The sequence below is a fragment of the Balearica regulorum genome, chromosome 16, assembly GCF_011004875.1.
Source record: "Balearica regulorum gibbericeps isolate bBalReg1 chromosome 16, bBalReg1.pri, whole genome shotgun sequence".
Taxonomy (NCBI): Eukaryota; Metazoa; Chordata; class Aves; order Gruiformes; family Gruidae; genus Balearica; species Balearica regulorum.
The window spans coordinates 10,294,195-10,419,328 of NC_046199.1; the positions used below are offsets into that span (position 1 = coordinate 10,294,195).

The 125,134-nt window shown below is 46.1% G+C and overlaps 1 protein-coding gene across 1 annotated transcript; it reads left to right on the forward strand.

Moving 5' to 3' along the window:
• Positions 1-10,359: 10,359 nt before the first annotated feature.
• Positions 10,360-87,915, forward strand: KCNQ2 (potassium voltage-gated channel subfamily Q member 2). Its single transcript, XM_075768644.1, has 17 exons — positions 10,360-10,655; positions 35,112-35,202; positions 36,464-36,590; positions 37,757-37,932; positions 39,098-39,223; positions 41,531-41,641; positions 42,311-42,406; positions 43,114-43,208; positions 46,579-46,608; positions 51,165-51,233; positions 53,210-53,239; positions 58,803-58,856; positions 66,126-66,349; positions 66,783-66,891; positions 67,427-67,558; positions 75,862-75,985; positions 76,724-87,915. The coding sequence occupies exons 1-17, from the start codon at positions 10,360-10,362 to the stop codon at positions 77,441-77,443; spliced, it is 2,610 nt and encodes an 869-aa protein (XP_075624759.1). The 3' UTR covers positions 77,444-87,915.
• The last annotated feature ends 37,219 nt before the right edge of the window (positions 87,916-125,134 follow it).

The window sequence follows — 125,134 nt, forward strand, 5'->3', positions numbered from 1 at the left end:
GCCCTGAAGTGAGATGTCTGCAGCTGCAGCATCCCCTGTTTTGGGAGGCTTGGGTCAGGCTCTGTAGAGAGTCAGAATAAAAAGAAATACTCTAATTTAGACTCACTTCAAAGCATGAGGTTCAAAAAAGAAAATTAAATACGCTGAATTTCTGTGGATCTCAAATCAAAATCAAATGAAGCCATGACCTGCCCCTACCCAAACCTTGGGTTTGAAGACTCATTGTGGATCTGGGTTTTAGGACCAGATCAATGACCGGCCATGTGCAAATCATTGCCTGATCCCACAGGGCTTGCAGGCACACTGGGGACGATGCTTTGTTTGGCACAGGTGACCCATTTTGGGGTTCTACCAAAACTATAAGCCACCCAACATCACCCTGAACCGGGTCACAGATGGCTTTTGGCAAACCTTGTAGTGAACTCAAATTGATTCAAGAGCCATCAGCACCATGTGAAAGCAGCTGCCTGTTGTGTGGCCCATGGCAGGTGATATATAGGGCTGTGCTGGTAAGATGCATTTTAAAACATTGACTTCTCCTCCAATTCCTCCCTGCTACGGCCAGGTGTGCTGGGACCTCACAACCAAGAACTCAGGCATGTTTTCCTAGCAACTTTTTTATTTTGGGGCTATTTTTCATCACTTTCCTCCCTGCAGACACTGCAGTGGATGCTTCCCCTTTGTAGCAGTCTCAGCAATGCCATCTCGTGGAAACAGGGACAAAGTCCTTCTGGAGCAGCTGCCAAGGAGAGGAAATCCAGCCTCGTGTCCCACCTCTGCAAACCCTGGCCCTGGCAGGCAGCGTGTCCATAGCAAAGTGAAGGGTACAGCCTTGGGAGCTGCAAAGTGCTTATTGTCGTTTCTTTGGAAACCAGAGTTTGCAAATGTGATTATATTACCTGAAATTTAAAGCTTGTGGGGGGAAAGTTGCTAGAGGTTGCAGGAAAGTCAAAGAGCATCAAGGCTGGCTCGCTCTTGAACGGCCGGTCAGCTCTTCAAGAGGGTGTTTGAGAAACCAACGGACCTGGCAGAAGAGGGAAGGAGGCTGGATGTGGACCAGCATCCAGCTTCCAAAAGGGGCATCATCTCCCCAGTGTGAGCACACCCCATGCACCAGGTAGCACTGATGCCTCATTGGGATTTCCTGGTGTGGAAGGGAAGACCCTGCGAACAGGACCATCCTCCAAGGTGTGAGTGGACACCTCTGCTTGGCCCCAGCCTGGTGCTGGCTGCGCTCGTGGCACCCACTGGAGAAGGAGGAATAAGTAACTTCTCCTTTCCCACCTCCACCCCACAGGCCTCGTGTCTGGCTGTGGGCTGTTAATAATTTAATGTTAGTTTCCTCAATCCACTGGAGCTGATTGGCCGACTCAGCAGGCGCTTTGGGCTGCTCTAAAAAATTTATAAGGCTTTTGCAAGACTGCGAGTGGAGTCCACGCTGCAGATGCTGAGCTGGGTGAATTCGAGCTGCCCGCTGCCCTTCCGGACTTGGAGGTGAATTAAAGCATCAGCTGCAGCCCCCCGTCTGCCTGGGCACGTCCCCCCAGAAACCCTGCGCAGGCAGCACGTCACCAGGCAGGCTGCGCGCCTCCGCTGCCCCCTTCACAGGGTGCTTCAGCCACCACTGGCCAAATCCTGCCCCAGAGAGGTACAAATTCAGGGAGGAGGGTAGCAAGCCAGGCTGTCTCCCAGCGTTTTGTACCGTGTCAAGGCCCAAACCTGGGAGGATTTTACTCATTTCCTTTAACCACCTCCCTCTGCATCCTCCCATGTGAGTGATATCCACTTTCTCGGTGTGAGCCTGAGATGTGTTCACAGCCGGAGGAGCAGAAAGCAGCGGCTCTGGCCAGGGCGATGCACCATGTCCCATCCTCCTCTTGGCCTGTGCCTTCACCCCTGTGCGAAGATATTGCTGATCTGAAGGAGAAACCCGAGCTGTAACGCGGCCAGCCAGCCCCTCCTGCCTGCCTGCCTCCGAGTGCTTGGGTATCATTTACCCACCGCTCGGACCTTTTACAGAGAGATACTGCAGCATCTGCAAATAATTAATTTCAGCTTGGTTCACAAACACTCCTGCCATGTGTCAGGCTGCCTGCAAATTTAGGATGGCCTGGTTTTGCCTAGTCTAAATGATTTCTAATCACCCCTCGTCTGGCACTATTTTCATGCCTTATATTTGCTAAATGCTTTTTGCAATCCCGGCCAGCCGCAGTGAGCGCCTGCCTGCCAAGCACTTAGGAGTGACGAGTCTGGAAGCAGCCAGCCTTTGGGATAGGGCTGCAAGAAGGGGAAAGAGGGGAGAATGATCCCCAAATATCACCTCTGTGGGGAGATGAAGGGGTGGGTGACAGCAGTTATGTAGCAAAGGCTGCGGGTTTCTGAGCCTGTGTTTTGGTGTGCACTGGGAGTACACGGGGGTTTGTTGCCTGTGCCAGCCCCTACCACCACTCACACATCAGCATGATGGGATGATCCTCTCTGGTGTACACCATCTCCAAGGACACAGTGTGGACTTCTCCCCCGGCACCGACCTGAAGGACCGTGGTGATGAGCGAAGGCAGCCTGTGCCAGGCGGGAGGCGGCTGTGATTAATGGAGCTGCACTGGCGTCTTGGATGCTCTGAGCAGTTCCCATTAGAGCAATTGCTACAAGGGAAGCGTGCAGCTGCAGGTCAATATGCTTTGGTGCCTCAGGACATCTCAGGCCACAGATCTCCTTGGGGACCGTGGGAAATGTGTGGGAGAGGGGGGACAGGGAGGGGTGTTGAGGCTGACCACATCTTCAGGTGGAGGTGAAGTCCCTCTTGCAGGGTGGCCTGGGCAGCTGAGCCATTGCCAGCTCGCTGTCAGGCTACAAACACAGCTCATTTTTAAAACCGCCCCCTCCTGCTCTGCCCGCTGTCTGTACACACAGGCAAGTACACAGAGATGCTGAATGAGATGTTTTACGGGCACAGCCGGAGCATCTGGATGCCCAGAGGACGGGAATATCCTTTGGACCAGCGTGAGCAAGACAAAGTTGGAAGAACAAAACAGGGGCTGCATGAAAATAAGGCTGGATGTGAGGAAATGTCATCCTGCAGACACAGCATCAGCTTCGCCCAGGAAGCCTGCCCCTCTGTCTTAGTCCTGCCTGCCTTGTCAAATACCTGAGCACCGAGGTGTTTAGCAGGGGCTTGCTGCCTCTCCAGTGCCCACCCCCACCCCGGGAGCCAAAAGGAGCCCACAAAGCAGCAGTTTCATGAGCAGCAGAACCAGGCAGTCCAGTTTCCCATGGATTTGTGTTTTGAAAAGTCATGGGTGAGTTCTCTGATGTCCAAGACAATGTGATGCATCAGCATCCCCCTCAGCAGGGAGATTTCAGGGCTTCCTGTCCCCTCCCTAATCACATATTTTCACCTGTGGCAATTTGAAATACCCCCCTTTAATGACCTAAGATAGGAATTGCCCACAAGCTCTGCGGTTATTAAAGGAGACATGAGACAGGCAGATGCACATACACCAGCTTAGGACCTCAGGTTAAAGATAAATAAATCATAAACCCTTGTCCCTTCATGTTCTCTTGATTTCCCAGGTGCCCAGGCTAAAAGACTGATGCAAGCTTGCAGCAAAATCTCAAGGTGCAGAGAAACTATGAATTTTGTTACTTCAAGAGTTTTTCCTCTGTATATGACACAGTGTGTGCTCTGACAGAGGCAGGAGCATGGAGACAGCCAGGTCTGCCTGGCAGTTTCCCAACAGAATACTTAGTTTTTTTTAACCTGAAACAGGGATCAAAAACCAATCTTCTTAATTAAAACCAACAATTAATCTTCCCTCTAACATTTTTGAAAAGAAAAAAGTTCCATGAAAAAACAGAAAGCAGATTTTTACATTTAGAAAGGTTTTTTTTTAATCTTTCAATAAGAAAAAGATAAAATAATTAGCTTTAAAGCTTTTCAGTGTTTTAATGACTGAGTTTGGTTGTCTTGCTTGCCAACCCTGGAGGTTTTGACATTTCAGCAAGAAAAAACCCACAAAAACCAGAAAAAATAGTTTGCAACAACAAAAAAAATGCAATCCATAGAAGTTTGGAGCTGTTGCATCTCTAAAGCCACAGAGACCATAGCTTCCCCCCTCCTGCTTGCAGGGACCCTCCCAGTTTGTGTATTGCACCTCATTTTCCTGCTCTTCCCCAAGGGTTGCCCCCATTCCTAGGGCAGGTCCACCTCCTCCAAAGACCCTCATATGATCCAGCACAGCTCCACCAAGGGCTGAACCACCCCAATAGAATATAAATTCCTCCACTTCCTGCCCCACTCCCCAAACCCCCTTTTATCCCCACAGCACCTACAGAGGTGAGGTGGGGTCCAGCTCTGGAAGGTCCCTCCCCTCCTAACCTGGGACACCTGGGACCATTTGGAGCCTATTTATTTTAGTTGGCTTCAAATCCTCCCTTCAGCAGAATAAAGCATAGCAATCCAGTGTGCTCCTGCACTGCTTGTTTCTTTGATAAGATAGATGTGTCAGAGTTGTTAGCTATTTCAGTATGGGCTTTTTCTTTCTGTTGACAACCTCCAGTCCCTAAATATTCATGCAGGTTTCAATTCAGCTTTGAAGTTGGTGGGAGGCAGGTGCTTGAATGGGAACAAAGCACCTAAAGGGCTCTGTGGGACTGGGTCCTAGCCAGGATGCAGTGCTTTACTGGGAGCAGAGTCAGTTCTGAGCTGGACCCCAAGCTCCTGAGACCTGGCAAGGCTGGAAGAGCTCCTATGCAAAACCAGGTTAGTTTTATTGCTATAAAGTTGTATGTTGTAAAGAGGAAAGCAGTGGTTTGGAGAAACTGGAAGGGGGCTGCTCATAGGAAGCTAAGTCAATCCATGTGTCTGAGATGGTCACCCCAAGGAGCTTGTGGTGGCCCTAATGTTGGGGGAAGGAGGTCCTGGAGCAGCCTTGCCTTGGGGAATGAGGTCTAAGAGCAGAGAGGTAACAGCAATTTGAGTCGTGTGGCTTTCCTCCTCACAGGTGTAGGAGGAGGCAGAAAACCAAGGAGGTCAGGAGGAAGAACGTGAGCACTGGGAGATGTGAGGAATGACTAAGAGAGCTAAATTTACAGAGTCTGGGAAAAAGAAGGCTCAGGGGCAGCATGGTCACAGGCTAAAAATACCTTCAAGGTAACAATATAAATGAAGAAAGGGAATTGTGGTTGGTCTCAAAGGAGGCTAGGGCAAGAGCCAGAGCTGGAGGTTAATGAAGGAAGCACAGAGAGTAAATGGGGAAGGAGACCTGGTTGGTGGGGAGTTTTCCCAGGGAAGGGGCTGAGCAGGGCAGGAGCAGGGTGACCACAAGGTGCTAGGGGAAATGGGATGGGTGCCAGTCCCCACATGACCAAGGGGCTTATTTTCATATTTGTGGATGCTCTGAGCGTAACCCAGTTTAATTCAACAGAATTCACTCTAAATTTGTTTTTCCCCATTGCTTCTGGTTCCATGTGCCCAGCCAAGTAGCTGTTCCTTCCAGTAACTGGTTTTCTTTAGTTAGGCCTACAAAGCACAAATGAATATTTAGACCTCAACAATTTTAATCACTCTTAGAAAGGAGAAACATAAACTTTCTAGTTGAGAAAGGAGTGCATGTGTCTTCCTCCTGGGTTAATTCAGTGCAACTTGGGGAGACTTTTGTTCATGTGCTTAGATGTTTCCAGCTGCAACTCAAGCCAATCTCATATGGCATGATTTGTCCCAGTTTTTACTGGAGCAGCCTCCAATGAGATAGGCGCTGTCTAAGAACAGGACAGGAAGATGGATGGTGGCACAGAAATTTTGCATCCAGTAAATATGTAATATAAAATAAGTAGCTCTGTCAGCACTAGGAGGAAGGCAGCCTGGCTTTTTATCAGTGTGTTGGTTGCAAATTCTGATTGAAATGTTTTAGTGGCTGGGAGGGGTGGTGTCCTCATGGGCACCTTCTCTGGTGTCTGCTAAAGATGAGATCACACTTCAGGATCGCCTTGGGAGGAGAAAGGAGGCGGCAGTAGGGATCCTCTGCCTCTCTCTAGGATTCTTGTTTTCATGAAAATTGACACAAATTTAATTAGCCTTGAGGCTGTCAGATTTGATTGAAACTGGACAACTATCTGGTGTATCTTCATTTTAGGCTGGTAAAAAAAAAAAAAATCAGTGGTGATATTGTGTTTGAGTGCCAAGAAAGGCCTTTGTTCTTTGCCCAGTGCCCAATTTGAAGACCTGTCACTCTCGAGGTGGTCCTTCCACACTAGTGTCTTCATCTCTGCTCTTGGTTGCTGTGGCCCCAAGGGTTGAAGTGACCATCCCCTTGGGTGGCAGCAGGAGGCTCAGGCTGAGTCATGGGTAGCTCCAGGAAGGAGATTTTCAGATCAGTGAGATAACCCTACTGCACCTGCTCTTAACCCTGTGTCCTTAGCAACTCCAGACTTATAATGTGCTTTTAATCCCTTCCTCAATCTCATAAACAGGGCATGGGTCCTCAATCTAATTTAAGCTTATTCAGCCAATTTCTGTCTCTCACCAAAGCCCCATTTTCTTATGGCTCAAATAACAGTGGTGATAAGCAAGTTCCCTTCAGTTTACTTTACCATACATGCCATCTAAACACTGCCTTCACCACCCTACAAGTTCTCTGTAGCTGTGCCCAAATCTTCCCATCCCAAATGATGAAGCCTTACTCACTTATGTTCTAGCCAGAAGTATGCAACCCCTTGTCATGCTCATCTTTCTCCTTTGGAAATCTGCGGATTTCTCCATTTATGCACAAGAATTTCTTTAACATTTTCCCCTGTGGGCTCAAAGTCTAACACTGGAGAAGCATCACTTTCCAGGTTGAACGTACCAACGTTTCTCTTGGGTCAGGGGTCCTGGTTTCAAAACCAAAAATGGTTTGGCATGTGTTGGAAAGAGTCCCTGTTAGCCAAGCAGTGAAAATGTGTCTGTCTAATAAACGTGGGTCCTAGGAGCTGTTTGGTGCTCAAACAACAGGATGAGGTGGTGAGAGGTGAGGAGTAGCTGAAGCAGAGGAGGGAGATGGGTGGACACTGGGTGCAGAAAGACTGAGCTGTTCCTGCCTTTGCTCTTAACAGGTTAGTTTTGCTTGGATGGTGTAGTGTCCTGTACAAAGGGAGATAAAGCTATCTGCTTTAGATTTTGAAAATAGTTGTGCAAGAAAGCTGTGAGTGACAAAATCCAGGCATAGTTCATGCAAACCACCAGCTGGGTGGGCATGGAGAAAGGGCTCTGGTTCAGTGTTTCTGACAGAAATATAACCCTGAAGTCATTCTACATATTTCACACCAGTCATTTCTCACTATGTGTGACAAATTGCCAAGGGACAGAGCATGGACTTTCTGTATCTTAACATAATTTGATAGAATTCATCTTACCTCCAGAGTCTAAGCTGTCTGCCACGGTATTCATGTTGTAAAGCCATCAGTAGTGTTGAAAGCAAAGAACTGACTCAGTAATTCTGTTTGTGGAGACATAATGTCCTTGGATCAGATAAAAGCACCTTCCCAGTACTGCATTTATAAACCTCATTAATTTGCCCAGTGTTAGTGGCTGTGTCTTTTATTCTGCCCCCAGCAGAAGTAGCAACACAACCAACTTCATCTTTGAAATGACCTGCTGCAGATTCTGTGGCAGAACATCATAGCTTGATCAGTGTTTATATTCCAGTTGTTCCCAAGAGATTGCTGTTCCTCTCAGGGCTGCAACTTGCCAGGCACTGTGCAGACCAGATCAAGGGAGAGCTCCTGGGAGCTGCTGGGATGGTATGCTGGGGAGCAAGGAGGAACATGGGAAGTGATGTGCTGTGGATTTCAGAGCGATTTGGTGGAGGGACCCCAGACCTGCTCTCCTGCCACCCAAGGCAAAGCCCTTTCCACTCAGCCGTGCTGCTTCTGAACACATGACTACAACTTGCAGTGCCGACCCATGAAATATTATCTGTAGAGAAGGAGTTAGAGATGCCCGAAGAGCCAAAGGTGAAGAGAATGAAGGGGTGAGGCTAGAGTGGGTCTTCATCCACACTTTTAGGCCCTTTCCAGGTCCCAAGGACTGCTCTGTTTATGTAAAGAGACCACTCTTGGTGCCACTTACTCACAAGGACTTGCTTGTCTTTGAGGCTTTACCTCCCTCACAAGCGAAGCAACAAGCCCTGACAGCCATTACAACCACATTGTGTCTGTCCTCAGCCCATCCGTGGCTTGGGAAGGATGAAATCCCATCCCCTCCCTTGGACCACTCCTGGTTTTGGTGGTCTTGGAGATACACAATAGCCAAAGCTGTGCTGCAGTGTGACACCGCAAATGATCAACTAATTAGGCAAAGAGGAGTGTGATGAATTTAGATTCTTCTTTAGGGCTCACAGACTATTAGTAATCTTGATTTTGTTAATTGAAAATTGCTTCCTCTGTTTGTTGTTGGCCTTTTTGTGGAGGGGGATATTTCCTGCTTTTGGACTGCGTTGCTGGATCTATAATAATGCACTTTGTACATTAGTGCCAGGCACATTTGTAATTGGCTACCCTATTAAAGAACACTAATGATCTTACAAGTGTTCACAAATAATGAATAGAATGGCCCCTCGCTGAATTGAGTAATTTATTCACTGACATACTTGCAGATCTGTTTTTCCATTATTTAACCCAGCTTTAGTTTTCTGCCTGCCTTGCAGAGATGACTTCTCTCTTAGCCATGCGTTGTAGAGAATATGGGTCACAGGAAACATACTGTTCAGAAAAATGTAGGGCTGCTCCATGCTGGCTCTTCTCTTAACATCCATGGTAGGATTTGGAGAGTAAGCAGCGGCACTTTTAGTCTCAATGCTCCTGTTGTTCATTAGTTGTTGGGATCCTCCTGGGGCATAAGGAGAGGAACAAAAGGCTGGGATTTGGGAAATGTGCTCTGGAAGGTTATGTTGATTTTTTTCTTTTAAATATGAAATTCAGGAATAGCCTATCAATAATAGAGTGGCAGGACTGGCTTTCCAACTGCTGCCCCTCACAAGACAGGGAATTGAAACACAGCCCTGCAAGGTTGCTGCACACCATGAAACTTTGGGCAACCATTTTGCTGATTCCCTACTAACAGCTTTTTTGTGACAAGGTACTTTGTGTTGAAAGCAGCAGCTCATCTGAGCTTGCAATTTTATTTACATACAAAAAGCCTTGTGCTAAAGCATTGCTTGCTCACAACAACAAGCAGAAGCGTGCAGTTCACAGATCATCCATGACTTGTTGGGTTGTAAGGGATAGAAAATTCACTGCAGTAGCAGTTGATGGTCCTGGGCTTGATTTTGTTTGGTTGCAGGTCTTCCCATTGCACTACAATGACCCTTTTCTATGGAGAATAATCATGTGGGGCAGGTACCTCTGCCTTATCTCAGGCTTCTGCAGCCTACATGTCTTCTCCTGAGTTTTGTGAAGGTGTGTCAAGAGGAAATATGCCTCAGGGCAGAAGCCAGCCATGGTTTATGGGGGGAAATGGTAATGCTGGACCATAACCAATAGGGTGTGTTAAAGAGCTGATTTGAGTGAGCACATCTGGAGATGGACTTCCTATGCTGAGACCTTGGTCTCTGTCCAGCTTGGTGACCATATCATGGTGGAGTTTCAGTGTGTGAAGTAAGCTGAATTTGGGCTTCCAAGCCTTAAGAGGGCGGGTTGGACCTTGGGGAAGAGTGGACTAAGGGAATGGCTTTGCACAGGGGATCCGTGGTGAGGTTAAGCAGGTCTGGTGGCCGAGTGGACATGTGGCAATGGAGCATGGACTTGGGTCCTTCCTGCGAACCTGTGGCACTGTCTGTGCCCGCTGCCAGGGGGATCGTGTCGAAGCCACAGGGACGGGCATCCCATTGCAGGCTGTTACCCTGCCCTTCTCATGGGGCCTTTGCAGAAGAAACCCACCCGTGGTGATTTTGTGAGGGGATGCCAGAGCCTGCTTTTGGGAGGGGACACTGAAACCTGACCTGGGGCCAGGGGAAAGATGTCAGACCTTGATTTTAGAGCAGGATGCTGGTGCCTTCTTGGGAGGGGATGATGCCAGATCCTGGGGTTTTTCTGGGGGAGAGGCCAGAGCCTGCTTTATTTTCTTTCGGATGGGGGGTGGCAAACCCGGCTTTTTCGGGGTGGGGGGAGAGAGCCTGATGCTGGAGGGGGACGCCGAGGGAGGCCAAGGGTTAAGGGGGCGGGCGGCGGCGGGCGGGGCCGCGCTGGCGGAGCAGATTGCAGCCGGCTCCTGCGGCTTCGCCTGCGCCGGGCTCGGAGCAGCGGCGGGGAGTGCGGGCGGAGCCCCCCGCCGAGCCCCCGGCCCCGCCGCTCCCCCCCCCCCTCCCCTTCCCGGCCGCCACCATGGTGCAGAAATCCCGCAACGGAGGCGTCTACCCCGGGCCCGCCGCTGAGAAGAAGCTCAAGGTGGGCTTCGTGGGGCTGGACCCGGGCGCCCCGGACTCCAGCCGGGACGGGGCGCTCCTCATCGCCGGCTCCGAGAGCACCAAGCGGGGCAGCATCCTCAGCAAGCCCCGCTCCGGGGTCTCGGGCAGCGGGAAGCCCCCCAAAAGGAATGCTTTTTACCGCAAGCTGCAGAATTTCCTCTACAATGTACTGGAGAGACCGCGGGGCTGGGCTTTCATTTACCACGCATACGTGTGAGTAAAAGGGTGAGGGGCAAACCCGACGGGAGAGACACCCCCCCCCCCCCGTTCTGTCCGGATCTGCCCTTGCTAGCCCCCCTCCTTCCACCCCCTTTCCCCACCCCTGCCCCCAAAATGCGTGCCGAAGAGGAAGGATGCTCCAGCTGCAGAGCGGGTGCAGGGAGGGGGTGCCGGGTGCCAGGGCTGGCTGGGGACCCCCGGGAGGATGCTGCAGGGTGGCGAAGGCTGAGCCGCCCACCCCTCCCCACCCCTCGGAGCAGCCGGGCCGCCGCTGCATCCTCGCCCTGGCCCAGTCGGTGCCCGGTGCAGGGCGGCACGGTGCCCAGGCACACTGCGCCCGGCGACGGGCTGGGTGGCGATGCCGGGTGGGGGGCGGTGATGAAGGAATCCGGGGCGGGGGCTGGGGGGATAGAAGCTGCCCCTGCAGAGGTGGAGAGTTTCCCCCCTCCCCCCCGCCCCCGGAGAGGTGCAAATGCACCGGCCCCCTGTCCCCCCCCGGCCGCTCCTGCTTGCGGGGGAAGGGGATGCTCATGCGGTCGGTGCAGGGGGCTGGAGCAGCGGGAGTGATGGGTAGGGACTGCTCCTCCGTCTTGCTTGAAATCACCATAGCAATGCTGTGAGCAGAGGAACAAAAAGCTCAGCTCAGGCACTGTATCTCCTTCCCTCCTCCCTCCCCACCCCCCCAGCTCTCCTTCTCCCCCGGCCCCATCTTTGGCTGCTGTGTCGCTGCGAAGGGTTTGGGGCCGGTTTTGTGGCTCTGCGTTGGGTTTTGGAGGTATTTCTTGTCCCCCTGTGGGAAGTGGCTGAATTGGAGATGTGTCTAGAAAGAAATGCTAATCAGTGTCTGGGGCTTCCTCACTGCACAGCAATGGAGCGGTAAACAAAGGAGCAGTCCCAGGGTGCGCATTTCCCCCCTGCCACCCTGGGTTTTTTTAGCCAGAAATGGCCACATCTGACCCGCCGTTTGGCAGAAAGATGCCCATATCTGAAGGCATTGCTGCACCGGGAGAGCAGATGACTTCCCGTTGTTCAGAGGATTGCAAAGGGAGGGTCAAGATAAATTGCTGTGTTACTGCAACTCCCTTCCCTCTGGGACTTTCCACAGTCCCACCAGGCTCTTCTGCAGGCCTGGGCTCAGGCTGGGGTGCTCATTGCCTTGGTGTCCGTGGTTGTTTTTTTTTGCTTGTGTGTTTTTCATCATGGCTAGGGCCTCTGTGAGCCCCGACAAGAGGATTTTTTGGGCCTTTTGTGTTTGGTTTTTTCTTTCTTTCCTGTCCTTTTGCTGTTAACGCTATTCTCACATAAGGTGTTGGGATATGCTTTTTGGTCCTCAGCCATTTTGTACATTGAGGCCTTCTAGGGAGATGTTGGTGAGTCCAGTCGGAGAGTCGGTGAAATGCTGACTGGGTGGAAGGGGGAGCTTTGCCGTGCACTGCAGCTAGTTGGGGTCCTTGCGGGGAGCTCTTCCCTAGGGAAGTGGGAGAGGAGAAGAGGGAGCATCTGTGGAGCTCAGTTGCAGGTATGATGAGCAGTGTGAAGTCCAACGCTGGGAGTCCTGAGCATCCTCTATGCTCAGGGCCATCCTCTGGAGTTGTAGGTGGTTTGTGTTGCAAAATCTTCCAGAATCGTGTGGAGGGTCTGAGCGTTCACGTTGCGAGCTGGGTGCTTGCCTGCATGTGCGCCGAGGATGGGGGATGTTGTGTGCAACGTGTACTGTATGCTGTTAAATACAGGTGAGACCCCAGCTTGGGGATGCTGGGGTGACAATGACAGAGTTGGAAGGGGCTGAAAGCCAAATGGCAAGTGGCAGGGGTAGCCCTGACTGCGAGGGCTTTATAAGCATCTTTGGCTTAAAGGCAGCTGCTCTGTCTTAACTTCTGACTCGTTTGGCTGCAGTGGCATTTGCTTGGGCAACCCGTAATCCTCACAGGGCAGGAGTGGGGGCATCCCAAACTGACCTCCTGCCAGGGTTTGCTTTCCCATGTCCCCAGTGTCAGACTGGGATGTCCCTTGTTCTCACCATGTAGCCGCATCCTCCCAGGCACCTCTCCCCCTGCCCCCAGCCCAAGCAGCTTCATTTCTTGTGGGCTCGTAACTCCACTTGTACCTGCCATGACACCACATGGAGCTGTGCCCTCCAGTGAGAAACTGCTGGCCTGGGATGTGCTGGGAGCTGGGCAGCCTCCCTGGCTCACCTTGGGGCAGATGCCCGAGCAGCTGGGAGATGGAACCACTGCAAAACCATCCTCTGACCCCCACCCATGCACCCGTCAGGAAATGGAGGCTGAATTCAAGGCTGAGGTGGTAATTGCACTAATGTCTGTGAAGCATCATTGGTATAATTAGTTTTTGACAGTATATTGGGAAGTTATATGGACTCCAGTCTTCTGAACTATGCGTATGATAGGTTTAGCCTTGGCAGTCTGCTAATATATTACTTAAAGTGCTGAAGGATGTGGTAAGCTTCGTACAAAGTCACCAGGGTAAGCCCATGCACCAGTTATTGCTCTTTACTGCCCAGGTGAGCCTGGTATGGCCTGTGCCGGATCTGTATGTGTTTGAATGGGGTGGGGAGGGGGTTTCCTGGGCTTCTGTCCCTAGAAGTCTGTAACCCAGACAGACAGGACAGATAAAAAAGCTGAGTGGCTGCTTATTCAAAGATATGGGAGGATGAAGAGACTGGCTCAAGGTCATAAATTTTGTATGGGAGAGCTGGAACTACCCCGATGTCCCGACGGCCGATGCAGTGCTGTACTCACGCTATTGGGGTCACACTGTCTCCTCCTACCCAAAACCCCATTTTGTGCCAAAGCCTTCAGCACAAAAGCACCTTTAGCCTTTGTACCGCAGGAGTGGGAACCCTGTCCTGCTGCTGTGTCGGGCTGTGCACCGCTCAGCCCCTCCACCTCGACCCCATCTGCCAGCACCCCTATTTCTCTGCTCCTGCTACTCACAGGGACTTTGTTGCACAAAGATTTGGAACCTGTTTCCAGTGTGAATGAGTTTGTGACCCTGCAAGGTTGGATTTTAGCTTGTAGAGATGCTTATAGACCCAGTTGCATTTCAAGGTGTGGGGCTGCTTCAGGGCTGCTGTGCTGCTCAGGCAGCCTCCCTGCACCCAAATGCCAAGACACAAACTATAGAGACTCTTCCAGCATGGAGATGTTTTAATAAATATGAGAGGTGCCTCTGCGAAAGTACTTCTGATAAATGCCTTTCTGCAGAGGCCCATCTCCCAGGCTGGTATTGCACCAAGTGATTGATGCTCTGCCTTGAGATGCCCATGCAAGTTGCATTGATTTCCAATGCTGTATCCTAGATCCAATCCATCTGATTTCTTTCCCCACCTCTTCTTCCTGTTGTCGCTTATTCCCCTTTGCAACATTTCTTGTATAAGAAACCAGGGAAATTCAGAGCAACTCCCCTCTGCCCCCCCAGCCCCAAACTCATTAATGTGGTCTCATCTCAGACGTTGCCTCTGTGAAAGTGCTATGACCTCTGTGAGCAAAAGCACTATTTCATATTTCTGTGTTGTGATTCATTTTTATACTTAATAGCTCTTCCTACACTGACACAACTGGGTGACCTGCTCATGGGAGCTGTGTGTGTATACAGATTATATAGAATATATATATTTTGCACAGCCCCATAGGCAGCTGAGCCTGATGGGTCCCATTTTTGAGTGTGGCTGGAGGCGGACTCTGGCTTCCAGAGGTCTGAGCCTCCCCTATTTCTCATCTTCTTTCTCCCAGTTTTTCTCTTTGCATCTTTTCTATTTTTCCCCCTTTTTCCTTTTTCTTTTTTTTTTTTTTTTTTGACAGAGCTGTAGCAATGCAGCATGTGGCCTCATTCTGTTCAAGGTTGAGCTGAAACTTGAAAAGTTGAGCTGTGTCTAAATAGCAGGCCAGGCTTTTTGAGAGATGCAGCAGCACTTTGATCTTGAGGTAGTTCTCTGCACAGGGAGGCATTTTCCTTCCAGAATTCTTCCATTTTATTTCTTTCAATAGTTTAAGTATTTTTTCTTCTAGTCCTTTTACCTTGGTTATTGTAACCTGTCCTGTGCTCTGTGGTGCTGAGTTTGAAGGGCTGTAATACTTGAAAGTGATTTTTGTCCCTACCTGCCATCTTATTTCAGCAGAGATCACTGTGTTCTGTGTCAGTGTAAGGAAGGTGCTGGCACTGGGCACCCCCGTAGCCTGATGTGTCTGGAGACGCATTTGCTGATCCCCTGGGTGAGTTGCTCATGGTTTAGTCCCTGAGCTGAAGAGGCGGGGGCTGGATTTGGGGCCAGAGCAAGAAAACAGCCTGTATTCAGAGATTATTAAGGCTGTGTGCCCAGGGCCAACATAATTCTTGCATTTCCTACTTTGAATTTACAACCTTAATGCGTCTTTTTAATTGCGTTAGAAATAGTTTGGGTGCATTTTTCATCCGCATACTGTGCACCATACATTCAGTTAATTAAGCAAGTGCACGGACTTAAATTATAATAAAGAACATTTCCTCCCTGTCTAATTCTAATAAAATTTCCTTGTGTCATCCCCATCCCGTTTGTTCTTCCCTTTTAACCCCGCCAGAAGCCACCTCTTTCTCCGGAAGGTCTCCTCTCTGCACTGCCTGCATCCTGGCATGGCCATGGCTGGCACGCTGGGAGGATGGAGAGTTGATGGCAATTGCTTCCTGAAGGTCTAAGATTTCTCAGTGCAGAGGTGGCCTCTTTCGTGACTCCTTCCACTGGTGGACTGGGACTGATGAAATCACGGTTATTTCATGTAGATCCTTTCCCAGATACTCTTTTGCATCAGATTGAACGACTCTGGGAACCCCCAGTGATGTTTCTGCTGCCTGCATTGGGTGTTTAAGCAGCTCTCGTGTTTTGCTTTGTTTTCTACTTACATTTTTTTATACTTGTTTTATGGCATTTGTTAATTAGGGGTAAATTTAGTTTAACAGTTTCATTTATCCATCCCCAAGCACTGAAGGACGGTGGTTCATGGCAAGCCCTCACCTGCAGTCAGGGATATTGCTGGCAGGTACGATGCCACCAAACTCAGCCCATCCACCTGTGACATGAAGGGAACTCCTGGGTTCTCCTCCCCATGTCCTAGTGAGTAAGTGGGATGAAGGGACCAATACAGATCTCCTGTAAGTGCTGAGTTTAATGGACCTGCTGGGCTTTGACCTCCTGCAGTGGTGCTCTCAGTCACATGGTTGTGTCTGTCCTGGGGACCAGGGAGACCTCCATGGTGTGATGTCTCACGAGCTGCTTTCCAGCTGCTTAGTCAGAGCTTGGTGGGAGCAACCTGATTTCAGTCGCTTTAATATGTCACGTTCCAGTCATCATGCTCGCCCCACACTGACATTAAGGAAATGAAAAACAAGCTGATCCTCCGGATGACCTCCTTTTTGTGCTGCAACACACCCCAACCAGATGAGTCTTCCTATGGTTCCACATTTTCTAAGAGGGAATAACCCCAAAAGCAAGCCCTAAATCCTATACTAAAGGGAAGATGGGCATTGCTTAAAGAGATGCAGTTAGCAAGAATCAGATTTCTTGAATTTTTTTTTTTTTTTTGCATTGCAGCAGAGGGAGGGGACGCTAGCAGGGTGAGACACTGTGCAATTTGTTTGGCAGGGCAGGGTGAGCAGGCAGAGGGATTGTCTGTCAGGCATCAGTGAGGCTTACCAGGATAAAAAGCATGTAAGTTTGGTGTTTGGTTTCTGGGATTTAAGCAACAAATGCTTAGCCCTGCGTAATCCCTTTTAAGGTAGCCCAAATGCTTAGCTGGTTTCTTGGTTTGTGAGGGACAGATTGCTCTTTAAATTGTGGTAGCAGGGAGATGTGCCAGGACCTTTTCCTGCTATGTAATCTCCTGTAGAGTAGCTATAGGAGAGCTGAGAAAGATGGAGACTGATTCCTACAAAGGATTAAGTTTTGTCCATGGCGTGCTTCTCAGGCAAATGTGAGCCTGTCCCTGTTTGTGTGAAATGTCCCCAGTTCCCAATTCATCAGAGAGAGGAGGTCTCCAGCATGGACATAGACATTTCTACAGGATGATGCAATGGTTTTTAGCCCCCAGTAGTCAAAAAGGAACCACATTTCAAAACCAGTTTATTGTGGTGGTTTAAACTGAGTTTCATGAATGTATTTAGACGGGAGCTGTCTTGCAAGGTGATTTGACGAGTGAGCACACGATGGCAAAACCAGGTAGTGCAGGACACTGGCCACAGTGGTTTGGCTGGTGCAGCTCAGTCCTTCACCACCAGACGTTTCAGTGGCTCCTAATCGGGTTGCAAGCCAAAAACACTCTGGCTACTCTGCCACTCACTTATGGCAAAAGATGGCCCCACCAGGACTGCAGGAGTAGGTATTTAAATGTGGTCCCTTGGTGGGTGTGCCCATCCACCCAGATTAAAAGAAAAATGTCATTTTTCTCCAGTAAGAATAAGTTGTGTGATATTTGATCTTACTCAGCTCACTGAAGCTGCGGGTGCCCTCTGTTCTCCTGGCCTTGTCCTGGATAAACTGCGAATGCAGCCTCCCATGACACTTACATTGAAGGTGTTTTGGGGGGCGGGGGTCATGTGCGTTTATTCTAAAGCACTGAATTAATTACATATAGTGTTGTTTGGTACAGAGTATCTCACACAAGTCACTGGCTGGGATGGCGAGAGATGCTTTATTACAGCCTTGGGGCTTCTTGACTGTCTAACTGCCAATAAAAGAGGGAAACTGGAGCATTCCTCTTGATCTCTCTGATCTGTCTTCGGTATCACTCCAGCCTCTTAACACGCTTTTTAGATGTGCGGAAAGCTTTGGTGTCAGTAAACATCCATCCAGTGACTTTTTTTTGAGTGGATTGGATGTCAGGGCTGCCTTTTCCAAGGCATGAGGGGCAGAAGGCCTGTGAGATCTTCTCGCCTCTTGCTCTTGCTGCTGTAGGGAGGTGATTTAAAGCTACATCAGGGTCACTGGGACTGCTGGGTGCAGGAGCAGCCTTGTCTGTGCAAGCCCTGTGACTGAGCAGTCACCTGATTTTTTTCAGGATGTACAATGTCCAGACATTGCAGGTGGAGTGGGCTTTCAGCTCAAATTTGGTGATGCTCAGATACCTGCTGGGTTCCTCGCAGAAATCCCGTAGGACACTCAGTGTAGATCTTAGGTGGGCCGGTCTGGCTTCTGGAGATGCCCGTTTCTCTCTGTTGATGCCAGAGGGACCTGAAATTCCCTTGCGCACCTTTGATGAAAATTGGGTAGGATTAGTCCAGACGATGAGGAGAGAAGACAGAGCCTGGCACAATTTGCAAACTGAAAACTGGAGTGAGTTGAGGCATTTCCCATCTCCTGACGCAGCCTATGAGAACTGTGATGTTCAGAGCCAGAACTACCCGGTGGACATCCTGCCAGGTAAGGTCAAGATGAGAGATGGGGCTGATCCACGTTGAAATGGGATGACCAGGATCTGAGATCCACATTTATCCAGTAATATTTGAGAAAGGAACCTTTATAGCAAACCCTGACCAACTCATGGACTTGCAAACCAAGACACAGGGGAAATCAGAAGATAATCAAGCCTTATTAATACTGATTACAGTTCATCAGCAGCTACAGTTGTGTTTATGCCCAATGGTCAGTATTCATTCAGACATCCTCCTCCCTGGGAGGGTGGGACAGGCAAAGAAACATGGGGACAGGCAAGGTCAGAAGGAACAACTGCCCCTGCTTGGGTTAGAGGCAACCGCTCTCCATCTGAGGATCCCAGCAGTCCGTTGTGGCTGGCATTTGTCTCTTCAGGATGAGATTGAGAGAGGCAGAGATTTTTGTGCCTTCTGGAGGGTCTTTCCCAGGGATTCACAAATGCCTCATTAGTAAACAATCCCTGATCTGCCTGGAAGTCCTGCTTTCTCCTTTAGAGCTCTGCCAGCCTGGGGAGGTGACAGTGTCAAAGCAAAATACGTCTGGGGCGATAGCTGAGCTGCTGTAGCACGCTGCAAAGGATGAGCACAGCAGGGCAGGCAATCCTAATGCAGCTTCCACAGGTATGCTGTCACTCTCTATAAAATTATGATGATGCCCAGGAAAAAAAACCAAAACAACCTAGCAGAAATCCTGACTCAAAGGTGACTCACATACATTCTTCTCCGTCTCTTATGTGAGTGCAGTAGCTTGTGTCTGGGTGCCTGCTGTGTGTGTTTGTTGTAACTTTGGTTTGATATGGTGGGAAAGACTAATACGCGGTGCAAAAGAAAAACTTCAGTCAAATAGTAGTTAAAACGAATACCAAGAGGAAAAGAATACTATATTAATATTACAGCAGTGTGCAAGCACCCCTGATGGAAATAGAAGTCTACAAGCTTCTGTTCTGTACATTGAGCCAAAAAGAGCCAGTCGCTGCTGTAAGGACTTATTGTATTGAACAGACAAGACAGATGAAAGGCATAAAGTAGTTGTCAGGGGACTGCTGGTAAATGTTATCTTTGTTCCATTTTTCTTTTTACGATATTTGCCTGGTTTCTTACTTGCTTTCGAATTGGTGGGTTGGTTCCCATTCATGCTCCTTGAGTGTGCAAAAGAAAGTGGGGGGGTGGCTTTGGCTAGAGCAGGCTGTCAGAGACATGGGCCAGCCTGTCGTAGTGGGAAATCACACAGCCTGAGGAGCTCAGGAGAGTTAACTAGGGGCTGGGAGGATGAAGGCACATCTTCCCTGGGAGATGGATCGCCCATACTGGGGCCGTTTGCGGTGATCTTGCTGTTCACTACAAATGCAGTGCGTACAGGGCTGTGAATTGGGCTTATCGGCTTTCTCACTGCTCGAGTGTTATATGTGGCAGCAAAATGACAGCGCTGGGAGACTTTTTCTTCTGCATGTTTATGGGCTTTTGCACAATTCAGAGTCTCGAAGTGGCCATTAATTGAGTTTATGCTTGCCTAGAGATTCGTTACCTGATCTGAAGAATGTAATAAGGGATGTAAGAGCACTCCATTTCTCACTCAAGAGGAGAGCAAAGGAGTTAAATATAAATATCTGTATATTATAGCTGGACAAACAGGGAGTGAGGCCATGTTGCCTCCTGCTACTTCAAGCCATATGGTGGTTAAGCCTGAGTGCTTCCAGGAGGGGCAGTGACAAACAAACCTTCTCCCCAATAACAAGGACTACTCACTGCTCTTGAGGCAGGTAGGCTGCACGAAGGGCTTAGGCTGGTGCAGCCGTTGCTTCAGTGTTGGACATTGGTTTAATTCCGTGGTTATTCATCCTTCCTCTTCCTCTGTGTCTGGCAAGGCTGGAAATACCATGTCTTGTCCAGTTAACCTCTTTCTAGGCCTTCCTCCAAGTTTTCTGGGGTTTATTAGCAATGATTCGTGCCTTAAGGACTAGTGAGATTCCTGAGTCATCTCCTTAGGCAGGGAGCTATTTATTTCAGTGTGTGTGTTACAATCCCTGGGAGTGGGTGTCTCTCTTCCGCTTTTGGATCCTGCCCTGACTCTATATAAAGACTTCAGGCTTGAATGAGCAGCAAAAGCAACCCTCAAACTGGCTCCATCGTTTGGAAGATTCGTGCTGCTGATCCCATCTCTCCTGGCTGAAGGAACATGGCTGTTTGGAGCATGGGTAGGAGTTTGCATGGGACGTTCGTCCATCTCGGGATTGCATAATGGCTAGAACAGCTCGTAGGGACGCAGTGTACTGTGTGTCCACATCCAGGAGCAAGTCTTGCTCTACAGTGGCTCATGACCAAGCGAGAAGCATGATTTGTACCTCTTTCTCCCCTGAGGTTCATTTGCTGATGCTGTTGGGTTTTTTGTCAGTGGGATTGTTCTTATTTAGGAGAGATGAGGTATTTCCGAGTAGCTGTAATTCTCTGTTGGTATCAGAGCAGGGACTGGAGGTGCCATGGGCAAATGCAGATGGGCTCCTCTGAGACATTGCCAGTGCAGGAGCTGCCAGGTTTGGAGGAATTTCACTGTGTCATTTCTCCTGGAACAGCCCTTTTCAGACAAATCTCCTGCTTGCTTGGTGGCCTTGCAGAAAGCTGCCGCGCTGCGTAGGAGTTTGGGGATGCAAGGAGAACCCCTCGCATAACAGGTCTCTGGGGAGCTGCAAAGAAGCCAGCATGCTAATGGCAATGTTCATCCAAAAGCTGACTTCACACCCAGTTAAGCGTCACCCTGAACCAGAGGGACAAGTCCTCATGTCATTATGTCTTGAACTAAATTGCTGGCACTTCATGAGGGCTCTGTCTCTGTAGCCTGAGGGATGGATGCATTTAATCTGTATCAGCACTAAAGAAACTTTGTTAATGTGACCTCGTGGTTTGGTCCTTGTGGCCACTGGGTGCACGTCGCTGGGGTTGTCTTTTTCTCAGTTATGGCTATTCCTGTAAGGAAGAAAAAAGACCTAGAGAAAGGAGAATTTACTGAGCTCTTTGTAATTTGTCAGGTATGACATGCAGTCACGGAATTTTGCACTGAATTTTTCTTCATTTCCATGTTTTTCCCTTTAACATCTAGATGTTTTTAATGCTATTTTTATTTAGCAGCTTCTCTCTTACTGTACCAGCTAATGAGGTAGGAAGAATTTCTGCATTGACCTTTTGTTGCTGCTGATATTTTTCTTTTCCGCAACAGAAATCAGATATAAATTGAAACCTCCTCTGAGCTGCCCCCCCAGGCCCTGAGCCTGCACTCCCCGTGATGCACGTTTGCGGGTGGTGGGAGCATCTCGAGTCGTGCTAAATGGCACAGAGCGAGCTGCTGAGGCTTAGTCTGTGAATCAGTAGATTTCACATCTGAGCCCAGGATAAATAACACAATGTAGGTCTGAAACGTGGGTTTAAGTTAGCGATGGATTAAACTGCCTTAGTATGGGGGGACTGATTTGAGGTATTGAGTATAGGGAAAAGTAATGCATGTGCCTGAATAAGACAAGTGAATGGGACTCTAAAGATGTGTCTGTCCCACTGTTTCTACCAGGAGATGGGGATGTAGATGTCTACAGGTAGGTGAGACATATCTCAATCTCTGGTCTCACCCTGTGCTTTGGAATAGCCAAATCTGGGAGACCTGCTAGTAGGACAGGGCTTGACGTTGCCTGGGCTTGACCCATCCATATGCAAGAACTTGGGCACCTGGGGAGCACCTCCATTGAATTTGCTATTTTTGCTACCCCTCTTTGCAAACACTCTGCAGAGCAAATAAGCCTGCTGTGGGTGTGTGCTTGGTGTTGAGCACCTGCCCAAGCCCCAGAGGGGAAATGGGCTGAACCTCCAAAACAAATTCCAGTCCTGTCTAGCCTTGCTCTTTTGGCCCTTCTCCACATGGGAGCCAATAGCTATTAAAAACCCCAGAGAAATTCATTAAGCTAATGGATTGCCATCCCCCATCTGTGGCTGGGGAGGACCGTCTACCCTGCAGCCACATCCCCGTGGGACATAAGTTGGGAAGTGTGGCCAGAGCCAAGCCCAACCCTACGACGACATTCCTCACTGGCTGCAGTGGGCTGGTGGGATGTGCACCCGGTGTGTGAAACACAGGGTCTGGTACAGCAGCCCAGGGAGGTATCACGGACCTGATGGAGTGGCTTACTTATTTCTCATTTGTTAAAAGCAGAGCAGAAATTAAATGAAGATTAATTAAACCATTAAACCTTTTTTTTTCTCCTCTCTCCTGCTTCCTCTTGCTCTTTGCTGTTTCTAGGGAAGACTGAAAACATGTGATAGAGAGGAAGCTAAACTCTGAGCATCCTTTCATGAATGCAGCATACAGCCCCCATGGGACTGCAGGGAAAGGCCCTGTAATTATGGGGAACGTCCTGCGAGGCTGGGTTACACAACCAGGACGGAGAGCTGCTCTTGCTTCACTTCAGCAGCAGGCTCATGATGCTGTAACTCAAAATACTACCTGGCTATTATCCATTCATTGCTTTTTATCACTGTCGGTGTCCTCAACGCACAGCACAGACCACTCACGAGGCTCTGAGCCAAGGAGGTGGGAAGGAGCACGCAGGATCGTAAAAGGGCCATTTGATATTTACAGTGCCGTGTGACATAATTCCCAGACAGCCCAAGCATATCTCAGAGCCGGCTGATGAGTCGCCGGGGAGATCTTGCTATGATGCCACCAAGTGAAGGTGACTTCTTCCCAGCTCTGGCAGGAGCAGAATGCCCTGATGGAGAAGTCGTGCTGCGGCGTCTGCTCGTGGGCTCCGCACCGGCTGCTGCCACCTGGGTCAAGAGCCAAGTTAGTGGCCGGGAAAGGGATTTAGGACGGTAGCAACTGCCTTGAGATGTCATATAGGGCAGGACTAACACCTTGGCAGTGGTGCTGGGCATGTCCTGGTGTCATGTGCTGGAGGACGTTGCTCTTGGATGCACCCGGGTGGCTTTGTGCTGTCATTTAAGATGCTGTTGTTGGCTCTGGTCCATGTGAGCCTTGGTTTCTGGTGTGCTTTGCAGTGTTTTTGTGCCAGGCTTTACTCTAGAAGGATTTATTGGTTACTGAGGGCCATGGGCATGTCTTGAGCTATGCATGGGGTTAACCTCCGCTGTGCCCATGTGCTGGGGGGGGGAATCGCTACCCCCGTTTTCCAGTTTGGGAGCTGAGGTACAGAGGAATTCAATGACACGAGATGCCGGCGGTATAATCCAGCATCCCATGCTGTAACCATAGCCTCTCCCTCCTCCAGCAGTAATAAACATTTCCCATACAGACAAGGAGACTTCAGCATGTATACTTGTCCCATCAGGCCTTCCTAGGCTTTGAATTATTAAATATTATCTCTGATCTCCATTATAAAGGTTGTTAGAGCACAGCTACTTATCAGAATAGAAAATACTGCGTTTCCGCACTTTTAACAGTTGGCTTCATCTGCTTGTGGGATTTACAATAAATGAGAAGAGTTAAAAAAAAAAAAAGGCAAAAAAAATCATGAAATCATGAGAGGCTGAGGTTGGAAGTAAACACAGAGAAGTAATATCTTTGCAAGAGGATGTCCAGTTTTCTGTCCTCGTACCCATGTGGTCGCTGGTCTGTATATCTTCAGTCTAGAACAAAGTCACATGCAAATTCATTAGCATTGATAAGCTGGATTGCCTATCAATTGCCGTGATTTCCATGATGCTGGATTACAGATTGCGCTCTGGGGGTGCCCCTTCCCACACCCCCGTCGCCCTCTCCTCCATCAGCTGGCAGAGACCCCAGCAAACCGACCTGGCCTGTTTCTGAGCAATGAGACTGTACACTCGGCACAGAGGGAGCAACAAGAAGGGGCAGATGCAGAGGAGGAGACCTGGGGCCAGCTGCACACTCCAGCCAGCTGCCGAGCTCAGCGATGGATTTATCGTTATTTCTGAGAGACTGAAGCCCTGGCTGCTGTTTGCTGTACTTTCCAAGGTCAGACTTTTGCTTGCTACTGCTAAGAAATTGGGTGGTACCTGCTGCTTTGCAAAAGGCTGAGTTTGAGCAGCAGTGACCCAGGCCGTGGTCCTGCTGTTGGTTATTCTCTTGCTCTAGAAGTGTCTTGCCCCACAGCTGGGTACATCCGTGCCCAGCCAGGCACTGCCTGTACCGTGCATCTGCAGCATCCCTGAGCAGAGCTGCTTGATGTGACCCAGGCAGGTGATCTCCTGTATCTCCCAGGGAATGAAACATGGAAACTGGCTTGAGAGTGAGCTGGAAATTGGAAGCAGGGTCAAGGTGCTGTCAGGCTGGGTCTGGTTTCCTCCAGACTCCGTGGGAGAGGCACCGTCCCCTCCTCACACTCCTGAGTGAAGCTGCGACAGCTCTCCCAGGGAGCAGCCAGGCAGCAGTACTGCACGATGCCGCGGGGCTGGGGGAGTTGCCAGAGGACTTGGATCGTGCATGAGAAAAGGGGGTTAAAAGCAGGTTTTTGCAAGCCTTTGCCTGCCATTTTAAACGGGAGGGATGTTTCCCTGGCAACGAGATGGATGCTTCCCAGCAGAGCATATGGCTTCCATCGACTTTGATTTACTGGCGTGTTGAAATGGCAGCTAGATAATCTCTTTTCAGCTTTAATGTGTCCATGCCCTGTGTCCCTGTTACTTGTGAGCTTTAAAAGGCCGTGGGTCTGGCCCTTGTGGTGCTGGCTCTTGTTCCCAGCCCATCCCAGGGCTGGAGCTGGCAGGGTCCCATGTCAGTGCTGGGTCTGGGGACCTTCGCAAAGACAGACCCACAAAGGGGACCTGAGCATCACCCAGAGCAAGGAGCTGCAGGGTAGTCAGGAAGAAACCTTCCCTGCCTCTGCTGCCTTTCACCAGCCAAACAGCTCCTCCTCCATGGAGAATATAATCCGCAGCCCTCTCTTCCTATTCTCCTCCCTGCTTTAAATCATTTTTAGATGTTTTCCACCTTTCACCACACAATCATCTGCCTCCTGCAGCTTGCTATTTATTGTTGTGTTTACTGGCGCGGGGAAATAAGGAGAGGGAACAAACCTGTCATTTGCTGAGCGGGGGAGCTGGTTTCTGTGAGCTCGTGGCTCTCCCAAGCTCAGCTGACCCCCCCTGAGCTCACACGGCAGCCTCCTCCGAGGGGCAAAACCAGGGTGTTCTCCTCCTCATTGCTGCCCATCGCCGGCTCTCTGTGCTGTGGCAGATTTGATTAAAATTGGCCAACAGGTCTGAATATTAGCTAGGGACAGTGAGGCAGCCAGACAGGGCAATTGCATGAGCCTCATTGCCTTAGGAACCCGGAGAGCTGGAGGGGTTCATCACGTACCCGAGCGGTGCTGGGGCTGGTTCCCAGCTGCCCGTGCCCGGCCGGTTCGTAGCTGTGAGCACGGGGAACCGGCTGGGTAGGGTGGCCTTAAAGGAGATTAAAGTGCGGTGCTGGCCTGCGAATGGCTGCACTGCAGGGACTGCGGGGGACACACATCATTCCTCCCCTCTTCCACTGATGGAGGTTTTTGGGGACCTATGGATGAGGCAATGCCTCCTTCTTTGCAAGTATCCAGGTGAGCCAAAACGCCCTGGTCCGCACGTGCTGGCTCTCACACCGCAGCCTTGACTGCAACAAGCCCCCTGAAGCTGCCCAGCCTGAAAGGCTTTAAAAAGGAGGGTCCCTTATAACGGAGGCTGCTTTTATTTCTTCCAGCAGGACCATTGCTTTCCCCTCCTCTCTGGGCAGCCTCTCCCCTTGCAAAGGGTTCTCAGTGATGGGGGGCTGCCCCCTGCTTCCCCCGGCGCTCGGGGCTGAGCCATGCTCAGCTGCTCTCCCATCCGCACCTGGCCATCCGCTCGCTGCATTCGAGTTATGCAGCAAGATATAATAGAAATAATAGCAAGAGATAATAGAAATGATTAATTGCCTGTTGGTGCTGGGGATTAATTTATCAAGTGCAAGGAGAGGCTGCACCCTTGGCAGACCTGGTGCTGTCTGTGCCGGTGGGGCTGCCCTGCTCCCGTCGGGGCCGGTGTCATGAGCTGCCTGTTCTCTGCCGGGAGCAAAGGAGACACCGACGTGGGTGGTGGCAGGAGGATCTCCCCATTGCTCCTGGGGAGCAGCATGGCTGGGACAAATCTGGCTACAGCTTAGGGAAACTTTACTGCTGTAGAGGGAAGATTGGTAGAAAAGGACTTTGAATTCAGAGTTGCAGCTTCTGGAAGACCCGAAATGGTTATTTCAGTGGTGAGGTTAAACGAAGCTTGACTGGCAGCTGTTGTGATGCTCTCTCCTCCCTGTGGCATAACTGGCTGTTTCAGCAATTTTTGAGGGCTAAAGAGCACTGCCTTTTTAAGCCTGAGCTCTGTGGAGATCTGGGCTTGTTTTGCATCCCTTCACCCTGAGCAGCTCCTCTGGGCCTGCCTGTCTGCATGGCCATGGCACTGTTCCCAGCAGAAATGTTCCCATCCCAACAGGAGCAGCCTCACAGACACGAAAAGCCTCAGGGTTGTATTCTGCCACCCTTGCTGTGGAGGAGCATGCTGTCCTATTGATGTGGGGAAGGGATGCAGGGCTCTAAAACTGGCCGCTGGCCTTTTATTTCTTGCTGTTGGACCTTTATCTGCATTTTCCTGCCTGCCAGACTCAGGTGTCCCTCAGTCATCACAGGGTTTGGACTTGGCTGAGCCAGACCCTTTCTCGTGGCAGTGCAGCCCCCTTGGCTTTCAGGGGGTTATTCCTGATTTGCACCAGCATGAGTGGGGGACAGCTGCAGAGAGGGAACATGGTCCTGCTGATTGCAGCAGTCCCAGTATTCCTCTGGGTACACGTTTTTACCCATTTTGGGGGTCATCATCTTCTGGGGACTAAAATGAGAAGGTTGTGAACCAGCTCTCCTGCTACGTGGCTCGAGCTCCTTCCTAATCACTAGCAGCGACAAGAGAAGTAAAATTAAACAGATGGTGAAATTACCAACTCTAAGACATATTATATGGGCAGTTTGCAAATACTTCTTTCTTTTCCCTGAGACTCAGTTAATTAAACTGATGAGCAAATGAAACTAGCAGTGCTTTGGTAATGCTTGTGTTTTGCGCTTTGGTGTTATCCGTTAGCCTCTGGCTCAGAGAAGCCACATTCTTGTCTTCTGATCATCGAGGCACGAAGCTGGGGATGGACCCTGGGAAATGGCTGGGGGATCTGCGTGCCTTCGACTCTTGCCGAAATCTCGGCTGTCCTTCGCTGTTAGCTGGGAGGGAGCACAGCTCTGGGCTCCTACCTTTACAGAAGCATAAACCATGGGCTGAGGCAAGGGGAAAGTGAGTTTTGTTTTTTTTTTTTTCAAGTCAACACAAGGATTTTGAGCCATTTAGTTGCCAGCTGTGGGTCTGAGATGGTTCATGAGGCTGATGAGAGCTGCCGCGCCTCTGTGTCGGCAACTCCCTGCAGATGCTCTCAGTGAGGATGCTCGTTGTAGAGGTGCTGTAATTCTTGGTGCCATAAAACTAGTGCAAAGTCAGAGATGGGGAAGCAAAGCTTAAGGAGCTCAGCCAGGCAGAGCTTGTCCTTCGTGGGCAGGAAACCTCGGGCTCCAGCTGAATCGCTGCTTCTGGGACAGACGTTTGAAAAACCGGCTACTATTCCTGTCTGCAGCGGGAACCAGCCCTGCACAGTTTGAGACAATCTTCCTATCTGCAATTAGACCAGAGCCTATTTTTGTATATCGCATTCCCTCAAGGAATGTTTAGATGAGATGCAGCATTACATTTTACAGGGACATCTTGCTTTTAACCCAGTTTTAAAGCTCACTTAAGTTAGGTCAAATGACTTCCCAGGTCAGTCAAAGGAGCTTGACCTTAGCAGGAAGATTTCCTCATTCCTGCATGCTCCAACCCTGCAGCATAGCCCTGAGCTTCTTAAATTTATTTCATTTATTTTTCTCGAGGAGTTGCAGAAAAGCAGGGCTTTGTCTTTAAGAAACAGAAATTACTTGATCTTCATATGCAGATAAAGGTTAGATTAGGGGAAGGCTTGTATTCCTGTACTCACTAGTAATCATTTCTCAGAGGTAGGGAGGAATCGGAGGCTTTTTTGGGGGAATACCTTGTGGGATGAAACAGCAGCAGTGCTCAGATTTCAATCTGAATAATATGGGTATTGCATGAGACAGCAACTTTCCCTCACATTAAAATCAATGAACGTGCTCTGAGCAAATGCCTGCGCAGATGTTTTAAGAATTACTTAAATGTCCAATATTTTATACTCTTAACTTACCTCCCAATGCACCATAATTGCACCGTGGTCTTTAGGATTCTCCCGTGAACCATTTCTGCAGCTGCATGAATATACTTCTCCCCACCAAGTTTTTAGGAGAAAGCCTCAGCCTGGCAGCACTGAATTGCAGCAGAAGATGACCCTTCTGGCAGGTGCATGGGCTTGATTAATACTTTGGGTTTTCCTCCAGACATCTGGCTCCTCTGAGGCTGTGTGCACACTGCAAGGAGAGCACACAGACAAGCATTTCCCAGTGATTCATGTTCGATGAGGACAGAGAGGAACATTTGAGCTAGAACCTTGCATGCGGTGATTATTATTAATAAGGCTTTTACTCTGAGTTGAGTAAGTTAAATGATTAGAGCCAGCCTGTAAAACAAACAACCGATTCCTTAAATTTAACCCCTTTCCCACTGTAAACGTTCAGATCTTGATCTCCATTCCTCATCCTTTCAGCTTTTGTTCTTTGAGGCTGCAGTCCAGGAAAGCTCTTAAGCTCACTGTTGCTTGTAAGTGTGGAGATACACAATCCTTTGCCAGGCTGGGAACAAGATATGTCATGCAAAACTCATTTCTGCTCAAATTCCTGCAGTTCATGTGTTCCGGTCAGGGCTCTGGCTACTCAGGGCGGATGATGCCATTTGCGCTCCATGACTCCATTATAAACAAGAGGGAAGGGTTGGAGGAGCTCTTGGAGTGGGAACTGATTTCAAAAGTAGTGGGTGTGGAAGGAGAAAATATATGTGAATCCATATCCTGCACTTTTTCTAACTGGGAAATGTGCTGCCTAAATAGAGGGAAGGCAGAGGAAGAGGAGTTTTATGACTTGTGCCCGTACAGTAAAACTATGGACACCTATTCCTTTGGCCTTCGTCTGCTGTGATGGATTTGTGAATGCTGCTTATCTGTCCATAAACCAGAAAACAACCTTCCCCAAAAACCTGATGCAAAGGAAATCTCATCCCTCCCTACTTCCCTGGGATGTAAACGTGCGGGCGTGTTTCAGTAGCTGCGAGGGGAGCAGAAGCCCAGAGCAGGGTGCTGTGCTCAGCCAGCGATGCTCCCGCTCCCAGCCACGTGTCTGGGGAAAACCCCAGAAAGCCTGACCTGCTGGAAAACCCATTTTTGCCACGTTGCTGTCACACAGCAAGGAGAGCAGGTTTGCTGCATCTGTGCACAGGGGCCGAGGGATGTGTCCTGGGGGCTTGCAGGTGGCGGTGGTGCAGTAGGGCAGATCAGGAAAGCAAACCCTTTCATTTTCCTTCCCATCCCAGTGCCACCGCTATAACATGGTTTGGAGTCTCTAAGGCCTGCTTCTCTGTATCCTAATTAATTCCATGGAGCGTGGTTTAATGCAACCTTGCTGTCCACACTGCAGAGTCCTCTGCTGTGCTGCTTTGGTCCTCTGGAGATGCTCCATTTCTCCATTTACACCACCATCCTTAGTACACTTCATGGCTTTGTATGGACAGGGTGCTTCTTATCGGGGCTGTTCAGCCATCATCTCCGTGCACAGAGAAGGCACAGGAGTATTAACATTGTCCCAGAGAGGCCTTTGCTAAAGATTTATTAGAAAGTTTATAAACATGAGAATCCCTGCCTTGGGGCCAGCCTGTGTGTTGCCTGTAAAGGATGTTTTCTACTCACACGGGTGGCCGGGGAGCCTCCAGGCTCCTCTGAGGAGCAAGATCTCAGGTGAGAGGACAGGGCTGGACATGGCTGAACCTGTGGGGAATGAGACACCATCAGGAGCTATTTTTGGAAAGGAGAGCATTTATTAAGACACAGGACTGAAAGGCAGGACTCCCTGCTTCTATTTTCAGCTCTGCTAGTGACAGAAGTCGCCTTGGGAGATGATTTTGGCTGAGCCTGAGCGATGTGGAAACCCAGAGTGAGGTATTTAGGCTTGTGTTTAGCCTTGTAAATGAATAGCTGGGTTGCAAATCACAGCAGGATTGCTTACATGAGTAAAGATGATGGATGCTCCTAGCTAAGGGTAGGTGCAATACAATGACCCCTAGAAAAGTCACGGTGGTATCAGTGTTATGATTCTGATTCACCAAAGATTTAAACTGAGCTGTAAATAGTTCTGATTATGAGGCGCTCTGAGTGTTAAAAGGCATTTGGCAATCTCTGTTTCTCTTCGGTATGGACGTGCTTTCACCTTGTTTTTTTGTCATTGCTGCATTTTCATGGCCTTTGATTTACATTGAAGTTTTAGGATCTTGAACACCAGCATTTTACAAAGACCACAGCAAATGGATTGCTGGGATTACAGATGGATTGCCCATAAGCATTTTGGTTTTGTTTTAGCACAATTATCAATGCCTTGTTTACATCCCCAAAGTAATTTTTAAGTGTTTTGAATGTTTGAAGTTGTTTTCCATTGTGCAGCTTTCAAATGCCTGTAGTAAAATACATCCTTCCTTTCCAGCTTTGCTCTTTCCAATTAAATAAACAATAATTTCCCTTTTCCAATTCCAGGGAAAGCCCGCAAAGCGTGTAACAAGCACAGTGGCTTATTTTACACACTTGTGCCACCTCCTTGTATTGTATCCATCTCCATCACATCCAGGAATCCAGTTGCTAATTATTGGTGCTCCATCAGAGGAAGCCCAGTGTTTTTGCATGTCAGCAAATGTTATTTGAATACAAGTATTTCAGGAATAAATTTAAAGGTGTGGGTTTGTTTGTTTTTTTTTTTTTAATTCTTATGTAAATGGCTGTGTAGATTCCAAGGGGGTTTCTTCTGGAAGGCAAATTAGATGATTAACCTGAAAAGCTGTATGATGATTCTGTCATATGCTTTTACTGAGGGAAAAAAGAAAACGACAATCTTTCCTGTTTCAAGTCATTTTAAGTATTTTTTTCTGAGAGGGAGTTCAGTCATTTCTTTTTCTATTGCTAACATGAAGCACAGTGGATATGAAATCTGGATATGCAGATTTTGTGCTGGGATTTATAAATTGTAATAAGAAGCTTGCATGGGTGTTTTAAGTTAACATAACCTTTGGATGTAAAGCCAGACTTTGGAGGACTTTGGATTTATTAGTATTAGCAGCAGATAGATTTGCACAGCTGAGTCTTGGCTGAGCTTAAAGGTCTGAGCAATAGATGTGGGGGGTGCTGGAACAGCAAAAGGTGCTGGGTGCCGGTTGGAATGAGTGGTGGGTGAGAAGATGCAGTGACATGATGTGTCCTGCTCCAGTGGCTCCAGGAGGCTGGAACCAGCTTCCTCTGTGGAAGAGAGAGTGGTCCAAAACCACACGCTGCCTTTGGCATCCTGGCCTGGGTTTGAGAGAGGCTGGTGCTGGCTCCAGCGGTGCATTGTGTAGGACCCAGCTCCTGTCTGCTTGGGAGGAGGATATTGTCTTCTCCAAAGCTCTAAGCAGAATTGGCATCTTTAATGTAAAAATCATTAGACGAGACATAATTAACGTTCCTTATTGCACATTAACATTACCCAGAGTCAGGCTGCAGACATAATTTGCTTTGATTAGATATGTAGCTTTAAAAATTAGATTCATCCCAACCTCTACACTATTTATTGGCCTGTTTCCCTTTCACTAGCTATCCATTATTATCTGGAGCCCTTTCCTGTGCTGTCTGGGTAGATTAGGTGAAATTGAAGCAGAGTCGACCTTCGTGTTCCCCACTGCCCTCCCTCCGTGGGAGCTCAGAGGATACACACCGTCTCCGGTGTGGACATACCTGAGCTTGCTTCTTCCACCTCCTATTCATGAGGGGTCTACAGATCCTTCGAAGCCCCTCAGGAGCCATACAGACCCAAAGTCCCTGAATTCGGTTTCCTTGCGGAAAGGTTTCATTGTATTAGTCTCCTTTTACAGCTTCCCAGAGGTTTGTGGACCACAGGGTCAAGCAGAGCAGCTGTGCATCACCATGGAACTATTTTGGGATGCTTGTGTAGCTCACCCTGTGATGAGCCAGTGTCTGCATCCATTGCTGGCAGGACTGTTCCTTACCCAGTGGCTGAACGTCCCCGTCGGGACTGAGAGGGAGGGGGTAGATTTTGGTCCACGTGGGATTTGGCCATGGAGCTCCCATGCTTCACTGAGGAAGCTGGCACCTTCCCCGTTGCCTCCCATGCTCGGCAGTGCTGTAATTACTGCTGGCCCTGCGAGTGTGATCTGCATCAGGTATCCCTGGCAATGAGAGCCCTTGGGAGCGCAGAGCCAAAATTACAGCAGCGTGGAGCTGGGCCTGGGGAGATGAGGGGAATGGAGAGGCTGGGGACGAGGCTGCAGTGATGTGCTGGGGAAGGGAAGAAGCAGCACCCCGATGTCCCACAGCACCCAGATGTCCCAGTGCCCCAGCAGCACCCAGACCTGCCCTGGCTCTCACCACATAACCACTGCTTGCTCAGTCCACCCTTGGGATTCAAAGTGATTCTTTTCCTTTCTTTTTTCTGCCTCATCAATATATGTCCAGTGGCAAACTTAACATACAGGACTCCTCTTTCTCGTGGTGTTTGTGCCTGCCAGGACTCATTGTTTGAGCATGGCTTCATTCTGGATCCATCCAAGGTGGTCACCTTCCCCAGCGTGGTGTGCAAGTCTGTGTTGATATTGGCACTTTGCTTTCAGCACCTGCCCAGGCATTTTATTGTGAAGTTTGGTTATAAAAATACAACCCACATTCTACTTCTTTAATCAGAAAATGTAGGATCATCTTTTCCCCTGATCCCTTTCCATTATCTTTTTTGTTTTCCTCTGCTCTTTCTTCTTTCATTGATTATTCATTTGTTTCTTGCTCCAACACAGAAGTTTGCAGCAAAATCTGGGCCACCTCGGGAGCGAAGCTGCCTGACCCAGTTGCAGCTCCTTCCCTCCAGCGGTACAGAGCTCTGCTCCCCCCTGGCACGGTGCGGGCAGCAGCGGGGTCCCGTCTCCAGCTCCCCGGGCTTGGCCCAGGCAACCTGGAGGAGGTAGGGATGGATAGAGTCCATCTGGCTGCAGGGCAGGTTGTGCCTGGCATTTTTATGGCACGGGTTTTAAAAGACCAACTTGGGGAGAAAAAACATTTGAAGTGAGACCCAGAGGAGACAGTAAGGAACATCACAAGTGGGATTGCAAGGGATGTTTTCTTACTCTCTTGAGGTTGTTTCAAGTCTCTGGGCACCAGATCTGGTGTGAGAAGAGGAAATTTGCAGTGAGAAATCAGACAATTGTCCTTATCTGGTCTGCGCTGAATTCATCTTGCTGCTTGCAAAGCTCGGCCTTCGCTGAGATGGGTCTGAAGGTCCCTTACCTCCAGCCAGCAGGGATGCTTCAGCCTGTGGTTCGAGTAAATAGTACAAGTACCCCTATTTTTACTTGTTACTGTGACATTAATGGTCATTGCAAAGCCACAAGCATGACCTGGTGGTGTGAAACTCCTTTTCTTTATACAATGAAAAGGAACAGCACCCACCAGCTGAACCGTACCTTATAAATATTCAATATGCAGTTTGTAGGAATGTGAGACAAAGCCAGACAGATGAATTATTTAATGCTTTTAAAGAATGCAGCTTTTAGTTTCTCCCTGCACTGGCCTACTTTATTGTATCAGTAAATCGATCTTTAGTAAATTAATTTCCTTCCTTTCATTTGAGCAAGCAGTGGGCATCGCGGGCTGGTGGACACCTTCTCCATCCATGAGCTGATGCCAGGATGCCTCCGTAACTGCGGACTCGGGCGTCAAGTGTCAGAAGAGAGTCAAGCTCCTTTGATTTTGCATGAGTACATCCAGCAGTCACAAAAAGCGCAGAGCGGGCAGTTGTGATGGGGACAGATGTGAATGACGGGGTGGTGGGGCACTCCTGAGGCTGCGCTTGGGACAGCACGTGGCAGTAGATGTCAATGAGACCTGGATGCATAGTAAGGAGATTTTGAGAATCTCCCCTATTTCATGGTAAATAAGAGACTGAGAGAGCTGATATAGAAGCTGGGTCCCCCCCAGCTCCTGGCTGGCTGGGGCTCCTTCGTGTCCCTGCAGGGCTGGGACAGAGAGGCCAGCCCAGCTCCCTCCCTGATGGCAGGGTGTCTCTGGCTTCATCCTAAGGTACTAACAGCACCAAGATCACGTTCCTTGGACTGGATCAAACCCCTGCTGTGTCCCATGTCTGGCCACAGAAGAGCAGAGTAACAACCATCCGCCTCCCACCGATATTATAACAAATCTAAAAAGTTGCAAGCATTTCCAGGCAGTGAGGAGTTAATCTGGAGTACCTGTCTAAGAAAGGAACATTAAATTCACCCAAAAATGTCCTACCCTGGCAAGGATGGGAAATGCAGTCCCAACCCTGTGTAAGCTTTTGTGGGTACAAATGCATAAGCAGAACATCAGTGGAGTTTTCTCTGGGTTGGTGGTCAGCCTGCGCTCCCGCTCATCAGCCGGTCTGGTCACCTCTTATCACATTAATAAATTTCCCTGCTTGTTTGCACGCTTGTTGAAAGCATGTTGCAGTGAGAGCTGACAGTTCCTTGGGGAAATAATGTCAGAAGTGATTAGAGCAGCCAGCTGGGAGGGGAGCTGGATTGACACTGGCCAAACTGGGAACAGTCCACTGGGTCCATCCACACATAGCTAAAAACAGGGACTTCACTTTCCCTTTTTACGTGGTGTTGTAGTAGCGGCACAGTAAATTCTCCTGGAGAAATATGTCCAAAAATGCTCTCTGGACTAGTATGATGAAGTGTGAAAAATTCCTGCTCTGAAGACTGACGTGTTCTCTCTTTTTTTCTTTTTATTTTAATTTTTATTTATTTTATGTTACATAGTTTTCTACTAGTTTTCTCCTGCCTGGTGCTGTCTGTCTTTTCAACCATCGATGAGTACCAGAACAGCTCAGAAGGAGCCCTTTACATTCTGGTAAGTGGGGGGGGGTGCAAATGAAACTATCAGTGGGACATTAAAACAAAGTCAAAACCACACAAAATACTGAAGTTGGGGGTGTTTAACTGGGGCAAGAATTTAAAGTGTCACTTGTGAGAAGGGAACCACTAGGACCTACAGGTAAGAAATAGGAAAAATGTGAAAAGGAGAAATCTGTATCAGGAATAAACTAAAAATATTTTTAAGGATCCTTTAAACCCTTCTTCCTAAACTTTTTTATTTTTTCCGCATTTATCTTCAATTGCAAAACACGGTAGCAAGACTGATCCCAACTGAAAAGCAGTTTGATGTCCCACAGCTCCCAATATTTAAAGCTGCAGATGCGGTGTGTAGGGAGCAGCCCGCGTAGCTGCCTCCTCTCCCACACTAGAACATCCCTGCAACTATTTGATCCGACATCAAGCTGCAGAGTTTTGTTCCTTAAATAGCCCGGCATCCCTCGCACTGACAATGTGGCTTCTGCCATCAAGAGCCAGCAGAGATGCTGCACACCCCGCCACGTCGCAGGGCTGCCGGGTTCACGCGTCTCCTTTCCTATTGCCTTTCTTCCTCTTCCCCAGTCCCTGCCCCACATCGACATCAAAAGGTGCTGCAGACTAATTAGGGCTTTGTCAGGTTTGGCACATGAGGAAGCTGAGGCAAGTGCCGCTAATAAAGGAATTGGAGGGAAACGAGCGTGCGCAGCTTATTCGGGTGGCGATGGAAAGAACTGTGACGCACAGCATTGGCGTCCTCGCTTGGCATCAAGGGATAAAGTGTCTCCATCCCTCAGCACCAGATAGCCCAGCACGCAGAGACAACCAGTCCAGTTTTCTAGGGAAAAACTCAAATCCTCTGTGAAGAGTCCTAGGATGGAGTAGCTGGTTATTCCCATCTCTAGTTTTCCCTGAGCTGCTTGGTGTTATCCTAGTCAAGTCCTGGAGACTGATGGTGGGGAGATAAACAGGTACTAATCCGTCCTGTGATGGGAGACACCGACACAATACCAGAAAGTGTAAAACTAGTTCACAGGCTACAATATGCAGAACATCTCACCAGCCCAGGGAGGGTGAGGGAGGGAAGACACAACAGCAAAGATCTGACAATGTTTCCAGCCTGGGCTCTCCATCCTGGTGCAGACAGCTCTGCAGTATGTTTTCTGAGGTGTGCAGAGTTTAGGTCATGGCTTTGTATTTGATTCTGGAGCGTGCTCCCCATCACATTTCTTTCTCGACTAACAGCGTTGTCTCCCTCGCAGGAAATCGTCACCATCGTGGTGTTTGGGGTCGAATACTTTGTGAGGATCTGGGCGGCCGGCTGCTGCTGCCGATACCGGGGCTGGAGGGGAAGGTTAAAATTTGCTCGCAAGCCTTTCTGCGTCATCGGTAAGACCTGCTTTCCTGCATGGGATTTTTCCTAACCAAAATGGCCATTGCAAGCTCTTGCTTGCATGGTGCTCCGGTTTCTTGCATGCTTTTTGGGGGTTGATCCTCAGCTGCTTCGTGATCACCTTGAGAAAGGGAAGAGCACAAGGGCAAAAGTCCTAATCCATGGACAAGCTTTTTGTTATTCTGCATGAGGTCTGTGCTGTCTTCTGCAGACCTGGGAGCCATCCCGTTGCCCTGCGTACCCCAGGCATCGCTGACAACTGCCGGCAGCCACAGAAAGGGGGTTTAGCCAGGAGACGCTGAGCATAGGAGCTGGGATCCTGCGATCCTGTGTCCAACCTCGACACTGAATTACTCACAAGTCATTGAAATTCTCTGTGTCTCACTTTGCCTTCCCTGGTGCTGATGAGCTGCCTCACAAGGGAGTTATGAGACTTAATTAATTCTTGTTTGTAAAGTACTCGGCGATCCTCTTGTGAAAGGGGCCATCTGTGCACAGCAGTTATTTCTAACGGGGTAAGGAGTGGGCAGAGAGGCCGTGCCATTCGCTATGGAGCCTGCTTTCAAATGCCTGGGAGCTGGCAATGGTCATATGAAGGATTTTAGCTTATTCCACAGAAAAGCACTCTGATAAAATTTGCATAGAAAACCAGGGAAGAGGGCAGTTTTCAGGATCCTTAAATTTTGAATATATAAAGTAAGGATTTTTTTCTTGGCCTTTCTTTGTTCGTGAGCACCTTTGGATTGCTATGGTGGACCTCTAGGTTTTCATGCCCAATTTAGACGGGGAGCTCACACCTCTGGACAGCGCTGTGTAACGGGCAGCTGTGGCTGATTAAAAAAGGGCATGCATTTTGCAAAGATTTAGTGCAGTTTAGCAGTGTTAACACTGCTATCATCAGAATTCAGGCTTTGCCATATTTGACACATTTTCTATGGGAAGGATGAGTGTGGAGAAGGAAACTAGGATGCTTCCATAAGGTATGTAGTGGCTCCTTTCATCCAGGTTAAGATTTCTGCTGTGTCCTTCCAGCACAAGATACAACTGATACAAGACCCCTTTCATGCACAGCCTTCTGCTGCCAGTGGTGGTGGGAGTGCCATCCCACTTGGTAGTGGGTCAGCAGCATTTCTTCAGCTTTCAATGCCCTCTGTTCGCGCAGACATCATGGTGCTGATCGCTTCCATCGCCGTGCTGGCAGCAGGGTCCCAAGGGAACGTCTTTGCCACCTCGGCGCTCAGGAGTTTGCGGTTCCTTCAGATCCTGCGCATGATCCGCATGGACCGGCGGGGCGGCACCTGGAAGCTCCTGGGCTCTGTGGTCTACGCACACAGTAAGGTGAGCAAGCCCCAAGCAAGGACGTTGAGTTGCTGTTTGTGTTCCCCCCTCCAGAGACACCGCTTTGGTTCAGTTCTCTGCCCCAAAGATCTCCCAGGCCTGGGGAGGTTGGAAAGACACCATACGATAACACGGCGAGCAATGCAAAGTCAGAGACACAAGGTCCGATGGAGCCCTCCAACCAGGAGCGGAGAGAAATGAGGGATGTTTAGATGTTTGCAGGGAATATCTTGCACACGGTGACCACCTGCACACTGACACAGCTCATTTCAAAGAGTTAGCGGTTAGCCAAGCAGCCTCGTTAAGCATAGGTGTTGCTGTGAGTTCTTTGTCTAGGGTGCACGCTCCACAGCGGATGCATTTCTGAAGGTGCACCCTCCGAGCAGCAGCCTCTCGCAGGCGTGATTAATTGCGCCGAGTTCCTCTTCCCAACGTGAGATCGCGGACCAGTCACAGAACCGATCCCTGGTGTAAGGCGCTTTGGCCCTTCTCCTGTTTGGGAAGAGTTTGTTGATAATTTTTATTTTGTTTCCTGCTGCTTAAATTTATGAATTTAACATTTTTTCCTCTTTCCTGCACTTTTCCCCCAAAAAACTTAGTCAGCTTATCCAGACCTATGTAAAAATCATAAGGAATTTGTGTCTCTTTTGTCCATACTTGTATTAACTTCATCCAAAAACAATCACTCCTGTGAATTCGGAATTAAAACTTCCCTGAAATTGGGGTGTTGTATCCAGACCCCAGCTTTGTAGCTCCTCCCCAGGAGGGGACCTGCCCTAAGCAGAGTCCCCAGGGATTTGGGGGTTCCCATTTCAGTTTTAATCCCGCTTCCTTGTGTTGACTGGGGAAATAGGTCTTTTTATTTCAGTCTCAGTTCCACATCTTGAGTTAATGGAGCTATTAACACTCCCTTTCCTTCTCCATTTGCTGTATGTGTTTAGATGATGGGGTCTTCAGGATGGGGATTGTCCTGTGTGCGTGGCAGGGCCACCACTAGCACGTGGTCCCATCTCAAAAAGTGGCAGGACTGATCTCCAACCGAAGCCCCAAAGCCTAAACAAATGCAGGAACAGTTCAGACCTGAGGCCAACCGCAAGCGACTCAGCTTTTGGAGATGCAAACCGGGATTGCAATTATTCTCTTCTGTCCCTTAATGATCTTGCAGGAGCTGATTACTGCCTGGTATATTGGCTTCCTGTGCCTCATTCTGGCCTCTTTCCTGGTATACTTGGCCGAGAAAGGAGAAAATGAGCACTTTGATACATACGCAGATGCACTCTGGTGGGGTCTGGTAAGTAATTTTCCTAGAACAGCTGCTGGTTGTTAAAATAAAATGTCCATTAACCCTCCATCTCCTATCACTTACGTGAGGAATCGACTTACGGAGTGCTTAGTTAACATTTTTATTAAATGGCTTTGGGCTACTCTATTTAGCTCTTTTTCTTAAATAAAGCTTGTAGAAAATGTGGAGGGATCACATTTCTTGAATTAGCTGGAGCTGCAAGGAAAATGGGAACTCAAATGCTCTCAGTCTTGGGATTTAGCTCTATCGTGACAGTAGAAGCAGGTCAGATTAAAAGACTCCATGCTACGGGGTGCTTTGATCATCATTTTGACAGGTATTGCCACCTTTTAATTATTTAAAATCGTACTTAGGCAATGTGCTGTTAGACATGCTGGAATAAATTTTATAAAATTAATAGGGCCTAAGTACTAGAAAGACTTGAGTGCTGAAAGCACTCCTCTTTCACATCTTTGCTGACAAAGGAGGAAAGGGCAGTACTTGTAGTTTGCTCTGTGTGCGCGTGTGCATGTGAATTATTGGATTACCCGATTAACAAAGAAAGAATTAATGACGTTCTAATCTTCTTGCATTATTGTTGTTCTGCTCTGACACTGTGGCGCTAGTTTGGCCTTGATTACAAAGCATGTAATGAAAATCCCAGATCTGATCAAATCCCAATAACAGGCTTGGGGAGGAATCGGCTGATCAAGCAGCTCCTCTGTTCCAACAAAGGGAAAGAAGCACTAAATTGCTTTTCAAGCCCCTTGGTTATGACAGAAAATAAAAACAAAGCCCAATTTGACATAACTAGAAAATAAACAATGAGGAAAAAGTGACAGCCCAGATTAGAGCTCAGTCTCGGGAAAACCATGTGCAGATTTATCCCTCCTCCTCCCCAGGCTGTGAGAACCTTTGGCCAAGGATCACCCCTTCCCTGTTTCAGGACATGGAGGTGCACCAGGCTGTTTTGCCACTGAGAAGCTCAGAGTAAAATTTGAGCTTCATTAAAATAAATAGGTTTTGTCATTGTCCAACTCCTGGGTCCAGTACAGACATGTTAAGAGATGGGCAAAATAAATCAAATTTCAGGTTCAGAAACTCATCCCTTGGTCTGATCGTAGTGGTTCCAATCCTTGTAGTGTTCTATCTAAATTACAAAAACTTGTAAACCAACTTTGCAGTGATTATGGAGAGAGCATTACTTTGACTTTGTGTTTCAGTAAGGAATAGCCATATAGATGCATTTTCTAACCGCTTTGTCAAAATGGCATCTAATTGATAGGGCTTTTAGTGGGTCCAATTAAACAGCGCTTTGGGATCGTACTTCCATTTGTGTAAAAGTGATTTTATTCTAACGCGTGAGGTTTCCAAAGCCACATCAGCACGGTGTCAGCTCCTGTCCCTGGGGCCAGCTCTGTCTGTGGACGCTGCGGGATGGGGACGACTTTCCCCTTGGCACAGGGACTGTTGGGGTCCATTGGGCAGAAGTCTCAAAGATGATGTTCCTAATCAGACCATCTCTCCCTGCCTTGCCCTGCCAGTCCCAGGCTCTTCAGACCCTCTCGGAAGCCTTGGGGGATACCCAATATTTCCCACTAGTGAGGTCTGTGGACTGAAGTGGGAAAATGCATCTTTTCCTGCAGTTTGGAGTTCAGGAGATTCTTTGTCCCCAAAAAATCTCTCGGCTTCTTTTCCAAAATACGTGCAGCAGCTTGCCAGCACTCTCTTGGTGCATTGCAATAATACTGGGGAGGGGAAAAACATCCCTAAATTAGATTGTACGAAGCAGCCATACTTCATCCTGGCCAGCTAATGTGCTGGTTTTAAAGAGGAAGGGAGACCAGCTAATAGGCGCTGCTGGGAAGATTAGGAATAAACAGCATCAGTTCTTTATGCACGCAGATAGCCCTGCCTGCTTTCGTGAGGTGCCGAAAGGGAGTTGGGGGAACTGTGCCGGTTCGCTTCCCCTGCCGAAGGCGCAACCCCGTCTCCCGGGGGAGGCTCCGAGCTGCCGCAAGCCTCCGCACCAGATGGCAGCTCTCTCTGTGTCAGCTAACGGCAAGAAAACGCTCCTGACTGGTGTGAAAACTCTGTGTGTCGAGTAGGGAGGGTGGCAGTGCTGTGCTGGGTGTCGGGGCATTGCTGCTTCCCACAGAGGTGCCCATCCCAAGAAGCCGGGGTCCTCCTGGGTGCCCGAGCTGCACCTCGACTTGGTCCCTCATGTCCCTCTTCGGTGTTGCGGGAGTTTTGCCCTTGTCGTTTTAGTTTTAAGTCTGTCTGATCGAGGTCTGTGCGATGATCTCCTCCTTGCAGATTACTCTCACCACCATCGGCTATGGGGACAAGTACCCGCAGACCTGGAACGGGCGGCTGCTGGCGGCTACGTTCACGCTCATCGGTGTCTCCTTCTTCGCCCTTCCTGCCGTAAGCGGAGGCGTCAGTGGCTGGCTGGGAGGGGGGCTGAGCTCTGCTTTGTCCCTGGCCCCTGGAGCTGGTGGCATCATCCAGCGGTGTGATGCAACCAGAGACTTCCCGACTGTGATTGCTCCATGGTTTTTTGAGTCAAAAAAAAGGGGGGGGGGGGAGGGGAGAAGAGAGGAAACCCTGTCTGAATGTCCACAGCTCAGGCACTATGTGTATGAGCGAATGGGATGGAACCTCTAGCTTTGGCTCTAAACAAAGCCAAACCATTTTTTCATGCAAAGGGCTGTTCCTAGGGGTGATTACGCCATTTCAGCAAATTACCCCCGTCCTTTTTACAGCGTGTTTCAGTGTGTTGCATGGATCTGATTTTCTCCTATGGGGATAATTTGCTGGATGGCAGCGCGGTGTGGTTATTTTGGTTTTATCAGCCAGCTGGAGGTAGTTTGTTAAAAGCAGCAATTCCAGTAAGCGCCAGCAAAGTCTGCTGCCCCTTCACAGGGAGCGTGTCTGCCAGGGCTGCCTCGCATGGAGTCTCCTCCTTCCTCCCCCTGTACGTTTGAAGCAAAAAATGAGCCAGAACAAACCTTTGGAGGGAAAGTTGGCTGCAATTTTTAAGTGAAAGCTTAGCTAACATCCTGCTAAACTGCAAATTTTTGTTCTCTTCCCCAGGGCATCTTGGGTTCGGGTTTTGCTCTGAAGGTTCAAGAGCAGCATCGACAAAAACACTTTGAGAAGAGGCGAAACCCAGCAGCGGGCCTGATTCAGGTGAGGATTGCATCCAAGGAGCCTTGGGGTTACATCATCCCGATTTTGGAGGTCTTAATAGACTTTTAGAGGTAGAGGAGAAGACAGGAGGAAGGTGAAAAATAGGGCTGTGTGTGTAAGGTGCGAGACAGCAGCTGGTGACTGGTCTTGTCTAGGAATAAATGCCAGGAAACCAGCCATGGGAAAATAGCATATGTGGTAGGCAATCTGGGGGAGAAAAGGAACGAAATCCAGCCCAGCAAGACAAATGCATTAGGACAGTCTGTTTTCACCAAACTTTTTTTTTTTCCCCTCAAAGAGAATATTTATACTGATATAAAGTTACAATTGGGAGCATTTTATTCACGATAACAGATGTCTGTGCAGAAGGCTGGCCTTGGTGATTTGAAATTAGTCATTTGACATTCCCCTGCTCCTCACTCTCTCCCAAATTTTGTGACTCCCTAATGTGCAACAACACCCATTTGATACCTGACCTGACCCTGGCACCGAGTGCCAGGTACCCACAGCACGTTTAGCTGGGCTTACGTGGTCGAAGCATCATGGTGCCATGCCAAATTTGTCATGTATCAAATCAAGGAAAAGGCAAAATGTTGGACCCATCCCACAGAAAACAGAGGGAGGACTCGGTGTTGGCCAGGATTTATAAAACTGAGGGTGGTGCTGGCCGCGCCTGAGTCCGTCATCCCACCGTGTCTCCTCTGCAGGCGGCTTGGAGATTTTATGCCACCAACCTGTCCCGGACGGACCTGCACTCCACCTGGCAGTACTACGAACGCACCGTCACAGTCCCCATGTACAGGTACCTCCTCCTCCACCTCCCTCTTCCACTGCCACCTTCGTGATGCCACTGTCTCCATAGTTATTTTTGTTATCTGGATATACAGATTTTTTTGTTTACTTTCTTTAATTTGAAAAAGTTGATTTCAAGAGCTCGTAAGGGCTGGTATATGATTTTTTTTTTCTTTCGGAGGTTTTTTGCTTTGTTTTTTGTGTGTTTATTTTTGACTTGATTTTAATTTTCCTGTTGATTTTTTTTCTTTTCTTTTTCTTTTTGTGTCTGTGTGTGTACGTGCTCTTCTTTTCACCTTTATTTCTCCACCCCTGCTGGTAGTTGCATTGTGTTGTGACAGTTGCCGTGCCCAGGTGTGAAGACCTCCCTCCCGAGCTGCCCTGGATCGTAGGTAAACGCCACCCTCCTTGCGCCCTTGCTTGGGCTCTCCTTGCTACTCCAGCTGGTCTCTAATGGTCCTTCTGCCTTTCAGCAAACTTCTGTCCCTCCCTTGACTGGCCCGGCACTCTCCCCAGGTGTATTTACCCTGGGTTCCCCTTTCCTTTCCTTTTTTATTTCCTCTAAGAAGAGGAAAAACAAATCAGGATTCAGTGAGCATTTTCCAATTTCTTGCATTTCATTTATCCATCACGATCTGTTGACACGAGTAGGGAAGGACAGCAGAGCCGTGACGGATGACACTGATAAAGCACTGCTGTGTTTTAGCAGCATCCATCTGGCTTGTTTTAAGGAGAGGTAACTCGTCATCATATTCAGGCAGCTCTTGTAGCTGAAACGACACAAGTTATAGCAGGGCTGATAGCAGGGCTGTGGGGATTCACAGCCTCTTGGGACTTGGAGCCTCATGTTGATGGGAACAGAGTCCCCCGCCATGCCTCGCTGCCCTCCGGGACGTGGGGAAGCACTGCGTCCCCTGTGCTGCTCTCGGGGTTGGTGGCATCGAGGAGGAGGCTTCCCCAGAAGCTAAACTGCAAGACACTGCTGTTCATTTTCCACTCCACGCTGCACTGCGTCCCAGGCAGCGCCGTGCATCCCTTTCTGGTGTGTTTTTAGGGGCTAGCCAAATGTCTTTGTTTGTAGAGGACTCAGATGTGTTTGTTAGATATTCTTTTTGCTTCGTGGGGTTTTGTTGGGTGTGATGGGGCTCCCTGTGCCCCATCTCCCTGCTCCCAAGCAGGGCTGTGGTCCAGTTCTGAGTTGTGCCATTGCAGGTGTGAATCCCTTTCTGTTTTCCCATGTTACTGGTGCCTTTTAGCCCTTGGGCAGATATTCTGGATATATTTCCTAGGGTAAGCATTAGCCTGTATCTGAAACGCAGCGGCCAGCCTGTTAATCCATCTTAAAAACCTATTGGAAGTCACGTTGTTGTGGTCAGTAAGTTTTCATTGAATTCATTCCCAGTGTGTCTGATTGGTTGCTTTTTCCCTAGAGATTTATGAACTGACTTCAAGATTTTGCTTAAAAAACCCCCCAAAACAGCAACCCAACAAAACAGAAAAAAACCTGTTTTCCAATAGCATTAAACCCACCCATTGAAACTCTCCCTCCCAGTATTTTGACCTTCTTGCTGTGCATTTGCAGCACTGGCTGAGATCAGCTACTGGAGAGGATGAGAACCAGATCCTGGTCCAAAGTCTACTGCAAAATGCAGAAAGCCAGGGGCTGATTTCAGTGGACTTTGCCAGGTTTTACTGCTCTTTGAAAGACTGAACTTACTGCGCAGCCAGACATACAGTGACACCCTTTTGCATGAGGACATACTGAGGTAATTACCTGCTACTTAATCTGCTTGTTAAAACCTGTATTTCCCATGGAGCCAGTATGCAGGAAGAAAACTAAGCTAAAGAGCTCCAGAAGAGGCTAAATAAAAACTTTGGGGAGCAGAAAGTGCAAAAAATGTAGTTTAGTGAAGAACCCAGGTATCTGGAATAAAAAACAGAACAAAGTTGTAGCAGGGTTGTAGCAGTTTTGCTGGCTGATGCTGCGGGTGCTGCTCCCAACATCAGCCCCAAGCACTAGTGTCACCCTGGGCTTCCCTAGGCACGGGTCTCTGCTCTCCCAGCTTCACTCTTAAATCCCAACTCCTGTTTGTGCGCAGGCAAAGTGAACATCACCTGGGAGAGTGAGCTGTGGGTGCACCGATGCATTCAGCTCTTAGTCAAATTGGATTTTTTTTCCAAGAAATCACTGAACCTCTTTTGAGTATATTTTGGATGCAGATAAATTAATTGAAAAATAAAAATAATTTAAAAAAGGGGGTAACTCTATGTTCTGGCTGCAGCTTCCATCACTCACTGTCCATCTATCCTCGTCTGCCCACTTTGCTAAGCCAGCTGGCGGGTGCTGGCAGCCCTGCGCTGGTGCAGCCTTAGCGGCACGTCAAGCCCAGCGCCGCGTTAAGGCGATGGCTGCTGACATGCGGCTGCCACGCACAGCGTGGTTAGGAAGTGGGTTGGAGGAACATGATATCCCAGTCTCCCTCGTGGGTGCCTGGGGGTGATGATCTGCAGTTACCACTACCTTGGCACCCTTTCTGCTGAACGTTGGGCTGCTTATTCCTCATAGCAGGAGCCCGGTGACTTGAGCTTGCCTGTCTTCCCAAGGCATCTCCCAAACGACTGGCTACCTGATATGAGAAAATTGTTACACATGCCTTGGAGGAGTTCACGTGTCTCCAGAACATCACTCAAATCACTGCAGTAGAGCTAGTCTCACTTGTTTGGGGAAAACGTGGTGGCCTCTGAGAGTATCTCAGATTTCATCTTTAAGTTCAAAATGTTGTAGAACCAAATTTGAAATATGCACAAGGCTCCTGTGCAGGTACGGTTTGGGCTTGTAATGCACGTGTAGCTGGTGCATCCGGACATCATAACCTGTTAGGCATCAGCCATTGGATTTCCTGAAAACAAATCTGCTCTTTATTGTCACTTGTAAGAACAAGGCCTCGATCTCATCTATGCTCATATATTGGTCTTCGCTAAAAAAAAAAAAACACCACTGGCACATCATGCCCGAGTTAGCCCAGAAATCCCTGGCTGATGGGACCGAGGGCTGTGTATGTCTCACCTAAGGTCTCTCTGAGGCCCCCCCCACTTTCCCCACTCTGTGGTGCCCATTTGCTTTCGGAGCAAGGTCCAGCTGCCTGTCCCCGAGGGTGACACGGGTCCGCAGTGGTTTCTGAGCCGGCTGCAGTGGGAGCGAGCTCAGCCCACGCTCACCTGTAAGCCTGGTCACAGCGCATCTGCTCCTGGGGATGCACTTCGTTCATATGCTAATTTTCTCTATTCTGTTTCTTTTCCCCTTTCCTCCACCCCACCTTTCCCCCCTGTTTTTCTTTCTCTTATCCCTTTGGTTTTCTTTGGTGAAAACACTTGAAAAGCACGCAAACGCAAACGTACGGTGCCTCCAGGTATGAAGTGCATGTGGCTCTGAAACTGTGTGTCATGTCACTCCTTGTTCTTCGTTTGGGACTGTAACATGCAAAGCCTTTAATTAAAAAAAAAAAGAAAGAAAGAAAAAAAAAAGAAAAAAAAGAAACCTCTGAAGATCAGTTTTTTCAAAGGAATGAGTGAAAGCCCAAACCAGACTCCCCATCCTGCTGCCTACAGACTAATTCCATGCACCTCCATGTACATTTTAGCTATTGGTACACACAAGTGTTGGGAAACTGTCGGCCAAAATGATGATTTAAGTAAGGAGAATGGGAGAGCGCTTGATACGCTTGCTTTTTAAAGGATGATTTCTTGATGGTCTTACCAACCTCCTCCAATTCATACAATGCTTAACAAGAAAACTTCCCTGTTCATACTTCCATTTTCTCTCTGACATCACTCCTGCGTGTTCCCCTTTCTCCAGCCCCTTTCTCCAGCCCTCTTTTCCCACCTTTCATTGTACCATTTATCTCACTTCATGCTGTAGGAGCTGTGCCCACCAGGTAACACTAAGGTTTGCTGGATTTGCTGGTGTGATGGCACCATGGGACACATCAGTGGTAGCACAGAATAAAACCACAGCAGCGGCCATGTCTGCTTTTGAGGACAGTGTCTGGAGGAGGGAGATCTGGAATGCTAAACTGAAATGATCATTCAGGATTTCCCCTAGTAATCCAGTCTGATTTTTGGAAAAGGGATGTCCCACCTCAGCAGGACTTTTCCATTTCAGTTTTCTTCTTCCAAGACTGACCTAGAGCCAAGCAATTATTAGCCCCAGTTATTCAATCTGGGACTTAGCCTTCTGCGATGAATCCAAATGAAAAAACCTGTATGTAGCTGGGTAAGGTTTATTATAAATAATATTATCTCAGTTTCTGCAGAAAAAAGCAGATTTTCAAATCACAGTCATATTTTATGAGGTGGGCATCTGAAGGTGTAGTCAAGTCAATATTTTAAGATGGGGAATAAATGGCTTGCATTTCAAGACTGTGGGCTCTGTTCTTAGAGCAGTTTAAATCTTCACTAGATGCATTAATGCCATTAGAGCTGATGTGATTTAGTGCCTGACTTCCAAACCTGGTTCCAGTTTTCACAGATGCAAGTTTTACAGCCTTAGTAAATCACACTTACCACTTTGGTTAATTTACAGCAAATCGCATCAAGGAATTGCAAGTATAATATGAATGCATTTTCCTGTTGTCCTGCACGACAGCCTGTTTTGAGAATCAGACATTTTTCTGCTGCTGGAAGTGAAGTAAGAATGTGCCGCTTCCATCCCATTTCTTATAATAAAACATTTTATAAGTTTCATAAATTTTGCCACTTAAGAAAAACAGCTTAGGCAGGAGACATCAAGTCATGGTTGGGGTAATAATTGGTTCCTCATAGGAACCCCAACACAGCATGGAGACTCATTTATGTCCCCTTCCTATTCCAGCATCCATCTCCTTGTCACCCGCTTCCTAATCGCTCATACTGGGGCTGTTCAAACAAATCATCATCGTCTGTGTGTGTGTGTGTTGTGGCGTGTGTGCATTTTTGTGTACGCTCCCACCCACTGTTGTTGGTGTGCTGCTGCCCTCCTTGTGTTGTGGGTTTTTGATGATGTCCTGGCCGGAGGCATGATAAGCCTACTGTCCCCAGATGCTTGAATGTTAGCTGTGCTACCAGGAATAGCAAATTTACCTTCCCTTAGGATGGGGGAGCCAGCACCTGGAGTTAGGGTGGCGTTTCTCTCTGCTCTACGGGGGGGGGGGGGGGGGGGGGGGGATGATGGGAAGCGGCTGTAGGTACCGCTGGGTCCCCTGTAGCAGCCATTGACTTGGAAGTGTTGCTGTGGCATGAGCTGTGTGTGTTCCCGTGAGGTGTAGAACGACTCAGCTAGCTCCCCTTTAACCAAAACATGCTTCCCTTGCTAACAAGTGACACACGGACCAGGAGGAGAGAGAGAAAATGTGAGATGCCCCAGCTGGAGGTCCTTTCTCCATGTCTCTGGAGGATACAGTGGCACCTGCATCACCTGTCCCCTGGGGACACACACCAGTGCAGGGTGCCCTCCGTCCAGCATTTTATAGCGAAGCTCACTTAAAGTGCTATACAGAGCCCTGCCTTTTCTTTGACATTCTGGTGAAATCGTGCATTGCAGTAGCTGTTCCCCAAGCTGCTCTTGTAATGACAGGTTAGGCTGAGCAGTCAATTCAGATTAAATTTCAAGTCAAGTACCCAGCTAAGTTTACACCCATTTTTAATAATTATCAGTAAAACATTATTTTTTCCACCACACATGTAATTGGGCCCATCACCCTACCACAGAAAAGGTGAATTTCTGTGTTTGCTTGTGTGTCTTTACCTTTGCATGGAAGCATCTGTGGTGGCCCCAGAGATTGCCACCCTCAGCGCAGTGCGAACCTTGTGTTACGGGCTAATGCAAAGGAAAGAGCTCCTTTTGGGATCCTGAATCCTTCAGTCTAGTGAGCTTATGGGCTCTTCAGCTCAGAGACTTGCATCAGCGGGAGCCCCAGATTTCTGATCCTAGCTGGAGAAAACGGAGCTGTTGTCCTGTGTTCTGCTGAGTATGAATCTCCCTGAGAAACTAACTCGCCAAAGAAGAACGGTTGTGCACCCTTCATTAACTGCTAAGTACACTTTGTGCTTGATTTTATGCACCACCTTCTCCCATCTTAGAACAAATCTGCAAACCCTACGGTGGGTTTAAACAGAGGTGACAGCCCAGCACTCATGCACTGCTCCACTGCACCAAGGTCAGCTTCTTCCTGACGTCTTGAGTGAAGAGGATCATTAATTCATCAGATCAAGATGTGCTCTTCTCTGGATGGAAGCGAACAGAGCTGGACTGGGGAGCTGAGCCAAAATTTTCAGGCCTATTTTTATTCTTTTCTCCATACTTAGGATTGGAAAATTTTCTGATTGCCTCAATCTTGTGAACACCAAATCTGCTCTGCTGAACAACTGTGCTTTTGAGGATGAATTTTGTGCATGCAGAAGAGATGCTTTTCCAGTTTTTGGTTGGGTTTTTTTTTTCAGTTAGAGGAATCTATTGGTCTCATATTGGCTGAAAAATTGTGGGCATAAGTATCTCTGCCTTTATTTTACAGTAAGCAACAGCCCCATTTCTTACAGCACCTCAGCTGAGAGCACTCTGTTAGGGGAGTGCAAGCACTTGCACCCCTTTTCTTCCAGTCCTAAGTTGCAGTTTTGGGACAGTTTGAGTAGGTCCTTCTTGCTTTCTTTAAAACCAATGTGGCTCATTTTCCAGCAAAGCCATAAGTATACGCTGCCTTGAGGTCGTGGCTCTGTGGGCTGTGGCCCCAACCGCACAGACACGGGCAGCTGCAGGCAGCCTGTCCCCAGCCCGCCAGCAGCCTCCATCCTCCCCTTCATCCCTGACATGATGCATCCTCGCCCTCCTTGTCACAAGCGTGACCGGAGGCGGCTGCTGTGCTGACTTTGCACCCTCTGGGCACTTTGACAGTTTGACAAGGGCACGCTGGTGGCCCAGAAAGGAGTTTGCAGCAGGAAGCCATTGGTTGAGCCCCGTTGGCCTTGACCCCAAATGCAGAGTCCCCAAACACGCTCTTAAGTAGATGCTGCTCTTCCCAACCATATGCAGCGTTGTCCATCCTCTTCTCGACACCTCCAGCTCACATCTTTCTTGGTTGAAAACCTGACTCTGAATGTCAACATTAAATATTTATGGAGCAAGGCCCAGTCTCCCAGGGTCTGAGGGAAGAAAGCAAAAGTGGATGTGAGAGCTAATTCAATGGCTTTTAGCACAAAAGCAGGATAGGCAACAGTGTTTGTTCATTGGGGTTTTTTTAATTATTAACCAGGATTCCCATTGTCAGGTTCTTTTTCTTCCTGAGAAAGGAAGGAAACCCATGGTTCCTAAGAGGTAGCGATACATGATTTTGCCTCATTTGGGGTCAAAACCTGACATGGACAGTAAGGAATTGGTTAAACCTGACCCTGGAGCTCACTGCTGTTTCTCCTGGGATGCTCCCTAGCTTCGTGTCCCTATGTCCTCTGCCCCATAAGCTGCTCCTTCCCATGCCTCCCCACATTCCCAAGAGGAGCAGGGTTGAGTTTTCCAATTTGCCTCCAACACTGGAGCTTCTCTCCACCTAATACACAGCCGAAGCCCTGACCCCCAAACATAGCAATGCCAACCGCTAGACAGGTGGTGAAACAGCTCTCCTGCCAAAACACCGCCATGCTGCTCAGAAACCCTGGCAGCCGCTTGTTTTTTGGGAGGTTCAAAATCTGGTGGTGCAGACAAGTTTCTCTCTCTCTCTTGCTGTCACTCTCTCTCTTCCCCCACCGCTCTGCCTTAGGACACTGTTGGAAGCAGCAGCCAAAGCCCCCTCCTTCCTTGCCAAGCTGTCCCCCCAGATGCAGTTGGTGGCACAAAGCTGGTTCTAGTTGAAAGGATGGGGCAGCGGGGGAAGTTTCCAAGACAGGAGGCTCTGAAATCAGCTCTGCCTGGATATTAATGGTCTTTATTTTCTCCCTGTAGACTCATCCCTCCTCTGAACCAGCTGGAGCTCCTGAGGAACCTGAAGAGCAAATCGGGACTGACATTCAGGTTAGCAGCAGAGTTAAGAGAGCTTGGAAAGCACACACTTTGCAACCTTTTTCTTTTTGTTTTGGGTTTGTTTTTTTTTTTTCTTTCTTTCTTTTCTTTTGTTTATTTCCTTCCTGCCTTTTGCATATGGACAGCCTTGAAGATGTGAGAGGTTTTGGCAGCTGGTCCCCCATGGGTCGTTCAGTGACCTCCTCCCCATCCCTCTCCCATGCCGTACATTAATTTCTTCAGCCTAACTTGGCTCTGGAGTAATGTTACAATGCTTAGCTGAAAATGTAAAGTTGTATTTTCAAAGGGTCTGATTGAGGTAGTGTTCCCAGTTTTCCTCTGACTACCCTCAGAGGAGACTCAGGCCTATGATGTGTTAATTAATTCCTCATTCCCTCCAGCCTTCCCTCACCTCCCCTGAAAGCAGGCAAGGTTGTCGTAGTGAGAAATTTTTGCTAAATTTGCTGTGGCGAGGTATACACGATTGCCCCAGAAAACCAGGAGTCCTCCAGCTTAAACGTTTGCTCAGGAGGGGTAATTCTTGGGTTTTTAAGCAGGCAAGGTTGCCCCATTTGCTGAATGGGGAGTGTGCAGACCCCGGGAGGGATGGAGAGATGCTGGCTGTGCCAGTGGGCAGCGGGGGCAGCGGGGGAGGTGTGGGGTGGGACCTGCCCTGGGCTGTGTCTCTGCAAAGAGTAGAGAACTGCAGACCCATGGGTCAGACTGCAAACTTTAAAATGTGAGTATTTGAGCTAGTAGTTAAGGCTGGGCTTCAAGTTTGTCTGAGCAAGGAGCAGAGGGTGGAGGGGTATTTTTTTAGTCTCTCCAGGCTGCTTCCTTCAGCCTAAGGGAGAGGGATGGGGGTCTGTGCAGATCTCAGCGGTCACTGCTGGGTGGAGGCAGGACCAGGGCTGGTACAGCATCACGCTCAGAGGGAATCGAGCTCCTCCTGCCCAGGTCTTCTTGCAGTCTGATTTGTCCCTTAGACTATCTGGTGTTAGGAGAGGCAGACCCATATCTGCTGAGAAACAGTCTTGTCCATCTCTTGTGGGGCTGCAGGGGCAAGGCTGCATCAGGGCCCCAGATTAAATGTGATTTCCCAGTGTGAAGAAGCTGCGAATCAGAGTAGTTGAAGGCAGAGCAGGTTTTCCTCATTGCTGGAGGGAAATGCCACCCAGATGCCTGGTCAGCAAAGGTGAGATTTTTTTCAGTGTGGCCTTAGCTTGGCTTGCAGTGTTATGCCTACCCTTTTGCAGGTGTTCAGCTCACTTTGCCCTCAGTGTCAGTGATTTTTCAGGGCAATCAAGTGGTTTGGGATCTCAGTAGGAAACCGCATACAAAAATTGTGGCGTCCCACTCCCTCCATGTAGCCTTAGCCAACTAGTTGGCAAAGTAGCTGCCAAAGGCTTTGGAGGCAGAAATCCCACCTGGGGTGTCAGGATGTCAGGGCAGGGGTCCATACTCCTTCCCACCAATGTCCCCCTCCCAGCACCATGCATTAGCACTGCGGAGTGAAGCCATGCATCAAGGGATCTGACATTAGCTCCGTCCCAATGGCTGGGAAGGAAAAGCAAATGCACCAGGGTCACAGGAGCCATTCAAATCCTTCATTATCTGCAGAAACAACTCAGGGAGGTGCATTTCCAAATGAAGGGGGCCGCTCTCTGAGCCCACAGAAGTCCTCCTGTGCTCACACAAATCACACGACCTTCAGGTGTCTCAGTCATGCGTAGGCACACGGATGGGTTGGGATAAACTCTTCAACCCTGTGCGTTGTATGTGTCTTCTCAGAGGTTGTGTGAGTCTCCAGTGATCTTCTGTCCAGGCCAGAAACTCCAGGAATTAAATGCTCCTTTCCCTTTCTTCTGTCCACAACTTCCACTTAGTTGTACTGTTTGGTATTGTCCTTTCGTTATGTTTTAACAGTGAAGCAGCAACATCTTTTGCCACCTGACACCATGCTAATGTACTATTGCTTCTGTTTAAAGGAAAGAGCAGCAGCCCGAACCATCGCCAAGGTCTGTATCACTGCCAACACGCCATCCCCATGCATTACCTGTAGATTTCTATGTACGTGTGTGCGTGTGTGTACCATGTCGTGGCACCATCGAGGGAAGCATTCTAGGTATTAACGTGCTTTTTCTGTGCTGTGGCAGTCCAATGTATCTACGTGTATGCTGGACCTTAAATCATATCTTCCTTCCAGTCTGCCTCGGGCTGTAGCTGCGAGGATAGCGAGGCTGTGGGGGCTAGAGAGTGGTGGGCAGCACGGGCAGAGCTGGCAGACACTTATCCGGGGTGACGGCAGGGCTTTGGTTTATGCTGCTTTTTTTTTTCTTTTTGTTGCTGGAGTCATAGCTGAAACAGTATAACGCAGGCTCAATGAGTGCCGATGGGTAGGTGATGCTTTGCCTATGTCTCCATCACCCAACACCATGCCAGGCGGAGGTGACATGGAAACACGAAGCCATCACCATGTCACCAAGTTAGCAACTTCTCCTGAGCTCCTCTCGCTGCAGGGTGCTGCACGGGGCTGCGTGGACCTGCTGCTCCGTGGGACACAGGAGGGCTCTCTGACCTGGCACAATATTGCATGGCAGAGACACCCTTTCTCCACCCCCTTCCCTTTGGCCTCACAACCTCTGGATGAAGCGCAGTACCTGCTCCGTCTTCCCTCCACGCCTCAAGGCCACCATGCAGAGTGTGCTCAGCCAGGCACCCTCTGAGACATGGCGAGCATCTTCCAAGGCCAGCTGTAAATCTCACCTACAGGAGAGCTTTTCTCTAATCACATGTCCCAGGGAAAGCAACAGGGCTGGTATTTGGGATCCTTTTAGGATACTTTTCATCCCCTTAGAAGTATTTAATTCTGGGATTTTTCCCCCCCCCTATTTTCCCAGTTCTTTTAAGAAGTCACTCTGGTACTGAATCTCATTTTATTTTCTTGGGAGGCAAGATGCAGAACTGATGATCTGTGGAGATCATCTGCTTGGCTTTCAGATCTTCCATCTCATATCTCAAGACATAGATTGCAGCCTAAATATTGTAAACACTTAATATGTTTTTCAGAAGTATAACTAGAGCCTAGCATTTTGCAGATGTAACTTTCTGCTGTGCCTTTTAGCTTGTAAGAGGCCAGAAATGAATTTTTCCTTGGCATAAAATCCAACCAAAGATATCTGGGTAGATATGGTACTGACTAAAGGGAGGAAAATTTCATCCTTCCTTCCTTTTCCCTCCCACCCCCTCTTTTTTCTGTCTTTCATTTGAGCTTTTTTTTTTTGCAAGCACAACCTCCGTAGCACTCCATCCTCTTTCCTGCCAAATAAACCATATCTCCAAGATCATGTTTCAGCTATCCAGATTTCTTTTTTCCCCTAGTTAGGGTCTCAGCCTGTGTAGCTAGAGCAAAGGCAGCCTCCATCCAGCTTTGTTAAAGCAGGGAGCATTATGTGGGAAGTGCTCTCTGGGAGCAGACCAAGGCTGAAATCTTGGCCACCCGCCCATGGCATCAGGAGGGTCGGCGTTTCATCCCCTGGGGCCTGGGTGCTCTGCTGCCCTGTCTTGGCCAGTGACATATTTTGGATGCATCAAAGGGTAAATCCACGTTTCTCACAGGCAATTGACTGTGCAATGAGACGAAATCTCTGTTCAACCTGACCAGCTCCATAGCCGAGGAAATCTGAGGACTGACGGTCCCTGGTAGGGTCACACCAGCCAGCAACCCTGCAACTGCAGGCACTAATCTTATTTCTGAGGCACTAGTCTTATTTCTTATTTTTGAATCTCAGTCCTGTCTCGCAGGGTTCATTTTCACCAGTGAAAACACTAGGTTGGATATATTTCTTCATAGAAGTTGCAGGTTTTGCCCTGTTCATTTTCTACATTGCTTTCTTAATCTTATGTCACAGAAAGAACTAAAAATAGCCTTTCACTGCCCTTTTCCAGAGTATTTTTTACTATATAGAGCTCCTTCATCAGGGTCATTTCCAAATGCTGCTTGCCTGCTCCTGTAGTGTATCTGTCTCTTCTGACACTGGTTGGTTTTGTTGCTCTCTCTCGTAAGATGCTAAACCTGGACCCAGGAATGCCTCAGCGGAGGGTCTGCGGCTGCCGTGTATGTGGCATTCGAGTACTTCCCATATTGTTTTGTTCAGCTGCCATAGCAGAACCAAAGCTCTTTCCTTCTGCGTTTTGTTAGGGCAATGTCAATTCTACCTGCTTCCCCTGCCCTTTTCCATTTGATAATGTCTCAGACCTCAGGAAGGAATTTTGCACACTAGTCCCTATATTCAGGGGGCCCCAAATCACCTATTTTTCCAAATAAAAGTTTCTGGATCTTTTACATTCACATCCCAAATCTGCCACCCACTTTAATTTCCAACAGCCTCCCAGCGATGCTCAGTGTGTCATGCTGCCCTTAGAAGAGAGAACTCATCCTGTTTCTCAGCCCACCCGACAGTTAATCATCCAGACGTGGTCTGTCGCTGATGACTCTTTCCTTAGGAAACTCCTCAGGATGAATTGTCTCTCATAGCAGACCCCAGCACCACACTTTTACTGCTTCAGCTGGTAAAGGATTTGTCACTTTCCATTTCCATCGATGTAAGGAAACATAGTCTCTCATCTTGAGATAGCTGGATCTTCCTCCCGTTGTAGTTATGCATAGGGAGTGGCTGATTTCCTATATCCCTCTTTCCATAACTGATACACCACAAAGTCCTTACAGCAAACAGAGCAGAAACAGCTTTTTCACTATTTTGCATCTTCATATTTTTTAAGTTAGCGACGGGAAGCTGGCATGGCTCATGGGAACGTGCTGTGCAAGACAAACATCGCCTTGCAAGGTCAGGGAGCATCCCAAATGCCTTGCCAGTGTGTGGGGCAGCTGTCGGGGTCTTGCCCATGCACCGGCGGCAGTGCTGCCCTCTGACTCCGGTGCTGCTGTCGCCGTACCGATTTCTGCTGAGACAGCACTCGGAGAGCTGCTGCTGGGGGTGGGAGGACATGGGGAGGCGATGGGGTTAGCGTGACGGAGACTTGGGGTCACTGGAATCACTCAGGTAGCTTTTGATTTGGTCTTGGCATGAAATGGGACAGCCGATCTGAGAGACAGGTTATGTCCTTTATCATTTCTGTTTTCCCACTGCGAGCTTGTCTGCATCCATCTATGACCGTGTGCCAGGAAAGCTATGTGCTGACCGGCTTGGGGGGACAAGGACCTCGCCTCCCTGTGACGTGGAGCCCAGACTGTGATGAGCAGAAAAGATGCTAGCTTTTTTCTACATGCTACATACCTCTTTCCCCTTTTTATTTTCCTCCCTTTTTAAAAAAACTGCTTACAGAGCCTCCTCTGTTGCCCACCTTACCATCTACCTTGGCCAGGAGAAGTGGCCACCTGCTCTTCCCCGGGCTGGCTGCTGCTGCAGGAGCAGTTAGCGCCGATCACGCCCCCGAGACCACGCTGCTCTCACTCAGGGTCCAAATATGAGTCCTCTCTGCCTCGTAACGCCAGGGAAGGAGGGCTGCTCTGTGGTGGGGCTTTTCTCACCCCTCCTGCTGCAGAAAGCAAGCAAATCAGAGTGGTAACGGGGTTTGATTACTCCTATGTTAACCAGGCTGGAAATTCGCTGTGGCATCTTGTCTCTGTTTGTTTTGTCTTCTGATTGTAATGTCAAAAAGACAAACATATGGTTAGCCAGGACTATGGAGGCTTTTATATGGAATGTGTGCTTCAGATGTTCTTTAACAGATGGTTTGAGAAACATCTGAAGGCATCCATGACCACATTTCTTCCTCTTGTATTTTCCAAAATATAATTGGGTGAAAAGCTGAAAATTAATGAACCGAGTGATCATAATAATACATGAATATCAGAGAAAAAGAAACAGAAGCATTCCGGGGAACTGGGAAGCTAAAACTCAGATTACTTTGTCCAGCATGAGTTCAGTCTTGTAGGTGATGAGAGGAACCTCTTCGCAAGGTTGTGCTCAGCTGTGGTTTGTCCTTGACCCTAATGAACTCAGCAAGACCTTGGCCATTATATTGAGTGAATGCTGGACTGGGCCACCTTGTAATGTGTATGTATATCTGTGCGTATATCTATCTATATATCAATGTATGTATATGTCTGTCTGAGATACACACAACGTTAATATCTCTGTTCAGGGGTGTGATTAAGGCTTTTGTACGCACTGGAGGATGCCTTTGGTTGACTCAGTGGGCCCCTGCTCATCCAGCCCAGGGTGTCCGAGGTTGGCATTTGACTTTCTAACCAATTAAACTGGTGTCAGAGACTCATGCTGGGACTGACAGTAATCTGGAAATAATCGGTTGCCTTTAGGGGAGCGGATTATTTGCACAGAAGGGACTGCATCTTTCTGTAGGGACTGCAGAGAGATGAAGAGGAGTGTAACCCATGTGTCTCCCTGAGGCTCTGCATGCTGAATATCCCACTCCCACACCGCAATGCTCAGACCCCAGCTCCAGAACAGCCCCGGTAGCACCACTGGTCCCCGGGGCTCCCTGGGGATGTGGGGTCCCATTGTGGGCACCTGAGGAGTCCCCAGGATGGAGAAGGTGGTGTTGGCTGAGCTTGCATGGGATGCCGCGAAGCAGAAGGAATTCCTGCAAATTCCTTCTGTGTATGCCCGTGAGCTCCTCCAATTGCCGAGTTCAAGTGTAAAACAAGATTGGGATTTTATGCCCTTCAGCTTTTTCAGTCTGTCCATGAACTCAGCAAGTGATACCCGCTGGTGGCCAGGTGGGATGATGGGGGCCATCATTACCCTTCCACAGGTAGAGGGCTGCTCCATGGCGTGGAGAACCCCGGTGGTGGTGGCAATCTCCTGGCAGGGCAGTGCCTGAGCAGCGATTTGGGATGAGCTCCTGGGAGCTGTGGTGGTGCCTCAGCAAAGCCAGTAACTCCCCAGAAGTGGTAGGGCCCGTCTAAAAAGTGTTACGAAAAACAGATGTGTGAACACAGAGATTCAAGTCCCTTCCTATAAGGGACTGCACCACACCCTGGTTTTTATCTTTTTTTTTTTTTTTTTCTAATGCCAGGCTTAATATAATGCTATTTCCTATGTAAGAAGTGCAAATAATTCACAGATTAACTAGCTCTCTTTGTGATTTTTTTTTTTTTGGAAAAAAAAAAAAAGAAATTTGAACCTTTTGGATGTTGTTGTTGGACAAAGCAAGTTAAAGTTCTGCTCTCCGTGGCTTAGACAATTAAAAAAATGTCTTTTTTATCTGTTTAGAGGAAGAAAAGAGTACTTTTTTGTTTCCAAAGCAGATGAAAAAATCTTCCTGCAGGACTCAATCAATTGTAGATAAACTGATGCCACCAATTCAATGCAGAATGCATCATTTCTAATAATAACGTTTATTGACCACAGTGAGACAAATTTCAGAAACCCTCTTGATTTTTTTTATTTTTTTCCATTTAACGCTCAAACAGAAAAATCCTGTCATGAACCCGGCCCTCAAAACATCTGTCTTTTAAACTTAGAGTCAGTAATCAAAAGTTTCCTGTCTGGCATTTGCTTCCAGGTCTAATTTTTACTCTCCCCTCATTTCCAGTAAAAGCAAACCGTGCAGAGAGTCACTATGCGGATGCTGCTCAGGAAACTCTAGGTACCACGGGAAATGCGTCGCACGGAACTAATCAAAAGCTGCACGGCTCATTCTCCCTCTACCCTGCTACCACCCGTTCTGATCACTACTCTGCTTAATAGAGGTACTAGATGAGTAAAAAAAGGTGAAAGAGCCTCCCCATTGCCCGCTCAGAAATTAGAGGCTTCCTTGTCTGCTAATCATGCAGAACATGTGAATCAAAGAGACGAGGATGGGGAATTTGGTCTGATCTAGCAGGCCAGTGTCTGCTCAGCAATGAAGGAGGCCAGGAACGGAAGTTTAAGAAATGATGGGGGGGGGGGAAAAATTAAAAATTATTTTTTTTTAAAAAAGACTCCTTCCTCCCTATTGCTCCATCCCTCCTCAAGGTCCAGGGAATCCTTGCAAATTGAATTGCACTGTACAGCAATGTCAAGTTAGTAGCATGAGAAATACCAGCTTCGTACCTCTGCTCAATCACTGTTCCTTTGGCTCTCTGAACACTACAAATTGAGCTTTCCTAGTCTTGTGGCCTTTGGAAGCCATGGCTTGCCTATCTAGCACCTCTACTACGCAGCTAGAGAAGGACTAATCTCAGCCTGTCCCACCAGATGTAGGGGATACGGGTTCCCCTTAGCGTTGACATTGGCATTGTGAATGGGTCTGTTTCTAGATCCTGTGGGGAACAGATAGCTAGAGCAGAGGGCTTTGTACGAGCAGTGTTTTCATCTCTTTCATCAAGTTGACAGTTGTTAGGCGGCTTCAGAGAATTCCCAATGAGCATCCCTTAATGCACCCATCTAATGACCGTAAGGGTACACAGATACATATATCTTAATTTACTTATGCATAAATATGTCTACTTCCACACTTGCACTGGAAGAGTCTCTTCCCTCGCCCCAGACACTGCTTCTCAGCAGCAAACGTGCACCTTCTTGAATTACCAATGCCCAGAGTTTGCATGCTGTGAATGCTGGTAGGTGAATCCCATCAGCTCTTCCCCCCGCAGCCAGGCAGGTGGAACGCCCAGGAGTGGCAGGGCACTGAGTGATGCCGCATGTTTGTGAAATCGGATTTTTGCATGCTCTTTTTTGGAGTCCGTTTTAATTCTTAAAATCACCAGTCTCTGTCTCCCTCAGAAAGCCAACAAACTACAGTTTTAAAAGTATATGTATCTCTGATTTTCTCCATTAATTGTTCCAACTTGTATCTTTTCTTTTCTTGCTATTTTTTTTCCCTGCTGGCTATTTTTATTATCTGTCAGTCTAGAGGCCAGGACTCATGCCTGAGAGTTGCGTGTATCAGAAGCTCAGAAGCAGTGTGGTAAATCCCATCTCTGAATGGGTAACTAAGAGGAAGGGGGCATGGTCTAGATTTTGTAATAAGCAGTTCTCCATGGTAGGAAATCCCCTGTACCTGCATAAATAGCCTGAATCTTTGAATTAGCCTCCTGATACGTGTTTTGATGGTACTGTGGTCTTCCTTGAAGTTTATCCTTGAAAGGACTGGTTTAAATATTGGGCGATCATCGGTTGCACAGATAGCATTTCAATACATTTCCAAATGGAAAAGATTTGGTCTATAGTTTAGCTGAAAAAATTATCATGACTTCTGTAGTGTTTCTATTTGCCAGGTGAGGCTGTTTTATTCTTGGAGGCAGAGGCGTAGTGCAAGCAGGGACTCCTCCCCAGAGGAAGGTGCCTTGGTTTTGGCAGTGATGAAAACAAGCAGTGATATTTGTAATGCTGTCCTCCCACCTGTCCATGTCCAGTTCTGTTTTCTGGAAAATCAGCCACTCTGATCTTAATGTCTTCCTTGCATGTCTTCTTAGGAATGATTTTTTAATTGGTAAAGCCAGTATAATTTTTTTTCTATTTTCTACTTCCTTCCCACTGTGGTCCTCATTTCATGTTCCCCATCTTGAGTTCTGCAAGGGAAAGGGAGAATGAAACAAATTATTATCTCAAGATCTTCTTAATCCATTGGAGACCCTGAGAAGGAGGGTTACAGACTGTGGTTCTTCCAGTCAAAAAGGAATCTTGAACTTTGGAGTAGCTACAAGAGCATCTTTGTTACCTGCATCCATCCTGAATGTAGTGTTTTACGTGCCGTGCTTTAGTAAAATTATAGGTTAACCTTGAAGGGACATAAAAATAATTCAAATGTCTTGTTTTCCTGGACCCTTGGGCTGCCTGCCTGCAGTCCCCCACTGCACAAACTCTTAGGGGCAGATGCCAGCACTTTGATGCATCTAAAGCTGAGCGCTAAAAGCCTTCATCTAGGATGCATATAACAAAATAGCAGAAAACGATGAGGCAATCATGGGAAACTCAATGTAGGCAAATTAATAGAAAACTCCTTAGAAGCCGTGGTTTCTTAATGTACTAACCAATGATCTCTAGTCAATAAATGCAATAATGCACACATTTTTAGACAGTAATGTAACTATACCAAGCCAGATTATCAGGTCTCTCATATTCTGCTTTGTAAGAGATTTTCCTGGCATCTACTCAGAGATATGAAGGCACCACAGAGACCTGACAGTGGGAAGAGATGGCACACAGACCAGTGAAGGAAAAGTGTTTGCAGAGCCCTTGACTGGCCTGAGCGTCTGGGTGTAGAATATTTCTTAAAGTTTATTTAGGAATAATCAGCCAGCTTGAAGATGCAATCTAGCATTTTGCTTTGCTCCTGAAATGTAAAACAGCTGAACTGGCAAATAGGAAGAGGTTGTTGGAAGATGCAGGATACGTGTGGTGTGGTGTGGTGTTTGACAGCGCTCAACATCAGTTTGGGAAAAAAAGGCTGTATGTTAGGAAGAGAGGGGTGACAGTATGTCAGCAATGATGCAAAATACCAAAGGCCAAGGTTAAAGACATGTGTCTGGCTCCAGGGTCCCTTCACTCACCCGAGGCCCCATGCTCAGCCAGGTTTATGTGGTGGCTGCGAGGATGGTGCAACTCTGGTCTTCCCCGTTATGATTTCAGTGACTCTGTTCAATGCAAGTCTAACACCGTGGTTGTGGACAAGGAAGAGGAGAGGGATTACTCACCATGACATTGATCATTGGCTCACCTTTCGTTTTCCTTATGCCCAGGTTGCTCTGCTTCTAGAAACTCCATTCTCTGGGCTGAATTCACCTTTGCAATGGCTTTTCTGAAATCACCGGGGGGCAAACCAGGCTTGAGCCTGGTCCTCTGTTGGTTTCTGCTCTAATCATGGCAAGTGTTGCACACACGGATGTGTTTTCCTTTCCTTCATGTCTCCAGTAATTGGTTTCTGCCTCTTGGTCACATCTATGACCAGTCTGGAGCCCAGTGATAGCCACAAAGGTGATCATTCACTCCTGGCACTCTTGCCTGGTTTTAACAAGCTGTTTTCATATGCCATGAGCTCAGCACAAACTCTAGATTAAAAAACAGCCTCACTTCCCAGCAGGAGATAGCCCATTCCTCCTGGACCTAGCTTTGCAGAAGAATGAACGCTGTTACTGGTGGAGTTGGTATGCAGAGATGGATCTGAGTCCATGTTAGTCTAACTTGGTTTGGCTAATGTTTGCTGCCTACAAAACGAAGGGAGAAAATTAAACCATTGCTCAAGCATAGTTTAAAATCAATGACAAGAAGTTACAGGTGATACTGTTTATCGATCAAAAATTACTGCTAATGTAATGAGTCCGCATTTTTTAAAAGTGCTGATTTAATACTATGGAGGGCTGTGGGATGAACCCCAAACCAGAGCGTTTCAAATGGAAGTTCAAACCCCCAGCATCCTAAAGAGGCTGATGGCAGCTCATTTGAAGGTTAGTTCAGAGATGTGCTGCTGAGTACTGGGCTGTTGGACCTAAATGAATCTAAAGGCAAAGCCCACTAATGCAGTGAGCATCTTTCTATCAACTGTGTGACCATGGATCAGTCTTTATGTGTTCGTCCAGCATGGACTCTCGGTTTTTTGACTGGCAGCAGAGAAATCAACTTAGTTTCTATCCTTTGTTAAATTCAAGTTAAAAGCTGAATGTTTTGTAAACCTTCCCAAAGTCAGCCTGGAAACATTATAATTTTTTCTTATCAAATATGTTTTTAATAGATGCCAACTGAAAGTGATTATGAAGACCTAGGAACTAAAGCACGCCCTATCACGCTGTTATGGCTTCCCATAATCTTTGTCTCTGGTTACAAAGCCACATTTTTCTTTCCCTTCCCCCTGGCACGAGCAGGGCACCTGCCCCGTGCTCGTGCTGCTCTTAGCTATCGTGATTGCAAGCTTCAGTTCATGTTGTTGTCTGTGGCTGGGTTACGGCTTTCCTCATGTTCATGTCACCAACACATACGCTTTCCACTGAACTGAGGCTCATTTACCGTCTACTTGAGTGACATCTAAATACCATTTCTCCAAGACACTCTGCGTCACTCTGCATGACTTTCTGGTTGAATGAGAACATGATCTTGGATTAGCTGACAACATATATCTCTATATATGTCTGTATTTCTTTTGGACTCTTTCCTACCAGCTCCTGCAGACCCCAACAGTATTCTCCTCTGCAGGGATTGTACTTGCATGTGATTCCAGGTGTCATTTCCAATGAGAGAATTGCATGGCAGAAGGAAAAATGCAATTAATTGTTCATGTTGTCTCTTGTCGTCTATGTGAAAACAAAGAAGTTACATCAGGTGTTGGGTTTTTTTCTGAGTAGCAAGTACTCAGGAACAAAACCCACCCAGATCTTAATTGTTCATCAAATTTCTACAAGATTTTTTTAATGTCTGAAAGTGTTGCACCTCATGCTATCAGGCTTGAAACTCTTCACTCATATTCCTCACTGAGTTCAACGCTTTCTTTATTGCCTTTTGTGATTCTTGCAAACATTTGCAGTGCACTTATTGTGGGAATGCAAAAGGGACCCCAAAGAAAAGGCCCTGCTTTGCTCAGTGATAGGCAACGGGTTTTACGCTGAGATCGGTGATGGGAGCAACTCAGCAGAGGATGAGGCACAAAGAGATTGCTTTGAATTCTGAACATCGGTGTGTTGTTGATTCAGTTCTATAAAACTTAGTTTTAAAAAAGACCAGGTAGTTCAAAGTATTAGTACCGTAGATTCCAGGAATATTCTTCTGTAAAATCAACTAAAATAAGAAAGAAAAATCCAATTGGCCTATTTAGGATCAAATGGCAAATAAAATGTCAATCTGGTTTCTAATCCAAGAAACATGGAATGACAATTGCTTTTAAACATTTGGCTCATTATGTATGATGATTTTGGTAGCATTAGTGACTAGGGCTTACATCCAGAAAGGTGTTTAGGCACATGCTTGTTCCTAGATTCCTGTGTGGATTTGTACTTCTGATCTGATTTTCAGCTGCGCTGAACATCTGTTGGTCCCGTGGCTTTCAGACAGACCCTGCACGTGAACAGCGCACTGGACATGAAATCTCCAGTACTTACCTGAATTAAAAATGCGTCATTAATTGGATTCATGCTGCCTTTTCTAACTTGGTTATGAACAAATTTTATTTTTCTCTCAAATGTATCTCTCAATGTGAAATTGTTGCCCAGCCAATGGCCACAGATAACCCTGCCCTGCAGCCCAGGAGATGTTCTCCCCGTTCCCCGGGCGTTGCATCAGGGCAGCGATGCCTCCCCGGGATCACGCTGTGCGACTCTGGAAAATGCTGCCTAAGCACCTTTCTCTCCCTGTAAACGTTCAACATCTCGCAATGTAAAGTGACTTTGTAAAAATAGCACCTTCTTACTCAACAGATCTGCTCCCTGTGTGTCTTTGAGTCACGTCTTCTTCCTTTACTGACAAAAATGAATGTCTGCTCCCGTCAGCACAGTACAGCTGATATGGCTGGGGAAAAGGGAGCTGCATTTTGCTTCGCTTCAAATATTAGCAGCTAAGTTCTGTTTGAAGAACCTCGTGCCAGTTTTGAAGGCAAAGGAGGACTGTTTGGCTCTGAGTTTTAAGGTGGCATTGCCGAGAGACAGAAAAAACCCAGGTCTTTGGTTGGTGACCTGGAAATCTGATGTGGAAATGAAAATTCCTGCAATGTTCTTCCCGCAAATTGAATCAGAGCATTTGCAGCAAAAAAATAAGTTGCTACTGCAGTGGTACAGGGTATTGGGAATTACATCTGTGGTTTTACTCAGTTTTGCTTTGCTTATATATAAAATATTAGCTACCTGTGGAAGTACCTTGCACTGGTTGTCTAACCTCTAAAATTGTATTTCAATAATCACTTACTATTCAGAAAATATCAAATTATCCAAAACTATTTGCAGTTTTGCTTCCCCAATGCTGTCTCTAAAAAGTTTGCTCTATCAAAGATTCACAAAGTCTTTTTTGTTTTGCAATTTTCATGTGAAAATTCGTCATCTTCATTTGGGTGAAAGTTTTTAATTACAAATTTTGGAATTTGGAAAATAATTAGAGCTGGGTCAGCAGCCTATTTCTCAGTGAGATCATCTCTGTTTCTGGAGAGATTTTACTTTCAAACTGTAATTACAAGGTTTTAGAGAAATGATATTCTAATAGAAAAACTGCAGTGAAATGCCATATTCTGAAGTTGTAAAATTTTGCTTTACACGTTTATGATACCTATAGAGACCTGCAGATAGATGTTAGCTAGCTTTGAGATTGAATTTTATAGGATACAAAGGAGTTGCACGTGTAAGTGTTCATATTTAAGTATTTAAATATATGGCTGGAAAAAGAGGAACTCTTTGGAATATATAAAAGGGGCAGATCATGTTTTAAAAGGGAGGAAATAGAGGAGCTGAAGAAAGGGAAAGGACAAGTCTGAGCACCAGAAGTGAAGGGTTTCCAAGAAAGTTAAAAGTTTAAGATAAAGGCTTTTTTTAATGGTATTTTCTTATTAGATATAGGTTTTTGGAAGGCAGTTGTGAAAGAAAAGCTTCCTCACTCGTGATCGGAGCCGATCAGTGATTTAAGGAATCATAACCTCATTGTTTAACGTCATTCTGTCCCGCCAGCCCTGGCATCCCACGAGGGGCTTCTGTTTAAGTCCTCATTATTTTCTCTCTCTTAATAATCATTCTCATTTCACTCATGGTGGAAACATTTCTACAATGCTTTCTTTTAAAAAAAAAAAAAAAGAAGAAAGAAAACAAATACATATTTAAAAAAAAAGCCAACAGCAAATCTACATCTCACTGCTGCTTGGAAGTGCTCTTGGTTTCTAATGGCTGGTGGGGAAGGACTGCGTGGTTTCCAGAATGACTCCTCCTGCTGTCTCCTTTTTGTCTTTGTTTCAACGTGTTTCTCTGAACAGTCAGAAGGTCAGTTTGAAAGATCGTGTCTTCTCCAGTCCCCGCGGTGCTGGCACCAAAGGGAAAGGCTCTCCACAGGCTCAGGGCATCCGGAGGTCCCCCAGCGCTGACCAGAGCATCGAGGACAGCCCAAGCAAAGTGCCCAAGAGCTGGAGCTTTGGAGACCGCAGCCGAGCCCGGCAAGCTTTCCGCATCAAGGGAGCGGCGTCACGGCAAAACTCAGAAGGTGAGAGTTTGGGGCACCAGGTGTGACCTCAAAACCCCATGCAACACCAACATCCTCTCCCTCCCCACCTAAGAAGGGCAGAGCTGCAAGCCAGGCTGCTTAAGTAGGTCTTCTTACCTTTCCAGTCCTTTAGCTTGGAGTATAATAAGAGATAAGAAAACCTCTGCTGACACCCACGATAACACATGTATTTATGTATATAGGGATGGGGAAAGGAGGAGGAGTCAGGCATCTAGAGATGAGAGCTGCAGTTGGCATCGCTGGATGTCACCTTAACGCATCTTGGGAAATGCTCTCATTTGGATGCTCAGCAAAGACATCTCTGGTGCTTCCCCCGGGGTTGCTGTTTGCGATCTGACTCGTCTTTCTTTGCGTGGCAACAGCACAGGAAATAGTAACACGTTGTCTTTATTCCTCCCTCTCCCAAACCCAGAAGCAAGCCTTCCTGGAGAAGACATTCCCGATGAGAACAAAAGCTGCAACTGTGAGTTTGTGACAGAAGATTTGACGCCAGGACTGAAAGTCAGCATCAGGGCAGTGTGGTAAGAGAGGAAGAAGGGCAAAGCGGTCCAGAAAAATAAATAATAGGAAAAAAAAAAAGAATTTTAAAGTCCAAGCAGAGGTGGCAAATGCTGAAATGTCTGTGCTGCAGGCTGTTTTTCCCCTGGGTGGCCTGCCCTCCTTTACAGAAAATTCTGCCAGAAAGGGCAATTTTTGCTGAGGGAAGGAATAAATGGAGAAACAGGAAAATCCCCTGCAGGGATGCATCCAAATGATCATTCTCACCAGCTTTGAGATTTAATGCTGACATTTGCAAAAGCAGTGCAGAGAGGACACTTGCACAGCTGATAGTCCAAGGGGCATCAGGGACCCCCCGTCGCAGACAGGGCTTCAGCCACGAGCCCTGCAATCCCCTTCCCCTCTCCTATTGCTGCATCCTCTCCCAACCCCACAGCGTTGGGATTTATTCCATTTTCCTTCCAAAGCAGCTCCCTGCAATGTTTTTTTATCTGCTATTAAGCAGGTCAGGCTGCAGCCCAGAAACTATTTTTTCCCTTTCCTTTCCATCTCCTGCAGCATTATGAGATTTCTCGTCTCCAAGCGCAAGTTTAAAGAGAGCCTTCGGCCCTACGATGTGATGGATGTCATCGAGCAGTATTCAGCTGGTCACCTGGACATGCTCTCCCGGATTAAAAACCTTCAGGCCAGGCAAGCGACCCATCTCTTTGCTTCATTTTTTTTCACTGTTTTTTGTTCATCATGGGGGTACTGCCAGGAGAGAGACACTTTCCTTTTCAGCTACAACTTAGTCTTTTTCTTCCTAAGAGAAAACCTCAAGGAAAACATCGGTGTTTGTGGCTGGAATGCACAGGGATGAGCAGGACAGGGACTGCAAACAATGATGTTATGCCACTAAAACTGCCTTACTGCCCACCCCAGGACATACATACACGAAACACAGCTCATCCTCCTCCAGGCTTTACTTTAAGATTTTCTGTCATTATAGTATATCCCATAGGTAACACAGGTGCTTATCTCTGGTCCTCCTGGCAGGATAGCAAAGGTTTGGTGCCCCAGTCTGAAGGCTAATCTGGCTAATTTGGTACCTTTCTGGGAGTGATACAAAATGAAATCTGGGGTGCTGGTTGTGACCCTGCTGCTATGGGCAGCGGCTTCCTCCAGCTGTTGGGATGCTAAGCTCTTTTAGGAGGAATCCCTCCTTGGATGGCACAGTCTGCTGAAAATACGTGCAGATGGGGATTTCCCATCTGAGCCCACTGATGTAGGTGTGGTTTAGCTGAGCTGCATTTCAGCCTCTGCTCAAATTTTAGGGGGAGATGAGTTAGTTTTAATAGGAGAAGAAATGTGAAAAAGGGACAAACTGAACCAAGAAGGGCATTTAAAATTTCATTTTCCGATACTATCACTCAATTATTTCTCCTGCAAAAAACCCCAGATTAATTTGGTCCCCTGAACACAGGATCCGAGCTGAACCTTTTTGTCTGACTATTCCTCCCTTAGCCCTGATGTCCCACCTTGAAAATGAGACCCCAAACCCCCAACACCCCCCAGCTGTGTTGTTTCAGCAGAAGTAGGCTCAGTTCTGCTGAGCTCGAAGGACACCCAGAATGGAGGCAAGGCTTGTCCATGGGCTATCTCCAGTCAAAATAATATACCATTTACTTTTACACTTTGTGAATGAAAGTATTTCCCTTGATGGCTGTGGTAGCCCAGCTTCTTCTAGAAGCCTTTTCAGAAGTTTTGCTTTCATTTGAAACCCATCTAGGTGCCTGGTACAGTCAGAAAATGTGCGTAAAAATGTACTTGAGTATGCAAACAGCTAATATGAACCCCAGGAATGTTTTCTGGGGTGGCTGGGGTAAGGAATTGCAGCTATCAAAGACCAAACTGAATTCACCTCTTAGCTGTACCTGTGGGACTGCAAGGCTGAAGTTGCTGAGGCTGGACTAGGCTTGGGCTGCCATCCTCCCCATTGCAGGGAAGTCAGGAGGACCAGGAGCTGCTGTGAAGTACCTGGATTTGGGATCCAGGGCTATCAGGCAGCTTCACTGATTTCACTGTCCCCACCGAGCAGGAGATCAGTGATGGCGACAACAGCAGACCGCCTTGGGGTCATCCTTTGAAGCACATCATCATAGCCAGATGGGCACCAAGAGGTCCCATGGCTGGTCACCTGCTCAGTACAACTGGAAGGGGCACCCCGTAGACAAGGTGTGTGTCTGGGGTGGCCATGACCAATGTTGGGCCATGACCAGCTGGTGCTAGAAGTAGAGTGCGCCCATACGGTGGAGCCCAGGGAGGTTGTCACAGGGCAGCTCAGAGGAGAACAGATATTTTTCTTTCCCTTTCCTTCAGCAATCAAAGCGCTGAGTTCTCCCTGCCAGCTCAGCTCAGCAGGGCTGGCTGTGACCTCCTCCCATAGCCAGAGCTTTGGTGAATTAAAGCTGCATTCAAGCAAATTTCTGGGATGTTTACATGCACTTTCCTCTTTAATCATTAATGCCTCTGTCACTGTGATGTGTCTGTAACGTGCTCTTTTCAGTGTTGTGTTCACACTGTCTCATGTCTCATCCTGACACCCTGCCAACCATGGATGTCTCCCATTCATTGAGTTATTCAATCCCACAGCGTATCTCGCCGACTCCAATGGCTCATGCTTTTCTGAACTAGCTGAGGATGTGTTATCTAGCACTGGAACTGAAAGGAGAATGAATATATGTTGTTTCGTATCCAACCACCTCAATGGGACATTGCTACACATATGCAAATACATTCCAGAGGGTAAAGCATGTTGCCGATTATATCTGGGGTGGGGGGATCTCCTAATGATGTTTCAGTGGTACCTAAATCTCCAAATCTTACCCTGGGGTGGGTAAGACTCTGACTTTCACCAACAACCAGGTGGTAGGACAGAGCCTCCTGTTTCCAGAGGAATATATTTTCAACTTCTCTCTCTTTCTCTCTCTGTCGTTCTGTTTTTCAGTTGTTTCTTTCTGCAACTTTTCTGACCAACTTTTCTCTACATGTTGCTTCATTATGCATTTTGCTGGTGTCTTTTTTCTTATTTACTTTGCCAGGATAGATATGATTGTGGGTCCCCCGCCCCCTTCAACTCCCCGGCATAAGAAGTATCCAACCAAAGGACCCATGTATTCTTCCAAAGAATCTCCCCAATACTCGCCTAGGTTAGGATTCACCAAAATGACGCTTTCTCTGGATTTTTCATTTGCTTAATGTCAAACCCCTTTCATGCCAGTTATATGACGGCATTTATCACTTAGCAGTGCAGCTTGCTAAATCGTGACTCAGAAGGGCTTGCTACTCTGGGTATGGTCTGATTTACTTTCAGTAATGAGCTTTCACACTAGGCAAGCCAAAGGGAAAAAAAGAAGGGACATTCATACGGTCATCAGTAACCATCAGTTTCTTCAGCTAGCGTATTTTCTATTTTCAGCCGCCTTCTAGGTGTTAGAAAGCAAAAACATATCTTTTAAAAATCTCATATTTTATAAGACTTTCTTCAAATGTAAAGGGTGGAATATTTACCCACAAAGCCAATATAAACAATCTACTTTCTAAAAGATTAAACACTACACACACAAGTGAAGGAGCCTCTGCAGCTCTTCGTACAATGAAATGAGTTTATTTCAGTGGGCAAAGTAAGAATGAAGTGTTTCATACCCAATGAACACAGTGGTCTCTTTTTCTTGCTGATGCAACTCTGCCGACCACAGAGGAAAAAAATGTGTTAAAATATTACAACCATGGGACTCATGTTAAAAAAAAAAATAAAAAAAAATCCTGATTTTGCAAGCAAAAAGAAGAGCAGGAGTCAAACCCAGCCCTCAGTCATGCAGCGAGATTTTTCTCATTGCCCTTATTAAGTTCTCTCCTTAGGTAAAACTGCACCTGAAGCTGATGCCATGAGGAACACATTCTCACTGAAGTTCCCATTTTGAGGGTATTCTGAGGTCTGGTCAGCAGGGCCATGAGCTGAGCTCTATTTTCACCTTGTATTGAGACCACTGGAGCCCAAGGCAGGTATAAATATTTGCAGAAAGTAATTTTCCATGCACAAATACTAGCATTTTAAATGCAGCAAGCTTAGCCTCAAATATTTTTTTTTCTAAATATACTCGCCCTCCCTAAGAGCTAATACGTGACAAATCTCTTTGATTTTTATTTAAGCTGCTCTGAGTAATCTTCACTAGAGGAATGTGAGTAAAAGGAATATTGAAAGCTTACCTTTTCCCACTCAGCTAGCTCAAAGATTAAAAAAATAAGAGAGTTTTCCAGAAGCCCCAAGCTTTATGCTTAGAAAAAAAGATGCTCTCAGAATAGCATTTTTCCCCTTTCTCCTCCCTACCAAATGATGAGGCCCAAAACTAGTCTTTATAAATTAAATAGCTCTCTTATTTGCAGAAACATTTTGATTTTAAAATAAAAATACATATTCAAATGGATTTTGTTGTATTTAACCTATAAGATTAGGTATGCAACAAGCCTTCACTAGAGGCAAGATTTTCATTTGAAAGCTTGTGCCTCACACACAGAAAAGGTGATCAATGGATACTAGGGGAGGAGCCCCGTCACCTCACACTGGGATATTTATTTTATTCAATCCAAGTCTCTTGCTATATCAGCTTAATCTTAATGACTTCCCCCCCCCCCCCCCCCCCGGGTTTTTACAGTTTCTAATACTGATGGTCAGATTAAAAATCTGTTTGCACATGCCACTAGGCTCCTGGGACATTAAGCCTTTTTTAAAAATAATTGCTCCCTTTTTAAATGAATTTTCTCATTTCTTGTCTATTGAGCTGTGGCTGAGAGGTTCCAGAAAGCAACAGAGTACAGAAGGCTGCTGAAATCTCTGCTCCCGGCCATTCAAAAGCTTATGCTGTGCTTAATTTTCGGCAGCTGCATCCTCCCACAGGCACCAGTGGGACTTGTGAGGTGCCCGAGGTGCCGGATGGATGGGAACCAGAGCTCTGAGCAGCCTCAAGCCCAAATCAAAAATCTGTGGGTCAGGCTCTGCTGCTGCCATGGTCTTCATCATCTCAGCACCATGTGGGTCCATGCTGTGGGGTCCCCATGGGCTGCACCAGCCTCTCCTTTTTGGCCTGCACACCTATATTTTAGCCAAATACTGCCCAAAACCGAATGATGTCCCACGAGCTATCTTGACCTCATTGACTGCATTGTGGTGCTGTAGTGACAAGGGCTCAGTGCAGCCAAAAGATTTCTGCAAGTAGCTCCCAGCAAAGGCAGCCGGGTACTAGTGGATGTCCATGGCTGTGGTTTGGCTGAAGGTGTTTGCTCCATGCTGCACACACAGACAATTCGGATTAAATTCCCTCGATCAACTGATTTAACAGAGAATAGGTGCAACCTCAGCTGTAATTTTTAGACGACAGATATTGGTCAAAATATGTCTAGAGCAAACTTTATTGCCAAATGAGGAGGTAAGTAGCCAGTCCTGTGACATGGGTGAAGGGGGTTTGGCTTCAATGCCTGGATTGTGTAAAAAAAATTAAAAGAGATAAAGAAAAAAAAAAGAAAATAATTGAATATATATTCCCAAACACTTCATTTTTATCTCATTTGAGCCGTTTGACCTTTTGATGTCTGCTTCTGGCCCGAGGGTGACATATTACACCTCTTTGCATGCACTGTTAGCATGAAGCATAATGAAGCATGAGAAAACCTGCACTGTGGCTGATGCAAGGCTTTACATTTTTTTTGTATCATTAGAAAGAAGGAAAGATATCAAAGTTCACTTTAAAGAGCAACCCTCTTTCTCTGTCCCTCCCAAACTAAAACCCAGCAGAGCCTATCAAGGACAGCAGATGGCACAGTTTGTCATGCATCGTTAGAAATCTCTGAATCCTCTTCTGCCATGAAGGGAAAAATACGAGGCTGATTCTTCCAAAGCCTCAGCTGAATTCTTCCCTCCACACGTGTATTCACCACAGCCAAGATAAGCGTTGGGAAGGCACAAGGCTCCCCGCAGGATGTAGTGTGGACATGGGGTTTGGCATCTCAGAAGATTCACAGTCCCTTGTCACGCAGTAGACACATACACTATCCCACTCTGCTTGTAAAGGTAGAATATGTTCTCTCTTCTTCATCTTTTGAGCTTTGCTGCCTAGTTTGGACAAAACCTCAAACTCTTTCATAATGGCTAAAAGGTCCTTCTGTTCTTTGCAGTGCTGAGCTAAGCACAGGTGGGTTGGGAGCTCACGAGGAAATTCCTCTCTTTTGTATCACACAAGGCACAAATGAAATCTCTGTGCTTTGCTGAGGGTACGAGCACTTTTCCCTGGTCTAACTTCTGCCATGGAAAGCAAAGGGGTGGGAGATCTCAAGCCTGGTTTCTCCCATCAAGCGAGAAGGACTTGGTTGACCTCCTTCTCCCCTCTCTGCACTGAAGTCAGTGGCCCACAGCTGCCCATCGCACCATCCTTGGTGCATACCCTGCCTCCAACGTGAGATCTGGCTCTCTGGTTTCTCAGAGCTGTGGAAGATGGCCACCTCCAGAGTCAGGACTATGTTAAAGTATAGACACAAAGGGAATTAGTCAAGTAGGAATTCTCCTGGGCTCTGGTATCAATGGTATATGGGCAAGGGCTTCTGCTTTATGAGTGAGCTCTATGAGGTGCTTCAGTCCTCCTTTTAAATCACAGCAGGTCTACAGGCATATCCAGCCTGAAGGTGATGGAAGAAGTCAGTGCTTTTCTATATGAAACTAGTGATCACTCCATCTGTGAAGTGCCAGCTGGCCTCCTGTGCTTCACATGTGTCATGGGAGGTTCATTTAATGTATAACTATTCTCTTAAGGACATGGAAGAGAGAAGTCCTTCCTCGAACTCTGTAAGGTTAGAAATAAGGTTGCACAAGACTATCTCTACTATTATGATACTCCGTAGCATGCCAATGTTCAGTTTTCCTCTCTGTGTTACAGTCTGTCCTGCCTCCCTGCTCTACTCAGCAACTGTTGAAGGACATCTCATTGCCATTAGTGGACACATTTCAGTGTTAGTGCTGTGCTAGATGGGACACGAGGACAGAACACCCTGATTGTTCTTGGCCTTCCGCAATATTCATTAGCATTTAGACTCTGGGCCTCTTTAAACGCATGTTCATTGTTTTACTAGTCTACTTGCTTGTGCATACAGGAGAGGAGTTCGTACAGTGGCTGTACTACGCCTTGACTTGTGATTCCAAACCAAGGTAGCCCGAGGTATCCAATTTAATACCTCTTTGCTTACATGGTAACAACATTGTCGTAGGATTTCTTGTGCTGTATGTTATGTCAGTAATTGCATCCCTTGTGGGGAGTTCCTGTACATGTCAATAATTTGCTTCTCCCATTACAAGAGAGAAATAAGGCATGCATATTCCTCACACTTGTAATTATGGCACTTGGTGCTCCTTGTACTCCTGTGCTTATATTGCTAAGCAAAGGATCAAACGTGACTTTTTAAACAGAACGGTATTCTGTCGCATCACTGCCCAAATGAAGTATCTTCTGGGATCAAAGATATACTCTAAAATAATTGTTGGCTTACATGTTCTGTCTTTGGTGTGATGTGCTCATCCACTTCATCTCTTTGAGCCAGATCTTCTGGTGCTGTAAACTGCTGTAGCTCTAATATAAGCCAAGGGAGCCACGCTGGTCCATACCCACTGATATCTGTCCCTTAATGTCAACAGCCAACATACATACATGACAAGTCCCTGTCAAATATAAAGAAAACAGATGGCTCTTGTGTTGGAAATAGCCTCACATCTCCTTCCTTTCCTTGGTTTTTGTTTGTTTGTTTATTTTCCCCTGTCTGTCTGTGTTCAGCTCCTTCCTTTTCCTCCTCCTGGTGCATGGACCCATGGCCCACACGGCAGAACTGCGTAAGAAGCATTTTGAGTTTTCCGCTCAAGATACCTCAACTTGGTTTCAGTCAGATTAATTAACCCTTCTTTTCCCCTGCCACCCTTACGTTTGGTGCATTATGCAAGAGTAAAGTTTGCCTGGCGTAGAATTAGGTTATAAACCAGGCTGCCATTAAGAAGCTATTCCAAAACTCAGTTGCTCCCCTGACTTCTGAGGGATCAAGAAGCTCTGGTGTTTACTTTCTAGAAAATTTATATTTGATGCCTCAAATAAAATTGACTTCCAGCTTCCAAACTGGCTCTGCCCTCCTTCCTGTGCATACAGAACTGTATATCAACCCCGGTGTTTCTGTACTGGGAATGAGGAGTTGCAAATGTAATGTGTGTAAAGAAGTTATTACCAAACAACATGCCCGGTAGCTTTAGCTGCTGATTTGGCAGGAGTGTCCTCTGCTGTTACGGGTTTGGAGCCCTGCTAATAGGAAACATCTAATGATACAGGTGTGAATTGCAGTAGCATTGAGATGAAGACAATTTGGTAATCTTTGGTGAGTTATGACCAAATTCAGCCTTGATGTAATTCCACTAAAACAGTAAGCACTACACCTGTTTGTCTGGATCTTAGGATAAGTGGCTCATTTTCACGGACGTGAAAATTACACACTTACATTTGCATTGAGGAGAGGAGAGGAAACTGCTGCAAAGACTGAAAAAAAATCCCATTGACATATGCTAAACAGAAAACTTGATCTTCCCCCAAAATAATGATTTCTCAGGACAAATAAGAAGTTAATTGACTTGGAAGAAAGCCAGTTAAAGAAATTCTTTGCAGTGGGTAAATTTACTGTGCATAATGTGCCAGGTTTTATCTGTATAAACAGAAATGGATAATTTCAAACTCTGCTAATACTGCTCTGAATTTTGCATCTGAATTAACACGTCAGTGCCACTGCGTGTCTGTGAGTAATTTGGAGTGTTAGTTGGGAGAGAGGCTGTTGCTTTGTCCCACGGAGGCGCGACAAGCGGAGCCCTCCTCGCCTGCTGCCTCCAACTGACTCCATGTCCTTTTCCGGGGGGCGGGGGAATTTTCTGATCCCGGTAGAGTTGACCAGATCGTTGGGAGAGGATCCTCCATGACCGACAAGGACCGAACCAAAGGGCCAGCGGAGGGGGAGCTGCCTGAAGACCCTAGTATGATGGGCAGGCTTGGAAAAGTTGAAAAACAGGTATATTGGGTCAGGAGGGAGTTCTTATCAGAGCGTGTTGCATGCATTGTGTTGGTTTTTTATTGCCTTGTTTTTCCCCTGGGGGTCATTACCATTTAGAAAAAAAAATAAGAGCTAAGAATATTTTGACAAAGAAACAGGGTAGACATTATGAAAGGACACTAAATGTCTTGGAAGTACTTTCAAAACAGGCACTTTGGAGTGTGTGACAAACACACTTTCTTTTTTGGTGAGTCTACCTAAAGTCTACATTATTTTTGAAAATTGCACATTGGTTTCTTTGCCACCATACTAGACATGTTTCAAATGAGCCCATGAGCCTGGCTGCTGTAGCTGGTGGCCTCACCAAAGACAAAAATCTTCCTAGAAGATAAGGCTCAGAAATCCCCATGGCCATCTGCGCCCAGGCAAGTGCCAAATGCAGTAAGGAGCTGAAAGCCACTGGAAGGATGTGAGTGTTCTCCAGCTTTCCCGGAATTTGATGCATGTCAAAAAGATTATAGGAGTTTAAGGAAAACCCCACAAAAAGGTGGAACATTAAGGGGTTTTTTTTCAGAATAGGACAATTAAATATTTACTAAAAGTTTCAGTTTGGTGTAGGTCAGTGTAGGCAGACGTCATCTATGAAGCCCAGGCCCATACTTATGCCTAGGTGGGTTGGAAGTTACTTGTACTCAGGATGTTAATTTGCTTCAGCTTGTGTGCAGTGTGTAGCACTGTAACTGTGGTGTTTTGCAGGTTCAGTCAATGGAGAAGAAGCTGGACTTCCTGGTGAACATTTACATGCAGCGGATGGGCATCCCACCAACAGAGACGGAGGCTTATTTTGGGTCCAAAGAACCAGACCCAGCACCTCCCTACCACAGCCCCGAAGACAGCAGGGAACACATTGACAAGAACGGCTGCATCATCAAGATCATCAGGTCCACCAGCTCCATGGGTCAGAAGAACTTCTCTGCCCCACCAGCCCCGACCAACACATGCCCGCCCTCAACATCATGCCAGCAGCAGGTCTACCAGCGGCAAAGCCATGGCTCCTCGCCCGTCGGAGACCCCGGCTCGCTGGTCCGCATCCCACCTCCGCCCTCCCACGAGCGCTCCTTGTCAGCGTACAGCGGTGGGCACAGGGCGAGCGCAGAGTACCTGAGGAACGAAGACATTACAACCAAACACCACGAGAGTGCCATGAGAGACAGCGACACGTCCATCTCCATCCCCTCGGTAGACCATGAGGAACTGGAGCGCTCTTTCAGTGGCTTTAGCATCTCTCAGTCCAAAGAGAATTTGGACATCCTTAACAACGGTTGCTATGCAGCCGTGGCCAAAATCAGACCCTACATTGCAGAAGGGGAATCAGACACTGATTCTGACCTCTGCACGCCCTGCGGTCCTCCTCCCAGGTCAGCCACGGGCGAGGGACCCTTCAGTGACATGGGCTGGTCAGCCCCCAGGCAGTGAAGCCTTCTCGCAGCTGCCGAGCCACGTCCAAGCGTTGGCAGCTGCCTGCTCCAGCTGTCCACACGTTGAACTTCTCAAGGAGATTGACAGCTAAGGTTTTCCTCCATCTAGGACATCCTTAGCTGGAGGATACTTTCTTGCAGCTTACTCTGGGGGGGGGTGGAATGAGCAGGTCCAAGCCTGCATTTATGGAAGAGGTCACAGTGGTGAGCAAACTGGAGCCGTGAAGTCCAGATTTCTTTCATACTCTCTTTCTAAGATCATTAGGTGAAATTATTTCATGGTGCAGGGTAGGTAATTTGCATTTCTTGGGAATCTTGAGAAGTGCAGGGCAGGAATAAATCACCTGGCCAGGGCTTTTGGAGGTCACAGTGACTGGTGACTGACAAGTGTTACGTGGGCATTGCCACACCATGGCACCGGTGATTACACCGTTAGGTGTTCTGGAGTCACGGAATGAACACATGTCTGTCTCTGGCTTAGATTTCAGGTCACGTGTAATTACGGGGGGGGTGTTAATTACTCTGGTTCCTCATGAACTGTCAGGAAGGTGGCATAATTCCAATATAATACATGGAAATGTTCCGTAGGCCCCTGGGGGAAAGGGATGGTGGCTGGAATATTTGCATGAACAGAAGACATGGCCTCAAAGTGGGACAGGTTAGGATACTGCTCTGAACCAGAATGGTTTGGAAATTATCCCATGTTAGGAAATTGAAAAACCGAGAAATATGAGCTTGAGTGCAAGAAGAGAAACAACCCAGAGGGCAGACAAATGAAACAGAGAAGGAGGAGAAGAGACTGTAGGGCTGAAATTTTATGTTTTAAACCATGTATTATATTTAATTATCTCTCCTTCTGTTGACAACGGGCCTGGAGATGCTTTGGAAGCAAAGGCAAACCAAAGCAACCCCTCCAGAGGGCTGTTATGGTGTGAAGCCGTTCTCGTGGCCAACAGTGCTGCTGTGGAGTCACAGCCACACCAGGCCAAAGGGAGAGGGTGGATATGCAACATGCTGTGGTCCCCGTGTTGCTGCGAGTTAAGTGCTGAGCTCCGTCCTTTTGCAGCCCTGTTGGTCAGAGTGGGCACTTTTCTTACAGTTTGCATCGTGCCTGAACACTTTTGCACACACTATGCCCTGTGAAAATCTTCCCTTTCTTCTTCTACCCTGCCAAGAATCTCACACCCATGTTCCCAGGACATCCTTTGGGGTTTTTTTGGATCCCTCAAGCTGAGTTAAGAGGTGATTCTTTTCTTCATGGTCTTTCAGAAGCCTCTTACCTGTGCTTGCCCGCAAGTTGTGCCAATCCAAGTCTGACCCATTTCGTTGTTGTTAAAGTACTTTCTCTTGGAAGGATCTTTGTGTCATTACCGGGACCTCAGCAGCGCATTCAAGCTGGGGGAAAGCAAGGGGAAAAGTGATGCTCAAAGTTTCTTTTGGGACCAAAATGAAGTCACAAAGTGATCCTTTACATGGATAGGTTGTTTGATTTTTTGTTGCAAGGGGGTGGATCAGGAAAAGTGTGTTTGGGATCCATCTCCAGAGTTGGGACACCATGGCTGGTGTTGTGCCTCTGAACCCTCCCATGCATCTACAGCCCAAATCCTGTACGTGTTTTCTGCTGGGGCTGTCTGTGATTTCAAACTCTGTCTCTCCACATTTTCACATTTTCCCTGTGTTGTATCAAGAGCCCGTTAAGGATATTTAGGTGACAACTTCATTTCTGTGTGGCCTTCGAGAGGTTGAACATCGACTTGCTTGGGGTGAAGTGGCAGTCATGGCCTTTTTCTCTCCTCCTGTTTGCTTGACCAGAGGCAGCAACCAGGAGAGACCCAGGACTATTTTGGCCTTAGGGAAGATGTGGGTGCAGTCTGAGAGCTTGCAGATAGGAAATAAAACCATTCTTTTGCTAGTGCTCAGGACCAACACGAGGTCTTCACATGGGATTGAGGAGTGAGGAATGGCTCTGCACAATTTTTTCCTGCCATTTTTCACCATTCAGGAGAGGAAAACATTTTTCTTAAAGGGAATGTAAGCTTCCAACCACGCTGATTCCTTTCTTTCCCATTTGATCAATTTTTTTTTATTACCTCCCACAATTTTCCCTCTCTGCTTGTGCTCCCAAACTCCCTTTGGCTCCAGATTTCTTTGTGGAAAGTGAATCCAGTGACACCCTTGACTTTGATTCAGAGAAATCTTTGAGTGCAAAATGGCTGCAAATTGTGCAGACTTGCCCCTGGCATGTTGCAAAACAAGATGCCTTTGGGTAGAGAAAGAAATGTCAGCAGGTCCCAAATCAGACTTGGCATGTGTTTTCTAGTGACTACAAGAATGGAAATTGCAGTGGGTGAGTCAAAACCTGACATTGCTTCAGCCAGCTGTCCGCTGCAAATTTTGTCCAAGTCAGAGATAACAAGGATTTATTGTCTTATTTGTTTGCAATTGCTTTTCAAGGCCTGCTGGAAATTTGGCACAGAAGGGTGTGATACAAAGGCAGGAACTCCAGATGAAGATGATGTCATGTGGTCCTATTGCAGCACAGGTACATGACTGGTCTTCAATATAGGAAGCAAAGTCAACAGGACTTCAAGGCACAATTTTTTGCAGGATGTAATTTTTATCATGTCTTAATTTTGAAGCCCTATTAGTTCTATTTTCAATGTCCATTTCCTAGTTCTTATTGCAAAAATCCCTTTCTCCTGGCCAGATGATGTTACACCCATGAAAGCAGATACTGCCAGTGTGTCTCGAGGAGAAGCAGTTCCACTGTGTCCTCTTGAGTTTTCCGCAGGTTGAAATCTGCAGTCTTTTACCTCCTTTAGGGACTGCATAGGAAGAACTGTGTTTTCCCTCTTCAAGTTACTGCATTAGAGTTTGTAAAGATGTTCTGACTTGTAGCTTTAAAAGGTGTTGGATTTGTCCCACAATCACTGATTACAGAATATTGGTTTTTTATATATGCAGCACAGATTATATCTTGCTGCTACAAATTTCACATAGAATTTTTTTTTTTTTGGAAGGTGTAAAAAATATTCCACCTTTATCTGTGGCATCATTTCAAAGAAATTCTGACACATGCCTCCATCCACATGCCATAAATCATCACTTCTCATTCATCCAGGCAAAAAGACCTGGATTTTTGGGTTAACTTGCACCAGAATTATCTTCAAATGCTCCTTATTTCCATGAAATGACTTATGCCTACATAAGCGATAACAGAGCCTGCTTGTTGCTTATCAATATCAATAATTTCATTCCTGTCCTAAATCATAGTCCAATACTCTCTGCAAAGTCTTCTCTTTCAATCCCTTAATTCCTCCATGCCTGTATCAGACAGTCCTGGTGGTAATCTCACACCAGAAGTCTTAACCACTAGATTAAAAGAAAATAAATGTATTTCGTTTTGTTAATAAGGCAGTCTCAATGATAAAACCTTTAAAAGGATGGACAGGTAAACTTTGTCCCTCTGCTGAGCCTCTCTCGAGCTGGTCTTTGCTCCCCTTTTCCTCCCAAGTCTGGTTCTATATTTTTTGGAGGACAGAAACAAGTTTTAGACAATGCCAAGTGTGGACAGAGGAGACCAAGGAGAACTGAAGAAGATGTGAAAGCCAAATTTCCAGCAGGCCATCCTGAACTGCTCCAGGGGTGCCTGTGCCTACGTGCGGTTCTGTGCACAGAGCCTGGTTTCAAGGTGCATCTGTGCTGAATATGAAGGCATGGCCGTGGTCCCAGGCTCTGGTCTCCAAGAAACTTTACACCTTTTTTTTCTTTTTTTTTTTTTTTTTCAGAATCTGGGTCTAGGTCTGGAGAGAAATACTGCAAAAGGCCCCGCCTGTGGGATGGAGCAATCCCTGAGACTGGGACCTGAAGCCACAGTCAGTTTTTGGGTGCTTCAGGTCCAAGCGTGAGTTCAAGTTGCCTGAGGAGTTCATGTCTCCGAACAGGAGACGTGGCTGGAGATCTTGCAATCTCTGTGCAGGTGGCCTTCCATAATGTGACCCCAAGACATAGGAACAGATCACTAGCCATATGTCGAAATTCCCAATATTTGGGAAGGGACTTTAATGTTACTCAAGTGCAGATTTTGTATGTGAATTTCCTTGTTGACTCATTTTCTTATAATAATTTTTAAAACAAAAATGTCAAGGAACTCACTGAAAACAAACCTCTTGTCCAGCTCAGAAAGCCATTATATTTCTTTAGACAGACTATGTGATAGATCAGATTTTCTAAAACTGTATTTTGTTTCAAATGCTGCTTAATAGATCCAAATAAATTCTGCAGGATCATTGCTATTTACAGATAAATAGGTATATTTTTACATTTTAATTGATTTTTAAGATTTTAAATTATGTGAATTTTTAGAACAAGTTTGTATAATCTACCTGAGAAGGCAGAGCATCACCTCCGATACAAATGCTCCCCTTCCTAAGTTACCCAAGAGAAAAGAAAACCACATTTACTCATATTTTTCTCAAGAGGGAGCTACTGCAAACCTCATTTCCCTTATGTCCTCAGACCACTACAGTCACAGCAACATTATTGCTAAAAACAAAATGTAAGGATTAATAGAAAAACTGAAATTCCTAAGGAATTTGCCCAAGAATTATCCCATATAAAGACCCTTAGCAGTGAGTATATTATTGGGAATGTTAAAAAGCCCAGGAGCAGGCTAAGGATTTCTGTTTCTCCATCCACGCTCGTGTGAACCATCAGGTTGAGCGAGCCCTGAGCCTCCATCCCTTCCCAGCACGCCTGTGGTCCTCCAACCCACGCCCGCACGCCTGCATCCTCTCTCACCCGCTCTCCATCATGGGTCAGCACCTTCTGTTTTCATCAGCTTCCTTTTCATGAACCAGAAACAAGGAAATCAGATACAAAAGCTCCTTCACCTGCAAGTAACATTGAGGCTGCGATGCGGAGGGCCGTGGCACAGGGGTGAGGGCAGGAGCCCCCTCCGAGCCCCGTGCGGGTCACTGCTGCTCAGCAGTGTAGAAGCAAACTCTTGCTTTTAGCACACAAACACCCTGACTTTTCTGCGTCACAGAGCAAAATCGGCTTAGAGCAAGGGTGTGGGTTGTTGGGTTTTTAACAATAACAATAGTTGGGTTTTTTTTTAATAATAAGGATAATAATAATGCATAGGAATCTTCTTTAGTATATCTTAGTGTCTGATGCCCCAGTGACACAATACTGCTTGCCTTATATTAATGTCTAGAGGGAGAGGGATTACACACCTTTTGATACAGTATTAATCACACTTATAATTTAGGTAGCAGCAAGGAGCGGCTGCTGCAGGAGGAGCAGCTGGGTCCTTTTTAACATATGAATGTGCTTTCCGGACTATCTCACGTGACTGTACTCTCAATTTTGCCTGCTACTGCATGCAGCCTGAGATGAGTAGACAGCAATATGCTCCAGCTGTATCTGCACTCCCAGATTGCTGTAGTACCTGATGAGGTAACCTCGCCAAAAGCATCATTTTTGGGAGAGACCGTCCTCCCAGTGACCCATCACGTAGGATGCTGCGGTGCTTCTGTAGGTAACACTGATATACCAAGTGTCTTTCATGCTGCGACTGATCATTGCCCCTTCCCTCTGATACAGCATGCACAAACTCCACTTCTACTGCTTGTAACTAAGGGGTAAAACCCCACATGTTTGTACCTGTGGTTCCTTGAAACGTGTACAGGGGGAGGAAAAAGTACGAATTGTGTTGGCTGTGTATAACAACCTCCTTTCCATCCAGATGCCTCTGAAGAAGAGCATCCTGGATACCCCTTTCTGAGGGTTTGGAGGAGCAGGCAGAACAAGGCAGGCAGTGCCAAGGAAGGAGGCCTGGTCTTTATTTAGGAGATGCCATGTGAACGCACACGTTTGGGACTTACCATATGTCTCTTTTAATTCCCATAAGGTTCTCTTGCCTGCATCCAACTCTGGTATACGGGTGCATTTGTGCCTGCAGCCCAGCCCGAGGGGCAGGGGGGAATGTGGCTCCCAAACTTTGGAAACCCCTCTTTGGAAATGTCATCCACCCTTGTCTACAGCCCATGGGGTCTCGGGGACCCTGCAGCTGTGCCATATCCATTCCTTGTGGAAGCATCTCTTACTCTCCTTACAGAGAGGCACTGAGCTACCTTCATATCTCCATAAATGTTTTGCCACAGTTCTCCCCGCTGTAATAGCAGGCTGTCATGAGGCATCCGGGGTTTGCCCACCTTGCTGGGGTTTGTAGACCATAATCTAGTTTGCTGCCATAATCTAGTTTGACACTGGTCCCATATCCTCACCTTCCTTCTCCAGACTGTATACAACTGAGGATTTAATGCCAGATCTCTGCTCTGAGACTTGCTTCTGACCTGGCAGCACTAGATACACCAAGGACCCTTCATGTTTTTGTTAGTGTGGCAGTTTTGCTTTTTATTGGCCATTTATTTGCTTTCTCATTGAGCCACCGTGGCCTCAATACATCCCTGGTTTGTTCTGCTGGAGCCTTTCAGCACAGGGATGAAGTCTATTTTGCCCCTCTGTACAGCACCCTGTAAGGGTTTGTCCCTTTGGCTTTAGCTGATTGTGGTGAGACAGGTTCTGGTTTTCTTGTCGAGCTGAATGTCTCAGAGAAGAGCTTACAGACTCTAACACTGTTAATGCTTTTGCTCCCTAAAGCAAGAGCTGCTTCTGAGACCCCAGACCCCTTCAGCAATCCACACATGTGGCTTTGCCTGCCAGGATCCAGCTTGATAATGGGGAGAAATGGAAAGCAGCTAGTCCAAGCTGTGCTATTTCCAAAGCTGCCAGTGAACCTGGAAGCATCTTACCCTCTCCTACTTCCTGTAAATACAGCTGCAGATGAATTGTTCAAGCAGTATCCGTTTGCCTAGTCCTGAGAAACTTGAGCTAACGGCAACCACAAAGCTTTCCAAAACTCAGTGCCAAGCTCAGGCTAGATTTCACCTGCAGCTACGCTTATAATTTTAGGGCAGGGTTAATGGTTTCAGGTAGAGGTCATGCCAAACTCTCCAGTTTGGATGGTTCTGGCCCAAAACCAAGGTTGAATGTCACACTGCTGGTGAAGCTTCCCCTGGAATTTCAACTTCATTTGACACTGATGACTGTGGACCTGGGGAGATGCTCTTTTCTTCCCACTGCACACAAGAAAAGGTTGGCATAAGCCTTGCAGGCCAAGACAAGAAAATGCCTCCTTATTTTAGCATGCCATGGGCACCTCCCATTAAAAATAGAAGCAGCATTTCATGGTAAATCCTTAAACCTGACCAACAGTGTCCATGACCCAGTATTTCACATATGCAGTGATGCTCTTGAAAGGGATTTGTTACAGATGTGGATATAGAGGGCTCAGTCCTTTAGCATCTCTGTAGACACCGTATTCAGCCTTGCTGATGAGCTGAGGAGAAGTCATCAAAGCTGATGGCAGGTCTTTTCTGTCCTGCCTGTTTATTCACACTGGTCCAACATCTTCCCTGGAGCTGAAGATATCCCATGCTCCTGTCAGCAGGCAGGATGGGGACCCTTCTGTGTTGGTTACTCTTCCCCACCACCCAAACTCAAACCCTAAAATTTGAAGTTTCTTCACTTTTTCTCAAAAAAAATCATGCACAGGGTAGAGAACCTGCAACTGATAAAGCTGATAAATGACAGATTTTGTTCTGGGTTTTTTTATTATTTAAATTGAAAGAGGGAGGAAATTCTTTACTATGAGGGTGGTGAGGCCCTGGTATAGGTTGCCCAGAGAAGCTGTGGATGCCCCATCCCTGGCAGTGTTCAAGGCCAGGTTGGATGGGGCTTTGGGCAACCTGGGCTAGTGGAGGGTGTCCCTGTCTATGGCAGGGGGTTGGAACTAGATGGACTTTAACATCCCTTCCAACCCAAACAATTCTGTGATTCTATGACTTTAAATCAAGGGCAGATTTTAAACCTAGTTGCAGTCACTGCGTGGTATATCAAATGCTTTAGGAGATTCAATAAATTATTCTTATAAATGTTTTATTCTTTTATCAGTAATTCGTATAGGTGGGTGCCACTGTTCTTATACAGCAATGCTCCACACACTAAAACTATATTCTTGTTTCTCCAGTATAGACATTGTATTTATGAAATTTATCTTGCTTAGTGTCACTTTGGCACACTATCCACATATACTGCACACAGATTGCACATTACATGCCAAATGCTGATAGGTATCACTACATGTAGTAAGTGTACATGTGTTGAACAGACACCGAACAAAGTGTTACCTGCCTTGTTTGTGAAGTGACTCAACATAATTGGGAAAAGAGGAAAACAAAGATCTTGTTTTGTTAAGAAATACACTGCATTCAAATACTGCTTCAAACAGATTTTACCGGTAAGCTAAATAAGTGAGATATTGCTTCTGCAATGTTACTTAAAAAATACCTGAACAAAACAAACACAGAGCCCAGAAATCCTTAAAAATTACTGTATTTCTATATAATCTTCATTGCTTTTCATCTGAGCTGTAAATTCTGTACAGATTGAATGAAGTTCACGGTTTATCTTTGTCATAACCTGCAAGATAAAAGGACAACACAACTTTGGCTGTAAGTGCGTGTGCATGTTTTTTGCATACATGCATATACATATTGCTGTATGTGCATGTGTATACAGATGCATGCACACATACGCTTTAAAGCAGATAAAGCTGCATCTGAGATGCACAGGGCGGGGAGGAAGTTCTTTTCTTGGAGGTGGGAGAGTGGGTAAAACCAAAACAAAAGACCATTTTGATAACGTACTTCTATCAAAAAGGAAGATTTGCAAAGGGGATTGATGTGCAACTGCCATCCCAAGGAGAAATCCCACTTCTGAAGGCAGCGCTGGCCATGGAGCAGAGTGCTGGTTGCTTTAAATGACGTATTGTTTGGCTTTCTTTAAAACAAACTAACAAAAGAATATAGCGGCCGGTGCCAATTCCAAGTTCAACCCATTCCTAGGATGTGTGGCCAAACAGTTGTCCTATGCCATCGGAGAGCCGAGGGCAAAGGCCGTACGTGCTGGGGCAGGTAAAGTGGTGCTGGCTGATGGGCAGTGCCACAGTCTCCCCCCACACCCGGCATTGCATCCCCTTCAGTATGGGCTACTGCCCGGGCAGAGATCCTGCTGCCCTGTGTGTCCTGCTCTTACCTTTGCCTCCGTATTGAAAAAGCCCCTAGTTAAGAGTCATTGAAGAAAAGTGAGAGAAATAGTCACCAAAAGCCCATTTTAATCTTAGAGTTATGAAAGAAATGACAAAGTTATAATCAATAAAGCTGATATTCCAAGCTGGTCCACCTCCAAACTTTGATTGCCCCTATACAGAGATTTCAATAATCTCATCAAATGAATCGTCCTCTAGGATTTAATTTTGCCCATATTTTCACCAATATCAGATCTATATTGGGTAGAACTTATCCTTCAGTCCATCAAGCAAAGGCACAAAGATCTAAATTTTCCAGTCAAATGCTACTGGATGACATTGAAAAAATAATAATCAGATTTTTGCATTGGCCTGAAATTCATCTCTAGGTCTGAAGTTATCAATTGTAAGAGCCACTTCATTCCCAAATGTATTTCTAAGCAAAGGGTACATCCATCGCTTATGTTCCCATTTCCCTGATATACCATGAAGCTATCACGGTTTATAATGGGATCTGGCTTATTTGGCCTTAACTAGGCTAAAACTGGTTCATGCATTTGCCCTGACGGTGAGCTAAGAGGTGAATTTCACGCTGGGACAGGCCGTTCTCTCTTGGCGCGAGTGCAGGTGCTGCACGCCCTCGCCTCCCGCTCGTAAAAATCGGGCTCAGCTGAGCATGAAAGTTTGGTTGTCCTTTAGAAAGCAAAGACAGCTGCTGCTTTGCTTCCTTTAATTTGCTCTGTTGCCTTGGCTTTTTTGCACTTTCGTTTCATCTCCAAAGAATCTCTCATAATGCCTTTGGTACTTACGTACAATTTTAAAACATTTTGTATGTATTGAATGGTACACACTTTCTCTTGTAAAATAGCAATGGGACTTTTTTTTTTTTTTTTTTTTTGGTGAATGTGTAATTTCCTCTGTACATTTCAATCACGACTTTGTGCAATGTACATTTTATAGGGACATATGCCAAGGGAATGACCTGTAGTTTTCTAAGGGAATAGCTAGAAGCCGAACGACACAGTCACAGATGGTTTTACATTAGTACCGCAGAAGAGCAATGTAGCCCAGACTTTTACACCGAAGTGTTGAGCGTGATACAGTGTGTACCTTCACATGAATGACTGTGGCAGCTGCAAAACTGTATATGTGTGATATTAAAAACAACAGCGATGGTTGCAATCGGAAGGGAAATGAAGGAAAATTGAATAACCACAATCATTAATTTAAGCCTCAAAGCATCAGAATGGAAAATTGCATTCAGTAAAAATACCAGAGATTTAACCTTCATGAGATGAAATACACATTTATTTTTCTTTGCACTTCTTCTGTTCACTTTGTTTGTTTATTTCTGGTGATTTCTTGGTGCTTTGGGGACATATATAATGACTGATGAAGAGGAGCGAGATGGTGGCTGAGGGCCTGTCCTTTCCTGGTGTTAAACCTTCACACCTTCCTTCCTTATTTCTAACGTTAGATGACATTTTTCTTTCTGATGTATAAAATCAAGCTCAGAAAAGTCGTGTGCCCTCAGTTACAAGGACACTGTCCCTTCAGGGTCCTTAACAATATTGATTTTCTTAAGGTTAGACATCAGCCGCATCCTGACGGATAAAGGATGGTTACGGAAGCTCTTCGCCCCCTGTGCCAGCTCCTTATCTCCATGCTAAAAATTGAGGCTGGTGTCATTGAAGTGGGCTCAGAGCCAAGGAATGGCACTGGAAAGGGACCTTTATCTGTCCCACGAGTTATCTTGCTTACCAGGCATCCATCCTAAATTAAGAAAGCGCATTCTGGATTTTGGAGAGCTCTCTAGGAGTGAAGTGGATGGACTGGCAGTATTTTCCATAGCGAGGCTGGCTGATGAAACAGCAGTTCCATTTTGCAAGAGAAATGGAAAAAGTAAAATCCCTCACTCCACACTGATATTTTTTTCCAGAAAGATGAAGTATGAGAATCTAGATGAACTGGTGCTTGGGTTTTAAAAAGCCTGCCAGTCATTTGGACAAGGCAGCGAAAGAGGCTTGGCAGAATGAACAGTTTGCTTCAGGCACAGCAGCCCCCTGGTTGTACCAGATGACTTGGCTCGAAGCCTTCAGCAGCTCCCGTCCTCCCCAAAGCTATGAAAGAAGGCCAGGTGCGAGCGTTTCCCAATGGATACAGCACATTAAGGTGCACTTAAATAACATTGTTATATTTTATCTCATTATGTTTCACACCAGTGAGATAAGCAGGAAAATTCTCAGCTTACTAAATCACATTCCCCTGTCATCTGAGCAGGCTCGTGCGTTGGCGTGTGCTGCATCCAAATGCTGTCCTGCAGCTGCCCCTGCCACCCAAGCAGGGATGCTGATGGAGCCAGATGCGGTACCTGCTGTGTCGGAGCGGAGTCAGCTGCCCGGCAGACCTGGAGTCCGTGCTCACACGATCACCAAGCCAACAGGAGAGACCACGCAGGAGGAGGCAGTGCTTCCTCTTGGCAATTGGCTCCAGGGCCCTCATAGTCTGGTCCAGAGGAAAAATCAGGAGGACACTTTTCTCTGCAGTGGTAAATGTCCCTTTTTGTGGAGCAGAAGTAAATGCTGGAGCTGTAGAAGAAATTCATATGAATACAAAGCATCTAGAAATGGATCTAAATTCCTTAGGATTGCAGTTTCCCTGGCTATCATAGGAACATATCCACCTGGTCTTCTCAAAGCTAAAGCTCCCCAAGGCAAAATTATTTTTATTCATATTCTTTGGGCAGGGATATTTCACCCTCTGCTTTTTACCACATGGTCTATCAGGATGCCAGGAACTGGGTCCTGAGGAGGTGTGATAACAACATTGCCGTAACTCGGGGACATTCCTCTGCAAGTTTACAACCTGCTGGCTCTAACTAAGCAAAAGCAGCTGGTTTAAGAAGTTAAGTAAAAGTTGTTTTCCTGAATGAGCACAGTTATTTGGGATTGTATATGCAGTGACAGGGTATGAACTTCTGCAGGATGAATTCATTGCCAAAAACTCTGCCAAGCTCTGTTCCTAAGCAGAATCCCAGTCTGGGTATCTGTGCCTTGTTCACTAATTAAACCATATACTATCCTTGCAAATTAAAGAAACATTTCTTCCTTATTCACTGGAGGGGTAAGCAGGAGTTGTTACAAAAGGAGGACTCAGGTTGTAAAATCTCAGTGCTACTTTTGGGCACCCCATTTGAGACACCTGGAGCTTCTCAGTCCAAGGTGAAAAAAGCCAATTCCAGCTTTTGATCCAAATAACGCCTGAATCCAGCATTTGGGTTTCCTTTTTGCTTTCCAAAACTGTGCAATAACTCAGTGGCAGAACCATGAATGAAATCTCTCTGATCCATTTAACACTACTGCAGCACTGCTCTGGGGTATAATTTACCCTTATTACGTTCTTGGCAGCTCTCTCCTGTTTCCATCAATAGTAACCTAATGGTGGTTTTGGGCATAAAGTATCTTTCTGGAACGAGAAACCTTTTTCAGCAAGGTGGTCACTCTTTTTCTGTAAGGAAGTTAATAATACATAGCTAAACAGAAAGACAGACATAAAATGAAGTGGAAGGAAGAGGAAGATGGCATGGGACACAGTTTAAAAGATTATAATTTGGCATGGATAAGGAATTTGGTGAATAATGGAACATGAGATTTTTCACACAAAACTCATGAGCAAATTTTTTATCTCCTTGTCCTTGAAGGACTGTTAACAGGAGGCAAGTCAGAGATGGAAAGAGGAGATTTTTGGATACAACTGAAAAGACAGTAAGGTTACTCTTTAAACCATTGAATTTAGATGCTAAATAAAACAAACAAATGCACCCAAACTTCTTTTTCCACTTTGGCTTTCAGGGATTTCTCAGCTTCAGTTGAATCAATCCCATGTACTCCCCCACGACCAGACCTATCAATTACACATTTCCTGATGATTTATTGAACAAATGTTTTAGCTGCACTGACACACTGTATCACTCCAACTTTTTAGTACCAAAAATGAGTAGAAATCCTTGCTGTTTCTTTTTCTCCCTCTGCCGCTGGTCAGCACTGATGTGAGGTTTTTGTTGATCTGACGTTTCTTTAATTTTTTGGTAGTTTTCTGCTCAATTCCTTTTTCATCCCAAAAGCAATGCGTAGGTTTGGGGACGGTCTTCCACACTAAGATACAAACACAGTCTGCCCCGTCTTTTCAGGTCTTGATTTCTTTAGAAGACAGATGCTAAAATGTGATTTTATTCTTTGCCTTCTTCTGACTCAGCTGAAGCTTTTACTGAAATCAGAGCATGAAGGATCCAATGAATATAAATCAATTAAGACAGTTTTAATTAAGTGGTTAAATCAAATGGCAGCACACACCGAGGCATGATAGATTAACTAGGAGAGCTGGTGCACCATGTAATCCCAGCTCCCTGCTATGCACAGATGGGGCTTCACTGGAGCAAACACATGAAGGCACATTTTCCTTGGGTTGAAAGGGTTTGAATAGCAGAAAAAAAAAATGTAATCAGCAAAACAGCTCCTGCTCAGTAGTGACATGACGAAGGAGGTGGCAATACCTCCAGATCGCCCTGTCCCATTGAGCCAGGCAGTGGCATCACGTCAAAACCGCCTGCGTTAACTCATCCCCGAGCAGCACACTGGTGCACATGTGTATGAAATGCATTGCATGAAGTCCCCCCAGAAGGGCTCAAAGCTGAAATTTCCTCTCCAGTCCATCCTGCAGAAAATTCAGAGCTCCTCTTTGTGAGGAAAGCAGGCTTGCTGGAGGAGTGCAGCCCGCCGTGGAGCCTGGACCCTAGATGGCAGAGCGAACACGCTGCTGAACGCCACACTGGAAACACGCCTGCTGCTGCAGAGCATCACCTAAATGGGAGCAGACTAACTTGTTCCCTTTTCCAGCTGAACTTCTGGGTCCTTCAGAGTCCAGAAAGACACCTACCTGCTTGGTAATTATAGTTAAGCACCGATTGGACAAACAGTGGATTTTCTGGGGACTCCCAGGGGAGCATCTCTTACGACCAGCCACTTCAGAGATGTTTTTTCTGGGGAGAAGCAGATTTCTCCCAGAATTGAGCACACACAGAGGCTGTGCCCACATCCCCTGCTCAGCAGTGCAAAGCATCTGGATTTCATTTTCCTAAGTAAGGGAAGAACACAGGCAAAGTTTGGAGTCTTCCCCGGTTTCAAGAGGTTTCCCTTTGGATGTGTCACCCTTGCTGTCTGTAGAGTGGAAACAGCATTATTGGCAAAAATAAAGGGATTCAGTGAGACTGGTTTCCTAAATGGGGCAAAAGATGTATTCTAGTAACAAATGGAGCATTCTGTGAAGTGTGCAAAGCTGCCGGGTGGGCAACTACCGAAGACTCAAGTATTAATGTCCCCTGGCCTCTTGCCCTTGAAGCTGAGGGTGGTAGGAGAAGAAAAACATTTTGGTTTTATTCCATCATTTATTGATAGCATTGAATATATTATTCAAAGCTTCCTTCTCATCTGGGGTCTGCAGGCTTTCTAGTTCGGCATGGCAGGAAAGGCTGGGGTGGGGGCAGCTCCTGTCTCATCTCCCCCAGATGAGTTTCATACCTGGTTTTGCTGTGGGTGCCTCTATGCCCCTGATCATGCTGCAGCTCCTGTAGTTACAACTGCACATCCATCAGTGAACGGGGGTGTGTGTGCATCAGTTGAAGGAGGGGGTACCAGAGCAGGGACTCAGGTCTGGGGTATGCAGACCCTGCCAGGGCAGCTCAGCCACATCCCTGCTGGTACTTCCCTGGTAAAATAAGCACGTTTAGATTAATCTCCTGTGAAAGGGCAGTGTCTGACCAGGACAGTGGTGACAAGCCAGGCTGTGCAGCCACAACCCTCTCCCCAGCAGAGGGTGCAGGAGCTTTATTTCCAGAGTCGATGATAGTGCATCACTTCGTTAATTTGGGATATTTATTACTGCAGTGATGGTAATCCGGTCCCACCTTCTCTCACTTGCATTGAGATTATGGGGGCTGTGCTCATGTCTTCTGTATCAAAAGACCTGTGGCAATGATGTCCTGTGAAAAGGGAATGAAGCTTCCATATAGATTCAGTTGTATTTCAGATGGAGGAAAATGTGTACTCTTTTTCCCCATCTTGCACTATTGCTTGCTTTCCTGTGTTGAGCAGTGCTATTTAGCTAATGGACATACAGCTCTTTGAAGATGTATGGCACTTTGTAAAGTCTTAGTATGATTACTCTGCATTACTCAGAAAAGGCAATGGTGCAATTCATCTTCCACTACAGCATGGGAGCCTTTGGGACCAGCCAGAGAGCTGATTTACTTCATCTCTTCCTAATGGAGGGAGGGTTGGGAGGCTGAAGCTGGTCTTTGAAGGAGATGCTGTGTGATGGATATCGATAGGATGTTTGATATAGAAATGAGATGGCCGAGAGCGGAAAAGAGGTAGGCTTTTTGCATATCAAATTTCTGCAGGTTTCTAGGGTACAAAGTGGGCAACATGGTTTTATACAAAATGCCAGAGAAGCTGTTTTAACAGGTTGGAGTTTTGCAAAGGTGGGAGTAAATAGCACTGGCTGCGCAGAAATATGAGTTCTTCAGGAATCCCATTTCCCCACTGCATCTCAGACTGCCTCCTCCAACGGCAGAGCACCTTGTGCCCTCACACTGAGGTACAGGGACACACGGGGACATGGGGAAGGCTCCTACTGCTGCCCAGCAGCCGAGGCTTATCTTGGAGAAGGGGGAACAAAGCAAAGCACTGGATCGCTAATGCAAAGTTCAGCAGCATTTGGGAATTTTATCTGACACATTATGTTGTGGGGTTTTTTAAAGAGTAAATCTTAAATAGGGTCTTTACCACATATTGCCTGCAAAATGGGAAGTTTGATCAAACAGGTTCAGTCTCAGAATTGCACCTCAATCATAGTGAGTCAATGAGGCAGGGGGGAAAGAAAAAAAAGCAAGCAAGAACCTTTCCCATTCCTTTCATTTCCAAGATTTCCAGTAACCAGAAACCACCTGTTCCAGCTGGTGGGATGAAAGCTCAGTCCTGTGCTAGGCAAGGAGAAAATTCCTTTGAAATGTAGGGGAATGGATGTGCCAGGTGCTGAGCTTTATTCGCCACTCACTCTCTTGCTGTACTGGGAAGAAATGAGAGACACTGAAAGGAAAGAGTCAGCTGAAGAATAAAAGAGAAGCCAACCTTGGCCTGTGATGATAAATCCTGCTTCTTAATAAAACACTGCTGGGGAGTGTCGTGTTCTTGCCCTGCTTCCAAGGAGATAAGCTTTGCTTCCCAAAGTTTGTTTTCTCCTTCACAGATATTGATCTGTTTAAAAATGGATTTTAGAAAAAGGAGGGGAGAAAACAGCCCCATGACCTTCACATATCGGCCAGAGTAATTTGAAAAATATCTTGATTATAGCCTGGAAATTTTCTCTGGCTGCTCTGGAGCAGAAAGGCAGGGCAGCTGATGTAGGCAGGAGGGCAACACAAGCAGCAGAACTTGCCTCTGTAATCTGAAGACAGACTTATTCCAGAGGGCATGCAGTGATTTCTTTGTCCTCTTCAGCCCTTTGGACAAAGAGTTCAGATCACTGTTTTTATCTCAGTTGTCTGCTGGCCAAGGGTGCACCTCCATTGGAGTGGCTTGCATTTATCAGAGCTGATGAGGTCCCCCATTAACCCTGCCCATGTGTGTTCTTCTAATCCGCATCATGTGGGATGCCCAGCATCCTTCTCAGGAGCCACACAGCTGGGCTTTGCCCAGGGACGCTGTCTTCGATGCCACACGTGGCTTGTGGGACAGCAACAAAGATGCTCCCAAGCACTGCTCACATCCCACTAAGTAAACCAGGTAAATCCTTAGTAGGTAGTGGTACATGAAGGGCATCACAAGACACGTGCATGGACTGGTGATCTAGTGACCATGGCTGAGCATAAACATAGTTTGTGGGCACATGTCATAGATGTGGTGGCTGATGAAAGTAGTATCTGATTTCTGGAAATTCTTGTTCTTGTGAATCCTTGCATTCTGGTTTTCATTTTTGTGCAAAGCATTATTTGTGCTAAGCAAAGAGAGAAATTTCTACAGAAGAAAAAAAGAGGTTCTGTTGTCTTGCCTTTGGCTAGAGTATCTTTCATAATTTTGGAAAAATAGAAGAAAAAACCCAAGCTTTGTTTTTCACGGACAGGTGGGCAGACAGCCAGGGGGCTTGTGAAGAAAGCTCCAAACTGACTCATGACCTCTCCCTCCTAGGCACAGAGATTTTCGACTTGGATGGGGGTTGTTACAAGAACCTGCTTTCTTTGCAAGGATTTTTAAAAGCATTTAATGAGTTCCCTGTTCAGAAATCAAAAGCCAACAGAACAGCATCACAGCCTGCTCTTCACCTCTGAAGGATACCTCCTCTAGTGTATCTCCCTCTTTGGAGCAGTAAAAAGGGGGCACAGAAAATAAATAAATATATATCCTAAATATCTGTTATTCCTAGTACTCCCAGCCACCAGCTGTGTGCATAGTTGAGCAAGCTTTCCTTGGGGTCTACACAGGGACAACCGCAAAAAAATACTTTGCTGGAGACACTCTCATTAATTCCTCATATAGACAAGATATAGAGAAACTCTGATAGCTTCTTCAGATGTTGAGAGCTCCAGTTTTGTGCCCTCTGTAGAGCTGCAGATGCAGAGCTGTGGCCGATTTCTCTCATGCTACTATTTGCTGAGTGAATTTAAAGTCTGTGCTTATCGTGAGCACACAAAACAAGTGTTATCTCTGTAATTAGACTGTTAAACCACAGCACAAGCTACAATTTCTCATGGTAATAAAATAGTGCATTAGCATAAGTCAATCGAGAGCAGATTTTAAAAGTAATTGGTTTAGATTTTGAGCTAACATCTGCTTTGGTTATTAGCTCTTGGACACTTTGTTTTTAATTGGACAATTTAAAGAAAATGCTCTCCAGTGCCTCTGGTCTTTCTTCAATAGAAAATCTCTTTTTAAAGAAGAGTTCTGTGAAAATTTGCCTTACTGTAAAGAAATGTGTGTGGGTAAAAATGTATGCAATAAAAACAGTTACAGATATTATTAACTGTAATGGTGGCCAAGGTACGAAACGAAAAGAAACAGAAACTGAGTAGCAATTTTAAAAAGGTTTAAATCCCATCCTCCAGATCTGAGCATGGTGTCTTGGAGGAACCAAGCATCTTGCATCTCGTAGTTCCTTTGTGTGCTGGAGATGGTGTTCTGCTTGGGGTTGTATGTTTTAAAGTGGCACCCAGGGACCTCCGTCGGGGTCCCAGCCCACGTGCTTAGTGCAGCTGCTATGCAGCAGCCCATGCTGATGGCCCGTGCTGGCAGAGGAAAACCTGTCATCTCCTGCACAGCCAGGAAACAGAGGGACAGAGAGACAGAGGGAGCTGCTAGAAATGGCCCGTGAAGTTTTCTGTTACAGAAAATGGATCACATGGACAGAACTTCAATTTAGAGAGCTGGAAATACACACCAGATGGAAGAGACCCATTTGTGCCAGAGCAGAACTTGGCAAGTGATGGCTAAAACTGTTGAGATAACATCAGCTTCTGTTTCATCTGAAAGCTGCGTGCATTTTTCCTTTTAACCTGAAATCCTGTTGCAAAAAAAATTGAGAGCAGAACAGATTTTACAGCACGTGAGGAGAAGTATCAGGTCACAGGCTGAGCCAAGACCCTTGAGCCTTCCTCTTCAAAAGCAGCGTGAATCCTGGACCACCCCTGGTGTTTGTCCTCCTGTTTTTCAAAATGCAGCCTTCCAGCATTGCCAGACATCTTGTCTTCTGCTACTGTTTTTCAGCAAGTCTGTAGCCAGTTCTCAAATCATACTGTCTCAGTTATTACTGTTGCCATAAGCTTGGACCATCCTCTGTCCACTTCTGCCATTGCAGTCCTGCTTTGGGACCCCCTTTCCTCCCAGGCTCCCCGCAGAGGTCTCTCTTGGGAAGTCAGAGCTACCCAGGTCACTGCTCCCATGGAAATGATTACAGACCCTTTCCAGACAGCTTGTCTCTTCTCAGCCCAGATTTCAGGAAATAGCAGCCTGCCCACATTTGGACACCTTTCCTGAGTTGAGGCAGATGAAGCCTGTAAAACTCTTTCTCTGACATTCAGAGCTGCTAATTTTTAATGCAAACTGTTGCCTTGGTGTTTGCATTTGAAATGAGTTTGCATTTCCTTAACTCTCTTGCCACCCCCTCTGCAGCTATATAGACTGTCATTTTATAGGAGATTTCAAGACAGCAGGTTGTCCCTGGGAGCTTTGCCCATGTCCCCAGGATGTGCAGTTCTTGAAACGCCTCAGTAAAAGGATGCTGCTGCCCTCTTCAGCGCTGCCAAGTTTCATCCAAACAAGAAAAGCCCAGTCCTCATAAACCAGGGGCTGGGGAAAAGGACCATTTCTGGCATGCTCTGTATTCCTAATTTTTTTTTTTTTTTTTTCTGGTTTTGTGGCTTGGGAGCTGTAATGAAACCACTTTGTTTTCTCAAAGGCGTGTAAGAACAGCTGGTCATTCAACATGAATTATCTTCTACCAAGCATTATATTCTGCAGTAAGAATGAGATATAACATAGATGATCAAAGAGACATAGTCTCCTTTGCTTGAAAACAGAACACCATGACAATAAAGTGGAAATGAAAGGTGATACATTTGGTTGTCTTCATATCAGGTTCTTTTGACATTTTTTTAAAAAATTGGAATTTTAATCATCAAATTAGTGATGTGTTAGGGAGGGTGGGTGCTACTATCAGCTAATATAAATGTATGTATGCAGAAAACTTTCATCAGTTTGGGAAGGTTAGGTTAAAACTAGCCAAAAAAGTAAGGAGTCATACACAGTTCAGTGTGGGAAAATCCTGGAGTGTGAAGTTTTCAAAGGGACAACCTGTCTCCAGATTTATATATACTAGCATTTGCCTGAAAATAGAATTCAGTTTACATGTGAAAATAAGGATTTGATTGCACATAGCTTACCATGTTTGCTCATAGTATGATGATAGATTTGCAAGATGGAAAGCTAAAGGGTATTTCATTATTCTCTTTTGTAAGGGTATTTACTGCAATAACTCATTGTAGGTACCAGGTCCCTCTGTTACTACAAACCTGCACAGAAATTCATGTAAAAAAAAAATGTTGGAAAAAACCCCCAACTTTTGCATGTGGGTGTTCAGTGTGAATTGAAAGAGAAGTGAAAGGATTTAGTGCCAAGCGTGAGCACATTTCTCATGAAAATGAATCAATTCCAATATACTCAGGGTGAAGAAGGAATTTCATGCTTTGGTAACTTTTCCTGACATTGTAATTTATACGGGCCCTGTCTGTGTAACCACTGATGTGCTGAAATGAGTGTTTTTCCTGAGGAAAACACAGCTCACTTCCCCCATGTGACACCACACAGAGTCGCTGAAGCTGGAGGAAACCTCTGAGTGCCTCCAGCTCCTCTCCCGAGCAGGGAGGACTACAGCGTCAGACCTGCCTTTGAAGTCAGACCAGGTTGCTCAGACCCTTTTGCAATTATTTTTCAAGTGTCTCCAGGGATGGAGACTTCACAGCCTCTCTGGGCAGCCTGAGGGCTCTGCAGGAGAAACCTGCAGCTGAACAGCAGAAGGGTAGACACGAAGTTGACTCTCTGCTGATGACCTGGTGGTGGCTGTTCTTATCAAAATAGAGACAGCACTCAGTTATCTAAATGGCACAGACCTATACACAAGTGCTATACTCTCCCTTTTCAGTTTTTCTGCCAAGTCACATAAACACATAATCAAATGAAATCAAGTTATGGCATGACAAGTTTAAGCTCACCAGATGAGCAGAGTAGAAAACCTTATACAAGCTTTTATCCCTTTGGACGGTGAAATGTGTTTGCTTAAGCTTCTCTCATTAAGTCAATCATCTAACATGATCATATTAGCTGGTACCCTGGGCCGGTCCATGCCGATTTCCTCCCTACACGATGAGAGAGGGCAAATAACGCAAAAGCAAATGCGGTTTTGTCAGGTGTCAGGATCACAGGAAAAGTCAGTGCTATTCCCATTTACAGGGTAATAAGCGCTGAATACAGCAGTAGGAGATAGTCTGTGAGCAGTATCAGTGGTTTGGGAGGTTTAATTTGGCACTTTTCGCGACAGCACAATCCGATACAGAATGATAGCATCTGGACACAAAAAATATAATCCAGCCAGACAGCTAGGGGAAGGAGATACTTTTACCGTCCTGAGGACCACAGTATGGTGTGATTTCAGGCTATGATAATGAGCATACCGTTATTTTGTCACACCAAGAGTGATTGCTCTCAAGTCCTTTTACAGCATTACAGCTGACAGATCTGGTCTCCGTGGGAATCCCAAGGAACTGAGTCAAAAGCCGAAATTCATTCCCTGTGGGTAGAAAAGAAAAACTTTTGACAGACAAAAAAAAATTACCTTGATAATATCTAGCCCTAAAATGTCCAAATGTCACCAATGCACTGACATATCAGCCCTGCAGGCACTGGCTGCTGGAATTGGCACAGCATCCACAGTGTTACAGCTGACCAAAAGAGTCCGAAAACGTCTCAGGTGTCTTAGATCCTGATTTCTCAGCCTAAAATGCAATGTTGCAACCTCTTCTGCTAACTCAGAACCCCAGACTTAATTTTTAAATTAAAAGAGGAGGCAGTCTAGCCTCCATCTATGAGCTTGTCCCTTGTGAGCTTTCTGGCACGTCCATCCATCCATCCATCCATCCAGTCTTTTCAGACCTTTTAAACAGTACCTTCAGGTGTCAGGTTGCAGAGCTGCCTTATAACAGATTAAACATCAAGGATATCTCTTCCAATGCAGTTCAGACATGAATCTCAGGAGACATGAGTTTATTCACCTAACTGCTCTGTATTAAAACTAGTGAAATTCAGAGTGTGCTTACTTTATTAGTAATCATGAAATTATAGTAGTGTTGGCTGGAAAGGGCTTCTGGAAGCATCTAATCTAACATCCAGCTTGAAGCAGAACTGTTGCCAACACTTGATCAGGCCAGCCATGGCCCGAAATCCCTGACCTCATGGGTTTTATCCCTGCCCTTCACATTGTCCTTTTTTCCCATATTTTTCTCAGTTGGTTAGTATTTGAATTATTCCGCATCCAAGAACCCCTAACTGATATCATGCACCACTGTGCAAAAAGATGCACAGATACATAATAGATGTGATTTGCCTGAAAACTAAGTAAGCAAGAACTAACACTATCTTTATTTTGCAGTTGGAGACACATGGAGGTACAGATCCATACATTATATGCCTTAGGGCAGATGAAGGGCAGAAGGGACACAAAAAGAAGGAAAACTGTGACAAACAGGGGACTGAGCTTGTGTCTCAGGATGCAGACACAGACCCCCTGGTGGGTGTGATGGATGGGGAGTGGGCACAGCAAAGTCTCAAGACCTCGGTATCCTGATGCCTGGAACAAGTTGGCTCATCAGAGTTCAAAATGATTGGTGCTGCCCAAGAGTCATTGCTTGCTATCTTTTGTCTTCTAGACTCGAGCCCAACTTTAATCCAAAGCAAGAAAATGTCACTGGTGTCCTACTCATTTCCCACCACAAGAGCATCCTCAGCAGGGGCAGCTCTTGCTGTTCTTCAGATTTCTGTCATCCTGCAGCAGTTCGTGATATTCTGCAATGATTTACTCACCAAGAACATCTCAAAATCAGTAGTTGCAGGACCTGGGCTTGTAATCTATTCTGGGTAAGGAATCCATCTTCATTAACTCTGTAAGCAGCCATGCGCATCCAAAGTCCTACGTTAATAATAACTGGTCCCACACTTGATTAAAATGGAGGCACAAGTCCAATGCTCATTAAATGCAAGGGCCCAAATCCCATAAACATTTCTGGTGCCTTAATTACAATAGAACAGAGAATAGATAGCAGATAGTCATGTACTTTTTGACAGACAGTTGCTTTGTATTACAAGGGCACAGGGAATACAAACCTTATTGGAATGCATCAAGAAACAGCAGCCCTCAGAAAAGCCTGAAGAAAATGTCTACCATATTTTAATTATTTTTTCCAGCTAATTTTCCACTTAAACAAGGAAGCAGTATCAGTTCACAATCAGCTGAGACTCTGACACTAGCTCCCAGTGCTTCCTTATCACATTTACAAGTGCTGTTTCATATGGCTTTGTTGGAATTAGCATTCAGGACCAGCAAGCAGTGCAGGCTCCCGAGCCAAGCACCTGTATACGATAGGAAATTAAAATCAGGAGCCAGAACTGAAAGCCAGATCTTGCATACAAGCAACCCGAATCTCCAGAGATGTAGTATAGACTAGAGGATTACATGCTGCATTGAGCATGAATGTAGCCTGATTTCTAAGTCCAAATCTGTTCTTATTAAAGGTATACAGAGCAAGAATGATGCACAAAGTAGGATTCGGGGTTGGGGACTCTACTTTGCCATGGATTAATCTTGATGAATCACTTTGCTTCTCTGGCTCTTAGTTCCCTGTAAAATGAAAATGGCAGTTTTTCTCCATCCCCTATTCAGACTGTGAGATGCTGAGATCTTCTGGGTGGGAGAGGGCAGAGGAAGCAGGCAGCAGAGTTACTTGGGTAAGCTGTCCAAATATCAAATACTTATTTGAGTAGAAATTACAAAAATCCCACCAAAAAAAAGCAAAAAGCACAGATTCCCTCCTTCACCCATTAAAATGCAAGTTTATGGAAGAGAAAACCTGCCCGCATTGTAAGTCACTGGCTGTGATCTCTGCTTTCTCTGTTTCTGAACGTGCATTAAGTTACCTGAATACAAAGCCTTTATGCTTATCCTTTAAGCTTTGTCTGGTCACACAGAGCAATCTAGCAGAACAGTTATCTGTTGCAGGCAGGCAGCTCACGACAGCTCCCAGGTCTTTGTGCCTGTTACTCCCTCTATTTGGAGGAACGGTGCTGATCTCCTTGATCAAGCCTCTGGTCACCAACAGCTCCTGTCAACAGCAGCTCCCCAAATGGGGCTCCACTGTCACCAGGCTCTAGTTGCAGTTGGTGCCTCTCCATCCCTCCCACCTACAGTGTCCCACCTCAGACACCTGGCTGCTGCCACCACCTTGTAGGCCCTTCCTTAAGCACATGAAGAAAAACACAAAAAACCATAGGTTTCTTCATTCACGGCCACTTTTGCAGAGTCATGGGCTATGAAAAAAATGAAGATCATCTCCACCTTGTAAACAAGTCCAAGGACAAGGTACCTGCCTTGTTGCACTCTGTCCTGACCCAGAGTGGCTTTCTCTCCTTTTAAAGATAGGGACCACCTGTTCCCAGTGTTTTAGCTGGGCACATCCCTCTGGAAGAGGGGTAGGCTGCAGCTTGTCTCCCAAGGGGGCCAAATTGCTGAGCTGTGGTTTGCTCTGTGCTCTGAGAAAGGATCTCGCAGGACTTTGTCCAGAAAATGTCTTCTTTTTGGCATGCTGTTTTTCTAACCTGACATTACATGCTGTAATAATAGAGGTTTTCTGTTGAAACCCAGGTCCTAGACAGCAGAGCCTTGCTGGGGAGAAGTTACCTTGCAGATTTGGGCTGTATATCTGAGGTGCCTGCTTCCACCACGCTCACCGCAAACAACAGGAAAGAGGATGGGGCGTGCCTATTGCATTCGAGGCATGGCACTTGGATCCTGACTGCTCAAGTTGGCCCAAAAAAAGCCTGTGATGAGCTGGTGGAGGTCAGACTTTCAGATGCTCACAGGCTGCAGTCACTCACTGAGTCGGGAAGCATTTTGTAGCACGAAGACCCTGACCCTGTCTTGGAAAAGTGAGGCACGACCCACCTTAGTGCTGAAAGACAGATGTATTAATCTCCTTCTCACACCTTCCCAAGCAGGGTTGAAATATTTGGCAATCCTTAGTTTATAAGAGGTAGATAAGAGTCTGGAAAAACAAGATTATATTCGCTGAACACTTCAAAGAGAAGTGGCAATATTTTCATGCAGCAAAACCATCTCTGCCTTCCCTGCGTGTGCAGCCGGAGCCCATTGGGAGGGGAAGCGAGATCTGCCTCGACTGAAAGCGTCAAAGGGACTGTCCTCATCCTTGTCCCCATCCCGAATCCCGGGACAGCCCTGCCTGGCAGTCCCTGCTACCGCACACTCAGCCACCTCCACGAGGCACACTGCAAGCAGCTTTCTCCTTCAGAAATATTAAATATGCATTTCACTTCTCCCTGGCATTTTCTTTTCATTCCAGATGGCACATGATCAGAATCCTAATTGGCTATTAGCTTATCAACACCATCCCTAAGTACTGACCAACCCATAATAAGAAAAAGCAAAAGAAAAAAATGACAAAAACGTTTAGTGGATTGGCTCATTTAGCTTATAAGGGTTTGCATGAAACAATTAACTGGAATCCTCTTGATTGATATTTTGTATGAAGAATGCCCCTATTGACACCTTGGAGGAAAAATCATTGTGTTAAATGGAGTTATAATGAGAGGGGAAAAAATATTTGAAAGGATTTGGGTTCGTTCTTTCATCTTAAGCAAAGAAAACAAAGAAAAAGTAAAATTTTATTTGCGCCCAACTGCTATTCCCACCTCCACAGGTTCTGAGTCACTCTGACGTGCACAATCTAAGGTGTATCAAAACCTCATTTGGCTCCAGCAAGATCTCTCAGTCACATCCACAGATTGTCAAAAAGCAGCTGAATTGCATTGTTTTCACTGGAATGATACTGATTTGTATCCTTTTGATGATCTGGCCCTACCTGTGCCACGCATGACACAGAGAGGGGTTGGAGCAGTTGAGGTGATCAAAATGATACTTCAAGAAAACTGGAAGCCAGCTAAAGACAGCAAAATACAATGAGAAGCTAATGAGGCATTTAGGGAGAGAGAGGAGAGGGAGAGCATCCTATCCTGAAGGGATACAAAAGAAGGAGCTGAATTACAGAGCTGAAATACAGATATAAACCTGTTTTGGATGTGCCTCATTCAGCACGGGAAAAAACCATCCCATTAAAACAAAATGTAGAAACTTCCTCAATGCTTAGAGCAAGAAGCACCACTGAGCACATGGCATTGGTTATGGTGAGCAGGGCTCCGTCCCCCAAATGTTGCATTGAAGTTAAATTCAGGACTGAGCTCTAGAGTCTTTCCAGAAATGGGAGCAACCTGCCTTGAGCTATATTTAGGTTGGGAAGTGAAATGGAGAAAATGTTCCTTTTTTTCATCATGGGTTTGTCCCTTCTCCTACACCCCACTGTAAATTTGGGACAGTTTGTGTTCCTGAATGTGCTGCGGACTTTTCCCTTGCTCTGCTGCTCCATTGATGTGCTCCAGTGTGACAGGGTTGTGGTGCCAACACGCAGGTTCTCCTTTCTGGAGGCAACTCTGCATGGATAAATACTTTCCCTTACCAATTATTTCCTCCTCATTACAACTTGGAAATTGCCAAATTGTCTATCTTCAGCCGGGCTACATTTAGAATCGCTGCCCTTTCCTAAATATAAAATCACTCTTGCTATAGTTAGAAATGTATTTAATTTTCCTGTATTACAGGAACTAATCTAAAATTCAGTGCAATCTGAGGATTCACCTTATCTCTCCTCTTGCTGGCTCTTGTTAAAATAAAAAAAGAAAGTAAGCCAAATCTCAGGCTACTTTTGAAAGAGATAATTGATTCTTGTAACCTAAGTCCTTTGAAGCACCAATGGAAGCTCTTTATTATGCATAGCTGACTGGTTTGTCAGTTTGTCAGACAAATCAGATCAAGCTCTACAGGTAGAATGAATGTATTCATGTGATATTTTATTCATACATGGCTGCACAGATGCAGCACTGGTAATATGGCATCACTCAGCAGGCACTGAAGACACGGGAGGTGACACTGCTCAGCTTAGGTCCCTCTGACAACGTCCGGGGGGGTCAGACTTTTGCACAGCCCCTTCTGGGCAGGCTCTGCCCTCAGCCCTGACCAGGCAGGGTTCACCTTCCATTTGCTACCAGAACAGTCCTATAAATAGGATCCTCAGCTAACCTTTCAGATGATCCTGGCCTCTTTCCCAGCCTCTGTAACTGCCCGAGCATCTTTAGATTAGAAATGGGTACTAGCCTGTCCCTGAAGGATGTTGTTGGGCTGTTTTTTCCAGGATAGAAAGTTTAGGGTTGGAGCTATGAGATATTCCACATTTTGGACAGCCTGGGAAGCTGGTTTCCTTACTCTAATCTGCTTATTACATGTGATTATATTTATAATGCTGAATTACTTGTAATTAAGAAGAAGGGCAGCGAGGTAGCAAAGTGACTTACCTTCCCCTGCCCCATTGCCCATCGTCCTTTCAAAGGACAATCTGACACGTCTGCAGACAGAGGTTGATGCCACTATGGCTTGGGTTATTTACCAAAAACCAGCTATTTGGAATTTGAAAGGAGGAGATGTTTGTGAATGTCCTGTGAAAGGAAGAAGACAGCCAAGGGACTGAGGAAGTTTAGCCAACTGTAAAACTTTTTTCTTTCCTAGAGAGAGGATGAAGACTTTCACACATGCTTAGAGTTGCCCCAGGTCTTCCTCTACTGAAATCAAGAGGAATTGTTAGTACTAAATGGGAGCTTTTCCTGGGGAGGATTCCCTGCTTTTGAAAATCCTATTTATGTTTTAAATTATGTTTAAATTTATGTTTTTATTATTTTAAATAAAGGTAGAGAGAGATCCCAGTGAGAAACTATCTATCTGGGCTGCTCAACAAGAAGAACATGACAAAGGAGAGTATGTTCTGTGTGTGGGGTCACTAGTTGTTTGTTTTAATTATTAAACCTCAGGTGAAGGTCCATGTTTCACCTATTAACAAAACCTGGATTTTCCATCTTGCAGTAAACAATTATTTAGTTTTGACTAAGTGAACCAAAATGTCACCAAACCTCCCCCTTCGCCAGGTAACTTCATGGTGAAATTTCACACTGAGCCAATTCCCAGCTCAGTGTGCATTTTGTATTGAAAACTCCTGTTGGCAAAAAAGGAGGAAAAAAGGAGTAATCTGAACTGAAACACTTTGTATGAGTCTATTAACGTTTGATTGCTGGTGCCCAGGAAGAGGATGATAACAATGTATATTATTGCTGAAGGCTCTACGCAACCTGGGGAGGAGGACATCAGTATAACAACTAAAGCAGTGGGGCACGAGTGTGAGCACCAAAACCAGAGACAACTACCAGTATGTTTCCATCATACCATTTACTCTTAAAACAAAGTTATGACAGAGGCTGTGAAGGTATGTAATGCAACTTAACTTCATGTAGATGTGATGACCTCTTCTATTATGTGCATTTCCTTTACGGACGGTGACATCTCCAGGGGTACCAAGCAACGCACTGCTATCCTCCATGACTACATTTACGTGTCTAATGCAAATATCACCTTCCAGAAAAGATGGCCAAAAAACCCCTCTGCAAAAAAAAAACCTTCACAAGCTGGTTGTGTTTGTGATACTCGTAAAACAAGCATTAATGAGCAGGATGAGACAATCTAGCTCAGCCCACCTTGTAAATAAATCCACCTAACATGTCACTGCTACACCAGAAGGAAGGAAGGTTGGATGTTGTTGAGGATAAAGTGCCTGAGATTTCTTAAAAATATTCAGCTTATTTAAGTGTGTTTAATAACTGCCTATGAAAACTAAAGTAAGAGACCATGAATCTTTCTCTTTCACTGGCTAAAAAGCTAACCAAAATATGAGATTCATTATAGACTCTTAAATGAGAACCACCCAAGGAAAAGCATATGACCTTAAATTTAAAAATATGTCTAATCAGAGCTAGCTGCTAAGAAGGGCATTATTACACTCTATGAGAAACTGCCAATATCAGTGCATTTTTCTCTTCTCCAGCAAGACTGACGGTGCCTCTGGTCAATGCCATTAGACTAAGGCTCCTGGAAGTCTTTGAAACATTTTTCTTCCAGAATGAAAGGGAATGAGTCAGATCAAAGTTGAATAATGCAGGCTAAACAGCCCCTCTTTTCCTTTTCCATTTCCTAATTAAGATTAGTGTGTAATCTCCATGAAGACAGAGGTTCAGCAAAACCAAGAAACGGGAGTGCTGCAAATACAGGGCCAGAACCTTTCTTCGCTAATTGAAGCTTTTCAAGTCACTTCCACAAGCCATGAAGAGACAAATTACCCTCTGGGACTGGGTGAGTAGGAAGAGGAGGATTGCAAAAGACAAAAGCAGGAGGAGCAGAAAGGGAAAAGAAAATATTCTGAATTATATTTTTGATGGGATTTCCAATTCCCTTTATCAGCCTGTACATACTTTCCAGCTCTGTGTGCCCCGATTGGTGACATTCACCCTAATCATCAGCTTGAACACCAAACCCAGCCATTTCCAGTGCGTGGCTTTAGAGCAGCCTTTAAAGGAAATAACACTGACTGCCATTTTGGGACAGTTTAGGGGTTTTGTACATGAATATGAAAATTTCTTCCGGAACAGACTCAGTGCTGTTAAAATTAAGCAGCTGAAGAGGCAGAAGGTCTTTGCTGCTGCCTTTTTTTGCAGGCAAAATTTAGGGAGTGGAGGCAGTGTTGGGTGCTGTGATCCTGCCTGGCTCTGCCTGAAGGGTTTGCCTGTTTGCTTGCTCTCTTCTGGCTTGGCAGAACAACTTGGCACAGCAAACCAGAGCATCCCAGGGACTGCTCTAAGCTGTGCCAGGGTCAGCTTGGCCTCTGCCTGGCTCAGGGTACAGACAAGCAAGAAAACTGTGGTTTGCAATAGTTTACTTAAGTAGGGATTTAGTCCTTTTGTCCTGCTGTCTCAAATCGTTGCTACTGTGCCATATTGCATCCCTTGCACAAAACCTGACCCCGGCTCCTCTGCTCCTGGCATCTGGCCAGTATTAAACGGTGGCCTTGTGGAAGCGAGGTGAGCCAAGAGGATAAATAATTATCCTTTGGTGTGGCGAGACGGGCTGGGGGAAGGGAGGAAGAGATTAAAATAATCTTTTTTGGAAAATGGATCAAAAAGCTCTAAGCAGAGATTATCCACAACCCAAGCCAGGCCCAACGCTATACATTAAATAAATAAAAAACCCAAACCGCCACTATTAAAATGAAAAGTCAGAAGATTGACATAAACCCCACGGAAATTCACGGCTAGCTCACTCCCTGGCTGTTTAGACCTAACAGACAGCAGAATGACAACAAACAGATTAGACTCAGCAGGGCGCCTTTTGAATCTGTTCCACTAATCACCTCCTCCCACGGGCTTATTATTATCTTGTGTGGGTAAAATCAGCTTGTTCCCAGTATATCCCCATACAGGGCTACCAAGAAACTGTAGTAGGGTCTTTCCCCTTTTACCGCTGGTGACAGATTAGGGCAATCCATCTTTAAAGGATGCAAAGAGCACAGAAGTAGCACAAATGATAATGAGTAGATGATTTCATGATTTTCACATTCATGACAACAAGGGTTTCTTCTACTTCTTTTAACATGAGAAGAAATCCAGGGCGAAAATGCACAGTCACCAGCCCATCTCTGTCTCCAGAACTGACGCTGGGGAACCCCAGCAGAGCCAGCAAGTTGTGTGGGGACACAGAGATGGGCATGGTGAATTTGTGGGACCAGGCAGAAGGTGAGAGGGCTTTTGTGTCACCAGGAGCATCATCAGAGGAGACTCCCACGCCCTTATCCTGCAAAGAAATCCCAATATCTGTAATGTGAGGCTGTGCCTACCACTTCTGGTGCCTCCTGAGCCGCTCTCTCATCCCAGTGAGAGTGTAGGGGGCAGTGCAGAGACTTGGGCGTGGAAGAGAAACGCAAAAATGTTATATTTTGCCTTCAATTTCTAGTTTCCCAAAAAAAAAAAGATAAATATTTCATTACTCCTTTTGCTTAAAATAAAATGCTGTGAGTCAGAGAGAAACTGGCAGCCAGTTCAAGTGGGCAATGTTGAAAGATGTAGCTGGTTGTCTTCAAGGTAAAATTCCATGGCATAGAGTGGCTGATAAGGGATGCTGGAGTCAAGGTGACAAGTGATCATTCAAGAACAGTTGGCTGAAAGCTCAAAACACCCCAATTTCTTTTTATAATGGGATTATACTTCAAGTTACACAAAGGGAATGGGCCAGCCCCTAGGAACTTTTTTGCATGCATGTTGTGGGCAAGAGCAATAGAGGCTGTTTGTCATCTGGCCTCTGGTGCATCCAGGCAGAGGGAAACAAAGCCAAAAGTTCATTTTATGTTGTTGGATCATTTCTCCTCCTTGTCATGTTCCTGCCTCACTGCTGTTTTTGTTTGCTAGCATCACATCGTCTTCTAGGCGTGGATTCAGTCCAAAGCCTGGGCGGCTCTTCTGCATCCCTCTCTCACTTGAGGAGTAAATACGGCCCTTCTCCCCCGGCAGTGCTGAGTCATTATTTTGCTATAAAGGACAGTCTGTTCTGCAAAAGGAAAATGGGTCTCAGAGGGGCATTTTTCTATGCTTTTTCAGACGCAGAATTTGTATAGACATGCGTGTAAACAGAAAAGGCAGCGTAGGTCCCAGCAGGGGTGAGGAGGGAGCAGAACAAAAGCTCAGACGTCAGAAAGGATTTAGAGTGATCGGGAAATGAAAGAAAGGACAATTTGAGATGGGGAGAGGGAAGGGGAGGTGAGAGGAGGAGGCAAATGTCAGGAAAGATGGAAAAAAAAGAAAAGGGAAGGGAAGAGAGGGGAGGGCAGCCAGGAGAGAGAACATGAGATTGCAAAGTGATTAAGACCAAGCAGCCAAAAGGCTGTGTTGTGAGGGATGAGAGGACCCAGAGTTTCATCAGAGAGAGCCCAACAAGTACGTCTGGATGGGGCTGACCTCCCTTTGATGCTCAGCCCAGCCCGGTCCATAGATAGAACTAGGGCAACAGCTATTTTTAATGACCTGTTTCAGGGCTCTGCATTGGGATGCAGAGGCCAGAGTTTAATTCCTACCTGCTTCCCTTTTCCCTAGGGAAATCCACAGCCCTCTTGTCTTCCAAAACACCACCTCTGCCCGAAGCAGGGGTGCAGCAGGATGCCCTCCCTCCCCGGGGCTCACGGCAAGGCTGGAAGCAAACCCTTCAGGGCAGCTGAGCCCCCTCTGCCCTCAGAAGTGACAGGAGGCTTATTTTACACAGGACACTTTTTCCCTACATGTTTTCACATCTGTCTTTCATCTCTTGAGACATAAATAAATGGAGGTGTTTCTCCCTCACCTGCATGTTCCAAGTACCCTGCAATAGACTTACCACCTGCCTCAGCCCCCGTTACATTATGCAGTAGCACAAAGCTGTTATTTTGTACTGAATTAAAATGAGATTCCTGGTTTATGTATGAAAAGATATTTTAAAGGTAAGAGCCTGGACGAAGAGTCGGGGAACAGGGAAGGCTGTGTGCCACACACAAGGTGAAGTGTTAGACTCAAGGTCAGTAAATCAATCACCATCCAGGAGACAGAAAAGAAATTGGACAACACAGAGTCTCTCCGACATGCAGATCCTAAACACAGTCTTTTGGCATGGCTCCAGCGACATAAATAAAGGGTTTCATTCCCTGCGGCACCCTGGATATTCCTCCTTTCAGTACCTGGGCAATTCTTCTTCCCACAGTCGAGACAGCTTTCATAATCCATCATTACACTTACTTGAACTCCTTGCCCATCCATCACACATGTCAGCACTCACAGTAACGTGGACCTCACACTTCACATCCCTCAGACGTGTCCTTCCCCTCACAGGGCTGACTTACCCTCAGGTTTCTGTCCACGGCATGTCAGCACCATAAATTATTATTGCCGAACAAAAACTTGGGGCTGCTGAGATCACCTAGCAGCCCTGTCTTCCACCCTTTACCTTCAGCACTCTACAACTTTAACTTTCATCTGACAACTAAAAAAATAATAATCCGCTGCTGCCTTTTGTTTTTTGTCAAGACTAGAGTTGAAATATTTGATTGACATGAATTCTGTCTAACATATGTGTATTTATTTAAAATCCCAGCCTGCCTGCCCTCTGCTAAGAATAGCTGCCATTGACATCAGCCACACTAATTCGATGTGCAAATGAATCCAAATATCACCAAAATATACACAAAAATCATCAGGTACAGTGTTTGCAGGAATCTGTAGAGCCAGCCAGGTAAAGTACATGGGGGATTTATTGTCCAAATGCATGTTGTTATATAAAACTGGTGCAACTCCTTCACATCCCGTGGGAACATGATTCATAAGACCATATCACTGCACCAAGGCTCAAACGTGTCATACAATTAAATGTGATTAACCATCTTCCCCAAATTGACTCAGTCATTTCAACTCATTTTAGCCATTTTGTATGTGTAACTGTTGAAAAAAAAAAGTTATTTTAAGGAACAGCTAAGCATGGGGGAAGAGGAGGAAACATCTTCATTTGTTGTCTGAACAAATTAGCTGCCCAATAGATGGCAAAGACTCAGCTGGGCATTGATGCTGTCTGACACCTGCGGTCAGGACACAGCCAACTCTCCGTCTGCTGTGACCAAGTGGATTTTTGCTGGTGACACAGCAGCATTAGAAAAGGCAATGCCAACCTGCGGTGAGTGTTGCTTGAAATAAAGCCAAGGGGGTCCTGCTCAGGCTGCTTCAGGGTTTGGTTGGGTTTTACCCTCTCCACTTCTCCTATTAAGTTGGTTTCTTTCTGTCCAAAGGAAGAGCAAACCTTGTTATCCCACTGAGAAGATCACAAGTGCAAAGCTTGTGCCAGTCCAGATGACATGGAAAGACTGTTGTTCCAGCATACCCCATGCTGGTTTGCTGCTTCAGGGTGAGAGCCAGAGACTGGACCCAAAAAAATGAAAACTGCAACTGCATTTCCAGCTAGAACATCAGCTTGCTTTGCTTCCCTGTTTTGTTTGTCCTTGATCAAAGTCAACCTCTTGTTAAGAAAAAAAATCTTGCCAACTGCTAAGACGTGAGTATCTGAGAGCTACCACAGACTTTATTTTCCAAGGTGAATAATGATAAGTGATGAATATTTGACCAGGGGACAACTTCAGAATATCATTTTTTTTAAGCTATCAGTCAAAAAGTATATTTGCAATGCGCTTAACAATGCCCTCCTCTGCAATTCCAGGAGGGAGGCCCTGGACAAATTTGTGCTGTTAGGTCTAAAAAAGTAACACAAGAGCAATATGAAAATAGGGATCCAGCAGTTCTCTGGGTGTGCGGGAAATCATAAGTGTTGTGGTGCAGAAAAAGAGCTCACTTCTCACCGAGAGCAGTTGCCTGTCTATTCACATGCGCAGATGCTCAGAGGAGCATGGGGGGAGATCGGGGACCTGCACATTGTAATGAAGAGCAGATTTAGGGTTGCTTCCTCATTCCCCATGCACATGCTTGTCTTCTCCATGCATCCCCAAGTGAATCCTTAAACCTGCAGTAACTTGCCACTGCCCAAACACTGTTAGAAAGGTTTGGAAACAGATAACCCACTGCACTCCCTCCTCCCCTCATCCACTCCCGCACATCTTGAAAGACAACATGGCATAAATGGCAAGCAAAAGTAGCTTGGAGAGCGTGCAAGCCACATCTAATGACACCACTCAGCCCCTAAATGGTTGTCACTCCCGTTACAGAATTAGTCCTGACAAGGAGTCATTATCCCTGCAGTAAACACATGCAGAGCGTGCAGCAGACTGTCGGGGTGAGAGATGCTCCCAACTTTATTCCTTTGATGGTGCTGCTGAAAAGCAGGCTGATGCTTGTCACCTTGATGAGATGCAGTGAAAGCAATGGTAATTTTCCATTTGTGTTAGCAACCCCCCAATTCTAACTTCATGCTGAGCCACAGGCACAGGGGTTCACAGTCTGTTCTTTCCTGCTGTAAATTCACCCATTTCTTTGAAGTATGACCTATTTTCTTTTGTGCACCCCATCCCTAGAAACTTCTCTGTGGTGCTTGTTCCTCCTCCAGGGCTTCAGGTTGTACTGACCCCACCAGAAAAGAGGCACCTGCAGTAAAGAAAAGGCAGAATCCTCTGACTAGATAGTATCAACTAGGGACTCAGAAAGCAGAAGACCCACAGTGTTATACTTCATCTTTCCATCTTTTTCCTGTCTTCACTTTATATCCTCAAAACTGCTGTTCTCCATGAAATTTCCATTCTCCAGTTTTATCCTTTCTCTCTTTTTTTTTTTTCTTAACTGAAAAGTTAAGAGAAAGAGAATAGAACTAGGTCTAATAAGAAGCTCAGCTTGATCTTCTACCTGACTCCTAATATACTGAGTAAAAGAAAATGAATCTATATTAAGAAAAAATTTTGGAGTTTTCAGCTGACATTTACCCTTGCTTATACAGACAGCTTTTCTCTAACAGCAACTATTCCCTCCTCCAGCTACCTGTTTTATATTAACTCATGCTCGTTAGGTGTCTTCCTATAGGGGCTCAGTGCCCAGCATGCCTCTGCCCTTTTGCATTATGCAGGACAAGTTCACCTGATCCTGGAGAGGTAGCTGTTGTTTTTCTGCCTTTTCCTGCCTGGTGAGTGAACAACATTTCAATTATAATTTTTCTTCCTGGTTAGCAATAAGAATGGAGTAATTTGATTGCTTCTTTCTTACCTCTGCCATTGAGGAATTAGTAGCCTTCCAGTACCTAAAGGGACCACAGAAAAGCTGGAGAGAGATTATTTAGAAGGGCATGTTGTGATAGGACAAGGGGTAATGGCTTTAAGCTGAAGGAGGGGAGATTTAGATTAGATATTAGGAAGAAATTATTTATTATGAGGTTGGTGAGGCACTGAACAGGTTGCCCAGAGAAGCTGTGGATGCCCACAGTGTTCAAGGACAGGTTGGATGGGGCTTTGAGCAACCTGGTCTAGTGGAGGGTGTCCCTGTCCATGGCAGAGGGGTGGAACTAGATAGGCTTTAAGATCCCTTCCAACCCAAACCAGTCTGTGATATTTCATAGATGTTCTCTGAAACCGTATGGGTGCTGGGGAAACCTCTCCCTGCTGTAGGTGACTCTTCCTCCTCATCTGTAGGCTGTGTGTTATTGCCATTTGTCTGTCTCTGCTCTTCTTCTGTGCCCTGTGCTCAGCATTGCTGAGTGGAGATATTGTAAAACCCCACTGCAATACCCTGGCAGCTCCTGGGGCAGGTTGGAGGGAGCACCCTCAGGATCTCAGCATAGCTACCCTGACTTCCCTGTGTCTGTGACTAGGTGTAATCAGAGCAGTGTACTTTGTATGTACAGAAGGCTTACAACAAACAAATCAAAATTCCAGTTAAACTTCAAGCATCCTGTCAAACACACACCTGAGAAGTCCTGTCCAGACTTCAGTACTTACTTAAGAAGCCATGTCACAGACTGACCTAAAACTTGTTTTATAAGGTTAGAAGTGAGGCAGTCCCTGGAATAAAAATACATTATCTTAAAGGAGAGGAAAGAGTGGAAGCAATGCATTGCTGTGCTGTTGTTGCGTGTGAGGGAATGGCTGACGAACTATGTAAAATGGCCCATTCCTGCAGGGCAAGGTTATCTCCCTGCTGCACTGACCCTCCAGCCTCAGCAAATTCATCTGCTAAAGGTGGAGCCAACATACCACACAACAGGAGGAAGAACTACGAATCTTTGGCTCAGCCTGAATGAGCAGCTCAAATCAGTGTCGTCCTGTCTCTGAAATGCTCCAGGTTTTCCAAACGAATACTAACACGATGCAGAGATTAGTTCTCTGCTGCACAATAATCCCAACCACTTAGCTATTAGGGTTAATAACTCCAAAAAAACTCATCCTCTCCACGCACATCTCTATAAGCGCATGAAGCTTTGTTAACCCTACTAACACAGACCTCATAGTTCACGTAGGTTCGGTGAATTCCTTCCTGCTAAAGCCTTTCCAGTCTCCTGTTTCCACTTCAAAGAGGTGGAGACCTAGCCTGAAACTCTGCTCTGCTGCAGATCCCGCACAGAGATGATCCTCTTATGAGGAAGGTCCCACATTTCTCAAGACTCTAAATCGACTCCAGACTAACTGTGGATATGGGGTTATTCAGGCAGATGCTGTCAAGTACACCTGCTAATAATTGCCATTATTATTTGCTTAAGCATCTAGATTTGATACTTGCATCATGCTGCAAAAGTTGACTAGGTTGGTCATACAGCTGTCAAGGTAGAAACCACCCATTGCTGGTCTCCATGTGCATGTCCCGGTGTCCCTGTCCTGCCTGAGTACTTCTAGCTCACTGTACGTTATATTTAAAAGTATCAAGATAAAATATTTTTCTCTTCTATGTGGAGAGAGCAGATGACCTCTGTTGCAAGCTGAAAAATGTTCTTTTTGGAATATGTTCTTGGTCACTTGCAATTTTAAATTTCGTGAGGATGGGAGCAGATGAACCAGTCTTCATCTATCACCTGCTGGTTTTAGTGCTGAGCTTGTGGAACAGATCAACCAATCCATCAGAGCCAGCCTTAATCTATTGCTGGTAACTGATTGAAATTTAAGGCTTGGGCTCTGATAAACTGTGGGTTAAACTGTTAGCTGTTTTGCAAAATACTGTTTGTGCTGGAATGTCAAAAGAGATTAGCTACAAGTGCAGTGAGCTGGTTTTAGGACCTGGGTTTGGCTATTGCTGCCCAAGTCCTCTTGAATATTCTGGCCGGGTTTTGATTTTTTGTTTTTTTTTTTTTTTTTTCTTGCTAAATCACAGCAAACAGATAATGGAAGCCTGACTTAAAGCCAAGCCTCCAGCAAAAACAAAACCTAATCCTTCATAGCAAGCATGAGGCTGATGAATGACACCTTATATTTCTATTGGGTTGTTCAATAACCTTTCCTAAGTGAGGGCTGGCATGGGTTACCTCATGCAATTATCTAAATAAATTGTTGACACTTCTGTTGGGGAAGAAAAGAACAAAACAATAAGTTTATCTCTCTTTTTCACCCATACCAAATAAGCTGGGTGGGTAAAATGGGCTTCCAGTGCCAAAAAAAGCAACCCTAACAGATCTTAGACAGATTTAACAATTTTCCAGAAATGAAGTCTCCTTAAAGCTATCAGAGCGTTCCAGGCTTCTGGAAATTACAGAAACATTAGCATAACACAGCATAGGTCACTTTTTTCCTTGTCTTTCTTCCCCCAAAATGTATGTTACACTGGGATGCTTTCCAAAGCATGTCTCAATATGGGCAGAAGTCAAGAATTCCTGGGCTCTTATCCTGACTTTGCCCTTTTGGTCTGCACAGTTTTGGGGTGAAGGTGTCACTTGTATCAATGGCTCGTAGCTGACTTATCAAGGGGAGTAAGAAATTGCTCTGCCACAATGCCATGATTTGCTAGCAAGAGTTTATGCTTTCTTGTTGAGTGTTAAGCCTGTTTTTTATTTCTGGGGTCCAGTTAGTGTGCAATGATGTGCATTCACCATAGGGAAAGGCTAGGGATGATAGCAGGGTAGCTGATAGGTTTTGATGGAAGCCCTTTTCCCTGTGATCAGGCTGAAACGTTGCTGCCTTGTATCCAGTGGGATGTAAGATGATTGAAAGGGATGGAAGAGCTTCCTCACTGTGAACAGGAGGTTGCAAAGATAGTCTGAGTGGTGAGGTGGGAATATACTCAAGGAGGAGTCGGAGTATGTTGTCTACACTTGAAAAAAACAGCTGGGAAGCACCTGCTGTGTGGGCTGCACCCCTGGAACAGAGAGGAAGAAATGAACTTCCAGACCTTGGAAGATTGCTTCATCCATTCACCTACCCTAAGGCAAGATCAGTTCTGCTGAAACCATCTGCTTATAGTCCTGCTCATGCAGAGCTGGTAAGCATCAAACCTCCTGAACAGGCACATACAAATACCCCAGAGTCCTGCTCAAAGCCAGCTTGCTTCATTTTTCTTTTCAAGCAATAGTGGGGCCTGCAAGAGTCTTTATGGACAGAACCAAAAAAAGCCCATATTTTCGGAACAGGCAAAATAGGTAAAATGCATCTTCAAGCTCCTGGAGAATGGAGCAGAAAGGAAACAACAAACCCCAGTGGTCCCCATGGCATCCATTAAATAATGCAACAAACTCCTGAAAGGAGAAAGGGGCAAAACAAACAAACAAACAAGCAAACAAAAAGCTAGAGTTCATGCAGCAAGGAGCATCTATTGCTGGCACAATTAAGGAGAGGGAACTTTGACTAGTGGTTGTGGAAAAGACACAACAGCTAGGAGATGAACCTAAGTGAGGTGGTGGATGTGATAAGACTCTTTTGATACAACTTGAGGCAGGTAGTAGCAGTGGTTTGGTTAGTTTTATATGTACAGGACTTTCCACTGTTCTCAGCTGCACCAGGAGGAATCAGACAGGGAATCTCTTGTTCCAGAGATGGATGGTGCACATCTGGCCAGATGGATGGTGCACAGCTGCAAGCAGCTTTTGGTTCTGGAAGTTCCATTTCCACTTACTGCATCCAGGTTGCAAGAAGAGGGATACTCTCGTTGTGGGAAGAGTCACCAGATGGTGCTCTCACACATGGTCATAGCAGGTCATTGTCTGCAAATGCTGTAGAAGAGGGCTGGCTCGCTAGTTTGAGAAGTCATGGGAGAAAACTGTTGGGTGCAGCAAAACACTCACCCCTAAGACATGTAGATCACCCCTCAGATGATTGCAAACAGTGGCACTGGATTAAACTGAGAAGTTGTCTCATCTGACCAGATGCATGCTCTGAGTCTACAGCCAAGCTAATTATATGGGATAACATATTTCACCAAGGGCTGGAGGCACATGTAGCTATTTGTTGGGCTTCACTTGGCTGGTGGTTTCTCAAACTGTTACAAACTGTAGTTGCCTGATCATATTTATTATCTCCTGAGATGCTTTCTGGACATGAAATGTGCTTTTGGTACTGGTCAGCTCAGCTTTACTATGGCTATCGTAGGAACCCATAACCAGCACTAAACAGGAATCATTCACCTAGTGTAGAAGAAACAAATTTTACACAGCTTTTGAAGACCTCATGTCATTGACTTCTAACAGGAAACCAGTGTGGGATAATCCAAACCTGTTCCTGTCAGATTGGGCTTTGCAAGCATCTGCAAAGCTGATTTGCACAAGCCAATGCAGGACTTGTATTGCCCTCTTGAGCTCCTCAGAAACCTCTCTAGAAGAGGTAGACTGGACTTCGACGCTTGACTCCACTTCATTTGTCCGCTGTCCCATTTGGTACCTTTTAAAGGTTCCTCTCACTGTTCCTCACTGCTCAGGCTCCAGTGTCCCTCTCAGTCAGTGAAAACAAAAAATGTATGCATAAAAATATGAAAGTATATATGTGGTGTTTATATTTATATATATAAACATATAGGTAAAGTATATTGTGTGTATATATACATATATATATATATATGCATGGTCTGTATATATAAATATATGGGGGTTTTAAGTGAGGCTTTAGTTTCTACTGCCTACTTAAAAATAAAAAATCTTTAGGGAAAATGCAAAACTATAATTTCTTATGACAGTAAAGTTATGTTTATTTAACCTATTTCCTGTGCTGGCTTTCAAGTCTTATCCTGGAGAAAATGTTATACCAATGCGTTATCATTTTTTCACAACTTGGACTTTAAAGAAAATGATCATCCGTGAGCTGGTTTTTTTCAGATCTTCAGAAACTTTAAATAGCATTTTTCTGCCTTCATCACAAAACCAGTTAAGCACTAGCTGACTAAATGCATGAGCAGAAATATCTCATTTTGTTCAAGCTTTTAAACTCTCCTTGTCAACAAATGATTTGAGCATCTCTGCAAAGTGTACTGTCACTTTTCTGCCATCTGTCATATGTCACTCTTTCTCTCTTATTTCCCAAGGAGAAATGTCAATCGCTGATTTATATTTCATGTTTTCCTTTACAAAGGAAAATCCTGTTAGGATACAAATGAATTTTGTGGCTCTTACTGGACTTCACAGAGGATATTAATTGTTCTCTTCCAGGCACTATGTAATTCCTTCCTACTAGCATATTCTGTTTGTGTTTCTCTCTCTCTTTTTTTTTTTTTTTTTTTTAAAGCCATACCTTCTGTTCATTTTAAAGTAAAGCAAGTGTAAACAAATTTCAGCAAAAATACTACTTGTTTGTTGATACTGGTGGGAAGATGCTACTGTGGAATCAAAGGACTGTGGATAAGATTAAATTAGAGGGGAGAAACATTATTATAATTACTCAAGTCTAGGACTGCCTCAGACTCACAAGGTTTGCTTTTGGAAAAAAATATTTTTAAATCATCCATGGCAAACTATTTTCAATTAGCTCTTCCCTTACTGTGGGGTAAGAGCTTGCATATAGGTAGACCAGAACAGCTGTCGTGTTCAGACAGAGCTAGACAGAATTAAGATACCCTTTAGATTTTTAAATCTAAGGAAGAAGGGAGGGAAGATATCTTTTCACTGCTGCATATCCAAATTGATCCATTTATATAGCCACTGTCTGTCCAGCTAAGGAGCTGATTTCTCCACAGAAGAATAACTAGTAGAATGCCGGTTTTCTACCCATGGAAAATGATTATTAACGCTGAACCAGGGGACATCCTGTTTAGCAGTTTTTGGCTCGAGAAGCATGATAATGGTCTCTGACCTTCCCTTCTCCTTGGATGCTCCTGCTGAGCTTCCCATCATCTGGCTCAGAGCCTTGTGGCATGAGTGTGGCAGAGAAAGAGGCACCATGGTGCTAGAAGGGAAGCATCACAGTGGGTTGTATCGGAGAGGCAGAAAGAGGCCAAATTTAGAGAAATGGTTAGAAACCTGTTTGAAACTTTCCATGCTCTTATTTCCTTTTACATATGTGGGCAGTGGAGGAGCCTCAGATGGAGGCAATGCTTTTGCAGCAAGGCTACCCAACTGCAGTAACCATGGAGGAGGAAAGCAGGGCTGGTGGGGGCCATTGGACTTTCTCTCTTTTTTAGGGGAGGGAAAAAAGTTTGGGAGCTTCCAGAAATTTTGGTTACAGTCTATACTTCACTCTCAAAGGAAGATTTATGCTTTTGACAGAAGAAAGCTTTGACTCAGCAAGTAAAGAACCTAATTTGCAAATTTTAATAGTTGCCATGTGTTTATTTCTTTTCCATGTGCATTTGATCACTTCTGCTCTCAAGCTCTGGAGAGTCTTCAACTGATGTCTAGTATTTTCACTTTAGCTTAGAAAAGATGATGGTTTCAAGATTTTAATTAAAGTAACACTCATTGATTTATGAAGTTTCCCTATTGCACATAGAAGTACCTGCACCAAACTGCTGATGTAGAGCAGGTGCTGTTCCAGCTTTGGGAAGAGCCTTAACTTGGATCTGCAGCTCTGACTGTGGTTAAGAGGTGAAATGTGCAGCCAGGAGCAATTACTTCCAGCCCTGCTCCCCTGCCTCAAATTTCTTCCTTTCTTGGAAAATTCTAATTAATCTTCTGTTTAAAATGCCATTAAGAGAAGCTCAGTCTGTGGGGAAGCAAACCAACAGCTGGGTAACCTTCAACTGGATCCCCTATGATGACATTCACTGGCAAAGAGTCACCCAATGCCCCATGACCCTCTGCTGACCCTCTGTAAACCAGGACTGAAACTCAAAGTAAATTGAGCAATAGGATTTTTGAGCTGAGCCTCTTCAGTGAAGAGAGGTGCAATGCTAAGCTAAATAAAAAATTCAGAAATTTAACAGAAAAATGTTACACGTTACCTAGAGGAGTCTTGATGATGTCATTACCTGATTTTCCCTATGCTTGTGATGATGTGCTGTTTCCAACAAAAGGTGAAAGACTAGTCACCCCTCTGGATTCCTGTACATTACAAATTAGATCCAGATGAAGCTGACTTTGATTTAAACACCCTTGCAGTAAGAACATTGGCGAGCTGTGCTTCAGCTAATTAAACTTTCAGCAGTTCACCTTTGTGAGAGCTTAATTAGCTGAGATGCTGCCTTCTCTATATTTATCTTGTGTGTCTTCCAGAGATGTATGTCGAAAGGAGGTTTGATTTGCGGGTTGTGTAACCACGAATGTGCATAAGCTTTTCTGCTCTTCTCCCTGGAAGGATAGGTGCTGTGTAGGGGTCAATGATTAAGTATTTTTTTACATAGAGGCTGAATATTCAAGGCACATGTATGTTTTCAGAGACACAAGTCCCATAATGTTAACCAGAGATGCATCAAACACTTTCAGTGATGAAATTGCAGAAGCAAAGCTGTTGCATATGCAGAGCCTCATGTATCACCTTTGCTGGTGTTTGGGTTAGGAGCACAAAACCCAGCTTTGGTAAATGATCTTTACTTCCAGATCCCATCCACTGTGTTTAAAATAAAGTACAAAAGTCACCGAAATCCCACCCCATCCCTCTGCACAGCGCATACCCTGCAGCAACTTTCATTCTTGCCTGGATTTCTCGAGATGTTAAACTTCTCCGCCCTGCCTGTGTTGGTTGTTTAGTCTTTCTCATGTGGGAATGTGGGTTCTGGTTTCCAGTGCAGATGGAGCAGGTCCTGCCTTTACTGGGGGCAACATGTGGTGCTGAGTGGGTGGGAGAGGGATGAATGACTTGTGCGTAGTGCCTTTTGTCCAAACCCGTGTGTCAGTTCCTCCAAAATCCTGAGAAAACCTTAAAATCATGAGGCTTTAAAGATTATGCTGAGATTTGTTTTTATGTTTGACTTGCTTGTGATTTTCTAACCTATTTTTTACTTTAGCTGCAAATATAAGATTTACAAATTAACATTAAAAGAAATATAAAGAAAATAGGATGTTTTTCTAGCTCCACAAGCTGTAATTTTAAAGGAAAGGCATTTCACAAGCAAGCCTCATTGGAGTTGGGCTCAGAAACCTTTATTTATGTGTAGCATTTCTCAGACAGGTACCACTAAAGACCTTCAAAACCCCATCTTGGTAGCCCAGACTAAACCCCAGCAACTCAGCTTTGCCTTCTCTCTTCTCATGGTTTCAGGGCCCATATCCCAGACATGTGAGCATCATTAAATCTGCAGCTGCTGTGACTGTGTGATGCATATCACTGTTTGACTTGCACGCCTCTGGCTCCAGAAACTTTTCCCTCCTCCTGAGACTGATGTAACCAGTAGCTTCCCTGAGCCTGCACGGAATGCCACACGCAGCCCAGGGTGCAAGTAACACCTCGATTGCTCAATGGATCTTCAAACTATTGCAGAAATGGCAAATGAACCACTATTTCTATTAAGGTCAGGTCACCTTTCATATATGCCCCAAAAAAAGTCATTGTCCTTCTCTGTAAAATTAAGAAAAGATATAAAAATCATATAAGTGCTACAGCACACTGCAATTCTGGAAAAGAACTACTTTAAAAGTACATATATCACTGCCTTCCCCCAAAAACTACCAGTCCTCTTGGAGAATACCTGTGAACAGTCCCTAACAGGGCGATAAATATTCAGCAGGGCTTTGGTGGATGGCTTTGGTGGCTTCTAATTATGTCTGATTAGGCTTACAAAGCCTCCCTTGTGCACACTTAACTAATTCAGACTTTTCTGGTTGTCATTATTTCCCTCCCCTGAAGGCCAGCTCTCAGCTCTGTTCACACACAGCATCGTCACACGCAGCATCCTTCACTGGGAAAACAGATCTGGGAAATGGAGGTGGAAAATTAAAATGGGGTCCCGGGGGAAAGCGCCTGTCCTGCCAGAGGTGGGGGGTGAGTCTGAAGCCTGGGAAATGCAGGGAAATTAAGCTGCTTCCCAGCAGTGTGAGCTGGGAGGAGAGCATGGCCAGCACCATGTAGGTGCAGACCAGAGCCTAAAAGCATGGATCCTCATAGAAATCATTTCCCTGCTTGGTGCTGGGTCTGCCAGGATTTGAGTACCCTGGGATTGATGCTGGCCACTTTCTGATTTTTGGATGGTGATTTGGTAGCAGCAGCATCCCAGCTTCCCCAGGAGATGCTCTCAGCCCTGGCTTTCCCAAGCATAGGCTCTTAGTAAGCCCCTCCATGCCTTGGAGGACGTGGCTTGGGTGGACGGTCTGTGCTCAGCCCATGATTTTTTTTTCTGATTTTTTGAGATCTTTGCACTGGCAAGTATTACCCCGTATGGCAACTTGGTCTTTTTAAATGTGAGAAATTCCCCTGTACCTGGCTCTTCCCTATCCAAGGAAGGGCTGAAGTCAGAGTCAAGCATTGAGTCGAGCCCCATTAAGAAAGTTCACGGGTGGCTGTGTCACCCTGAGCACAGATCCTATGGGTAGGGGGTCTTTCCCTTGCTCCCAACTCCAAGCCACCTCCAGGCAACACCTGACCCAGAAATGCCCCTGTTCTTTGCAGGGGAACATTGGAAATGCTCCCTATGGAGCTCTATTCCCCAAATTCTATGGCCCAACAAGTATCCCAGCTTTTCTGGGCTTTCTCACCACATCCACCACCATCACCAAACATGGGGCATTTCCCTGTTCCTTTGATAGGCTTTCATGCAGGGCAATTAGCCTCTCCATAGCTTCAATGTGCTGCAATTAGTCAAGCCCCAGCACAGCAGTGGACACCTTACCTGCCACTCTCTGATTAATGAGTATCTGAGAGCCTTGGGGAAAAAAAACAACTAAAATACCATTGAGTGTTCTGATAATGGAACCAGTGCCTGGAGCTAGGTGGGAAGCACTGGGCAAAGCTCCCACTGTCCCAAGACTAAGTCGTACATCGTGCTCCAAAGGGCCAGTGTTGCTGCTGCACACAGCAGGGATGGGATGTCTGTATGTCTCCTAGCCTTCACAGCTTTCTGAATATAAGCTGATTTCTGCAGTAGTCATCTTTCTCCCTGAATTTCCCTAACCTTTACATCACTGAATTTTACTTTAAAAGCTGTTTTTAAAAGGACTCAGGCTGGGAGTTTACAAAGGAGCTAGAGAGAGTCCTGTTGATAACAGTCCAGCTGTGTGGAGCCTTCCTTGGCAAGTAAACCTTTTAAAAAACGAAATAAACCTAGGCAAGCAGCTCTGGGCAAGCATTTGTAGCCCTGTTCCTATTCCCACAGTCTCTGTTCCCAACTCTTTACTGCTGCAGCTCCAGCCCCGAAGCCTTTGGATGAAGATCTTCAGAAGTGTGTAGTTCACTTGCTTTGACTCGAAGCAGCACATGCCTAATTTCCTCCCAAGTTCACCTTCGGTCAGGGCTGACTGTTCAGGTATGAAGGCAGGTAAATGTCCTGGCACATACTGTCCTGTTCTGGCCCAGAATCTCTAAGCCACCCTGGTGGAAATCACCATCTTGCCAAGTCAGTCTGAGCAAAACGTGGTTGCACCCTGGACCATGAAACAAGGAGCAGCAGAGCTTGGGGTTGCCACAAATCCTGACATTCATCCCTGCCTACAGCTGATGCCCAAAGCACAACATTGCTCTGGCATAGTTAGCCCTGGGCATAAGATCTTCCTTGTTGAGTGCAAACACCTTTTCAGTGGCAGCTGAACCTCTTGGCACACAGATATTGTCCCATGGTGGACACAATGCTCTGTTCTCCCTTATCAGATGCTGCTCAGTGCTGGTCTGATGGGAACTTTAGCTACAGCAAACAAAGAAAGGAGGCAGCACACAGCAGTACTCAAAGACAGGTCAAAATGGCATTGTAAGGCTTGTCTGACTTTCTCAAGATGGTAAAAGGGGAGGTTTTCTATGTAAACGTCTTTTTCTCGAATTGATTTCTCTGTCTCTGCCTCTGATGTGCTTTCATTGCGCTAGCCCTTGGCATTTACGAATTGCTGACCCTGCCAGCTGTGTGGGAATCTTTACTGTGTCCAGCAGTGCCATGCAGGAGAATGTGGTGGGACAGTTCCTACTCTCATCTACCCTGCAAGGGATGCCCCTAGCCAGCCAAGGGCCATCTCTAGCCTTGGCTGCATTAAACACCCAACAGCTTCACTGGACATGGGGTATAAATTTATATTTTTGGTGAAGTGTTTCCCTAAATGCGGCTAAGGTCTACACCAAAGACAGCGATGGCATCTGAGGGGCAAGGAGAGCCTTGCCAGGGCTGCACAACTTGATGTGCATAAAGGAAAAGGATGTGCATGGCTCTGAGCACCAGCATTGGGACCAGCGTTGCTGACCCCCTTGGATCTCACCTAAACAGAGATCTTTGCAGGAACCATTTTTGCAGGCATCTGTTTTTCTATTTAATAAATTTTCATGGCTGCCAGCTGGATTGTTTGGGTAAAGATGTTTATATCTTGGATAAATACCAAGAAGTTGAGGTGCTGATCTAGGGTGAACCATCCCCTCAAACATTTGGGGAATTGCTTGTAATAAATTGTTGCTATGGCTCTGGACAGATTTTCTCGTATCCTAGCACTGTCAGCCCCTTGCCTGCTCTTGTGCCATCTTTTCCACAGATGATCTCCTGCCCCCCTCCACAAAACTGATAGCTTGCCTCAGGCAACGTTATTCCTTGCAACCTAGCAATTTACACCTTGCTCAAATGATTGCGATATTAGAATAACATCACTTCTGCATGGGACCTGACTTGATTTTTAATACACTGCAGGGATGGTGTGATCCGTACTTATGAGTCACTGGCTGTAGCAGAGCTGAGCCGCTCTCTGCCTTCAAAATCAGTTTCA

Coding starts and splice junctions, on each gene's coding strand:
- KCNQ2 (XM_075768644.1), top strand. CDS start 10,360: ATGGTGCAGAAATCCCGCAACGGAGGCGTCTACCCCGGGCCCGCCGCT. Junction 10,656..35,111: donor TTCATTTACCACGCATACGT/GTGAGTAAAAGG, acceptor TATGTTACATAG/TTTTCTACTAGTTTTCTCCT. Junction 35,203..36,463: donor AAGGAGCCCTTTACATTCTG/GTAAGTGGGGGG, acceptor TCTCCCTCGCAG/GAAATCGTCACCATCGTGGT.